General features: G+C 35.3%; 7 protein-coding genes, 2 non-coding genes and 1 pseudogene across 12 annotated transcripts in view; 5 read left to right on the top strand and 5 right to left on the bottom strand.

Moving 5' to 3' along the window:
• Positions 1-26,651: 26,651 nt before the first annotated feature.
• LOC132285558 (probable carboxylesterase 17) lies at positions 26,652-28,020 on the bottom strand. Its single transcript, XM_059787751.1, has one exon. The coding sequence runs from the start codon at positions 27,768-27,770 to the stop codon at positions 26,769-26,771; it is 1,002 nt and encodes a 333-aa protein (XP_059643734.1). The 5' UTR covers positions 27,771-28,020; the 3' UTR covers positions 26,652-26,768.
• Positions 28,021-28,594: 574 nt separating this feature from the next.
• Positions 28,595-28,667, bottom strand: TRNAR-CCU (transfer RNA arginine (anticodon CCU)). The gene has a single exon. It is a non-coding gene; the product is annotated as a tRNA-Arg (tRNA).
• A 22,558-nt stretch (positions 28,668-51,225) lies between these two features.
• LOC132283796 (SPX domain-containing protein 1-like) lies at positions 51,226-55,316 on the bottom strand. The gene is made up of 3 exons (XM_059785824.1): positions 54,829-55,316; positions 53,669-53,795; positions 51,226-52,034 (listed from the first exon to the last, which is right to left on the bottom strand). The coding sequence occupies exons 1-3, from the start codon at positions 55,168-55,170 to the stop codon at positions 51,595-51,597; spliced, it is 909 nt and encodes a 302-aa protein (XP_059641807.1). The 5' UTR covers positions 55,171-55,316; the 3' UTR covers positions 51,226-51,594.
• Positions 55,317-55,966: 650 nt separating this feature from the next.
• LOC132286240 (mediator of RNA polymerase II transcription subunit 22a-like) lies at positions 55,967-61,950 on the bottom strand (annotated as a pseudogene).
• Positions 61,951-70,120: 8,170 nt separating this feature from the next.
• On the top strand, positions 70,121-76,006 carry LOC132283788 (uncharacterized). Of its 3 annotated transcripts, none has more exons than XM_059785808.1 (6): positions 70,121-70,339; positions 70,584-70,717; positions 74,099-74,355; positions 75,242-75,329; positions 75,588-75,654; positions 75,760-76,006. In XM_059785808.1, exons 2-6 carry the CDS (start codon positions 70,662-70,664, stop codon positions 75,811-75,813), a joined length of 522 nt encoding a protein of 173 aa, XP_059641791.1. In that variant the 5' UTR covers positions 70,121-70,339; positions 70,584-70,661; the 3' UTR covers positions 75,814-76,006. The 3 variants fall into 3 exon arrangements, with proteins under 3 accessions (XP_059641791.1, XP_059641793.1, XP_059641792.1); XM_059785810.1 differs by having other exon boundaries at positions 74,094-74,355; XM_059785809.1 differs by lacking the exons at positions 70,121-70,339; positions 70,584-70,717 and adding an exon at positions 71,195-71,327 and having other exon boundaries at positions 74,094-74,355.
• Positions 76,007-79,759: 3,753 nt separating this feature from the next.
• LOC132287586 (U6atac minor spliceosomal RNA) lies at positions 79,760-79,884 on the top strand. Its single transcript, XR_009473085.1, has one exon. It is a non-coding gene; the product is annotated as a U6atac minor spliceosomal RNA (small nuclear RNA).
• Positions 79,885-82,724: 2,840 nt separating this feature from the next.
• On the top strand, positions 82,725-86,851 carry LOC132281183 (EIN3-binding F-box protein 1-like). Its single transcript, XM_059782911.1, has 2 exons — positions 82,725-83,113; positions 84,024-86,851. The coding sequence occupies exons 1-2, from the start codon at positions 83,089-83,091 to the stop codon at positions 86,015-86,017; spliced, it is 2,019 nt and encodes a 672-aa protein (XP_059638894.1). The 5' UTR covers positions 82,725-83,088; the 3' UTR covers positions 86,018-86,851.
• Positions 86,852-90,905: 4,054 nt separating this feature from the next.
• LOC132284874 (uncharacterized) lies at positions 90,906-94,856 on the top strand. The gene is made up of 3 exons (XM_059787003.1): positions 90,906-91,851; positions 91,933-92,147; positions 94,472-94,856. The coding sequence occupies exons 1-3, from the start codon at positions 91,521-91,523 to the stop codon at positions 94,481-94,483; spliced, it is 558 nt and encodes a 185-aa protein (XP_059642986.1). The 5' UTR covers positions 90,906-91,520; the 3' UTR covers positions 94,484-94,856.
• A 1,111-nt stretch (positions 94,857-95,967) lies between these two features.
• LOC132280846 (protein WVD2-like 6) lies at positions 95,968-109,531 on the bottom strand. 2 transcript variants are annotated; one of them, XM_059782605.1, is made up of 9 exons: positions 109,236-109,531; positions 107,923-108,196; positions 107,541-107,837; positions 107,332-107,396; positions 107,071-107,142; positions 105,753-105,849; positions 105,542-105,613; positions 105,332-105,442; positions 95,968-96,979 (listed from the first exon to the last, which is right to left on the bottom strand). In XM_059782605.1, exons 2-9 carry the CDS (start codon positions 108,190-108,192, stop codon positions 96,476-96,478), a joined length of 1,488 nt encoding a protein of 495 aa, XP_059638588.1. In that variant the 5' UTR covers positions 108,193-108,196; positions 109,236-109,531; the 3' UTR covers positions 95,968-96,475. The 2 variants fall into 2 exon arrangements, with proteins under 2 accessions (XP_059638588.1, XP_059638587.1); XM_059782604.1 differs by having other exon boundaries at positions 105,753-105,852; positions 109,236-109,530.
• A 17,152-nt stretch (positions 109,532-126,683) lies between these two features.
• Positions 126,684-127,871, top strand: part of LOC132284800 (uncharacterized) — a 4,072-nt gene continuing 2,884 nt past the window's right edge. Inside the window, exons 1-2 of the mRNA XM_059786926.1 lie at positions 126,684-127,083; positions 127,178-127,330. Coding sequence (XP_059642909.1) covers positions 126,727-127,083; positions 127,178-127,330 — 510 coding nt within the window. The 5' untranslated portion in view covers positions 126,684-126,726. The remainder of the gene's footprint in view (positions 127,084-127,177; positions 127,331-127,871) is intronic.

Genomic DNA, 127,871 nt, shown 5'->3' with positions numbered 1-127,871 from the left:
TAGTTTACTAAATTGTGTGGTTGGGATTTGATATTTATATGTATATATATATAGATAGAAAATGTGGGATTCATTTTAATTTTGGTGGGACCCACCATCATTTCTTTAAAATGGTTAAGAGGCCATTTTATGGCCTCATCTTTTCTCTCTCTAATCTCACGTTCTCTCTCTCCTTCCCTTATTTCATTTTTTTTTTTCTTTCCACACAAAATTCAAGCCTTGATCTTGGGTTTGTTATTTGGAATTTGCTAGTATCGCTTTAGACAAAGTTGGAGAACTCATCGAGGCCGTCGTTTTGATTAGAGCCAACCTCCGTTTGGCCAACCTTGGAATTTCAAAATTAGGGCTTAAATTTGGGGCTTTTCTCATCTTTTGAGATACGGGTCTCAAATCCACAATTTCTTAGACTTTTGTGAGTTATTCTTCATGATTTGTCACCTAGCAAACTAAATTTGTGTTAATTCCTCTTAAAATGACCTAATTATTGTAAATGAAGTATGTAATTATGTGGGTTAGTTGTTATTGTGTGAATTTGCATGCTTAAGTGGTAGTATTCCTTGTCTATTGTGTTTAAATTGCTAGATTTTACAATATGAAAGCATGATATTTCTTTTGAGATTTCTTGCAAAACATGTTAAGTGATTTGAGCTTAAATTAGATGTATGATAATGGACATTGGCATGACATGGAAAAGCATGATGCATTCATGCACGGCATTGGGTAAGGAAAAATGGGAAATGTGATTTGAAAAGGAAAGAAAAATGATTTTGGGAAAAAGGTTTTTGAAAGAAGTTTTGCGAAAACCCGGTTGCCTAGGAGTTGCCTTGGGTTCGTGGCGTTAGTGTGACCTAGAGGGATTTAGGGAGACTTCCCTAGGGTGATTGAGTTACCTAGGCCCAAATGACATCCTGGAGTTGGCTTGTGGTCAGGGACAGTTAGGCAATCCTTCTCTCGTGCTGCCGTGGAGTTACCATGGGACGGGTTGCATTAACGGTTGGAAATGATGACGGATAAAGGTTTTTGAAATGGGGAGCGACATTGCATACCATTGAATTCCATAGCATGGCATGGCTTGATAAGGACTTTGATGCCTTGTTATTGGTATTGTTGCTATGTTTTTCCCTTCCCATTAAGCATGATCCCGTTCTCTTTATTTCTATCCATTGTTTAGATTCACGAGGTCACAAGAGGTGTGTCTTAGGCACCTCCTACTGAGTCATTGTGCTTACCCCTTTATTATTAACATTTTTCAGGGTTCGGGAAAGAAGTGGCGGATGACGTTCCACCACAAACTTAGAGAGGGCTAGAAGTTGATTTTGTTAAATTTTGTATCTTAATTCTGATCTTTTGTAAAGCCTCGTCTTAAAAATGTGTTTCTTTTGTAAAGCATGGTTGTGTAGTGAAATTGTATCCTCTTGACAGTATTTTGATGTAACTTGAAACCATGTTGATACTTGAAATAAATGGTACTATGATGTAGAATTTTTTGAGAAACTCATTTACCTTTATGACCAAGTAGTATTGTTGTGCAATGTTTGCCGTGAATTCGGGATGTGTTGTTTATCAGGTTCTGTGTAGGTTGGCTCATAATGAGCCCATCCTTTCTAGTGTTTTCAGCTGTAGATAGCAGCATTCCAGGCCTGTCGACCGGCTGACATAGAGTACCAGCTAGCTGACAGTGCACTTTCTTGGCATTCCAGAGAGTTCGGTTCCAAAGAACATTGTTTCGGCCGGCCGGACTTCACCATTGGCAGACCAAACCTCTGTTTTCAGCCAGCAGAAATCCCTCATCAGTCGGCCGATAGTCCAGTTTGGCAAAGTTTTAAGAGTATGTAGTTTTGGGAAACGTTTCGGCCGACCAATCATCTCCATCAACCGACCGAATATGCAGTTTCAGCTAGCCGACAAAGGGCATCAGCCGGATGATCTTATCCTTTTGACCAACACCTTTGACTTTTCCTTCCAAACTATATTTTGGAGTATCTTGGACCTTAGAATGATCTATGTTCCACCTGTGAGCTTAGGAAAGGACGATATTGCCTTTAGTTGACCTTGGGTTCGGGTAAGGACCCGGTTAGCGGTGCGGACCCACGGGTTCGGGTCGTTACAAATTTGGTATCAGAGCAATGGTTCGAAAACCATTAAAAAGACGGGTAAAGACCTACCTAGGATTGTATGAGAAGTCAAATTGCATGTTTACGTGCTTATGTGTTAAAGTGCTTAACTGTTTAAGAAGCGCGTTTACTTATTACCTGTTTAAATGTCTAATGTTTTGAAAGCATGCCTATTTACTGAGTGCTTACGTATTTAGATACCATATATGTAAATAAAGTTTATATGTTAAGTGAAAACATGTTTATTTGTTATGTGCTTCCATATAAGGAGATTATGACTTGATTATCCATTATTGGCTTAAGTTATGATGATGGTGTTGTACGTCATGTATACTTAGAACTGGTTAGTATGTGGTTTTATACACGATTTTGTGATGGGTGTACATGCTTGAGAAGGGTACGGTTATATGGGGTGAGTTGTTTGGTGTGCTCTTAAGTGTTGTGTCTCAGTTTTGAGTTATGTGAGTGTCCAAAGCTTTGAGTTAGGGTCTCATGATTGTGTTGTATTTGACTCTTTTCTTGTCATTTTTAGAGTAATGCCTTCAAAGAGACGTAGAGAGGCAAATGATGGTGGGGAACAGGACAAGCTCTTTGACTAGGATCTTTTTGTTAAGAATTTGGTGGAGGTCATGATAAACTTTGTATGTGCAGTAGTCATAGAGACTCAGAGGTCGAAGGTACAGTCGGAGAGAACGTAGGTTAGGAATAGACCGGAAGATAAGGTGTGATACCCCTCAATTCTAGAGCCACGGGTGATCAAGTCCGAACACAGATCCGAGGGATATTAGACAATTAAAATATTTAATCGAACATAGAATACAAAATGAAATAAGAATAAATAAATAATTGGAAAGAAACTAAATAATAAATCATTGAATTAAAAAATTAAATAATCATCCATTTGAAATATCCAAAACCTCCGATATTATTACAACTCAGGAATCCATCTAGTGGACCCCTAATAATAATCCCAACTGAAAAACTGAAAAAAAAACATAATCCAAAACTAAAACATAAAGAGAATCCTATGTAGAATCGGAAGAATGATGTGGACTGTCTCTGCTCAGCACGAACAAGCTTTATGTTTGAAACTGACGAACACTTGAAAAATAATAGTGGGTCAAACCCACGAACAAGTTCTTTCTATGACAACCCAAACAGAGACCAAAAAAACTACATATCTATAGTTAATCCATGCAATAACTACATAGTCCATAAATACATATACACACTAAAGGAACCTCACTAGACTATAGGGTTGCCTCAACTTGAATAATAGGCAACATGCAAAACGAACATATAGTGGACATGAGTACCTAGACCTACCAGGGTACACAACTACGCTATATCTAGCTACACATCCCTGGTAATATACGCACCCTAACCACTGATCCTGAGACTCAAGCTCATATCATGGTATATATCTGCATATATATATATAATATATATCCTATCCACTACAAAACTAATCCACTATGTATCATCCAACTTGTTCAGTTGACCTGACATGAATATAAGTAGAACTTAACATTTTAGTTAATCTATTTCCTTATACAAAATGGGTAGGAATTAACTGATAAGTTAATCTGTCCCTAGAGTGCCACAATCCCATACTGGTGCACTACATCCACACAATCTAATAGTTGATGTAACAATTAAAGAAGTACATCAAATAATCCAGAAATAAACATAGTAACATAATATCATGCTATCATAGAATAAAAATGACTTATAATTTATTTAAGCTTCCTACATCATATATCCTACACAAACTGAATCTTAAACATGCTGATATTTTATTATACAGTTAAGTAAGCATTCTCCACATACAATTCATGCCACACATTTAATCTCAATTGCTTGAGCAATTTAAAAAAAGATTAAACTCATTCATTCCTCAAAGAATTCAAGTAGCATGCATTATTACATTTAAGTCTGTTTAGAATTTATTTAAACTCATACCTAGTCCGTATTTAATGTTTAGGACGCCTCTAAAGCAATTAAAATTAATTTAACGTTGTTTACGAAACTTTCCTAGGTAAGGCTCGAGCATTCACCTTAATGGCTCGAGCTTCCTAACCATAGCTCGAGCTTCCTGTCCATGGCTCAAGCTTTTTTCCTATGGCTCAAGCTTTGTTTCCAAGGCTTTAACTTTTCATCTATGGCTCGAGCTTTGCTTCCAAGGCTCGAGCACTGTAACAACGGATTGAGTATTGTTACTCTATTCAACCAAAAACCCTACTGTTGAATTTATTCTTTATTGTTTAAGGATTCTAAGGCATGTTTCTAGGTTCCATCAATACACAGATATGAAAATATATTGTTTAAATCATATAAAATTCACAAAATAACTAGATCAAATCCACGAATTTATCAATTCACATAACAAGAACAACCATAAAATATAATTTATAAATCCTATGTTTTAGATCAATTAAATTATAAATTTAAGTGTTAATTGTTCTTTAAATAACCCTAAGATTATACTAGAGATATATATTCCACAGATCAAAGGAGAAGTGTAGAACAAGAACTTGCCTTTAGGGATTTGATAAAAAAACCCTAGCCTCATTCTTCCTTTTTCTCTTCCTTCTTCCTATCTCTCTCTCTAAAATATTACGTGATATATTTCTAGCCCCCTTTTCAACCCTATAGTTATATATTTATATGTTAAATAATAACCCTATTCCTTTTCCCAATATACATCAAATTAATAAAGAAAATAATAAAATTAAAATACTAAAAAGGTAACTAAAATATATGTTACGTATAATCTATGTATATTCTTTTTATATAAATAAAATAAATACATTAGATTATCACTAAAGGACTTTCTTTATATATATATGTATATGTATTTATATATATTTATATATATACATATACGTACACTATCCATGGGTAATTATCCGTACCCATTAAACCCCTTATCCAAGTAGTCTATGGAACCCAATTGGTTGGCCCATGACTACTATCCATAACCATTAGAATAAAAATAAAATAAAATAAAATAAAATAACCATTTAAAACATTTAATTCTTAACCATTAATTACAAAAAAACACCTAACATTTAAGTTAACAAAAACACATCATCTATCATACAATTCAACTATACAAGTATTTTAAATAAACACATAATCAATTAATTCATATAAACAATTAAACGAATAGCCAAAAAATCAAACAAAGAATTAAAAACACAATTAAAACAATTAATAAAATATCGAGACTATCCTTTTAAAATTAGGGGTATTACATAGGGGCTCGTGGAGTTAGGTTAAGGAAGTGGAGATGGTTAGTTCGAGAGTCATATACAAAAGATGCTGAAGGGTGATTCATCTCATTCTCCCGTTGTTTTTACGTCACCGCTGGAGACGTTACCTAAGGTCGAGAGGGCTTACTATAGGTGCAAATAGTCAGGCTCTTCTGACCTAAACCCCCCCCCCCCCCCACTCACTCACGGCATGGGGTGGGGAAGGAGCTTATTCCTTTGGCCCGAGGCCTGGGAAGGTTTGATGAAGAAACCGGTAGAGTAAATACTGCCGTGGACCCTGCCATGGGTGTGATCGAAATTGACCAAAGCTCCAGCCACTCGCCCTCTGATAAAGGTAACCACATTGTGTTAGGGCTTTATTAGATATACATTTTTTGCAGTTCTGATCACAGCCTCTTCCAGATACTGAAACGGTCGACGCCCGAGAGACCGGGGGCGAGGTCATGAGTCGCCACGTGGATCATGCTAGCGAAGGCAGTGACGAGGATGGCTCGACCGGAGTGGCTCGAGAGCTTCCTCATGAGCCACTTGAGGAGCTAAGAGACATGGTTGAAAAGGCAATTGAGGCTCTACCTGCTGCTAAGGAAAGCAACTCGGGAGGGACGGAGAGCTCGGGTTCTATGGAATTGTCCGGGGGTGAATCCTCTAGGCGAAGTGGTTCAAAGAATGACAATGACCAAGTCGAGGGTAAAGAGGAAACGCCCCAGGATCATACTACCGCGGCGATTGAGAATGCAGGGGCTGAGTCTACTTGTCCCGCTAGGACAGCTGAAGGGGAAGCTACCGCGACAGGTTTGAGGCAGGAATTGATCATTGCCCTATTGGGGCGAGGGGAGGCTGCCTCTCCAGTTATTCGTTGGGAGGGAGCCAAACTCGCCGCGGGCGAGGTAGAGATCTTGTGCGAGGTGAAAGCCATGCACCCACAAACTTTTGGGAACCTTGATGGGGCCATACCATTATTTTTGGTCTTTGTATATAAGGCATTGGTCGAGTTGGTGACTACCCTTCGCGAAGCAAAGGGAAGGCCTTTACACGCGAAGGAGCTCGAGTCTGCGGATCTTTTACTTGCGAATCTGAAGAGAGCGCAAGTCGAGGTAGGGTGGGCTGACGACGTTGTTGCCTGAATCAAGGGCCTCGAGAAACTAGAGACCATGCTTGAAGAGATTAAAGATTTGCGCGATCTGATGGAGGACGAGAAATAAGTTCTTCATGCTGAAAAAGCTCGTCTGGCCGAGCTACAAGAGCAGGTGTGTGCGAGGGAACAACACATCGCCTCGCTAGATATGGAGATTAAACAGAAGCTCACGTTGTTTGGCCCAACGACCTTGAACTTAGGCGACCTCCCTTAGAAAGAATGTTTGTACTATTATTTTTATTTTATTTTTATTTTATTTTATCATTCTCTTGTAATCATGACTATTTTGGAATCATGAATGAAGTAAAGTATCCTTTATTTATTTATTGTTGCTCGATATGTTGGTTGCAATGTCGTGGCTAGGGTAATTATCTTGTGGTGCCATTTTATCATAGTATGTCATAGTTTAAATTTCAACCAGAAACTAAAGAGAACCAATAATGAGTATCGGGGGAAGTATGGACTCCCTCGAGCCCCTTTTTGTCACTCTGTTTGGCAAAACATATGGGAATTACGGACTCCCTCGGGCCCCTCTTTTTTTTTAATAATTGTTGACGGTAGAAAGCATGTTTATCATTCGGGAAGTATGGACTCCCTTGGGCCACATAAGATCTTACGTTTACAGATACACATTTTTACAAAAGAGCGAGGGTGTGCTTGCAACCCTTATTTGGGGCTGCTCGTCACGCATAGTATTTCTTCAACCACTTAGCATTGAATAAACCCAGGGTCTTGTTGCTACTGATCTCGCCGATCTCGTAGTATCCACTGCCACTCGTGGTCCTGATCTCAAAAGGGCCTTCCCATTTCGGGGTAAACTTTAGCACTGATTGATTTCGCATTATGTGTGTCGCTGTTCTTAGTACCAGATCGCCTTCTTGGAATGCTCTAGGTCAGACAGTGGCATTGTAAGCCCGAGCGACCCTCTGCTGGTAGATCTTCAACTTGCCTTTGGCACGCTGCCTTTGCTTTTGTAGTCCTTCGAGCTCGCCAAGCCTGAGATCAGAATGAGGCTGGCGTCGTTCAGCTAAGCCCCCTGATGGTACCGCTATCTCGATGGGGAAGACCACTTCCGTGCCGTACACCAGGGAGAAAGGTGTGGCGCTTGTGGCCCCTCGTACAGTGGTTCGATAGGCCCAAAGTGCGAGAGGAAGTTGCTCCACCCACTTACCATGCTGCTCTTTTAGAGTTCTGCTTAGAATTCTGAGTAGAGTTTTGTTGGTGGCTTCCGCTTGTCCGTTGCCCTTGGGATAGTAGGGTGTTGACTTATGATGGGTGACATGGTATTGTTGGAGGAGCGCTCAAACACTACTATTAACGAAAGGAGTTCCATTATCTGATAGTATCACTCGAGGTATGCCAAAGCGGCAAATGATGTTCTCCTTGATGAAGTTAGCTACAACCTGTCCTGTTGCCGTTGAGAGGGCCGCCGCTTCTACCCATTTAGTACAGACCTCCATTGCCACTAAGATCCATTTCTTCTTTCTTGAGTTTGGGGAAATTGGGCCTATTAGGTCCATCGCCCAGGTGTGGAAGGCCCAGGGAGGACTCAGGGGTTGTAACTCGACCGCGGGCGCGTGGATTACATGATTATGAAATTGACATTCCCGGCACCTCTGCACATGCTTCCTGCTATCCTCTTGTATGGTAAGCCAATAGTAGCCTATCTGGATAATCCGGTTGTACAACTTTTGCCATCCCTGGTGCTCGTCTTCATGAGTTTGCTTAAGTACCTTATGTATTTCAGAGGTACCAATGCAGCATTTGGCCTTCCCGTCGAAGCCTCGCCTCATCAATTCTCCATTGCTGATGAATAAACGACACACGTCCCTTTTTAACGTGGCAGCCTCCTCGTGATCCTGTAGAAGCAGGTGTCGCTCGAGATAATCTAAAAACTTTTGCCTCCAGTCCTCACTCGCGCAGGTGATGCTCTGTGGTCCCTTAAGAGCCTCTCTACATCTCTAGCAGTCCTTTTGAATGGCATTCGCCTCTCTCGCCATGGATGGCCAGAAATACCCCTACCTCTGTACTCTCCTGTATAAACTCAACGAATCATTGCCGCAGGTTTGCTCACGAATGGTTTGCAGAACACGTGCAGCCTCTTCAGTTCCAACGCACTCTGCCAGAATGCCCCCAAGCGCTCTGTAGTATAATGTCCCAAAGTAAAGTGTATAATCCTTCAACTCGGACAACGGGGTTGTTCCCTCGCCGTCCTTCAAGTGCGATTCAAAAGCATCCCTCCAGTCTTCTTTCTTCTTGTCGCTGGTGAATTCATCATTGTACAAGCAAGATGTTTCCTTCTTCTGGATTCTTACGTCTACTGATTCCCCCACTATTGTAACTTTAGAAGCTAGGGTGGCTAAGGCGTCTGGATGTCAGTTGGTTGTGTGGGGCGCGTGAGTCACGTGTTGTTCATCAAAGTGGCAGCTAAGCTCCTGTATGATGGTTCTATAAGCTACTAATGATGGCTCCTTGATAGCATATGAACTATCCAACTGCTTTATCACTAGGTTGGAATCTCCCTGCATATGTAGACGTTGACCCTTACTTCTCGGGCTGCCAGCAATCCCAGGACTAAGGCTTCGTACTCCACCGTATTGTTAGAGCACCCGAAGGTCAGCTTATACGAGAAGTTTTGAGCCTCTCCTTCTTCTGGGGTTAGCACTATTCCGGCGCCTCCTCCTCGCGCCGTTGACGATCCATCAAATGACAGTGTCCAAATTGCATCCTTAGTGGTGCAACATGCCGCTTTGAGATCCTCATGGGGAAGGTCAGTCTTCATGGGCTCGTATTCTCCTGACGAGAACTGGGCCATCAGATCTGCCAATGCTTGGCTTAGTATGGCACGGGGCGCAGAGCATTGTATGTCGAACTCGGCAAAAGTCAGTAGCCACCGCGCCATTTGCCCCGACATAACGGGCCGCGAGAGCAGGTACTTCAATGGGTCTCACCTCGTGATAAGGTGGATAGTATTAGTAAGAAAGTAGTGACGGAACTTCTTCACTACAAAGGCCAGAGACAAACAGTGACGCTCGATCGGTAAGTAATGCGCCTCTGCTATTTGAATAACTCGGCTAATGTAACAAACAGGGCATTCACGCCCTTCCTTTTCTTGGGCGAGCAATGCCCCTATGGAATGTTCAGTGGAGGTGATGTACAGCCTGAGTGGGGTACCCTGCTAAGGGGCAATTATAGTGATCGGTGAATATAACAGATTTTTGACTCTAGTAAAGGCTTGTTGATGCTCCTCGCTCCATTTGAACTCAGGACTTCCTTTCAGCAACGAGCCGAAGGCGTGTGTTACTTCAGCCAGGGCTAGAATGAAACGCCGAAAATAGGAAATTCGGCCTATCAAACTCTTCAGCTGCTTGAGAGTGCGAGGGGGAGCATTTCCTTGATGGCCCGTACTTTATCGAGATCAATATTGATGCCCTGTCGGTGTACAACAAAACCCAGAAACCGGCCAGCCTTAACTCCGAAAGCGCATTTCAAGGGATTCATCTTCAGCTTGTACTTGCGGCAGCACTCGAAAACTCTCCTCAGGTCCGTCAGATGTTCTTCCCTTCTCCGGGATTCTACCACCAAGTCATCCATATAATCCTCCACATTCTTATGCAACATGTCATGGAAAATGGCCGTCATGGCCCATTGGTAAGTGGCTCCAACATTCTTCAAGCCAAATAACATAACAGTGTAATGAAAATTTCCCAATGGGGTTCGAAAGGCCGTCTTTTCTGCGTCACACGGCGTCATCTTGATTTAATTATACCCGTTATATCCATCCATGAACGAGAACATCTCGTGTCCAGAAGTCGGGTCAACCAGACTGTCGATTATAGGTAAGGGGAAGTCATCCATGGGGTACGCCTTGTTCAGATCCCTAAAGTCGACGCAGACCCGGATCTTCCCATTCTTCTTCTTTACAGGGACAATATTTGCCAACCAGGTAGGGTGCTAAATAGGTTTGATGAAACTGACTTGCAAGAGTCACTGGACCTCTTCCTTGATCTGCAGCTCAAGTTCTGGGCAAAAATTTCTCTGTGCTTGCTTGACCGGCCTCGCTCCTTGTCATATGTTGAGATGGTGAACAACAATCTGAGGGTCCAACCCGGGCATCTCATCGTATGTCCATGCGAATACATCGCTGAATTCCTTTAGTACCTCTATCAATGATGCCTTCTCCTCCCCCGATAACCTTTTATTTATATAAGTTTTACGAGGTCGACTATCAGAGGTTAAATCAACCTCTTCGAGCTCTTCTTGATCGAGCCGACCTAATCCAGCCGGTTCTGGTTCAACTTTTTCTTTATAATCCCCGTCACGTATTTCGCATGTTTGCTCGCGGTGGCGTGGATTCGCCCGAGGTCGTGCCCCCCCCCCCCCCCCCCACACCGTCATAAACGGTAAGCGATTCTTCCACCAAATAAGCGCACTTTTTTGCACACGGCTCGCCGCCGCTGGTCAGTTCCGGCCTTTGGTTCTACTTTTAGTGTTGGGATTCCCTTTAGCAGTTGTTGATCGAGTTCATCCCATTTTGGTAGAGGGACGGCCATCAGTGGTGGAAGCTCGTCTGAATCCTCAAATTCTTCGAAGAAATCGGCCTCCACCATGTGAGACTCTCTCCTGGCAAATGGGCACTCGGAACAGCGGACTGTGACTTGCTTTCCATTCCAAAATCCCTTCATGCACTGGTGATACGAGGAGGGTACTATTCCGAACTTGTGCATCCAATTTCGGCCCATGAGGAAGTGGTAGGAAATGTCAAAATCAATAACGTGGAACTTGGTTGAGCTCTTGAACTTCTCGATGATTAACTTGGCTGTCACATGTCCCTCTGTCTTTCGGATGTCACTTCAGAATCCCGCGATTTCGCTCCAACGGAAGACTTCCAAGGGCATTATATTGAGAGAGGAACCGTTATCCAAAAACGCCCGTTTGAGCTCTACTCCGTTGAGTAAGGCCGTAACGTACAAAGGTAGATTGTGAGGAGTGGGCACGCATTTGTCTTCCTCGGTGAAAATTATGGCCGCTTCAGGTGACCCCTGGATCATTGGGGTTGGTGCAACCAGCGCTGCCTCTTTTAGCCCTTCTCTCGCGGCGAGCCAAAGAGTTTTGGCGATCTCTTTTTGGGCGAGGGGAGAGAAATCCATCTTTTGGAGGATGCTCCTGACAGGTGTTGTCCCTAATAGGCGAAACGCACCGAAATCTTCTTCTTCAACCAGCGTAACTTGAGCAATGTCTCCTGAGGCGAACTCCTCACTATCTACCCCCCCAGTCGTCGTCATCACTGCCCCTCTATCGTGGGCGGGGAAAGGCTCCTCTCTCACATCTCGTGAGGGCAGGATGAGCTCGCCACTGGCGATCCGGCGCTGAAAGGTGTTCCGTAGGGCCCAACAGTTAAAGGTGGGATGGCGAGTGTGTCGGTGATACATACAGAATCGAGGGTTAGCCAGGTCCTCTGGGGTCGACTCGTGTGCTACCTCGGGCAACTTGATGTCTCCATGCTGGATCCATTTTTTGAGAATGGCTTCAACTTCTTCCAACGTGCATGGAAAAGGAGGCGGGATTTCCTCTGGGTTTCTTCCTCGGGGCGAGCGAGCCACTCCTGTGCTTTTTTTGGTGGAGGGTGCATCAGCTGTTGAAACTGTAGGCCAACGCTTGCCTCGGTGATCGCCTTGTGCGAGGAGCTGGGCACTGACAGTAAGATTTCCCGCTAGGTTGCGAAATGCCTCGATTAGGTCTGCAAAGGTAGGGAATTTCAAATTGATAAGGTGAACCCGATAGGCCCCCTGCATCCCTTGTATGCATATCTTGGCCAAGGCTTCCTCTTCATGCGTTTCGTAACACTCCATGGCTCGGTCATGAAACTTGTGAACATATGTCAACAAGTTTTCTCCGTGTTAGTCTAAAACAACAAAGCCAACTGGTTCCATGTGTTGAGGGACCTCGACTCCAAGTTTACGTACCATTTGTAGGCTCTATCAGTAAGAGTTTTGGAGAATTCCCTGAGTCGCAGGAAGTGATCATTCCCAAAAAGCCCCAATGCCTCTATGAACTGCACCACATGCTCTCGTGGGTTGCCTTTCCTACTGTCGAATTTGCTGAATTTTGGTGCAACATACCCCTGGGGGTATGGAAGTAGTACGATAGCCTGAGAATAAGATGGCTCGGGGGTCTCCTCTTAGGAAAGTATGGACCTTCCATTTCGTAATAGCGACTGGAGGTCTGCCAAGGTTACATATGGTGAATGCTGGGTCACCTCCTGTGGGTACTGAGCGCCGTCGGGGATCCTTTCCTCACGAACAGTTTCCCTGTAACCAGATTTGGGTACCCCTACCCTGATTGGTGCTGTGAGCGGGATGTTGAATAGGGCTCAACGGGCCCTAGTGGTCGCATCCCTCAGCCACCTAAGGGAGCTAACTGATCATTTCCCTTCTAAAGATGACAGATGTGCCCGGTGTACCGGATGATTTGGGGTTATCTGACTTTCGTCAGGCTCGCAAACGAAACCACCGCGCTACTCCGTCGTGCGTCGGGTGACTTCATTATTGGCGATGTCTCTGAGCAAGGCTATCACCTCGTTCTGAGTATCCTCCAGCTTTTCCATCCGGTATGATAGCGAGTTATGGGCTTCGATCAAGGCCTCGGGAAAAAGAATCGTCCTTCCCGAGTAACGTGCTCCCAGGACACTGCTCGCAGTCCCCTCATACTCCTCTCCGATGGAGATTCCCTCCTGAGGACTAGGGCTGATTCATGCACACTTGACACCGTGAAATACTCCTCCCCAGCAGAGTTGCCAAAATGTTGATGGTAGTTTGGGATGATATGAGGATTATATTCCACGTGAGCCAGGAGTGCTAAGATTAGTATCCAAGTAGGGACCTAAGCAACATAAAGGATTCCCTGGAACCCAGGGATTGAGAAAGGGAAGGCAATGTATGGTAATACCCAGTAAGCTTGACCTCAATGGTAATTGGTTGTTGAGAACCTCTTAACTCTACCTTTAAGGCTAATTAACTTTTCCTATTTATAATACTTCCGAATGGTCAATATCTGTCAGTTATAGAGGTGAACTCCTTCTTATCCGAGGGGTCGAGGACTTCCCTTCTGACAAATGGGACATTGCTCATCGGGTGGAGGTACCTTCCCCCTCCAGTCCGAAGGGGAAAAACTAATTTCCCCCCCCCCTATCTAAAGGGAAACTGGCACTCCCTCATTAATACGGGTCTTGTCGGCTGTCTTTCATAATTAATATCCTCTCTTAGTCCTATCTAGAGCTCGACCTTGGGTATCGGTGTCCTTTCCCCTTTGTGTTGGCCTGTGAGAGGTGAACCCTTGAATCCCAGCCACCTGTCCACACTTCCTCAGACTCCCAAATTTGAGGTAGAGAACGGATCTCGTCAAAGTATTGCCTTCTCGACCTAGCGAGACCCAGTTCAAATTATGTCCCCTCGAGACCCCCATGAGTTCAAAGTGGGAAGACCTCAAGGTGAACAAACCTTGGTCCTCGAATTTCTTTTAGATCCCAGATCGGGAATTCGAGGTGGTCAGGCTTCGAGGTCCCCTCGAATTCAGGCGAGAGGAGCTCTAAGTAACGGAGCTAATCATGCACCCGAGATCCTGTCTGCATGAAGGGGCCTCGAGCGGTGGTAATATAATGAGGAGGGACCCATCCGACTGGAAAGGGGTACGTCTTTATAGGATTGAAGGGTAACAACCCCTTCCTCGCCAGTATTTCCAGTTATGGGACGAGCAGCTCAGGGCTACTTGTCCCTTTTTATTCTCAATGACACTCCAGATAGATTCTGGCCAGGTGTGCCTATTGAGAGAGGTGGTGCCACATAAGTAGGTGATACAGAGAATCTGTCAAGGAGATGCCACATAGACAGGTGACGTGGCGAGTTCGTCAACAAGGTTTCAATCTAAAACCTAGAGGTAAGTTTTACTCCTACTTTTTCTCTTAGATTTGTGTTCCTTACATGCTTAGGACAATTCCAAGATTAATTAGATATTAATTGGATCTTTCTTGCATGCTTAATTGGAATTAAAATTGAATTTATATGTTTCTATGTGTAATGACTTGATGTCAATCACACTTACAAGAGTACTTGTTTTGATTCGTGTTGTTGATGCAAAATATCTTCAATTAATTGTCTGGGATTGTTTGGGACATAGAACGGAGGTTTAGAACCTTTAACAGTGATAATCAAAATGATCAGAGAACGCTGGGGATGAAGAAGAAGGAGTAGAATAGGTCGAGATCCGGTTCCCAAGGGCATAGAACTAGCTCCCAATTAAACTTTTACGGCTCTCAGATGAGAGAACCGGCTCCATAGAAGAGGGAGCCGCCTTCCTCAGGTCGAGAGCATGTTTTTTTAGTTTGAGAGCTTGCTCCATTAGGTTGAGAGCTTGCTCTATTGAGGACAGAGTTTGTTCTCTCAAAACGAGAGCATGCTCCATCACTGGGAACTTGTAGATTTTATTTTTTTAAAAGGTTCTGTTTGACTGTTAGGGTGGTTCCAATGATGTTTAATTCAGTTTGGATGATTTATATGATTTAAATAAATTGGATTAATAACCGGAATGCATAATCTATGACTATATGCTATGGATTTGAACAATATAAAGTTTTAAGTAAATTTGCATATTGTTAACCAAGGATTTCATTACTTAATATTATTTAGCAATTTAAATGGATGAATATTGGAATTAAACTAATTTAATCAATTAATTGGATTTAAATGGTTTAATTACATCCTGGATGTTAAAATAATCTATTTGAGATGCATGTTTATTCATTATTGTAAAAATTAAATGCATGCTACTTAGAGTTGTTATTTTGCTTAAGTATATGCAAGGATTATATATTTGATTTTTATCCTGTTATTTTGGATTATTTGATGTACTGCTTTATCTGTTGCATCATGTATTGGATTGTATGGATGTAATGCACCAGTATGGGACGGTGGCATTCTAGGGACGGATTAATCAAAGAAGTTATGTCCTACCTATTTTGTATAAGGGAATGGATTAACTAAAAATGTTAAATCCTACTTATATTCGTGTCAGCTCAACTGAATAAGTTGAATGACTATCTGGATTACTTATGGATGGATATGATGGATTTTATGTATATGATTATGGTGCCATGATATGAGCTTGAGTCTCAGGATCATGGTTAGGGTGCATATATCGCCTAGGGTGGATAACTGGACATAATAGACATTGTGTACCCTAGTAGGTCTAGGTATACATGCCCACTTTATGTGTGATTTGCATGTTACCTTCTATTCAGGTTGAGACAGACCTATGGACTAGTGAGCGTCCTATAGTGTGTATTTATATATATATACAGACTACTAGTTATTGTTAGATTGCCTAGGATGTATACGTGTATCGAATCTCTGCTTGGACTACAGTAGAGTAGAACTTATTTGTGAGCCTGACCCACCATTATTTTTCAAGTGTTCGTTAGGAGTAGGGATCGTTCGTGCTGAGTAGGGATCATTTGTTTCACTCTTCCAGATTATTTACTTAGGAGTTCATTTATGTTTCAGTTTTCTGATGTTGACAGCTATTGCTGTCATTTGTTTATTTTTGGTTTTCCAGGGGTCCACAGAGTATGGATTCCCGAGTTGTATAAATTGAAGGATTACTTGTATCAGAGGAATTTGTTAATGAAAATTTATTCTGAGGTTTTATTAAAGGATTATCATTTTAGTTTCTTTAAGTCTTTTATTTATTCTTATTTATCTATTTTGTACTCTGTGTTCGATTATTACCATTTGTTTTTGATATCCTCGAGTATTCGGGCATGGGCCTAGCCAACCCGCATCTGGGAATCCGGGGGAATCACAGAAGTATTGAGAGTGAGGCATATTCTCTTGTTGTGATGATGTCATCCAAAGGATGCTTGAGGGGAGATCGCTTAGATGTAACCTGTTGAGTCAATGAGACGTGAGTCTCAGTTGTTATTCGAGGATGTAATACCCCTAATTTTAAAAGGATAGTCCTGGTATTTTAGATAATCATTTAATTACATTTTTATTGATTTAACTGTGTACTTGCTTGTTTTAATTAAATTAATTGATATTCTTTGATTGATTTGACTTAAATTGAATTAATTGTTATTATTTGATTTATTTGAATTAAATTGAATTAATTATTATTATTTGATTTATGTGAATTAAATTGAATAAATTGATTAATTATTTTTTTTATTTATTATTTGTCTTTAATTGAAGCATTGCAATTAATTAGGGTTTTGTTTTATTTTCCTTCACATTGTAGCCGACTTTTAATTAGCTTGGGATTAGGATTAGGGTTTTCAGTGAGGCCTATAAATAGTTGTATTAGGGTTCAGCCTAGGGTTTTAGAACCCTATTCACAACTGTGGAGGCAGAGAGAGAACAGAGGAGGATTACAGTAGGAATCGCCGGAGAATTTAGGAAGACGACGGTGCAAGGTTTCAAACTGAGACCTAAAGGCAAGTTCTAATCCTAACTCTTTTCCTTTGGCTCATGTTCTTTACATGTCTAATGCAACTCCAGGACTAAATAAAGATTAAAACTAAACTGGATTGCATGTTTAAAGATTAAAAACTGGTTGTGTTTACAAGCTATGTATTGGTTGTTTTAAATTCTTTTGTGCGTAACTCCTGAAGTAAGTCATGTAAACTGATGTAATAAGAGTTGAATTAGTCTGTAACACATTGGGAAGCATTAACATTAATCTGGTTCGCATGGTTGATTTATTTAGAACAGTATGTGTTTACGAATCGGTAATTACTTGTTTTAATTCTTTCTTGCATAATTCTTTTGTTGATCGATGTCGGTTAATGAATAATGATTTTTAAAATCTCTAGAACACACTGGGATTCAGTATTAACCAGTAAGTACCTTAACAATGGAGGACAGAAGGAATGGAGGTCACCGGAGCTGAAACGGGTGAAAGAAACAAGCAGTGTGGGTTCATGTGAGAAAATGCGGCTCCCCATAAGGGTGGAGCCGGCTCTAGGGTGTGTGGAGGTGGTTCCACATGGTGTGGAGCCGGCTCCACTCAAGGGGGAGGCGGCTCCTCATGTGGGGGAGGCAGCTCCTCCCAGTTTTGATGGATTTTTCGCGCGTTGTTGCTTCTGGGGTTATTTTCTGACTTTCCTGGGGTAATCAAAGGCTGTAATTAGGTAATTAGATAATACCTAAGGTCTTGTTAAAGCTCCAGAGAGCAAGGTAATGGATAATGAACCACTTGGGGTTTATAGCTTAAAGCAGTATAAAGTTGCTACATAGTTTAGTATACTGTTTTGGAAGTGGAGGATTTAAATTGCGTAACCTTGTTTATAGCAATTTATCTATAAATGGTTTATAGTCTAAATCATGTTTAAGTGGTATCAAGTAAGCATGCTAATGTATTTATTATCATTATTATGCCTATCACGGATTAAAGGATGTTTATATTTATTCTATATGCTATAAATTATGCGAGAATCATGTAACAGTGGGTTATGACAAGCATACTAGTTTACAGAATTCTATTTTGCTTTGTATGGAATTAATTGAAGAAAACATTTATTTATGTTCTATCATTTTTATGGATTCTGTGAATTAGTTGGTAGTTACATTCGTTATCTGTGTTATCAACTACTGGATGTATGGATTGTATGCATCGGTATAGGACGGTGGCATACTAGGGATGGATTAGTTTCAAAATACTAAATCCTACCTATACGGAATAAAGGAATGGGTTATAAAACAAGCCCTACTTATATTTAAGTCAAAGAAGCTACACAAGCTGAATGACTAACTGGACTACTTGTTATCTAAGTCAAAGAAGCTGCACAAGCTGAATAACTAACTGGATTGGTTTGGATGGATAGGATAGGACTTTAAATACATACCTATCGTACCACGATATGGGCTTCAGACTCAGGATCGACGGTTAAGGAGCGTATATGCAGTAGGATGCGTAGCTGGCTATGTTAGTTGTGGTATACCCTGTTAGGCTTAGGTAGTCATGCCCACTCAGGTGCGTTTGCATGTTACCTTCTACTCAAGTTGAGACCCTCATCATAGTCCAGTGAGAGTCCCATAGTGTGGATATATATATATATACGGATTATATAGCTATTGTTGAGTTGGTTAGAATACATATGCGTATCGAGTCTCTACTTGAATTGTAGTATGATAGAACTTGTTCGTGGGCTTGACCCACTTCTATTTTTTAGGTATTCGCCAGTTCCAGTCTTAGACCTGATCGTGCTAAGCAGAAACCATCACTCAGTCTTCCGACGACGTAGGACTTCTCTCCATGGCTTAATTGTGGATGTTCTTTTAGTTATTTATATTTCAGTTGGATTTTCGTTTTAGGGGTCCAATGGATAGATTCCCGAGTTGTTAATTATTGGAAGTTTTATGGAGGATTGGATTTCTAAATTTTAATTTTATTTATTCAAGGATTTTTAAACTTAGTTTTCTTTCAGCTCTTAATTATTTATTTCTTATTTCATTTTTTTGTATTCCGTGTTCATTTTAACTATTAATTGTTTGATATTCCCTCAGGTTTGGGCTCGGGCCTAATCAACCTGTGTCTCGGATCCGAGGGGTATCATAGAGGATGATGGTAGTAGAGGTGTTATGGCGATGTTTAGTACTGATGAGCAGAATGGTTTAAGGTAAGATTCGAGGATGGATTAGATACTTTCAGTTGTTTGTTGTGTGTTATAAGGTAGGCGATGGAGTTATGCGTCGGTTGAGGCAATTGTGTGGACTATAACGATCCGAACCCGAGGGTCCAAATCGTTAACCGGGTCCTTACCCGAACCAGATGTCGTCCAAGGGTACTATGGTCAATTCCAACATTAATACACGATATACATGCCATCCCTAGGCTTATACCAAAAAAAAAAAAAAAAAAAAAAAAAAAAAAAGATCACAATTACAAAAGATGTTAAAAGAGTCCACTAACCCATTCAAACTTATGAAGGAGCATCGTCCACCACTTCCTTCCTGTGACCTGAAAAATGTAATAATATAATGGGGTGAGCCAGCCGCTCAGTAGGAGGTGTCTAAGACACACCTCTTAATGACTCCGTGAATCCACAAAAAGCATAGGGTAAAAGTTAACGGGATCATGTCAATTGGGGAAATAACACAACAACGACAACAATATCATCAACAACTATGAAATAGGTCATCCAACCATATGTATACGATGCATGCCAATGTAATGCAATGACATGCCAATGTTGCTCCCCATTTTTGAAACAATACCATTTCACCTTTCCAAACCATTAGTACAATCCGACCCAAGGCGATTCCAAGGCGTTATGAGAGGATGATTGGCTAACTATCCACGACCACAAAGTAACTTTAAGGTGTCGTATCCGGCCTAGGTAGCTTAACCATGCTAGGGTCTCTCCCTAGTCCCCTCTAGACCACACTAACGTCGCGGACCACTAGGCGACTCATAGGCGTCTGGGTTTTCGCAAACACTTTTCGAAAACTTTTTCCCCCAAAACAATTTCTTTTGCTTTTCAAAAACACTTTTCCCTTTTTCCTTTCCCAATGGAATGCATGATTGTTCCATGCTACATAATTTCAATATTAACAATGAAATCTCATGTAAATCAATAATTCTTAACAATATACACTTACCTCATGCTTAAATAAACAATTTTAAAATATTGAACAAATCAAGGCATAAATTAAATATATTTTCATCACATCAACTCAAGGAACATGTAATTGAACCAACTAATCACATAATTCACATTATCATATAAAACCCTAAACACCATAGGTCAAATAATAAAATTAAGCATGCTTATAAGCAAATTTAAGGGGGGGAATTCACAAGGGTTTATTAGAACACCCCTACCTCAATTTTAGAGAAAAAGCCCCAAATCAAACCAAGAATTCAAAAATTAGAATGTGGTCCAAATGAAGATTGGCTCCGATTAAAACGTAATCCTCGTTGAGCTTGTCAACTTTGCCTTTAATGGCAAAGTTGAAATCCAAGTGGAAATTTTAGTAATTAAGGCTTGAAGATTGAAAAAAAAAAAAAAAAAAAAGAAGAAGAAGAAGAAGTAACCAAGATAAAGAAATAACGTAGGGAGATAGAGGATAGACTGATGAGACAAATGGCCTTATGGCCATTATAATGTAAAATCAATGGTGGGCCCCATTTAATAAATAAATATCTTCTTTTACCATCTTATACATATGTATAAACACACACACACACACACACACACACATACACACACACACACACACACACACACACACACACATTAACCTCATCACAACCACAATTAAACATAGAACCAAGTAATTAAACATAAAATAATAATGCATGAAATGACCATACTGCCCCTCACATAAAATGAGAAAGCCGGGAGGAGTTCCCGAGTCCGGAAATCATCCCGACTTCTGAAAAATTCTAAAAAATGATACCGTCACTTCTAATTGACTAAAATTCTAAAACCCTCAACTTCAAAAATGACCGAAATAGCCCTCAAGACCCACGTGGCACGTAAAACGAGACAAAACAGAAATAAACCTGAAAATAAAAAAAAATCCCAGAAAATGGAAAATAGTAAAAATAAGGATTATTACATGGACAGTTTAGTCACTAGAGCCAGTGAGGGCGATGTTGCCATATAAGCACATTTTTCTTTCGATGAGTAATGGGTTGCGGTGACTGAAGTCATGGTTCTTATGTGCACGGTGTTCGAGGGAGTGACTGATTCTAGATGGAGCAGGACGTGGTGCCCAAAGGGCTGTGATTACCTCTAGTGTTAGTACGTTGTGAGCATTGTTGCTCTTATCTGATTGGTTTTGGTTAGCATTGGTATTGCAGAGTAGCGTGTGCGAGGTTCCGGTGTTGATAGTGTTTGACGGTCCATTAGTGGTAAGATCACATAGATTTGAGTTCATGGTTCTGTACGAATATCCGGTTGGTTCTTCTCCTTGTGTGTAAATAGTTTATTTCATCTCAGATGAGATTAGGTGTCCACGGTTGGACGATTGGTGATCAGCGTGTGACAGAGTGTTAAGTGCATTCAGGTGCGAGTTGTCAGTCTTTGGTGAGTGCGGGGTTTATTACCCTTCCATTTGTTCTGGTCCTAACAAGGACGATGTTTGTCGTAGGTTTTATCCTCCACTTAGGGATTGTGTGCGTCTGTGGATGGGCTGACCCATGTGTGTGGTTTGTTATGTTGTTAAAGTTCACCGGTAAAGGTTTGGTTGAATAGGTTGACTCACTCCCACGGAGGGAGGTGGAATCTTTGGTTTTTGTTGTGTTTGTTCTGATAGTGGTGTTGACCGGTGGTATGTGAGGCACGAGCTACTAAATAGGATTGTATGTTTCCTGGTACTAGCGGTGATAGTTAGGGGATGAGTTGTGAATTGTAAGTTTGAGGATGATTAGGTGAGGTGATGTGATGTGAGTCATGCACTCAGATGTTTTTTTAGGCGGTTGATTTTAGTAATGTCTTGAGGACAAATGTCGATGTCACCTTAGAATTACATGATTAGAAAAGGTGAATGTGGGATTCCATTGAGGAATAATAGGAAATATTGACTTTGGTTTTGAGATCTTAGGTATGAGATAGTCATATTGTGTGTTTTGACCAGGTAAAAATTGAATTGAATGATGTTACAGAGTTGTTTACCTAGTATAGGTGTTATGGGGAGATCGAAGAGCTTTTATGCTGATCTATGATTGTGGTATTTGGCGTTATGTTGCTTTTAACTTGTTACGAGTTGTGTGATTAAGGCATGATTGGGATTTTTAGAGTAGGTATGTGACTGTATAATTGTTAAGGTTACACAAAGTGATAGTTTGATAGTGAGTGGATCTCATAGTTGTTTTGTGGACTATGTGAGATTGTGTTTGATGTTTAGACTCGAGGACAGGAACGGCGTCTGTGTTGAGACCAGATCAATGATGACAATGGCCTGGCCAACCATTTCTCCTGAATCAGTCCCTCTTTAGCACGATGTTAGGTCAAAGGTCAATGATTATTTCGACTCGTCACAGATAGTGAGAATATGGTACTATGCGTTATGTCGGTGTGATAGTGTGGATTCAGATGATTTGTCTCGGGTGAAGAAGTGTATTAGGTAGGACCAAGTATCTGATAAGGGTTTGTGGTACGATCATTGATTATTGAATACCTTGTTTTGAGGATTTGTGTCATGGGTACAGGATATTATGTTTTATTGTTCTGGTGACTCATGATTATGTAGTCATTGGGAGATCTGTTGTTTAGTTAACTTGAAGTTGTTTAGTATGATGATTGTCGTATAGTGCAGTTAGTAGCCGCTGGTGCGGTTATGCAATGGTGCAGCTATGTGGTAATTAGCGAGTGTTTGGTTTGACAGGGATGTGTAGATTTGAGTTTGAGCTTGATTGTGAGATGTGAACGGGGTTCCTTGTTTGGGGTTTTGTGTGTCCTTTAAATGATAAGTTGAGATCGGATGTTGTCATGTTCAGGGGTCTTGTGACCATTCTTCTTTCAGGCTCCGAAGCCTTGCGTAGTAGTGTAAAGTGGACCGACGTCCATTTTAAGTCGGGTATAGCGTAGGGCGTACGAGCCTGTCTTATGCTATTATGTTGTGAATGATGAGTATCACATAGGGTGTTAGGTTAATGTTGCTAGTGGCAGTAGTATGTGATTGCTTATTGATATCCGGTGTCAAAGGCAATAAGGTTAGCGAGCTCACAATTTTGTGGTCTTATTAGGTGTTTCTCGAGAAGGTGTGTGGCTGTGAGCCTCCTTCTTTAAGGAGGGTAGAATTTGAGGACGAAATGTTTTTAAGAAGGGTAGAATGTAATGTTTCAGATTTTTATCATTTTTTATTTTCTGGAATTTTTCTGATTTTTTTGGGGTTGTCTCGAATTACGTGCCAGACATCGTAGGATGTGCCGGGTGTGTTTGGGAGTTAGTTGGAGCATTTCCTTGAGTTCAGGACTCTTGGGAATGCATGGGTTACCATTTTTGTATTTTTCTATTTTTTGGGTTGGGAGGTCCCAGGTGGGACCAGCTACCGGGGTCATTGTGCACGAGGGTTGTGTTTCGAGGTCAGTGCATTTCGTCCATTATTATTTGATGTACATGCATATGGCTATGTATTTATATAGGTGCTGTAATGTATTTGGTGTATGTACATTTATATAAGTATATGTTAAAAGATATTTTTATGGCCGTGGACCCCACCATTTATTTTTGGTCTTATATAATGGCCAAATGGTTATCATCTAACCATTTTCTGCCTCCTTCTTCTCCCGCAACTTCCCTCTCTCTCCATTTTCTATATATTTTTTTTTCTTTTCATTTTTTTAAGCCAAGATCCACACAAACCATTGAGAATTTGATTTTACCACTGAAGGCAAAGTTGACGAGCGCATCAAGATTTTCGTTTTAATCGGAGCAGAATGTTGTTTGGCCACCCTTTGGGATCTCGAAAATTGAGTGAATTTGGAGCTTTTTCTTCTAAATGAGGTAGGGGTATTCTAATCCACATCATCTTTGATTCTAGTGAATTTTCTTCCTTTAAATTGTTTCTAAGAATGCTTAAATTAATTATTTTGCTTATGATATTGAGAGCTTTGTGTATCAATGTGTTTTATGTGATTAGTTGGTTGAAAATATATGTTAATTGGATTAATAAGATAAAGCATGTTAAGCTGAAAGTGCATAAATGCTAAGATTCTATTTTGTCAATATATGAAATGATTCTTTGTGAACTTTTTTGAAAGCATGCTATCTACATTGTTGTGGTTGATTGCAATTTATAGAAAAATTGTATTTATTGTCATGGTTGAGGATGGCATGAAGCATTCATACATTTCATTGGGAATGAGAGGAAAATGTTGTTTTATAAGCAAATGAAATAAATTTTGGAAAAATTGTTTTGAAAAGTGTTTGCGAAAACTTGGACGCCTAGGAGGTGCCTAATGGTCCATGGCATTAATGTGATCTAGAGGGAATTAGGGAGAGACCCTAGCATGGTTGAGCTACCTAGGCCCAAAACGACGCCATGGAGGTGTCATGTTTTTGTAGTTGTTGCTGCTATGATATTCCCTATGGCATGATCCATTTTACTTGTATTTTATCCCTTGTATGGATTCACGGGGTAATTAAGAGGCGTGTCTTAGACACTTCCTATTAAGCAGTTGGTTCACCCTATTATTATTATTATCATTTTTCAGGATTCGGAAAAGAAGTGGCGGCCGACGTAGCTTTATCTATCGCATTTGTAAGTCTTCTGTGATGTTAGTAGTATGGTGCACAATAAACCTTAGGATGACGTACATATAAATTGTATTGACATTGGATAGGACTTTAATGTCCTTAGACGACCTCGGGTTAGGGTAAGAACCCGGTTAGCGATTTGAACCCCCGAGTTCGAGTCGTTATAAATACTACATAATATTTATTAGTTGTAAATATAATATTTGGTGGATATTAACTGTAAATATAATATTAGTCAATGTTGTAAATTAGGAAATTATTAATTAAGCCAGCTAGCTATTGTAATCAGTTTTCTGATTTTGCACTTGTATTTTCTTCTATAAAAAGAACCCATGTAAACTTGTGAATATTGTGAGCTAATACAGAGAAAATGTTTTTTTCTAAATTTCTTTCCCTTTCAAGTTTATAGGTGTCAAAGTGCTCACAATGCAAAGGTAGTGGGGGCGAACTCTGCCAATTTTTCGATGCACAATTTAAAGCTGGTGAATCATGTTGGCGCGAACATTGTCTTCCAAGAGATGAGTAATGTACCTAGGTATACTACAAAGGGAAAAGGTGGACTACTTTAGTTAGGTATCTTGTCTTGCTTTAATCTTCTGCTTTAAATCTTATTAGTAGCTCATATTCAGCTTGAATAGTAGAAAATTTTAAGGTACCCATTAATCGCTTCTTTTTCTTTGCAGAGGAAATAAGGATATGCTGTGTGGAAATTACAGCAGAGCTGGATTTTTGGGTGGTTTCATGATCACTTTTGATAGTTAAAAACATAGAAATTGCAAGAAGTGGTTTCATGACCACTTCTGATTTTTGGGTGGTTTCATGTGATGACCCTGTGGGCGGGTGTGCCGTGGGCGGGCGGGTGCGCCGTAGGCGGGTGCGAGAGACACTGTCAGGCTACCACACTGGCGAGTTACGGGTGCACAGTCCCACATCGCCTGGGTAGAGGAAAGGTGAAGTGCTTATATGTAAATGTGTCACCTCTAATTGGTATGAGGCCTTTTGGGGTGAAGCCTAAGAGCAAAACCGTGAGGGCTCAGGCCCAAAGCGGATAATATCATACCATGTAGTGGAGTGGGTCGTTACAAATGGTATCAGAGCCTGACCCAGCCGGAAGTGTGCCGACGAGGACGTCGGGCCTCCAAGGGGGGTGGATTGTGATGACCCTGTGGGCGGGTGTGCGGTGGGCGGGTGCGAGAGACACTGTCAGGCTACCACACTGGCGAGCTACGGGTGCATAAGTCCCACATCGCCTGGGTAGAGGAAAGGTGAAGTGCTTATATGTTAGTGCATCATCTTCAATTGGTATGAGGCCTTTTGGGGTAAAGCCCAAGAGCAAAACCATGAGGGCTCAGGCCCAAAGCGGACAATATCATACCATGCGGTGGAGTGGGTCGTTACAAATGGTATCAGAGCCTGACCCAGCCGGAAGTGTGCCGACGAGGACGTCGGACCTCCAAGGGGAGTGGATTGTGATGACACTGTGGGCGGGTGTGCCGTAGGCGGGTGCGAGAGACATTGTCAGGCTACCACACTGACGAGTTACGGGTGCACAGTCGTACATCGCCTGAGTAGAGGAAAGGTGAAGTGCTTATATGTAAGTGTGTCACCTCCAATTGGTATGAGGCCTTCTGGGGTGAAGCCCAAGAGTAAAACCGTGAGGGCTCAGACTCAAAGCGGATAATAACATACCATGTGGTGGAGTGGGTCGTTACATTTCATGATCTCTTTTGATAGATCAAACTGCTACAGTGGACATGCCAAATTTAAAGTATCTGGTTACAGGGTAATCTTATAGTGTTATTGTGTACATAGATGCCTGTCTAGTCATGTCTATGGTGTAAATATGGAGTTTTCAGGAATCAAGTATGTAGGTAAATTCAATTGCTATGCAATTTAAATATTTATTAGTGCAATTACTAACTTCTGTATGGTGACAGATTTGCTTACATTGGAGAGTCCAAGAGGATTTGATGGCATCTGAGTTTCTAAAGGCTCTGTATGAACTCACTCATCAACTTTTGAAGCAAACCGGTAGCCTCTGATTCAGGATAAAACACATGATATACATGATTCTCACCCTCCTCTTCCACCAGCTTCACTTCTTTCACCCCTTTCTTCTTTAAAAACTCCGCATACAACACTCCTCTTTCCTTCAAGAAGTCCAACCCCGCCACGAAAACCACCACTGCCGGAAACTGGCTCCACTCGGCTGCAGACAGCTCTGCCGTCTCGAAGTTGCATCCGTAATAATCACGGTCGGATCCCTCCGGCACGCTCAGTCCCCAAAACATGTCATTCATCTTCACATCCCCAGCTGCTCCATCCTCACTCTCTCTTTCAGTCCTCTTTTCACTTCCGAAATAGGGGTGAATCGGCAGCAATCCTTTGATCTTGACATGACAGCCTTGGTCCTGAATCGTTCTTACAGCAACCTGGTGAACGATGTTCCCTCCAGCACTGTCCCCTGAGAGGAAAACACGAGAAAGGTCAGCTCTTTCCAGCCACGGGTCAGAGCTTTCCTTGTGACTTAGCCACTCAAGTGCGCTATAGCAGTCCTCATAAGCTATGGGAAGCCGGTTTTCTGGTGCAAGACGGTAGTCCACGGATAACACAATTGATTTGGATGTAACAGATAATTCTCCGAGGAAAGAGTGGTACCCAATCCAAGTGGTTGAGCCAATGCAAAAACCACCACCGTGGAAGTAAACAAGAACCGGAAGCTGAGCAACGGATGCAGGGGTGTCAGGCAGGAAGATCCTAGCAGTTATCGGCTTTGACGGATTAATGATCACATCCTTGGACTTAATTCCTCTTGGTGATGATTCAGGGCATGCCGGGGCTTGTTCAAAGGCAAATCGTTTGACTGATCCGTCAGAGAAGGCCTGGATGAAACCCGGTGCTTCGCCTACTAAGGACATTTTTTCTTGAAAATGGAAGTGGTGGTGGTGAAGTATTGCACATGAAATTGCAGGGATTGTGATGGGCATAAATAGATGTCTGTTTTGGCTACTGATTAAAATATCTGTTTTGTTTGGTGGTTCGATGAAATGAAAGGTACTGCAATGATGATAGGATTGATTGGTGGGTTGATCATGTGAAGCGAGTTGTATCTGTGTAATATTCCATTCTAATCTTGTCTTTTAAATAACAATAATAATAATACTAAATATGGCTTGTAAAAGTGATAATATTTGTATATTCTTTTAATTGTTGGTGTGGGTAGAGAAAGTGAAGAAAAGTTGTGACATTTCAAAAAATAAATAAATAAATAAAATGAGTATGGCTGGTGGAGGTTGTGATCTTTGAATGTTGGTTTAATTTTTTGGTTGAAGTAGCTTGTTTGATACTTGGTAGAGAAAGTGGAGCATTAAATTCAAGAAAGATATAAAGAGAGTGTTGAGAATTGAATTCAAGAAAGATATAAAGAGAAAGTGGATCATTAAATTGAAGAGGGAGGGTGAAAAGAAGTACCATACAGAGACAGTTGAGAGTTAAATTCAAGAGATTGAACAGAGACAGTTGAGAATTAAATTCAAGAAAGAGAGTCAAAAAAAAGTATTAAATTCTAGAGATTGAACAGATAAGTAGTTGTTATTAAAAAAAAATAATAATAATAAAAGGAGATAAAGTACATCATTAAATTCAAGTAAAAAGGGGCATAAACTTATTAAAGCGCGCCAGGTAGGGGTCGAACCTACGACTTTCTGCTTAGGAAACAGATAAGTAGTTGTTATTAAAAAAAATAATAATAATAAAAGGAGATAAAGTACATCATTAAATTCAAGTAGAAAGGGGCACAAACTTATTAAAGCGCGCCAGGTAGGGGTCGAACCTACGACTTTCTGCTTAGGAAACAGACGCTCTATCCACTGAGCTACAGGCGCTTGAACGTTCAGCCTTCTATTTAAGATTTATTAATATAGTACTAAAGAGAACTCTGCAGACACGAGAATATCATTTGTTTTTATTTTCTTTTTACGTTTGATGACACTTCTTTTTTTCTGTGAGAAAATAAAAAGGTGAAGAATGTCATTAAGCATCTTAATATATTACTTTTAAAAAAAAATCTTGAAAACTTTTTTTTGAAGCACGCTCTCGTTCAAATTTTCATTACTTATGACTTAATTATACCGTTCTCACGCTTGCGTTCTTGAATTCGCTCTCATTCCCGCTTTATGTGACTTAGTTCAAAACCCACGATTAGAGGCCTGAGGGCCTAGCTCTTCTAATTCCAATTTTTTTTTTGTTGATGTAAGTTACTAATGATAAGCCCTTAAAGACTAATTGTTCTTGCTATAGTGAGAGAGATGGGAAAACTAAGGCTAAGTTTGGTATAGTGAAAAAGAAAAGAAATGATAATATTAATTAGGAGGGAAAAGAAAAGAAAGAAAATAAGAATATAGTGTTAATTGTTTATCGAGTTTGGTTGATTAATAAAAGAAAAAAAAATGAAATAATAGTAAATATATTTGGGAAAAGAATGGAAATGAAACTATTATAATGAATTTACAAACATACCATTTTTCATAAAGCTTTTCCTTTATAAAAATAAGAGTAAATTTGATATTAACAAAGTTTCATTAAAAATATGGGCAAATTTCTCAAAACCCCCAAAACTATTAAAAAGTGATCATAAAACCCCAACTCTGACAATTTGCCGTTAAGAATATGGGAAATGACTAAATTACCCTTATTATATTTTCTTTTATTAAAAAAATCAAAAAATTATATTTTTGAAATTACAATATTATCCTCTACAGTGTACCTAACAGTGGGTACAATATTAAATTCAACCGACATCATCACTCCTCTATCTCTCTCTAGCACGGCAACAAGAATTGGGTTACAAGAATTGAACCAGGGAAGTATTCACCACACCCAAGCTTACAAGATAGTCGTATATTATATAGAGAAAAACAAATACACCACCACCAACAATAGTCATTAGTCAATCACAATAGTTTTCTATTCTATTTAAAATTCAATTCGCATGATCAGATTTGCGATTGGGAGTTTTGTGAATCATCGACCTGATTTGCTAAATTTTCTATAACAATTTTTTAGAAAAGGATTGAATTTGAATTCGAGGGTTTGATACAATGACAATTTCTTAATCGCCGTTTATCGGCGAGCATAATCGTAATTGAGGGGTTAGGGTTTTGTATGGAAAATCAGCGCCAGAAGCGGGAGGAGGCCAATTCATCAACCCCATCATCTTCATCCTCTGGTCCTGCCACCCGTTCGAGGAAAAGAACTCGTCTCTCTGCAACTTCGTCTTCAGTCCCCGCCACCACCACCGCCAGCACAGTCGTTGTTTCGTCGACCTCCACTCGTTCCAGAGCTTCTCGCACCAAAAATTCATTGCCTTCTCCATCTTCTACACTGATGGAATCAACGAACAAGCCATCAGGGTTTGTCCCTCCTCGCGAGTTCGGTGGCCGATGTGGAAAGAATAACGGTTCGAATGAGGACAATTTAGATAAAGGAAAAGAAAAAGAGCATGAAGTTAGGGCTAGGGTTAAAGATAGGGATACCAAAAGGAGCTCAGGATTGAATATAGACGGTGGCGCAGACGATGATGATAATGACAGTGATGGTGATTAAAGGATTTTGCATCAGAATTTGACTTCTGCAAGTAGTGCACTTCAAGGGCTTCTTCGGAAATTGGGTGGAGGATTGGATGAATTGCTTCCATCATCGGCAATGGGAAGAAAAGACAGGCAGATGAAGATTCTATCGGGGTTACAGGCAGATGGGGAGGAAGGGCGGCAAGTTGAGCCATTGACGCAACTTTTGTGAGATGCTATGTATTGCGACAGAGGAGTCACTTAGCACATTTCCAGTGGAGTCCTTTGTACCCGTGCTCGTGGGGCTGCTTAACCACGAGAGCAATCCTGATATCATGCTTCTTGCAGCCAGGGCACTGACCCACGAGAGCAATCGTGTGTTGTAGTTGTGCATTATGGTGTAGTGCAATGCTTCATTATTTGACTGTATACAATTGAGTACATGGACTTGGCTGAACAGGTGAGCTCTGACCATATGTTTATAGAAGGAAATTTAAATGAATAATGCTGAATTATTAGTAAATCACGTTGTTAGACTGAAGTGGGTTTCGCAAAAAAGAAATGCATCGGACTGAAATGGGTTTCATGGACATCCTAAACCCATGACCAAACCCATAACTAGCTACCTCATCCTAGACTTATGGAGGAAAGAAGATGAACTAAAACGATGACACTATGAGTGTGTTTTTACTATTACAAGCTTGAGGGTATTTTTGGTATAACACATTTAAATAAACATTACTTGTTTGGCACATGTGACAGCAGGGGTATTTTCGTCACAAAAATTAATTTGTCAAAGCATTTGTTAACCACGTGCTGGGTTAACGGGGCCAATTGTCAAAGTTGGGGTAAAATGATGACGTTGCTATATTGTTGGGGGTTTTAAAAACTGGTTCGGATTTTATGATCACTTTTTAATAGTTTTGGGGGTTTTGATAAATTTGCCCTAAAAGTATTAGTCTTTTCTTCTCCTTCCTTCCACTTTTGAGAGAGAATAACAAAAATTACCATTCATTCCTCATTCTATCCCTCTTCCAAATCCTTTCTTGTCTTTTTCATTCCATCCAACATTTCATACCAAACTAACCATAAGTGATATATTTAACTTTTTGTGAGAAAAACGACTGATACTTTTTGGTTTTAATTAGATAAGAAATGGAACACTATAAAAGAAAGTGACATGTTGACGCTTTCAAAATTTTGCAAGCTGAACTACCCAAACGCGTTTGTTGCAATTGTTTTTTTATTTTTTTTCTTTTATTTTTCAGCAAGAAATCAAAAAAAAAAAAAAAAGTAATAATAAAATGCACTTTAAGAAAGTGGATTTCATTATTATATGAATTGAAATGCTAAAACATTCTTTGTATTTCCAAAAGCAACAATTATTTTCTAAAAACAAAAAAAAAAAAAAAGGTTTTATTTTATTATTATTCATGGGGAAAAAAAACAAATGAAGACATGACCAAATTGGCCCTCCAAACTTCTTCAAGCATGAAATAGCTTAATTCAGTGGACAGTTTTTAAACTTTTTGCTATTTCTAGCACTATGAAATTAAACAAAACCAACCAAATCTGTTTCCAATTTAACAGGAATTGAAAACAATAAAATATAATAAATCCAACTAGGTAGTTAAGTTGACTTAGTCTCTTGGTTACAATCAAGAGAAATAAATAACTTTGAGCTATTTTCAAAGTAAATAGTCTCGTTCACTTGGACGCATTCAAGAAAATGGTCATTAGTCACTTTAAATTAAATTGGACCGTATACCAATTCCCGAATCCCAACTGACAAGAACTCACCCACTTGCTTTGTAACATGACATATGGTCCACTTTGTTTTTTAAATTTGTATGACAAGAGGGAAGGAAAATTCTATAATATTTCGGCTATCATATTCTGTAGGCTCTCAATCGTTGAATGTGATAATTGGGCATACCTAATGAATGATTCAACGATTAAGAAATTTTAGAGTACAATATCCCAAAATATTGTAGCCTTTCTTGATAGAGACAAAAGACAAAAAATTATAATGGTGCACTTGTCTCTTATTATTTCTAGATCCCAAGCCAAACCTTATCTGACATCACCATTTTGTTATGTGAATTGTGGTCCATAAACAAGTGTACTTTTTAGGTAGGTTTTACCAAAGTTAAGGGAACGATAATAAAGAAAAAGGAAAAGAAAAAGGTCTATCAACTAAATTAGCTTATAATTTAGTTTAGGGCACCCAACCATGCATGCCTAAAAATGAAAAGTTCCAATTCAAATACATAAATAATAATAATAATAATAATAAAAAGACTCAGAAACCTGTCCTTTTTCTATGTTCAAGTTAGGGCCCAAGTAGGGGGTTAAAAAAAAGCCCAAGTATAATAAATTACGGACATCAATTCAAAATGCTTGGCAATTCCTCTCTATGTCAGATGTCTCTACTCTTCACCAATCCTGCCCCATTCACACTACTTGCCCACTTTAGGGCCCAAGTCTAATAAATTAAGGACATCAATTTTGATTAACTGGGTTTTAATTTAATCCTTTGATATCTTTTGTTATTCTCCTTTTTGAAATATGAGAAAGTATCACAAAATTTTAAAGTCAAGTGTATTAAAGAGATATTAAGAGAGTACTATTAAGGATTAATTAATAATCAAACCATCCTAATAATGAACACATGATTTTAACTCCTTTTTGACCAAATTTTTAATTTTCAGAATTGTATGTATGTATGTATATATATATATATATATATAGATATATATATATATAAATGATTATATTTTGTTATAAAATTATTTTGCAAATAGAGATGAAAAAGAAAATATCTGTTTTGTCGTTGTAGCCTAAAAAAAGAAAAAGAAAACGAATTATCAAAAGAAAAATTTTACTAAATAAAGATGCCACAACTTTCCTCCTTCAGCCCTCTTTCCTAACTCCTTTATTTTTTTCCTGGTTGCAACTCTGACTCATCTTATTTCACATGAATTGAAAAACAGAACAAAATAACAGAAACAACAACAGCAGCAACAAATGGAAAATAATAAATAAATAATCACAAAATAACATAAGTGGCTTCATATTAAGTGGCTAATTTTGGTTAACTTTAAGAGAATTTTCATTACAATAGCGTTAGTCTTTTCTGTGATCTAATTTTTTTTTTTTTTTCTCTCCTTACTCCTTCTAAATTATAGTCCTATAAGAATTGATTCACTTGAAACGTGTTTCTCACCTTGAAAGTTACCAAGGATGTTTCCCGAAAACAAATTTATAATAACTTCTTGTAGGGGTTCTTTATTGTAGCACAATACTCCGTAATAAATAGAGATATCAAATCACAAATACAAGGGATTCAGAGGAGAACTCTGGTTGACGGGAAGAAGATAGACTAGTTCAGAAGAATGCTTAGTGAAGCTAAGAATCCTGGATGTTTTTTTTTTCTTTTAGGTAAAATAAGAATCCTGGATGTGTCCCTTTAATGCTCAAATTAATGTTGCTTTTATAGCGCGCCTAACACCGATGGATAATAATACCCAAAGTTTTTTTTTTTTTTTTTGGGTAAATATAATACCCGAAGGTTGCTCGAGGTAGAATGCTAGGCCATGAGGGGTCTACGTACCAAAGGGGTCTAATTGAGCCCAGACTAGGATCACCTCCATTTGCATCGTGCATTCATTTTTTCCAATTAGAATAAGCGACTGAGAAAGTGCCACATCAATTTTTAAAAATGGATAACTAATTTTTCACTACCATTATATTCTAACTTTAAATATATATAAAAAAACTTTAAACGTTCTATTCTGACTTTAAATATTATTTCCAAAATACGCATTGGTGGTAGAGAAGAGACTTTTGTCTTCCATTCTCTCTCTAAAAGCTTTTATTAGTGGACTCTCCAAGGACTCACAACAACTTTTAAACTTCAAAACTTCACTTCAAAACCCAAACACACTCCAAAATTGGCTTCCCAACAACAACCCATGTAATTTCACTAGAGTATTATGCAGAAATTGTTCATCTAAATCCCAATTTTGGCTCTGTTTCTTCTTATCTGATTACTCTTTCCAATTTAGTGTTTCTCTGATTAAAGTGAATGACTATCATCTAGTAGGATTATGTTAGGATGTTAAGTACAACTTATACTGACTTAAATTACAAACTGTTGGGATGTTATGTATTAGAGTCAATGACTATCATCCAATAGGATTATGTTGGGATGCTACATACAACTTATACTGACTTCAATTACAAACTGTTGGCATGTTATGTACAAATAATCCTCTAGGATTATGTTGGGATGCTACATACAACTTATAGTGCTTTAAATTACAAACTGCTTGGGATGTTATGCAGTGTACAAATAATTAAACAAAAAAAAAAAAAAAAAAAAACCATGCCAGTCAAGATGTTGCTCTGTTACAATGCTGCTCTGTTAATTTGGAATAAAATGACCTAGTATACGAAGAAATGGAAGGAGAAATTTATGGAAACAACTGAATGGAGAAATAGATCTATTATTCGTTTTGGAAACAAATCAAAATATGTATAGAAACAAATGAATTGAGAAATAGATTTGTGTTCATTTTGGGAACAAATCAAAGATAATTCCTTTAAATTCTTTAGCAATGGCAGAGGGAGGAAAGTGAGGAGAAAGTGAACTCTTAGTGCAACAGCAGCAAAAAGGCAATGAAAATAAAGAGAGAAGAGGGGAGAGAGAGGGACGATGGTCAAAGATAGAGAAAGAAAGAAATGAAAGAGAGAGAGAGACCCAGTTGTATACACTGTATCTATATACAGAAACTATATTTAAATAAAATACAAATTTTTAACCTTCCATAATGTTTACTATTCATTTACTTAATTGGAGGAAATTGTTGCACTATGCAACTGGAGGTGATTCTTAACCTGTTGAGCCCATGCTTATGTTTAGCATTGTATGTTAGATTTACTTTGGCATTAAATGCATTCGGTGCTGGAGTAGAGGCAGTTAGGCATATTAATAACCCTTTTAGAGTCATTGAATGCGATGGTAAGGGTCTCTTGCTCGAACCATGTGATTCACTATTCCTTCTGACTAGGCCCATACTTTTTGGTTTTGAGGCTTACTGAAAATTTTTACTATCCAATCAAAAATCCTTCTAAGGGTCCCAGAAGTTATCAGGTAGTCCTACACTCCTCTATTATCAACACTTCCATTGTTAATAATCCCACCTTCAGATTTTATTAGAGATGTAAAAAAATAGAATATCTCATTTGTGTTTTACTGATGACCTTATGATGTTTTATCATGGAGATTACCACTCATTCCCCACCCTTCTAAAGGCCCTACAATCTTTATCTTCTTTATCTGGCCTTAATTGTAATACCCCTAGTTTTCAAAAGGATAAGATTGGAATTTAAATTTGATTCTATGAGTCAAATTGTTTATTGAATAGTGGTTTATTTTGTTTTACTTAAATGAATTATTTTTTTTATTGTGTTTATTTGAATTAATTAATTTGTTTAAATTTGATTTTGCTTTTCTGTAGTTACATTAATTGTGTTTATGGACTTAGTGTTAAGGACTTAATTGTCATTATTTGAATTAGTTGCATTTATTACATAAGTGGATTTAACTTGTGTGATGGTGTGTCCTTAAGTGTTTTTATAATTTTTATTTTTATTTTTTTATAATTGAGTAATTAAGTTAAATAAGTGTTTTTATTACGTTAATTATTTACAGTCTTTTGGAAGTCACGTATGTAGGTGCCGTAGATGATAACTGAGGTTTTGCTTCTATGGGCTGACTGGGATTGGAATTAAGGCTTAGTCTCTAATTGGATATGGACTAGGGTTACGGTAATAAGCTTATAAATACAAGCATTTAAGTGTTTTAGGGTTTTAGAGACGTAAGCATAATGGTTATAAAACAGAGAGAGTTACAGAGGGAATTACAGAGAGAGATAAAGGGAGAAAGTCTAGGGTTTTGCCTTAGGTTAGGGCTGAACCAAGGAAGAGGAGGAGCAGAGGTTGGCTTGTGGGTAAAACCAAGAGCAACAAAGGTGAAACGATCGTCGGAGATTTCATCGGAAAATTCAGAGACGGTTAAGGCAAGTTCTTTCCTTTCTCTCTCCTATTGCCTGTGTTCTGTGCATCTTTAGACTGTCTCTAGGGTTTTAATGGATTACTAACTAAAGTTTACATGCTTGTTATATGCCAATTCAGATATCTATATGCATAGAATTGTTCTGTTATAGTTCTAGTATTTATGTGTTTTAGTCTGCGTTAAAAGCATAGTTAATCGGTTAAGGTTTTAAACACTATAATTGAATTGAACTATTATGTACAAGGCATTGGGATGTTATTAGATGTTTCTAGGACTCTTAAGATCAGATTTAAGAAGCAACAGAGGGGTAGAAAAGGGTCGGAGATGGAGCAGATTGTCGGAAACGAAGAAGGAACAAAGTCGAGGCTCTCAAAGGGGAGAGAGCCGGCTCTCCCATGGAGAGCGCCAGCTCTAGGCAAGGAGAGCCGGCTCTCCCTTGTGGGAGAGCCGGCTCTAGGCAGATTGAGCCTTCTCCACTTATTTTGGAGAAGACTCTGTGATCCTATTTGTTTACAGAAGCAGTTTTGTGTGTTGTTTGGTTCGAATGTGGTTTTTCTGCACTGTTTGGGCTATTGTGATGGTTTTAAACACTAAACCATGGAATACTAAAGTCTTAGGATGTATAAACTTATTTGCATGCTAAGGTTTTAAACGGTAGGAAAAATCTAAGGCAAATCGCGGCAGTTTACGGACTTAGCGGACCAGAAGGACTTAATGGTGCAATCGGTGTCTAGAAATTAAAAAGAGTTGGAACAGGGATTCCAAACATTATATCATGCTATATTAGAGCTACTTTTAATAAATTAGTGTCTTAGTACTCATGGATTTAATCATAGGAAGTTACACAGCAGTGCAGGTTGTTAACGGATGAAAGAGGTTTAATTACCTAATTTAATTTTAGCAATTTAACGAATTATATATATATTCATAAATCTTATTTTGGTTGCATGCTAGAGTCATTTATATATCATGTTTGATCTATGCATACTTTGGATGTTATTTGTTGAAGATATTAATTATGTACTGCAATGCACGGACTTAAGCTAGGAGTTTTAATTGTTGTAATATTAAGCATAACACTGCAATTATTTGGATTAGTGGATTTAAATTACGGAACTAGTACTTGGGTTCTGTCAATCTAATTGGATGTCGGACTGGAATTAATTGAAGAATTATACATATATATTTTCTGTCAATTAACTGGATGAATGCTGGATTTTAACTTGATGATTTATTAAACTTTGTCTCGTTAGTATATGGATGGATGCTGGATTGTTAGTTGATGAACTGTTTAAATTTTGTATTATCAACTATATGGATTATGTGGATTTTATTTGATGAACTGCTCAAAATGTTGCATCATTACGGATCATTTGCATGATATACACCGGTATGGGACGGTGGGATACGGAGGGACGGATTAGATCAACATGATAATCCCTACCCATTCATACATACGGAATGGATTAATTAAAATAGTTAAATCCTACATGGTTTTATGTCCTGTCAACTAAAACAGTTAAACGACATACTGGATGGTTGTTTATATTACTGTACTAGGATGAATAGGGAATTAATTAAAACACTTAAACCCTAATTATATGTTGTGTCTGAACGACGAACAGTTAACTATTATAACATTTTATTTGGATTGAACTTATATACATAATGATGTAGGTTAGTCAAAGAAGCTGCACAAGCTGAATGACTAACTGGACCACTGGATATCTACGTTATATCAAAGAAACTGCATAAGCTGAATAACTAACTGGATTTCTTATGAATGGATAGGACAGGACTTTATATATATATTTATGGTACCACAATCTAAGCTTGAGTCTCATAGTCGACGGTTAGGGTGCGTATATGCAGTAGGATGCGTAGCTAGCTATGTTGGTTGAGGTATACCCTGTTAGGCTTAGGTAGTCATGCCACTCAAGTGCATATTGCATGTTGCCTTCTATTCAGGTTGAGACCCTCAGCATAGTTTAGTGAGAGTTCTGTAGTGTGGATATATATTTATCTATTACGGACTATATGGATATGATTGAGACATCTAGGATGTATCTGCGTATCGGGTCTCTGTTTAGATTGTAGTTAGGATAGAACTTGTTCGTGGTCCTGACCCACTATTATTTTTCAGGTAACGGACGGTTCCAGGTCTTAGATCTTGTTCGTGCTGAGCAGAGACAGCTTCTCATTCTTCTGACGACGTAAGAGCTTTTTCATGATTTAGCAGTGGAGTTCTTCAGTTGATGATTTCAGTGCTAGAGTTTTTAGGGGTCCACCAGATGGATTCTCGAGTTGTATTATAAATGGAGAATTTGGATGTATCAGAATAATTCTTTATTAATTTAATTTTATTCTGAGGTTTTAGTATTTGGATTATCATTCTAGTTTCTTTTTAGCAAATTTTTATTTATTCCTGTTTCCCTAACTATATTCTGTGTTCGTTTATTATTAATTGGTTTGATATCCTCGGGTAATCGGGCGTGAGCCTGGCCAACCCACATCTGAAAATCTGGGGGTATCACATTAATCCCAACCCTAACAAAAGCTTACTATTTACCTCTAATATCCCTGAGGATACGCTTGGGAGGATGACTAGAGCATGTGGCTTTTAGACTGGTATGTTTCCCATTAAATACCTAGGGCTGCCTCTTTCCTCCTCTAGATTGTTGACTAATGATTGCAGGGCCTTGGTGGAGAATATCATAGCCAGGATCACCTCATGGACATCAAAGTTTCTCTCATTTACTGGCAGACTATAATTCATTAAGTTCATCATCTTCAGCATAACAACCTATTGAAGTAGTCACATTATCATTCCCTTGCAGGTTACAAAGAAAGTGAATGGTGTTCTAAGGAAGTTTTTATGGACAGGCTCTGAACTTAAGACTACAGGTGCAAAAGTCAATTGGCTTGCAATTTGCAAACCCAAAAATCTTGGAGGATTGGGTATTCCAAACCTCTATTTCTTAAACAGAATTTCCATTCTTAGACACATATGGAATTTATTCCATGATGAAAGCCAGACTTTTTTGTATGACTGGGTTCATTCTATTATCATCAAGAATGACAACTTCTGGACTTTGAAGCCTAGTCATCTATCCTCAAAGAACTTTTAAAGTTGAGAGACTTTGCTAGGCCTTTTATTAAACACCTCATAGAATATGGGAAGAGTATATCCCTATGACATGACTTCTAGTAACCTATAGGACTTCTTACCTAACACATTAACCCTTCTCTCATCACTAACTCCCTTTAGACAAATAATACCAAGGTGAGTGTTCTAATCAGACACAACCAATAGAGAATCCATCCATCTTTTGTGAACCTGATCAACCCCATTGATATCCTTAATATCCTTCCCCCACTGAGTTTTAGCAATGATAAAGCCCTCTGGACCCTTTCGCCCTCTGGTCTTTTTAACCTAAAACAAACATACATTGCCCTCATTCCTCCTTCCCCAGCTAGTCCTTGGTGCCATACCTTATGGTTCACAAACCATGTTCCCATGTTTTCCTTTATAGCTTGGCTAGCCCTCAGCATATTAGAGTTGCTATGCACAATCAACTGGATTTGATACCAATTGTTGTAGCGAAAATGCAAAATAAACAACGCTGTTCAAGGAATAAACAAGCAATCACGAAGAATAAAAAAAATCACACACAAGAACACAAGATATACATGGTTCACCCAAATCTTAGGGCTACGTCCATGGAGTACACCAAACAAATTCACTATGAAGAAGATGAAAAATTACAATGAAGAATTCTCTCTCAATCTCTCTCAATTGCCCTCTCTTGTATTGACACAAATTTATCTCTAATTTTCACACACTCTAAAATCTTATTAGAGTTGATATTTATAGAGTCCCTAAACTTGTCCCATAAGAATTTGCCTTTTATAGAATCCAAAACCAATAAGGTAGTTAAATCAGATCAGGAAACTGAATTTTCCTTAAACCAATAAGGAAGTTAAACCAGATCAGGAAACTAAATTTTTCATAAAATTCAGTACTCTTGAAGTTTCGATATAATTAAATCTTCTTAAAAAACAATTACCTAATCAGCCTCCACAAAACCACAACAATCTCCCACTTGGAGGCTAGAGTACTTGTAAACTGATTCCATCTTCTTCTCATGTATGTCTCATGCATGTCGGTGTGCTTCTCTCTGTCTTCAAGCTAGAAAACCGACTAAAGCTGCGCACAGCTTCAGTTTCTCCACGGTTACTATCTTGGTCAACATGTCAGTCGGATTCTTAGTGCCAAGTATTTTCTCGAGTTTCAACACCCTATCTTCTAACAAAGATCTGATAAAGTGATACCGAAGTCCTATATGTTTGGTCCTTGAATGAAATGCTGAATTCTTTGTCAGATGTATCGCACTTTGACTATCACTGTGCAAAATATTTTTCACCTGTTCGAATCCCAACTTTGTCAACAAACCTTGTAACCAAATCATCTCTTTGCTAGCCTCTGTCATCACCACTCTGACTATCACTGTGCAAAATATTTTTCACCTGTTCGAATCCCAACTTTGTCAACAAACCTTGTAACCAAATCATCTCTTTGCTAGCCTCTGTCATCGCCACATACTTTGCCTCTGTAGTAGATAATGCTACAATCATCTGTTTTTACGAAACCCAACTAACTGCAGTTGTACCCACCATGAACACATACCCGGTAGTACTTCTTTTTTGGTCCACCTCACCAGCAAAGTCTGAATCTACATAACCATGTAACTTCACTTCGCCCCTTCTGAAACATAAGCATCTGTCTGTGGTACCCCGTAAATATCTCAATATCCACTTTACCGCTTCCTAGTGTAATTTGCCCAGATCCTTCATGAACCTACTTACTATTCCCACTGCATATGCAATGTCTGGTCTTGTGCACACCATGGCATACATCAAACTTGCAATGGCTGAGGCATATAAAATTTTAGCCATAAAGTTTTTCTCATCCTTTGTCTTCGGATACTGATCTTGAGATATTCGGAAGTGATTAGCTAAGGGAGTACTCACCGCCTTAGCATTATTCATGTTGAACCTCTTCAGAACCCGTTCAACATACTAAGCCTGAGACAACTGTAAAGTACCTTTCTGTTTGTCCCTGCTAATCCTCATCCCAAGAATCTGCTTCGCTGCACCAAGATCCTTCATCTCGAATTCACTAAACAGCTGCTTCTTCAATTTGCCGATTTCTTCAAAATCAGAACCTGCCACTAACATGTCATCAACATAAAGTAGAAGGATAATGAAACTTGACTTAAACCTCTTGAAGTAGTAGCGATGGTCAGCGTTGCATTTGTTGTAGCCATGTCGCTTCATAAAACCATCAAACTTCTTGTACCACTGCATCGGGGCTTGCTTTAAACCATATAAGCTTTTCTTCAACTTGCACACTAGTTTCTCTTTCCCTTTAACTGAGAAACCCTCCGGCTGTTGCATGTAAATCTCCTCCTCTAGGTCACCATGGAGGAAAGCAGTTTTGACATCTAACTGCTCATGGTGCAACCCCTCTGCTGCGACTATGCTAAGAACTGAACGAATGGTACTCAGTTTCACAACCGGGAAAAAAATGTCTATGTAGTCAATGCCTTGCTTTCGCTGAAAGACTTTGACCACCAATCTCGCCTTGTATCTCTTGGAACTATCATGTTCCTCTTTCACCCTGTACACCCATTTGTTGTGAAGAGCTTTCTTCCCCGTGGGCAACTTGACTAGTTCCCATGTTTTGTTAAAGAAAATGGACTTCATCTCATCTTCTATTACAAGCTCCCACTTGCTAGTATCTTTAACCTAACATGCTTCATCATAGCATTCAGGCTCACCATCATCTGTAAGCAACATATAATCCAAATATTTCGATTCGATACATGAGGTCGCGTGGACCTTTTAGGTGCAGGCTTAGGAGTTGGAATCCGCGGTGAACTATGCTCTGTGATTTTTAGCCAAGGACTCTCATCTGTTTGCTCCACGTCAATGCTCTCTGGATCATCATCCAACTCAACAAACTCAGGCTTACTCTATACAGGAGTAGTTGAATGTGCTGCATCTCTATCCTTGTACATCACCTTCTCGTTGAAAATCACATCTCTACTTCTGATAATTTTCTTGTTCTGATTATCCCAGAGTCAATAACCGAACTCATATTCGCTATACCCAACGAAGATGCATTTTAGTGACTTAGATTTTAGTGACTTAGGGTCGAGCTTTCCCCTAGCATGGTCACTAATATGCGCATATGCAATACAACAAAAAACTTTCAACCATGAAAGAATTACCTCTTTGCCACTCCATACCTCTTCTGGTATTCGATGCTCCAAAGGCACCGATGGTCCACGATTAATTAGGTAGGATGTTATATTAATTGCTTCTGCCCAAAACTATTTGGGTAGTCCCGAATGTGTGCGCATGCTTCTGGCTCTCTCTGTCAATGTTCGATTCATCCGTTCTGCCACCCCATTCTGTTGTGGGGTTCCTTACACAATCCTCTCTAATCTGATCCAATTATCAAAATAGAACTTCTTGAATCCGGTGTCTTCATATTACCATTGTCTGACCTCAACCTCTTGATCTTCAAACCTGTCTCATTCTCTACCATGGCCTTCCACTTCTTGAACACATCAAATACCTCAGATTTATGCTTCAAAAAATAAACCCATACCTTCGTCGTGTGGTCATCAATGAAAGTTGTGAAATAGGATTTTCCCCCCAGACATCTGTGTGAACTAGCTCAAGTTTCTCCTTTATGAGATCTCTGTGATACCCCTCGTTTCTAGAGCCACGGGTGATCAAGTCCGAGCACAGATCCGAGGGATATCAGACAATTAATATGTAACCAAGCAAGAATAAAACTGAATTAAGAATAAAATAATAATGCACTGAAAGAAACTAAAATGAAAATCCTCGAACCTTAAATAATAAATTAATATAATTTAAATCCGTACAACTCGGGAATCCACCTAGTGGACCCCTAATTCCAAAACTTTAAATAAATTTATAGAATTAAAATCCAAAACCAAAATAGAAAGGAAATCCTATGTAACCGGAAGAGTGAGTGTCTGTATCTACATCAACACGATCAAACTCTAAGCCTGGTACTGGCGAATACCTGAAAAATAGGAGTGAGTCAGGCCCACATGCAAGTTCCAATCTACTACAATCCGTACATAAACCCGATACGCAGATACATCCTAGATAGCTCGGCAATATCTACAATAATCCATATATATATAAATACACACTATAGGATACTCACTAGCCTATAACATAGTTCAGCCTGGGTAGAAGGTGACCTATAAAACACGCTTTTCAGCGGCCAAGTACCTAGACCTACCAGGGAACATTAGTTATATCCAGCTACTCAACCTTTGCAATATACGCACCCTAATCATGATCAGGAGACTCAACCTCGTATCACGGTACCACAAATATATATATAAATTCCTTCCTAGTGCAGAGATAAAACAAATATCCATTATGTCGTTCAACTGTTTTAGTTGACAGGACATGCATCCATGTAGGATTTAACTGTTTTAGTTAATCTATTCCATATGTATGAAGGGGTAGGACTTAGCTTTTTGATCTAATCCATCCCTGATATGTCACCGTCCCATACCGGTACATATAATGCAAATGATCCACCAGTGATGCACATTCATTAGAACATCAAGTATATCCATGAACCAGCATAATAGAAAACAGGTATTATTAAGATCCTATTATGCATCCAGTATATGATTAACCCATAAATCCTTCCTTTAAATTGTTAAAGTAATGATAAACAACTTAAATTATCCAATTCCATACAATTGATCGAACATAAATTTTAACAGTTCATCAACTAACATCCATAGCACAATATAATGACAAATAGAGTTATTACTGTGCACATTATACTAGACTGCCAAAAATACCTCCATACTAGTCCAGTTCGTTTGCTAAAACAAAACTAGTAATCACAACCTACATCATCCTTGACAGCATGCCAAGTAATGCTTAAATTACATGACGTCCCTTTAATCCTCACTATAGATCATGTGTCTGATATAACGACACTCAGAAATTTACCCGAAGTACATCTTATGAAACCCCAAAAGTATTCCCATACAAGTCCATTTAATTCGCTAAAATAAAGCTAGCAACTAAAACTCCTACAACTCCTGTCGGCATGCAACCTATCAATTAAAATTACATGACGACCCTAACCATAGCATAAACAACCCTCTTGGAACTGAAACATGTCATTTATATCATTGGTATAAATTCCTAACACTTACCTTTATAGCAGTTCATTTAATTTGTTAGCCAACCAACGATTCCAGTTCTCCTTCCTTCTTGACAGTATTGAACATTCTTATTTTAAAATTTATGTTGTCCATTCCCATGACCTGAATCAATACATCTTAGGTCTTAAACATCCTCTGTACACCATTTAAGAACCCCCATGAAACTCCAAAATTACCCTTTTGCCCCTGAAGTATCAAAAATCACCAGAAATACCCCCGGAGGGGTTTCTGTTCAAAGGAGCCGGCTCCCCCCCATGGGAGCCGGCTCTTCATCTTCCAGAGCCGGCTCTCCCTCATGGAGAGCCGGCTCTACCTTCTTGGGAGCCGGCTCCCTCATTTAGGGAGCCGGCTCTCTTCCCCTGAGAGCCGTCTCTGCTCCATTGCTTCGTCTCTACTTCGTCCGGTTGCCGTCTATGCTTCCGGCGAAGTCCAGTGTTCTATTCCAGAACTTTTTAAGATTTTTAAGGTTCCATTAATGCTCTTAAATCCCTAGAGACTCCTCCTATCCCAATGTGAACCAATTGACAAATAAAACTTAAACTACACACACAGTTTATGCAAGAATAAGTTTAAACTTAAAACGCAGAACAGATTTCAGAAAACACCAAGCATGAATAAAGTCTATTTTTAAAAGTTTATTTAAGTTCCTGGAGTCTATATAAGATGCACAGAACACAAGTTTACAGGAGAGAGATAGACTGAAACTTGCCTTAAAATTCCGGTTTAAAATCTTTTAACGCCGTTGCTAAATTCCAGAATTCATCAAGACCATTTCTCCTCTGATCACTGTTTCATTCCACTGTTGCTTCTTAATTCCATCCTGAAGCAACCCCTTAATTAATCTCTCAAGACACTCTGTGATTCTCCTTCTGTGTTTTCCTCTCCAGACCACTCTCTGATTTTTTTTCCTCTGTGTCTCTCAATACCTCACTGTATCTCTGTTCTACAGAAAACCTACGTTTTGTTTTGTGAAGACTTAAACCCTAGTCCACCATAATATACATATATATAGGTTTAGATATTAAACCCTAATTCATATATAACTTGGCCCATAGGTAAACCTAAGTGATAATTAATGACGGCTACCTATGAAAAGTTATATATATAACAGTCACGTTGAAAACCAAATCCATGTAACTAAAGCCAGTCATTTAAACAATTAAAGTATTAAATCCCACAAAATTAATTCAATTAAAATCATTAAATTAAAACAATTAAGACAACTACTTAAAATAGACCAATTAAATAATTAACTTAAACAATGAATGCAAATAAAATAAATTACACAAATATTAACTAAATCAATTAAACAGACACAAATAATCACTTAAATACATAATAACAAATAACCAATTAATTTAAAATAAATTCACACTAAATCAACTAAGCAAATAAACCACATAAGTCACATAATTAAATTTAAATTCCCTTTTTTATCCTTTTGAAAACTAGGGGTATTACAATTGCTGTCACTCTTCTTGAAACTGACCCTGTTCTGTTTTCCCATCACGCAACTCTCACAGAAGTCAATATCAATTGCCCGTATGCCTGATAGTTTCCCCTTTGAATGCAAAATCTTGAGCCCCCTTTCACTCATGTGACTGAGTCTCTGGTGCCAAAGGTTGTGATCTTCTCTGTTTTCTGCAACTGCTATAAACTCACAAGCACTGGTAGTTGTGTAGAGAGTGCCAGATTTCTTACCACGTGCAATAGTCATAGCGCCTCTGGAAACTTTCCACGAGTCTCCATTAAAGGTTATAACAAAACCTTCCTCTGACAATTGTCCCACCAAAATCAAATTCTTCCTCAAGTCAGGGATGTGTCTCACATCCTTCAACTTCCAAGCTGACCCATTCAACTTGATTTGCACTTCACCCTTGCCAATGACGCTGCAAGGATTATCATCACCAAGATACACCTTGCCAAGGTTACCTGATTCATAGCTATTAAATAGTTCTTTGCTTGAGGTGCCATGAAACGATACGCCGGAATTTAAAACCCATGACTCCGCCTTGCTCTCCAAAGAGCATATTAATGCATCATCTGATTCTTCTGAGACAACATTTGCTTCAGTTTTTCTTTTGGTTCCCTTCTTTAGAAGTCTGCAATCAACACAGTAATGTCCCTCCTTTCCAAAATTCCAACACTCAACTTCACTGAGATCTATGGAATTGTTGAAATTTTGAGACTATGTTTTTCCATTCCTTGACTTGGATTTGCCTCTATTTCTATTATCGTTGTCCTTCTTCTTGTTTAAACCCTTGCCTCTACTTTTAACATTCAATGCCGAACCACTGGTGGAAACCCATGATGTTTGCTTTCTGATTTCTTCAGTCAGAATTATGCTCACAACTTCATCAAACTTCAACTTGGTCTTCCCTGCAGAGCTATTGATCGCTGTAACTGTGCCACTCCAACTTTCGGGTAACTGCCCTAGAATTAGCAGTGCTCGGACCTCATCTTTGAAGTCGATATCAACAGACTCTAATTAACCAACTATCTCGTTGAACGCATTTAGATGTTCGTTAAACTTACCACCTTCGACCATCTTCATGTTGAACAACTTCTTGATCAAGTGCACCTTGTTCGTTGTAGAAGGTTGTTCATACATACTAGAAAGGGCTGCCATGAAAGACTTCGTCAACTTCTCATTCGTTATATTGAAGGCGACTAACTTTGACAACATTAATCTGACGGTGCCAAGAGCCTTCCTATCAAGTAATTCCCAATCTGCATCCTTTGGCTTCTCTCCCAAAGGTTGATACAGATTTTTTTGAAACAAGAGGTCTTCTATTTGCATCTTCCAGAAACCGAAGTTTGAGCCATCGAACTTCTCGATCATGGATGTGGATGTTTTATCTTCTGATGCCATTACTCCCACTCGAACGGACAGATTTGATTGAAAAACTTTCGGAATTCCGTCAAACACCTTCTGTGCCCTAGGTTCTCAACCAAAGGCTCTATTACCAATTGTTAGAGTTGCTCTGCACAATCAGTAGGATTTGATACCAAATGTTGTGGCGAAAACATAAAATAAACAATATTGTTCAAGGAATAAACAAGCAATCACGAAGAATAAAAAAAATCACCCACAAGAACACAAGATATACATGTTCACTTAAATCTTAGGGTTACGTCCATGGAGCACACTGAACAAATTCACTATGAAGAAGATAAAGAATTACAATGAAGAATTCTCTCCAATCTCTCTCAATTGCTCTAATGAAGAATTCTCTCCAATCTCTCTCAATTGCTCTTTCTTGTATTGGCACAAATTTATATCTAACTTTCACACTCTAAAATCTTATTAGAGTTATTTATAGAGTCCCCAAACTTGTTCTACAAGAACTTGCCTTTTGTAGAATCCAAAACCAATAAAGAAGTTAAATCTGATCAGGAAACTGAATTTTCCTTAAACCAATAAAGAAGTTAAACCAGATCAGGAAACTGAATTTTCCCTAAAATTCAGTACTCTTGAAGTTTTCATATAATTAAATCTTCCTAAAAAATAATTACCTCAGCCTCTACAAAATCACAACACAGCAGTCGTCTCAACACTAAGGATAAGATAAATGTTTCTTATAGAGGTAATTCTCTTATTTGCTCTCTATGCTCCAATGATCCATAAAACCACCAACATGTATTCTTCAAGTGTCCATTCTCAACTTGCATTTGGAATTTCTTTCAAAACATAAATGTGGCATTTACAGGGGATCGAGACTACAACCTCCATGGATTAGTCAATTGGATAGGTTCCTTGTAGAGACCGAATTCGAAATCTATCAAGGCATACACCTTCAATCTTTGTATTACTTCTTGTATTTACACTTGTGGAAGGAAAGCAACAACCACATTTTCTCATGGAAGACTGGGTCTCTGACCATTTCCTCAAGTTGATCAATGATAACGTTTGCTTCCGTCTGATGTCCGTGGCCTTCCCTAACAGCATAAGCTCGTGACACTAGTGTTTGGCACCTCCCTAGCTTTGTATTTAGGGAGCGATCAACATCCCTTGTAATTGTTTGTTTTCAAAGGTTGTTGCTCCAACCTCCATGTTTGTTTGAAGGTTGGATTAACGGTCTCTTTTTTTCTTTTCTTTTTTTATTCTCGTCTTGGGTCTTCCTTTAGGTTGAGCCTTCTAGGTTTGCTCCTTTGGGCTTGTTTGGCTTTGGCATTTCTTGGGGGGTCCCTGTTTCCTATACAGTTCCTTTTTCCTTTCAATATACGTTCATTTATCGGGGAAAAAAAAAATTTGATGATAGAAGAGTCCACTTCAATATATTTTCATGTTTTCTTGAAACAGAAACTAAAAAGAATTTTGAAGCAATAATAAGAAAATCAACTTACAAGCAAATAGTAATCACAACTCAGGCCCCTTCCCTTCCGGGCAAGGTAGTAAACTAAAAGTCATAATTCTACCTAATACTGGACGCTATCAAAAGAATTTAATGCGAATATATATATATATATATATATATATATATATATATATATATATAACAAAATCATATTAATATGTTCAGTGTAGTATGCCAATATAATAGCAAAGGCAATTGAATTTTTTCAACTTTTATAATTCGCTTAAAAATGACAAAAATAGAAAAATCTGGATCTCATATTTCAACATTTTTTAATCTTCAAGAACAAAGAATAAACAAATTTTTATGGCCATCCAAATGTGATGATCATATCATATTTTATATCTTCATTATCGAAAAACAATACAAATATAATTTTAATTAGACATCCTCCAAATTGAGGATATATACAAACACTGCAACCCCAGCCCATGTTTTAAAAGTATAGCAAGCAAAATACGAGGCTATATTTAAACATTAAAGCCCTTAATTAATAGTACTTAGAAATAGTAGTAGAGCCTGAGAGTGACAGCAAAGTCCAAAAACATCAAAGTAGTATTCATAATAATACAAAATTGTTCGCACGCTTTAAATACGTGAAATAATAATAATAATAATAATAAATAAAAATTATTATACTATTATTTGACAGTGAGATGTTTATACGAATAGGTTTAGAATAAACTTACAATTATTTTTTACAATATAAAAAACAAAAAGAGTTGATTACTTAAAGAATTTAATGTATAAATATAAAAGAATGTTGCACAAGTTTGCGAAACTTGTCACTTTTTTTGAGGGAACCGATACAACCGATTTGATTCATGTATCATTTTAAATATTAAAATATATATATATATATATATATATGAATATAATAAGAAATCAAAGAGATTTTTCTACGTAGAGAGCAAACGGCAAAACATTTGGCTTTATCTTATGAGAGATCTTACAAGCCTGGTTGGCCGGTTATATATATAAATATAAAAATATGTCAATGTCATTTATATTTAGTGTCTTTATAATTAAAAAATTAATAAAATAAAATATGCAAAGCTTTCAGTTTCAGCTTAATTGAATTAAGATAGGGAGAAAGAAAAAATATAATAATAAAAAATGATAAAGTTTCTATTTCCCGTATGATGCCGGCTTAACCGAGTCACTATAGGGAGAGAAATTAAAACAATATTAAAAAAAATGATAAGAAGAAAGAAGAAAAAGAAATAATATAATAACAATAAGGATTTAAAAGATGATACAATGATGTTACTTAAAAATAATTGCGTCTATTACAAAAATACCAGTGTTTTTTTTGCTAGGAAATTTTCTGAACTGATTTATATTTTGATTCAAATTAAAGCCAAAACTCTTAGGCATTGTAAAGGGGCTAGCCCATTCTATTGGCAAATGGGCTCTACATTGTAATCACGAACCTTGACTTAAAACTCCGAAGTAACAAAATTTAATCTCACAAATTGAAAGTAGAATGAATAATAGCATGAAACGTGAGAGTGACATATTTTTTTAAATAATTCTGTAACTTAGCCTGTGACCATAGAATGAGCTTGTCGGCTCACTTGGATCTCTATAAAAAGGAAAGTTAAGAGGATAAACAAAATATATACTCGATCTTTTGTGCAGCAACATTAGATTTAAGGAATTTCACCATAACAAAACCCATACCGTAATTTTTGCTCTTTGAATCCTGCCTGAATAATTGTTCTATTAATTATTCAGATAATAAATTTTAATTTTTTTGTTATATTTATAGATGGAGTGTGGTTTTATATTGTAAATTGACATATCTGTGATTTTGTGACTAGTTGAGTTGCAAACAAGTCTATGACAAATAGAAATAGTGAGTCAATTGCACAAAATTCCATTGAATTGTATATAAAAATAAAAATCGTACATTGTCCTGGAATTAAATTACCAAATTGTCCTTAAAACTAATTGTATAAATTCCTCCGTACACACACTACACCTTCAAAGAGGGAGTAATATGCATATTTTTACAGTTCAAAATGGTTTCTGAGGAGAGATCTGAGTATCGATTCAATAGATGTGAAAAACCCTAATTTTAAAAAACCTCTTCTTTTCAGGTGAATTAAAAACAAGTAGATTAATGCTCAAATCCATGAAATCAAGACGTATTGTTATAACTAAAATTGTAAGAGTCAAAAGACATTGTTTCACATAAAAGATCAAAGCACTTCTTAACTAACAGAAATTTTCTACAAAGAGGAAAAGATCAACCAAAGTTCCTTTGCGCCATGGTTTTTATACAAGGGCTTCCGGAAAGTAAAAGAATAAAAGGAAGAGCGCCGAGTTCGCGCCCTCATCACCATTGGATCGTGGCTAATGAAGTCAACCACGTGATCCAACAGTGATGAGTCGCGCCCACTGAGTGACCCTCGCCACACCATTTTCTTGGAAGGAAAGAAAACAATTTCTGTGGAAAGTTGAATATTTCCAGGGAAAATGAGGAGAGAGGGACTTCCCCTAAACTACTTGGCTGTTTGCTCTAAAACAGGAATGTTCTTCCAAATCTCCAAATCATTACTTTGCAAAGGGGGCAATGAAAACATGCTTACTGTAGAACTTCCGCTTCGAATATCTTTCAAGACTTGCAGTGCTGATATAGTAAGCTTCGTGTACATGCTCTCCATGTTTTTTATTTCGCCAAGCTCTTGGGGAACTCTGAGAAGTCCATCTCTATTTTCAACAGCAGTCTCAATGCCACACTTTTCTTTTCTTTCAGTTGTTTCAGAAGCGGCCGGTTGCTCGTTCATGGAGAAAAGTTGATCAAGCATCGTCTCACTATCCTTCACAAGCTCATTAAGCACATCAGTTGTGAAAAATGGCTGTTTCAAAACCTTTTGTATGAAAGGCAAGCGGATTAGAGCACCGCTTCTTTTGTCATATTTCTTCAGTATCTTCACCAATCCTGAAAAAATAAATAATAATTATTAATCAAGACCAGAAATTAATCAATTTAAGGTTTGACACAAGAAGACTACTAATACAGAACTATTCATATTCATCTTGCCAAAGGAAACTGACTCTTGAAGTCTACTCTCGCTATCTCCTGAACTCTATAACATATCCTTACTACAGCAAATTCACCAAAAAAATTCCAAGAAACATCTGGCGCATGCGCGTGCGTGCATGTAAATTATTATTATATTAGCAGGTAACTATGTGCTTAGCATGAAAGTCAAGCTGACAAAGTGAGAACTCTAAGCCTCTTAGGTAAATTTAAAGCTTCTCATCAAATATGTGAAAATTCAGTTGAGCTAGATCCAGGTAAGTAAACAATAACACAAATTCTCACACAAGTGGTTCTACTGTCACTCTATACATTAGATCACAAGAAAGTTCCTTGCATTCTCATCCAAATGGAACAAATGGGCCAAATCAAACCCGACCGTTGAAGAATTACAGAGAGATAGAAAGCTCAAACAGACTGCATAGCTTAAAGACTACAAACTACAAGGTGATTCAAAATGACAAACCGAATTTAGGACCTGTTTGGTTCAAAAATAGGCCTTTTTTCAACTCATTTTTCAGAAAACTGTCAATCATACGAATATTTTAGTAGTTTTTAGTCTTTAAATAAAAGAAAATTGTTTTCAGAAAAGTGAACTAAGGAGGCCCTTAAATTTTCAATTGGTTTCCACTTTCCACATACATCTTTTATACATGAACTGGCAAATGCTTCTTTAATACAGATTCACTGTTTCTAGGAAAGGGCAAAAAATAAAAATAAAAATAAAAATAAATTCCAAATAGTTTTATCCACAACAAAGGTTATTTATTGCAGCATTGAGAGTAAGTATGCCAGTGGCGTCTAATGAGAGCTTTCGATGAATTATCAGAGGCAATATCCACCTCGTCAAAGATGAGTTTCTTAGTTGCGAGGACAACACAAAATGGACGTGTTGACACCTGAATATTAAAAATGTATGTATACATATAAGTGTATACATGCATGCGTGAATGATATATGTATCTGCATCCATGTGAGATTGACCTACTTACATGTGTTCGTAACTTCATATATGTCATTACACATATGTAGGTGTTCAGACATAATTACGATGACTACTCTCTTCCATCCACTCCCACTTCTTTGACAAAATCTCTCTAATTTACTTCCGTTCCCACAAATGGTCAAGCCCTTCTCTTTCAATCTAATATATATCCTATTATTTTTATTACAATTTTGTCCATACTACATGAAGTCGTAGTCCAATCATCAATGTTTGTTGACTACGCACTTAAAGAGTGTCCAAGAAGTGTTGGCAAGGACCAATTCATTATTTTATTTCAATAAGTGGATGGACACTGTTCAGAAAGGGTCGCATCTCATATCAAATATCAAATTGTAGTTCACTAGTAATAGAGGTAATGGTATTAGCACAACACCTAGATGGGCAATTTCGAGATAATTGATATATGAACCATTAACACACATCAAATTACTACAATAGGTACACTGTCCTAAGCATCGTCTTTTAGATCGAAGATATAGCTCATCCACTACTTTAGACAAGCATTTACAATTATTAAGGTAAATACCTGTGTAGTTCAAGGCACTGTAGTTCTCCAAAAGAACCATCTCTCCATGAAAATCAACTATCTGCCTCCCTACCTTCATCAGCTCTTCACTTGAATTCATGGACTCTGCTATCCTTTCTTGCAGTACCTGCACTCCAACCGAAAAAAGAAAAAAGAAGAGGTTTATTTCAATATATATCTCCTTGCTTACTTCCTCGCCCAATAAAAGATAAGCTAAACGCCATCTATCATCTTCTATATACAAACTTGCAGAAACAATTAAGATAAAGATATAAACAAAAAAAGGCATGCAACCCCAGGCGCATAAAACCGAGAAATAATCTATTAATTCGAATGAAATAGTAAATGATAATATATACGCTTTGAATGTAACAACCAAGAAAAGAGATTAATTTGGAGTAAACTAATCAAATTATAACACTTACATTTTGATGTTGATGTTATATGTTCCTGTACCATCTAAATAAGTAATCACAGTAAAAATAAACAATTGGCAGGCTGGAGAGGCGGGACAAACTCGACGGGTGGGGGCAGCACAAAAAGACTATGATAGCAAAAGAATTAGACACAAACAAAAAATAATCAAGCAACTTTCCCCGCCAAAAGGGAAGCAAAGCCGAACTAAATTTGTCTGTTAGTTTTTGGTTTTGTCTAATTACTATGTCTTTTTTTTTTTTTCTTTTTTTTCTTTTTTTGACACCCCCACCCATCAAGTCCTCGAAGCCTCGGCAGCCTGTCAATTTTACATTTTTGCTTGATCAAATGTTGAATCAGATGGTAGAGCCCATTTTGACTTAGGTGGTTCTAAGTTTCGTGTGTGGAATTTTATTTTTTATGAATGATTCTAACTTTGTGCATGAATTTATCTTTTTAAATAAATTTCTTAAATTCACATCTCAATTTTAAATATGAATTATCTTTTGAAAAATTAATTTCAAACCTGTTATAATTTGATTAGTTTACTCCCAATCAACCTATTATCATTTACTACTTCACTTCATTTAATAGATTATTAATAATATTTTCTTTCATGATTTACTATCTCTGACATTTTTTCTATAATCTTATAAATTATTGAATGAAAATTACCAAGATTTCTACATTTAATCAAGATTAAATTAAATAAATGAAATCAAAGAACGAAGAATGAACAATAATACCTTTAATTTGATAACATAATTTTCTTGTTTATCCAAAAAGAAGGCGTTGAACTTCTCGATCTCTTCCTCCAACAGCTTCACGAAATCAATCACCTCCTTCGTCACCACCACCTCCTCACCCTCTCCTTCTCCTCCGGCCACCACCTTCCGCTCCTCCTCGGCCTCATCACGACCGTCCGTCTCGTCGCCCAATCTAGGCCGCTTGTTCGGCCGAGCAACCTCTCCTTCCTTAGGGTAAATCAGCTTCAATTGCTTCTTCAGATCCTTGTAGGACAAGAACTTGTCTCGCCAATCAGGTAACATCTGCTCGATCAAAGCGTTGAGAATCTTCCAGAAATGCATGGTCGTTCACGTACGTTACAATTTCTCAATCTCTGTTCGCCGCAGATAATGCGAAACGGCCGGCAATAAAACAGAGAATTGTTATTTCCGGTACCGGATTGTATCTGACAAGTTTCAATAATGGAGAGCGAAGAGAGCCGCAAGGTGTGTGTATATATATATTATATATAGATAGAGGAGAGAGAGTTGAGAACAAAAGAATATTCGTAAAATAAAATAGGAATATCCTGTTGTATGTTCTTTTTTTTCGGACGTTATAATATCCACTGTGTGAGCACTAGGTGTTCGTGAAAGCATATCCGTGAGATCTATTCTTGTTTTCGCCGTTGGATTATAATATGACTAGAAAACTGATTGGCCTCCTGCGACTCTGCCGACTTTCCACAACAGAGGGGAGAGAGAGATTTTGTCGGCGACTCCGAGTTCGACGGCCAGCAGAGAGCCTCTCGCTCTCCGTCGCGCAACTAAGCAGTCGGCAGAAATAGAATCATTCATAGTACATTATTATTACCAAAAGATAAAAAAATAAATAATCAGTATACTATTAAGATACTAGTTCTAATCAATAAAGATGCTCAGGACATAGTACTATTGTTTGGATATATCCGGCATATTCATTTGTACAATCAAGATTTATTTGTACTTGTTTGTATTCATTTGTACAATCAAGATTTATTTGTGCTTGTTTGTTTGGATGTAAGATATTATTTAAAAAATATTTATGAAAAAAATATATATTAAAATTTAATAAAAATAATTTATTTATTTATTTTTGATAAATTACATGAGACTGAAAAATTAAAAATTAAAAAATATTTTACCTGAAAAAGAAAATATTTTACATCACCTTCATATCAAATTTTTTGGTCAATAATTTTACTTTTCAATTAGGCGCAACAAGATCTTAACTAAGTTATTCTATATATAAAAATGCTAATGAAAAATTAATAAAGTCTCCTTTTTCCATTTAAGTCACTATATCAATACCCACCATTACATTTTTGTATCTCAAAAACAGATATATCAAACACCATTTTCAAGAAAACAATGGTCTGTGCTAGCTTTTTTGTTTAAACACTCGCGAAAGAAGTTTTTAGTGCCTCAATAAAGATCTAAAATGACTACTGGCAACCTTTTGTCAATTTCAACACTAACCAAAGAAGTACAATTCAATAAATCATGAATTTCTAGCTTTTCACCTAATATTCAACCATCCTGTATTAATTCAACCATGAAAATTATGCAAAAGTCTTTTCCTCCTACCATCATGTATACTTGGAAGGATAGGTGTATAAAACAGTAATAAAAAAACTGAATGATACTCTTTAGAGAGTTCCATCATGATAAGAGTCATGAACCCTTCAAATTTAATAACTTCTTCGTAACAGTTCTTTTGACACTTGTGAAAAGGCAAATGAATAATTTGAGTGATTTAATACATATTTCAATTCATGTATACTTGGAAAAATACGTGTATAAAATAGTAATAAAAAATACTCATAAGAGAGTTCCATCGTGATAAGAGTCATGAACCCTTCAAATTTGACACTTGTGGAAAGGCAAATGAATAATTTGAGTGATTTAATACGTATTTCAATTCATTAGTTAAATGTAAGGATATCATGTATCTTGTCCGGCCTCTTATAAGAGCATTACTCCAAAAAAATTAGCTGTCATTTAGTCAAAGCTGTCTTGTTATGTTGTAAAGCTTACTTGTAAGCCAGGCATTGAATCCATCTCATGTTTCAAAACTTCAGGCATTTTGGTATTCTTCTTTTCTTTCCTTTCCTCCCTTCTTCATCCCTTTTTCTGGGCACTAACTTGGGGGGATGCAGTAGCAGAGTTGAGCTAAGAGACTTCGTATTAGACCCTTGTTTTCAAGCACTGTCGTAAGGCTTTATCCTCAAGAATTTCTAGCCTTCCTCCGATCTCACCTTGTTCTCATAAACCTGTTGAGAGAATGTTCAACTCATTAAAAAGGTAATCTGAAATCAAGAGAAAAAAAGGAAAAAATAAAATATAAAAACAAAACATTAATCATGGTTTAAACAGCTTGGCCCATAAAAATGAGTAAATAAATGCAGACTGTATTATATTTCAAGATGCAAACTTACCAAGAAAATCCAATTCCATAGTTGGAAAATCATATACAAGGGTAGAGAGATGTTCATGGGCGTAGTATATATTCAAATGAAACCCTAGAGAAGCCTCCCAAGGGAACCCTGGTAAAGCAGGTGAGGAGGCCTAATCAGAGACTTGAAGATCACCTTCATAATTGGCTTTTCTGAAATCTTGATTTAGTGACAAGCGTGGAAGCTGAGCTTCGGCCCTGACTGAGCGATATTTTGATGTTCTGCCCTGTGCTTTTGGCCCATTATAGCAGATTTAGGTAATGCGTATCTTAAGAATGTTTGGACCTCTCTACTTATGCACTACTTTACTTTCATACCTATATAGACGGGGTAGTCACTCCTTTTTTTTCATTTTAGCGTGCCTCAAGCTTGTTTGGATTTCATTCTTTTGATTTTCACTGTTTCTTAAATGGTTAGGTATTTTTTCCCCTCAATTTGTCAATTGTTATGCGTTCTAGTCTCTCAAGCACGAGAGCTTTGTTGGTTGTTGAGTGTGACTGTGTTTTGAGCTTCATTATATATATATTGGTGGTAAATGTTCATTACTTATCTCAAAAAAAGAAAAAATGACTTAATCAAAGTATGAATGAGTATCCACAAATGATAATTACAAGTACCTTACTAGAAAGACATGGAATACCCATATGAGCCAATAACTACAGGGAAGCTAATGGGTACAGTAACAATCTGCCAATGTACCTATGACTAAGGATGAAAATATTCTTTGTCCAACCTCTCATTCATATTTAGACTGTACTACAACCAGATGTACTTCGGTGTATTTCAGATAGGACCTTGATATACTAACCGAGACAAGACAACTCACTGGCTGCCTTGACCGAAGGCTTTGCAGCCTTAGATTACATGAATGTGGGACGATGACAACTCCGCGAAGTTGGGGTAAGGTGTACAGTATTATCAATAGAATGTCAGACCTAATAAATACAGAATTATGGAAACAAAAAAAATCCATTACTGATCAAATGAAATACAGAATAATGGGGGGAAAACTAATACTACAATAGATTATGCAAATTTAAACCTCAATCAACACAAAAGGAATTTTGTATTCAACTATAGGAACCAGATATATGGTTCCAAGCTCGCTCCCCAATTAAGAGAGGATAATGATGATAGCAGAGACTATGATGGGCTATGGTGCTTGATCCCCCTTGTTGAGAGAGATGATATATATATATATATATATATATGTATATATATATATATATATGTATGTATATTCAGATAATGTGAGTCATTGTTCTCTCCAACTCCTTACAATAAACCAATCAGAAAAGCTCAATCAGATTATCTTTCGAGGAACAAAAAACTTCTACTAATCCTTCCAAGCATTTCAATAGACATTATTACTCTAAAAATATTTCCTTGACAGAAGAAGTCAGTGATGAAGTGCTCACCTTTTGGGACCTCATTTCATAGCTGAGGGGATTGACTTGTCCTCAGTGCAGAAGAATAGTAACGAGATTCAACCTCCCTGAGGCTAGCAGCTGCCTCCTCTCCAATTCTAGCTAGCATGCGATCAGTTTTTCCCGATTGTTGGTTGAACTCTTCTATTCTTTGCTCTACATGATCATTTAGGGATGCAAACCCTGAAAAGGTAGCAGTCTGCTTCAATTCTGACACCAACTTAAGCAATGAGTCAGCTGCCTGAACCTGTTGTATATGCGTTAACAATGGTAAAAGGGAAAAAACAAGTTGGGAAAATTGTAAAGCATTCAAAAACTATATGTAGCATAGAGAAAAATAGTTTAACGGAAGGAAGTTGCCCTTAATTCTATCAATGAGCAGAGACAGTTATCAACTCAAATAATGACTGAAGCATATATAGTAGTCCTACCACTCTGTCAAGAACATTACTCCGTGGACAGAACACATGAACTACGAAATTTTTAAAAAAAATAGATAGTGATGCTCCTCTGAATTGATCGAAATTTACAGCCAGAAAACTTGAAATTAAGATTTCTGAATTAGAAAAAGTTTGTGCCATGTTTAACCCTTCTTAATTTCCTATGGCCTTTCTTCAGTGAAACGTGTCATACATAACATAGAAGAGAAGAATTTCTTATATACAACTACTAAAAAGAAACTCAAAAGGGGGAAAAAATCTAGCATATGTATGAATAAGTTCATGTGTTTATGTGTGTGTAGCATGTGTTCATACCTATGTAATACTAGGACGAGTAGTGGGAAGAAAACCCCTTACCATTCTGGCTGTCCGCATCTCCATCATGAAAGTTTCCTGTGAATTTCTAACTGGTGGATCATTAACCTAAAATGTGCATGATACTGTCAGATAGCTATGACAATAAGTTTATTTACAAAAAAAAAAATTGGTTATATTTCAAACCTAATGCGAATACTGGAAAATTAAGAACTTCACTGCCCTCCTCCTCATAAATTCATAGTACCTCATCAAATAAAAATCTAGGAGAACATTTACTCAGGTAAAACTCAAGCAGCAGCTAATCTACTGGCCAATATTGCTGATAATGTTTCTATGGTTCATGTCATGTTTCTTTATTATGCACCTTATAATCATTTATAGAATGAACTACTAAATTTTGTAAAATAAGGCACTAGAGTTTTAAGTCCATTTCAGGTGTAAATGGAAAATTTTCTCTCCATCCAGTTATGAAGCTTACTAGTCATTTTGGAAAATTGTCAAAGAAGCAACAGAACAACAGGAAGGAAGCAATAATGAGCCAGGTGGCTCAATGATCAATGAGCCTTAAGCACTAGAAAGGATGTCATATGGAACAAAGACACTCCATTAACTCAAAACAGACCATCTATAGGAGTACAATTTTTATTTTTTTTATTTTTTTTTTATAAGTAAGATTGAATATAGGAACAACAAAAAATAGAAGCCATGAACAAAAACTTTGTTCTTTCAAATGCAGTCCCATTATCAGCAGTTGATGTCTTCAGGAAACTCTTCAATCCTGGACACTGGAATAAGAATAGACTGAAAAACTTATAGAGATGTGAATTCCTAAATATTTTATTTAAAAGAATAACGAAAATTAAGGGGTTAATTTGTCAGCTCCTGAAATCAATGTGTTGCTTTAGGCCAGAGGTTACAGGAGGATAAGTATATTAAAACAGCATTTCCAGAGTAATCAGTTGAAGTTGTGTGATATACTTAACTCAACTACAAAAAAATGAATTAGCTAATGAAGGGTTCGGATTCTGTCAAGAGGAAGAAACTTATAACATCATAGCTGCTCATGGTAATTTTGGCCTACTGATCTTCCCAATATGCTAATTTCAAAAAGTCTCGTTCTTTACATTTTTTGCCAACCTGCTTGGCCTCTAGTAGGTATCTGGTTCACTGCTTTAGGTATCAGCATTATATATATATATATATATATATATATATATATATATATATATATATATATATCTGAAACCAAACACAATATTGCATCCCTAGCACTTGCAATTAATGAGCCCAATCAATAGCATAGAAATTTCTAGTAAAAAACTGTGCGTTTGTGAGCACCGACACTTCTTGCACATTCATTTGGATGTCTCTGATTGCCTGATTTCAATAATGAATAATTTAACTGTAGCAACTCAGAAATCCCCAAACTCACCTGAACCACATAATTTTTTTTATATCACATAGAATTAGAGCCACTAAAAAAATAAAAAATAAAAAAATAAGAAACTACACAATATGAGCATTTGACCTAAAATCATACCCCTATATCCAAAGAATCACACTGCCATAAAATTATACAGTTATTTTTAAAAGGTATAAGGGGTCAAGTGAAGTGTCATCCAACTTTTACCTCCTAAACTCTCTTCACGTAATAATATCCAATTATTTGACTGTCCACATGTCTATTACGCTAAAGTATACAAACAACAACATAAATGATTACTTCACTTTTCATCAATTTTCTATTTTAATTTTCAGCCCCCTCATGTAACCTGATTCCTAGATTTGGCCCTTCCTCAATGGCCAGAGGCTGATTTCGGTATTCATGACCAGACATTTGGAAATGGCGCAATTGGCACAATGAACAAGAGCTTGATGATGCGGAATTTTATACAAGTGACACTTGATGGTACCAAAAGTGATCATGGCCAGAACTGTCCACCCAAAAACAAGTATTATGACATTTATTTCGCATTTTAATCAGCATCTCTTCAATTGAGATCGCTTAATTTGATAAATTACAAAATTATATCACCAATGTAATAGTTGAAAATATCAATATCAAAAAAACTATTATAAATCACGTTGCAAAGTATAACAAAGATTTGAAAGAACAAATTACTTGAGGCACAATAAATTCTACTCACTCCCAAACCATTGCAAATCCTCATAAAAAGCATTTACATTTTCTTCTCCATTGAAGATTATCCTACAAACTTATGTAAGTACCGCGTGTTTGCGTGTGTGTGTGTGTGTGTGTGAGAGAGAGAGAGAGAGTACCCTGGCAACATTAACAAGGAGATTGAAATTGTCAACAAGGTGTCCAATGTCAGTGTCAACTCTCTGCCAATAATGCCTTTTGTTTTTGAGATGCGGCAGAAGCTGTGGCAAATGTTGGTCCACTTCCTCCCCCACTTCCAGTACCAACTCCACCTTTATTCATTATGATTTTCAACTACCAATTTGCTGCAAAAAAAACAAGGGAGTGCCATCTAAGAAATTAATGCCGAAAAATTTGAAGTTTCGAAATTATATCCATTATCCATATGTGGGTCTGTTTTGAGGAGGACCCTTAAACATGACAATTAATTGCCCCCCAAAAGACTTGCTCATTTCTTTTAATTTCAAAGGGTAAGGGATGATATTATAAGCACACAGAGAGATATGGGCAGAATAAAGAATCAAAACCATACAAAAAATTAAAGCAATTTACATAAAATTTAAAGCATATATACATATATAAAGAAAGACCAAAAAGAAAATTCATTATTTCCTAGAATATCTATATCTTGTTGAGAAAATAAAAAAATAAAAATCACTTGCAGATCAATTATCTATATATTTTTTATTTATTTATTTGCTTTGTCTATGTTATATACAATCCAGAAAGCCTCCAAATTATACGGAGGAAATCATGGGTCTGGTGCTTGATTTATTTTCTGCAAACCAAATAAAAGAGAAGCAATTTATCATTGCAATTACACTTTGGCTTTGTTTGCAACACCATGAATGTTTTACATGGGAATTATATATTTGTTTGAATGAAAAAAAAAAAAATGGTTCTATTTTCCGATATTTGTTTGAAGTTTCGAAAAAAAAAAATATATATATATATATATATATATATATACATATATTAGCAATACATAAAAAAATATATATAAGCATTTATTATATCTGCATACATATACATATATATATATATACACACACACACACATACATGATACATAGATTATAGATAGATAGATGAAAGAGTGAGAGCACGGAGATTTACCGTCGCCAATTTAAGAGAAAAATCTGCGGAGTTATGAGTACTGGTTTGAGCTTCAACCGCCGTTTCAGAGTTACTGGAAAGAGAACAAGAAATGCGAAAGAGACGGCTTGCTTTAGTTGCTGGTTGACTAACAAAATAAATAATTTTTTTATTTTATTCCGTAAAACAATTTTCAGAAATTATTTATTAGACAAATTAACAAAAAATATATATATTTTTTTTTAAAAAACTGAATCAAACAATTCCCAAATCTTTGTTGGGCTTGTTTGATTTGATTTATGAAAAAGAAAAAGTAGTACTGCGTAGTAACTCAAAAATATAGTAGAGAGAAAAAATATATATTGTGTTTATTTATGAGTGATATGGGTAAATTTGTAACTCGCTATAAAATGAGGGCAGATAAGGTAATTAATCTTCCTCTTATTTAAGAGTAATATTTTATTTTATTTACTTGACTCTACATAGGTTATTAATAGTTTGGAGAGGAAAAAATAAATAAATGAAAGGATTAAATATCTAAAACACTCTGTTTACTTTTTGAGCAAATAATACCCTCTTCTTCTTTATTTTGGATATATAATTCTTTCAATAATTTAAAAATATTATAAAGAATGATTTTTAGACTGTTACCGTCAAAAATGCATAGTTAAAAGAACATGTGTCTAGCACACGATTAATTAAATTTAATAGATATCAAAACTATCATTTATTGATTTCGAAAATGCCCTTCTCTTTTGTATATAAATCTCAAAAATAAAGGAAACTGAATATTTATTTATTTATTTATTTATTGTAGGAAGGGCATTTTAGTATTTTTATCATCCCATTGACTGCCAATTGACCGGAAATACATATTTGTCCTCACAATAAATTTTAGGGGATTTTCAAAACTTATAGAGGTTGTATGAAATATATGCATACTACATGGGCGTTAAATGCTCACAAGCCTAAATAAAATAATGACAGTGTCAATTGGAAGGAGGCATTGGTTTGGATGTAAAATATTTTTCAAAAACCATATCTTTATTTTCTGAAGTTTGGTTGTCGTAAAATATTTACGAAGAAAAAAAATAGAACTTTAGAAAAATAAATTACTCATCAATTCTTAGCAAATTATTTTACACGCCTAACCCATTAGACTAGTGCTTAACCTCAAACTAAATATTTACCAAATATCAAAAAAAATAAAAATAAAAAATATTTTATCTAACAAAAAAAACCTCCAAACAAACCGAGCTAAGTCACTCTAACAAAGATATAATCGAAGGATTCAGTTGTATTAATGTTTACATGGATACTAAAATATATTGGTACGATTATTTTAGTTCCTAGCATATATTTGATTGTTGCATCATATAATTTCGCATGTGACAAGCCATTATTAATGGGTTTGCCAACTGAGGCTTGTTAACTATGTATCAAATATATATATATATATATATATATATATATATATATGCATATGTTAATGGCGATCTCATGGGACTGCCATGTGACGAGCCCCACACCATCCCATCTGGCTTAGTGTCTCTCTCACCACACTCAAATCAGACGTGATGCCCTTAGTGAGCTCAATTCTTTCTATTTTCCTTCACTTTAATTTTATATTTTTTTTACACCAAACACTAGATAAACTTTCCTTCAATTTTTACTTTTTTTCTTTTTTTCTTTTTTTCTTCTACTTCTGTAACTCTCTTATCAAACTTAGGACTTGTTTGATTTTTCAATTCAGCGCTGAATACAGAATATCGTAAGTGATTTTTAAAAATAAGCGTGTTTGATAAAAATTTAGGGCACCGCTTAATATGGTAATTACCGCTTAAAAGAGCCTAAAATTTTAAGCATTGGAAAGGTTGTTTATAGCTTATTAAACAGAACATGGCAAGTGGTTTGGTTTAATTTGCGTAACCAAATTGCAAATGGCTTGCTTAGTTCTCGAGTTTAAAATTTTATATGTTTAGTTTAATGTAACATTTTTGAGACATTCACATTTTTAATGAGTACTGCTTGAATAATGTTAATTATTTAAGTTTGAATTTATATTTTTTTATGATTATATTTGACATTAATATTCATTGTTAAATTGATATATTTCATTGAGTGAATGTGGTTGTTTTATTAATAATTTTGTATTATAAATATAAAAGTGTAATACCCCGTATTTTATTAAAGAGGTTAGTTTATTTAAAAAATTCAATTATGTGAGGATTTCTTTACTTATTATTGTGCATGCTACATTATTATATTAAGTTCATTTAAATGTGCATGTAAATTAATTGTGTATGTTAAAATAGTAAATTTATTCATTTAATTATGCATGTATTATTATTAATAATTTTATTTGTTGGTTATGCTTATATTAATCATTATTAGTTAATTAAAAGTATTATATTTGTGTTATAAAGTATTATGATGATATAATGTATTATTTTGTAATAATAATAATAATAATTATATTAGTTTAATAATAATAATAATAATAATTATTATAAAAGTTTATTAATAATAATATTAGTAATAATAATAATAATAGTTAAAATAATAATAATAGTATTAAAATCAATGTCATGATGAAATTAGAGATTAGGATAGAATTTCATTAATGTGTATGGGTAGACTTAAAGCCATATGGTTGGGAATGTGGTTAATTAAATACAAAAATAGATATTTGTAATATTTATATTATATAATTTGTATATAAATTAGCTAGCCTACCTTAGAAGGAAAGAAAGGGAGTTAAACACAAATTATAAATTCTAGTGAGCCATTGTAAAAGTGTGGAAAGGAAGAGAGAGAAAGAAAGGAGCTTGGACCGGTGTAGGGAATTTACCCGACTACGCGCAACCGGCGGATTTATTTTAAATTCAAAAAAGGCAAGTTATTATCTACTTTTCCCCTTTGAATTAATAAATTAATTGTTTAGTTTATTTTTATGCATAGAGCCAAGGTTAGGAGGTTAATAAATTATTAATGTTATTTTATTAAATTAATGAAATTTTAATTATATAGGATGGTATATATTTATTTAATATCATATGAAATTAATAATGGCCGAAAATAATTAAATAAGGCGTTAGGGATTTTTCTAGAATTTTCTAGATTTTTTCGGGGCTTTTCTGCAATTTCCGGCGACCTTCCGGCGAGTTTTCCGGTTGCCGGCAGTGGGGGAGATGACCGGAGTAATCCGGTGTGATACGGCGCACTATAGTTACTGTGCGCATGGATATCCGGCCGTTAGATGAGTAACTAATCAGCAGATTGATTCGGTGTAGTCCAATACACCATAAGATGGTGCACGCGCGAACCAGGACCCTTGGATTAGAAGAACTAAGATAGAATTATCCAGTGTAGCGCACCCACAACAAGTCCATGCAACCACCGAATCAGGAGCCGCCGCGTCAGCAAGATACCATTAGTGCGTGCGTGGCAGCGCGTGCGCGCGCGTGGAACGCTCCAGACGCGCGTGGGAGCGCGTGCGCGCGCGTGGCTGATGCCAGACGCGCGTGGAGGCGCGTGGGAGAGTGGGAAAACTTGGCGGCGCGTGTGGGGAGCTCTGAGAGGCGCGTGGGGGCGCGTGAAGGGCCTCTGCAGCTGCTGGAAAAGTCCAGAATACCCCTAGGGACTGTTTTGTCATTACCAGGACCTTCACTATACATTTTGGGGCCTCGGGTTGGCATTTTTAGAATTAACGGGACATTATATTATTATTTTATTTCTCGTCAACTATTATAATTGTCCGATTAATATTTCTAAATATTAATTGTATCAGTTAAAGTGCGAATCGCTAGTAAACATATGTAATTAATTTAACGACTATTAATGGTATTATTTTATTAAACTGTAATAACCATTAATGTTAAATTAATTAGTGCTTGGTTTTATTCATATAAATAACCCATTATATATTATGGAATATTTATACTGTTAATCGTATATAAACCATGATTATTATGCTGTGTGCATTTCAGGAAATAAATGGACTGTTTAATTATGTCACATTTATATTATATGGATGAGTTGCCATATAGAACCATGTGAGCTGGCTAATAAGTTTAGACTCATTTATACCTTATGCATTCGTTGCGATAGACAAATGTGTGGCTGTCGGGGTATGTGGTTTAATATTATTGGCATGTGTTGCCTAATTGACATACTCGGTATATTTATTAATATTGTTGGCATGTGTTGCCTAATTGATATGCTCAGTATATTCATCAGTACTTTGAGAGGTGTTACCACTGTGTAGTTCGTTATAGTCTGTGTTGTCAGTACCATGCACCATGTATAATAGCTGATTTCCCGGGTAGGGAAAGGCGACACTTGACCACCTAGTGTGAGTCTAAGTGATCACCGTCTATTCTGGTTGAGGTCATGTTATACATCGGATAGTTCCCGTAGGATGTATACAAATATAGTACTCATCCGATTCATAATGATTAATTTATTTGATTCTCTGATTTGGGTCATAGTAGAGAGGACTTGCTCGTGGGGTTGACCCACCATTGTTGTTATTTCAGGATACGGTCAGTACCCGTTCCAAGGTTGAGGTTAGCAGTGTGGGACCACCATCCGAACTCATCTACTCTTACGATCCAGTTCAGGGTAGAAGTTTTACGTATTACTTCAGCTTCAGTTTTTATTTACTTTTGACGTTGAACTCTCAGGTTTATATTTAGGGATCCTTGACATAGGATTTCCAAGTTGTAATGGAGTACTGTATTTAAATAAAGGATGGATGGATGTTGTATTATTTAGTGTTCCTTTCCTGTCTAAATTCTTTTATTATCATCATTTTGTATTCCATGCTTGTATATTGCCAATTGTTTTTGATATCCCTCGTTTTTCGTGTATAAGCCTGATCAACTTATGCGTGGAAAATGTGGGGGTGTTACAAAAACTGTTATGATTATCATATATTAAGGGCAAAAATGTAATATGTACAAGTTTCAGACTTCAGCTTTTGTATATAACAAACAATCTTAATGAATTCAACGCTTAAAATTAAAACGTTATCAAACAAGTTTTCAAATTAATACATTCAGTGCTTAAAGTTTCATCGCTTAAAATTTAGTACTTGAAATTTGCAGTGCTTAATTTTCAGTTTTATCAAACAGTACCTTATTGATTTACACCTTGCCGAGAAGCATGGATATCGTATGGGCGTACACCACGAACAAGACATGAAAAGTATTAAAAAATAAGGGCAATTCTATAAAATAAAATAAAAAAAGACACGATAAGTCAAAAATTAATAATACCATATATTATTGTATTTTAAAAAGTTTTTTCTCCTCATTTTATCCATGTAATTAATTGTTGCTTTTGTTTTTTAAAATTTTATATTATTTTTCAATTAACTCATAATAACTTTAGGTGTATTGAATCTCAATTTTTTAAGAATAAAAAATACAATATCACTTCATCATCTAACCATGTTCATGTCTCGGAAATGTCCAACTAAAAAATAAAATATTTAAATTTCAGCACACTTTTAATAGTGTCCTATGCATATTTGTGTCCAATGAGTATCTGAATCATGCCACGTATATTCGATAACACAACACCTTTTTAAAAAAAATGTCCACCCTTCCACGCCAATACGGCCATTATATCTTGCTAATGCGCACGCTTTTAGTCATGTCGGTCGTGCCCTGAAAGTCTCACCGTGTTCCTTGCAAGACTGGACTTCTGACCTTTTAGCTTTGAATTTAAGAGGTAGAGAAAAGACGCTAAATTATGACCTTTTATTCAAAAATAGGACCTCTAGAGTTGATCCTTGCGTTTAGGATGAATGCAATGACACAAACATAAGTTTTATAGATTATGGATGTAGATCTATATATAGATGTACACACATATTATATATATAGTATAATTTTTCAACTCGGAATGTTCACTCTGTGTGTGTCTTAACCTTGAATAAAACACTCTGCATCAATGTGAACACCAAAACCCAGATTCATTTTAATAACATAGCTCCTCTATACTAATACTCCCTCCGTCCCTTTTTAATAGTTTACGAAGCGGACAATTAAATAGGGACGAAGGAAATATCATTTTACTCTACCATTAATTTCAATGTAAGTTGAGAAAGTGTATTAAAAACATAACAAGAAGTCTGACCCAGGGTTTTTAAACGACATTTCGGAGGGGATAACTTCAAAAGGAATGTCACCCAAAACAAAATCAGATAAATTACAGACCTTTTTAAAAGTTTGACTAAATTATACACAGATTATTCAGCATTTATTATTTTTATATGTCGTAAATTCATTCGTCGGCTATCAAAAAAAATTTTGAATGTAAAAAATAAGTGACGCAGTTATATTATAATAGTATATTATATTATATTATATTTTATGGAGGAAAGGGAAAAATTATTCTTTATAAATTTGATCAATAGTTTGATAAGAAATAAAATGTTGAAGGTGCGCGTAAATCTCAAGTCAAATTAATAAATACTGAATGACCACCGTAATTTGTTCAATCCTTATAAAAGGTAAGTATAATTTATCTTCACCTTTACTCTCTCAATTTGAGATATGGAATTCAAGTCGTGTAATGAAAATAAATTTTATGTTATGTTTGATTGAAGGGAATGATTAATAAATTTTATGTTATGTTTGATTGGAGGGAATGATTGAGCGGCGATGGATGACAGGGGAAATGAAAGAAGTCTTTTTGTATTTAGTTGAAAGGAAGTGAAAGGAGGGATAAAGCAAGGAGGATGCTTCATCCCTCATTTATTTGTAATTTTTTATTCTACAAAAATTAGGGAAAAGACGAGAGAGAGAGAGAGAACATAACAATAACCAACAAGTTTTAAATTTTCATTTTTAACCTCCTTGTTGCACAATTTTGAATGGATATATAATTTTACAATTTTATACAATTAGGGTATATTAATAAAAACAATATAGAATTATCTTTTTCTTCCTTTTAACAAAAAAAAAAAAAAAAAAAAAAAATGTGTTACCACATCCATCTTATTTACTATCCATTCTATTCAATAATAAAAAAAATAAATAAAAAAATGACTCTACAGATGCCTCATCCATCTCATTTTCATTTCCTTCTATCCAATTTTTTCATCATTCTAACCAAACAAGCATTATAAAAAAAAAAAACAAAAAAAAACTACTAATCTTGGTGACAAATACGAGAATCATTGAGATAAATAACTTCTTATAGCATTATTTTTAACCGCGGCTGTCGGACAAACTGTGGGAGTGTCATATGAGTTAGTAACTAACATTGTTTAAGATGTCAGTTTAGTGTTTTTTTTTGGTTCGACGTTACATCGAACATAAACCAGTTTCCAAACGGGGCCTAAATAAGTGGCTGTGGCTGTGGCTGTGGCTGTGGCTGTGGTGCTTTGCAAGTTGCAACCTACCTTTTCTCTCACTACAAAGCACACTCTCTCTCTCTCTCGTCATTCCTTTCCCGATTGTTTCAGAGAAACGGCTGAAAACAGAAAACTTTCATTTTGTTACTGCTAACAGCAAACAGACGGCGATCAGTTTCACGAAACTCAATATCGGTAACCAAAATCAACAACAATATGATCTTTACCAGGTATAAACATCCTTTATCTCTCTGGATTGTTTGGTTGCCGAGAAAATTGAGGAAAGCACAAAAGAAGGAAAAAGAAAACCGAATACTATGCTTTATGTTTTTTGTTTTGTTTCCAGAGTGTGAACAAGTCTGTCAAAGGGAGGAAAATTTGAGATCGGAGTTATTTTTATTTGATTTCTCTCACAAAACGGAGTTTTTGATTGTTGTTAAGAAGATTGCTTTGGTTTTATGCACTGATTCGCAGGTTATTGAGCTCACTCCTTCATCGATTGGACGTTTTGCGATTGAGATCTGTGCTTTGACGATTTGTTTCCGTGGTTAAATGCGACTCCATACATCAGTTCCCTGTTGGATCTGTCATATCATTGCATGCATGGGGTGAGTCCTTTGCTTCTCTCTCTCTTTCTTGCTGTAATCTCTGTTTGGCTGCTGAGAAAATATTAGGATAAACGAGAAATTGAATTTATATATATATATATATATATATATATATATATATATATATTCTTTTAATGGGGAATGACAATATACAGAGCATAACTTTTATATTTTAATATTCTTTACTTTTCTCGGTTTCACCAGCACAATTAGACTTTTTTGTTTCTTTTTCTTTTTCCTTTCTTTTTTTCTTTTAAATTTTCGCTTAGTTTAATCTTGCCTTTTATTAGTTTGGAATCTTATGTTTGCTTATAGTGTAAGCGAGCTAATGCGTGATAGTAGGTGAAAAAGAGATGCTTTTTGATTTTTTTTTAAAGGTTTGCTATGCTTTGCTTTGCTTGACGTCTCAAAGAGTCTGATATCATATTCTACTACTTTTTTAGCATCAAAGGTTATACTACAAGGTATGCATTATAAGTGTTGTTGTTTCTGTTCCATCAACCGGAGAAATGCTGTATATAGATCGTGTCGTTCTTTTATCGGGTTTACTGGAGGTTATTTTCGTGCACTTATGGAACAGTTGAAAGCTAAATGCAGGACTCTTTTCAGTGTAAGAGAATCATAGTTGTAAATTTTCCTTTAAAGGGGTGGGGTGGGGTGGTTTGAGACATTAAGGCACTGTTTGCTTTAATATGGTTTTAATAATAAAAGTGTAGATTTAGGGGGTAAAGGAAAAAAAATTTCCCCTTCCCACTGCTAACTGGAGAGATTTGATAATAGTTCATTTGGTTGTGTTTGGATATCAATAATGAAAGAATACTTTTGCTTGGATTTTATTAAAAAATAATAGTAATTGCTTTTGAAGTTCTTAACATGATGTGTAATTATTGGAATTTTATTCCCTTGAAACATTGGAATTGTATTGAGTTGTGAATTAAGCTCTAATATGATGATGAAGTATTTGTCTACTATAACGAGGACGTTGATCTAGTTGAATAATGTTTGATAGCGCTGTTGCCTTGTTTAATTTTATGGTGTTGTGAATTCAAAAGACTTATTTGGCAAACATGATAGCATGATGCTAAGGAATTTATTTTTTTATTTAAATTTGGAGAGATTGTTTCTTTTAGAAGATTTTTTCAAAATAGACGAGATCATCAAAGATTGTTAACCCCCCAAATATATGTACATATATATATATATATATATATATATATATATATATATATATATTCGGTAAATTCCAAAATAGACATTCTTCTTTTGGCAATCAAGTGTTTACTATTGTACCATTGGCCTTTTCCTTGGATTAACAGAACCTTTATCTGTGCATTTGTTATAAGAAGTCATAGAATTATAGATATTTATGGCATACCAGCTTCTTGGGTAAATTCATGGATAAATCCATGTGATTACCTATGAGATCGTGCACATAAGTTTTCTATATTCTAGGTTGACTGTCAGTATATACTACCTAATAATTTTCATATATTTATATTTTTTGAATATCTTGGTAACTAGTTTTCGTTGAGAAAATTGCCTTGCACTGTTTGCGGACATGTGATTGAGAAGATTTTTTTTTTTGGATACCATGTGTTGTAGGATGTTACTCGCAGGCTTTTCCTTATTACTTGATTAATAAAACTTCTATCTTTTGCCACTGATAAGTAAAAAGGAAAACGGATTGCTATCTTTTGACTTTACTCAATTTGTGATTGTATTGTAAGAAGAAAGGAGTAATAAAAATAAATACCAAGGCATGTACTGTGTGTTTCCTTTGAGGCTTACTTATGCACTCTTACCAGCAGTAAATTTATATTTTTATTTCTGTTGTCTTATTCTTTTAAGAGTCTACGTTTATTTATTTATTTATTTTAAGAATTTCTGGGCATGGGCTTAGTTCATTGGTCTTCTGCGTCAGTTTATGTTATTGGCTTTTAATGTCCTATTTATATTGGATCGAGAATGGTCTTAATACTAAGTTTCGGAGCGTCCTATTTCGGAATCATAGTTTGCAAATGTAGTCCCATAAATATCTTTGTACTCAGTTAATTTAACGGAAGTTTACTTTTGAGAATTTGAGATCGCATGATGTGGTCCAACTGATCCTTAGGTTGAATTATGGGTGAGAATCTTCTTCCTTTTCCTCTTTTCCCTTAATATTTTATAGCTCTTAGCTTTATATTTTGATAGGAAAATTATTTATCAAAAATATATATATATATATATATTTTAATAGGAAAATCTTTAGTTCCTTTAAATTTTCATCCCAAACTCTAATTCCTCCTCCTTCCTATTCATTGGCTGTTCGTTAATATAACTCCATATAGTTAAGGAAAAGGCTATCACCCAGTGTTAGTCTTACCAATGCCTTGTGCTGGGAGAACTACACTTGATGGAGACCGAATTTTAGCTACTCATTTACTCAAAGTGACTCTATCAGACTTGAATCTGTGATCTCACACTTGACAGCCAAGCATTTTATCATTCAATCATAGCAATGACTTTCACCAAAACTATGATCAGTTACTATTTAAAATTCCAGTAACCAAATTTCTCAAGCTGTTAAGTGTGTCCAATTTGTTTATTTTTTTCTGTTGATTTTTATATAGTTTCCTTTTCACCTAGGCTAACCAACGTTTATACTGTATACCAAAATCTAGTGCAATCCTTTAACTTGCATATGTTATCATCTAATTGTTAATTCACACAAGCCTGTTTCAAGAGAAATGATAACTGGGCTAGTCAATCCTTGGAATTTATTTTACCGATTGGATTGCAATCAGCTAGTTTTTTTTTGGATCAGCAAGATAAAAATAAAAATTGTATCTAATGCTGCTTGCTTCTACTGGAATTTTAAATTCATCTTTATGCTTTCTAGGGTTTAACCTTGTGGCATTCAATAACCCTGCTGGGGTCCATTAGTTTCATATTCTGATTGTTATAGATTGTTAATGTAAATCTGAGTTCCATTTGGCACAAACAAGTTTTAGAAATAGATGCCGGGAACTTTATTTTGGATTTTATGTCATCGATCTTTAAATATTGTCCAGTTTTTCACTGTATATGTCTTTCTATTTTGTATAAAAATTGTTAAAATTTCTGTTAAAAAATCTCGTCGATGATATTATAAATGTACTGTGCAAATGCTAGATACAATTATGATTATTATTATTATTTTTTGATGCCGAGCAGTTGGGGGCTTAGCTTAGTTTGGTAAAAAAGCAAACCTCTAGAGGCAGAATGTTTAAATTCTTTCATTAAATTGTGCATATAATATTGTTTCGTCTGTCGACATATGTATTTTTGGTTCATAGATAGAGGATTATTGGATGGTACTAATCATTATTATGGTTGCAAACCTGATTTGCAACAGAGCAGAGGTTGTCTTGGATGTTGTACTAAGCCTCCACTGATTATTGCTGTGGATGAGCCATCAAAGGGATTGAAAATCCAAGGACGAAAAGTTAACAGAACTGGCATATCAGAGGATTTTTGGAGCAGTAGCACATGTGAGATGGATAATAGTGCAGTCCAGTCCCAGAGAAGCATCTCATCAATCAGCACATCAAACCAGGTTCCTGATCCCCATAGTGCTGCTGGCAGCACAAGCAACCCTGCTGAATTTGTAAATCAAGGCAAGTTCAAATTTAGTCAATCGATCCCATTGTGGTTGTATGATATATACCTGCACCATTAACGAGAGGGTTAATAATCTTGTCTATATGGTTTTATTGGGGTGTTCTGGAAACCATCGTTTTTGGAGCTTATCAAGACTGCTGAGTTGCAGTTGATTCAAAAGTGAAATACCATGATGTCCACACTTAGTTTAACAGCATGAACAGTTATGAAAATGATTTCCATAAAATATGATGAGGTTGCTCGTTAGCAGACCTATGAAGAGGGCTCCCTCAAAATATTCAAGACCCTAAGCCTTCCTATGAAACGAGTTTGTAAACACGAGAATTTAACATATGGCCCCTCCAATGATATCAATACCTCAACCCTGGGCTCTTTTAGACCTCACTTTGAGGGAAAGGTCAAAACCCAAGTTTAACCTGTCTCTCGTTTCTTCTTATGTGCTTATTGGGGTTATGAAATATTTTAGTTCATTAGATAATCTTGTCTTAATTCTTCTTCTATATAAATAATATATACTAAGATACCTATTGTAATATATATATATATATATATATGTCATTTATAGTTTTTTTTAGTTTCTATACTGATGCTAGTCTTGCCCCTCCAAGCAAAAGTTCCTCAATTTGACCTTGGGGTTACTCCTGAAATATGGATATATATTGATCTTCAGTATTATATTTTGTGAATAACAGTGATATATATTTAAAGCGTGGATTGAAACCACTAGGACACATGAAATACCTTTCTAGGTTGCTCCTATATGAGATGTTGTGATCCATTCATCTAGCATTACTTTTTGGACTTTTGAGTCCTTATTTTTTTACTTCATTTACTCATTATTTATGCTGACATATGTAGCTAATTGAAACTACTTGGGTGCAGGTCTCCTCCTTTGGAATCAAGCAAGGCAGCAGTGGATTGGAGAGAAGAAATCTCAAAATCGTACTCCAGTTAAAGATCCCAGATTAAGGTGGCTAATTTTCTTTGTCATCTGGTTAATTCAGTGTGCAAATTACGAATATATTATTGTGAGAATCAATGCTCCTTCAAAGCCTTCCGTATGGTATCTCATGGAAGTTCTTGGAGTAGTATTTAGAGAAGCCAAATCCCGCAAAGCCCCTATATTAGTTGATTTGTTTCCAATGTAGAAAGCCTTAAAGTTTTCTTGCATCTTTCTTCAACACTTCCTATATATATATGCATAGGATTTAACCGTTATGTTTTGCAGTTGGGACTCAACCTATGAGAGTTTACTTGGGACCAGTAAGCCTTTTCCCCAGCCCATCCTTCTCCCAGTAAGTCTGATCTAGTACTGGATTCTTCTTCTTGTAAACTATTGTTTTATGCTGGTTAACGGTTCCTGAAGATTTTATTTAGTTATTTTTTTTTCTAACCGACAGGAAATGGTAGATTTTCTTGTTGAAGTCTGGGAACATGAGGGATTGTATGATTGAGCTGGCAAAACCAAAATGACACTTTATTTCCATTTTCAGTGTTGAGGTTAACATTTTAACTTTCCACCTCCTTAATTGTAAAGTTATAAGGCGACAGTACTTGAAAAAAATCTAGCCAAGTATTTATATAATCAACTGTATAAACCTTGTTACTGTCCATATTATCTTTGTCCGGCTTCACGTGTTTTCTGTATCTGGCACATAAATTGTGATTATCGAACTGTTTAGCTTGTTTCCTGTTCTATATAGGAGTTAGACCATGTGGAAGAGTACAAGGGGTCGTGTCATTGGGCAATAGCCATTGCTTGGTGCAATGTTAAAAATTAGGCGTAAAAAGTATGAGGAAGCACTGCTTCTCTGTAGGTAAAGTATTTTTGCTTCCATTCCCTAGAGGTCTACCATCTCCACGTGGCCGAAGAATTGACTTAACAGCTTTATTAGTTATCTCCTTTGCTTCCGACATTTTTCCGATTAAAACCATTTCATTGTGGGCCTTCCACAAGTCCCCTCATGTAAATGATTCTATACCCAACACATGCTCTCCATTCACATCCTCATCCTTGTCCCATTTGCCAGTAACCTTCTCCACCAGTCCATCTAGGAGACTAGGACACATCGTTCTCTGCATTGATCTCTATTCTCAATGCTGATAATATGCAGGAGTCTCATTAGCATATGCTTCACCTTTTCCTCCTCCATCCCGCGTACCCTACATATGCTATGTTTTACTGTATCTTCTTAGCATTTATTGGTAGAAAGGTTTTATTATTCTTCACAAGGTCTACTCTCCAAGCCTGTGTCTGAATCCGTAAGGGTTAGGTCTGCCACTCTCGAGAATATTTGTTCCATTAGGAAGTTTTGTTTTCAATCCAAACTATAGTTGTTTGGGATATAGTTGTCTTTTCAGCAATTGACACTGTCTTTTCGGCAATTGACACCCTTCTACCTTAGTTGTTGTTCTCTCTGCCTCAACCCGGCCCTTAGAGTGCATTCTTTGTTATCTCAGGATAGCACACATTTTACTTCAACCTCTAGTGTGGTCATCTATGATATTGAGAGATGGGAACAACTCGTACGGGCCGGATTCATTCTCTATGCTTTGGTTGATAAGAAGGTGTGACAGTTTATGCATGGGTGATGTTAAACTATTGAATATAAGAAGTGCTTGTGGAGTACATACTAAATTATTGAATTAAATTATAAAGGGGCAATTGAGAATTTTGAATTTCTGTAAGATATAAATATAAATAAATATGATATATGGGAAAAAAATCTCTTAAAGGTGCAAAAACATCTTAACAATAAAATATCCTCAACTTCATCACAAAAATAGAAAAATATCATTTGATATAAATGTACGACTGATTGTCCAAAAAAAATATTCTCATAAGGGTTACTCATATTTATACATATAGAGTGTATAACCCAATGTACGTTTTAAAAAGTTCTTACCATTTAATTTTGGAACAAACAAAGACATAAATGCTGGAAAGATTAAAATATCTCTTTATAACTAAATAAAAAATTAATTATAATGTGAAATAACTTTTTATATACATAATATAGGGTTACGGGCAAAAAATACTCTTATGGTATATGCATATAGAGTATATAGCTCCCTATATGTTCTAAACCTTCTTAGCATTCAATTTTGGTACAATAAGGACTTGAATGTTGAAAAAACTAAAGTATTCATCTACAACTGAATAAAAAATAGCTAAAAAAACTAATTAAATGTGACAAAAGTGTGTGTGTGTGTGTATATAAGAACATTATCGGAAGAGATGAGTATTTTTAAATTTTTTATAACTTAAAAATGCCATGCGCAATGCATATGATTAATTTTTTAACGAAATAATGACATCAAACCCTTCTTTGTCACATTTTTTCAAACTTAACGGACTTATATACTCAAAATAAAGGATAAGGGTATTATTTGTTCAAAATGTAAACATTAGGAGTGTTTTTCTCACTTTATCCTTATACGGGCATCATAAGAAGAGATAAGGGTGTTTTCAGAATGTTATATCGTAACAAATGATTTTAAGCCTTTATTTGCTCACTTTTCAAACTTAACGGACTTATATACACAACATAAACCCTTCTTTTCTCATTTTTTCAAACTTAACGGAGTTATATATCCAAAATAAATTATAGAATTGTAATTTGATCAAAATTAAAACATTAAAAGTATTTTTCTCACTTTGCCCTTCTCATAACCACGCATTTTCCACCAATGGCTTCTTCATAACATTATTATATCCAATATTATTGGCATTCCCTCCTTCCTTATCCCATAATAATATTTCCTTAATAATATAAAACTAATGTCAAAATAACAATTTACATGAATTGGCTTGATCTGATTTCTTGGATATTTAAAACAATTCTTTTTTATTACCAAAAAAAAAAAAAAAATTCAATTACCGACCGCATCTTCAATATTTGTATTTAACATAATCACAACATTTGATTAGATATTGAACATGTGGCTTTAATGTTACTCAAAGGGGCTTTCGAAACTACAAACACAAGGGCATTACCATTTACCTAGTGATTCAGTAGTAGAGTGTTCAACCTGCACCTAATTAGTAGAGTGTTCAATAGGTATGTTCGTGGTCAAATCCTTCGTGCTTCCTTTATTTGTCAAAAAAAAAAAAAAAAAAAAAAAAAAAAAAAAAAAAAAAAAATCTACAGACACAAACCGTGTCTATGTGTTTTATTTATTTATATTTTCCTATGTGCAATAATGGTAGTAACATCACACGAGAATTTATAGTGGCTATCTTTTCTTGTCTCCCAAACACGCCACGGATTCATAATAATCTAATCCAAAATGACTAAAGCAACGAGTTTAATGAGTTTCACACTTTAATGGTAGATTCATGGTCATGTTGACTTCTTGTTTATAATTACAAATTTGAAACCGTGTTTCAAACTTATTTGGCCCCATATCCAAGTGGATTGTATACATTTTTATACGCATGCTTCCCCACAAATGACAAAACACACACACACACACACACTCCACCATTGATTTGTTGGAGAATCATCTCCTCTCTTTCCCCCAAAATTTAAAGTGGTTGTGGGTCAAAGTGATTAAATCTATTATTATTAGGACAATAATTGAGCAGACAACTCCATGATTTTCACATGTTCAACATGCGTAAGGGCATGAGTCTATGTTTCTCCAATAAGAAAAATGTCAAAATAAAATTCTAACTTTTTTTTTTTATTTGTGTAACTTGGAATGTTTTTGGACTCCAAATATTCAATATCGTTTTGCAAAAATTGACCATTCTCATATCAAACTTAGTTGTCACGCTCTGTTTTACATTTCAGCAAGCAATGATTCTTTATCGCTCAACACAAGTATATAAAATAATAAATAGTACTAGGTATTTTTGCATTCATTTGTAACAATACTTGCATCCTCGCTGCATCCTCACTGATGAGGAAAAACCCCTTGCACAACACTATTGTGGTGCAATTAAAAAATGACACGGATCTATTTTGAATTTTAAAATATAAGAGTGAAAGTTGAGATTCTTTTTCATTTTTTTCTTTACATTTTTTAAATTTAAAATAGACACTTGTTATTCTACCGGCACTAACAAATTCAAAACCTACATAACAAAATATTTATGAAAAAAAAAACCTAATGTACACCTCCACTTAAAATAGCTTATTCTTCAAAATTTTCAAGGGAAAATTGAAAAATATAAGCCTTTTAACATTCATATATTATTCATTGCTTTCTTTAGGTTAATGATTATGTAAAACCATAAAAGGATGGATTCTTCAATACTCAAGCCCATGTTGAATAGGCCCAACTTATAGTCCCACTCACATAGGCCCAATGCATAGCTTCACTCCCATAGTCCCACACCGAATAAAAAAAGAAGCTAGTTATACTTTATATATGACGAAAACGCAACCTCATACTGTGTTCGTAGAAAGGAGAGATGGTTGGCATCTCCCCTGACAGGGACGGGAACAGCCTTCGGGCTTACCTGTTAACACATCCGGTTGAGGCTTCCCACTTCGGTGGATCTATAACCCAATTTTTTTCTTTTTTGTTTTCTCTCTCTAGAAATTAATCACGATGATGTGTGTGTGTGTGTACATATTTTTTGATAAGTATATGTGTATATGGTATCTTGAATTAAGAATAATTTGCATTCTGGCAGTGTTTTAAGATTTTTTCCGTCTTTAAAAATCATCATAATTCTTGTGAATTAACCACCAATAATCTTCATAAAGACAACCAACTAATTTAAAAGTCCTAAAACATGAAAGTGTGGCAATGGCGGTCAAATTCGTGACCTTCACGTCTAACCTTTAAGAGAGATCGTAACTTAATCCATTTATACGGATATTAGTTCTAGCGATTATTATAGACTTTCTTCCAATTGTTGAATATAAGCACTATTTACGAAGAAAGCATAATATTCAATAATTTAGACCGACCTTGCTTTAACCCTCGACATTCACCGGAGTTAATTCAACATACAGTGCTATTCATTACTATAAACACTCAATATCCGGCTTAATCCATTTATACGAATATTAGTTCTAGCGATTAGTATAGGCTTTCTTCCAATTTCATTTTCAACGTTGAATATAAACACTATTTACAAAGAAAGCATAATGTTGGATAATTCATTACTATAAACAATCAACATCCTAGTAATTCAGTTTAAGACATGTAAAAATGTTCACTTAGATTTAGGAACAAATTTTCATTCTTTTGAAGGACAAATTGCGAAAAAAATAAATCCTCACAATATTTAGAGTTGATTTCTTCAATTTACAAATATTGTTGGCTGCTTCAACATGTAATGCTTTCGCATTTCAATATGACATTTTTTATTTGCATTCGTCGTAGATACAACGATAATATGCAACTATACAATAGCTAATAAAACCACGCTATGTATAATCAAATTAAAATATCACTTGGTAGTAGGGACGGACCCAGCAGGGGACTAGGGGGGCAGATGCCCCCCCTAAATTTTTAATATTTTCATTTTATACCCTAATGTTTCTAAAATTTATGAAAATGCCCCCCCTAAAATTACAATTCGCCCCCACTGGATTCTTTTTTTTTTAGCATTTTATACTTCAAATTTTGATAATTTATGAAGATGCCCCCACTATAATTATAATTTGCCCCACTAATTTTTTTTTTTTCATTTTATACTTAATTTTTTTTAAAACCACGCTATGTATAATCAAATTAAAATATCACTTGGTAGTAGGGACGGACCCAGCAGGGGACTAGGGGGGCAGATGCCCCCCCTAAATTTTTAATATTTTCATTTTATACCCTAATGTTTCTAAAATTTATGAAAATGCCCCCCCTAAAATTACAATTCGCCCCCACTGGATTCTTTTTTTTTAGCATTTTATACTTCAAATTTTGATAATTTATGAAGATGCCCCCACTATAATTATAATTTGCCCCACTAATTTTTTTTTTTTCATTTTATACTTAATTTTTTTTAAAATTTATGAAAAAAACCCTATTAAAATTACAAAAATGAACTCATCATGTAATTTTGTACCCACAAATTAAAAATTCGCCCCCCCTCACCAAATTTTTTAGGTCCGTCACTGCTTGGTAGAGCACATTCTTGCTTAAGAGTTAAGAGCATTACATTTATATATATGATAAGCTAATCTTGAATAAAGTATTCTAATCAAACCATGCCCACTTGCTTAGGCTTTGCGTAATTATCGTTGCAATTTAATAATTTATCATATTATTTGCATAATAGATATACGGATGTGAATTTGTATCTATATATTAAAGTTCACATTAGATATATGTCAAGTTGAGGTCTAATTTTTAGCGTATCTATTAGTTAGTGGTGGTGGTGGTGTATTAAAAAAATGGGTTGATACACGAGCAACATCCAACATGTATCAACTGGAAATATTAGGATATTATCAAGTTGATGGAGTGAGAATTGTCCGAGGTATCTAGGATGAAAATACCTAGTAAAGGATAATTATGTCCTAGGTTGAAATTCCCCAAAGGAGAGAGAGAGAGAGAAAAAGAGTGTTTTTAATTTGTCACTTTAATTTAATAGTACGTTCATGCTTTTTGCAAGTTGTGGATTTATAAAATTAAAAAAAAAAGGAAAAAAAAAAAAAAAAGAAAGAAAAAAAGTTTTCACAGTCAAATAATTTGGTTGCTTATATAATAATAATCAAACCATATAAGGGTCAAACAAAAATTTTGCACCAATATTATATTAGACTCCACTTTTTCCCATCATGTGTAAATAATTAATGTTTGATGTCTATTTGTAAATCATTTTATTACCTTGAAATGTAACAACCCTCACCTTAGTTAGATATTATATTGTCCGCTGAGATCACTCATTGGTTAAATACGTTTAACTAAATTCTGGTAGGTTTAGAGTCATCGTGGTTTTAAAATGCATTGTATTATAGAATGATGTCGAATCTACATATACCACTAGTCCCATCCACACTTGGGCAATGTAAGATTATGCATTTGTAACTCGCCCAATATAATAACCTACTGGTACCACCTGCACACCATCACACACCAACCCAGAATGTCGAAAACCTTTTTACAACAAATTAATTTTCTTAACTCAATCTCCAAACACAAAATTCTTTATGGATTCATTTAAAAATCCATAAAGAAAGCATTATCTTAGTTTTTTTTTTTTTTTTTTTTTTTTAATTCATTTTATATTATTTCAATTTTTTTGGGGTAACCAAAAGCATTTTCTTACCTCAGTATCCAAACACTCCCTTCCAAGAAAAGAAAAGAAAACCACTTTGTGTGGTCTAAGGTGCCCTGTTTCTGGTATTTTCAGAAACAACGGTGAGAGAATTGGACCACTGAACAATGGACGTTCTCATTTTTAGTTTGGATTCATTGCATCTCTCTGTGTATATATATAAAATATAATAATATATGCATATATTTGATATCAGAAAATAAGGACCCCACTTTGACAATAAAAAGATGGCTCTCATACACACATACAATGTATAACGTTTCTTCACACAATTCATCTCTTTACCCCGCTCTTCTCTTCTCTTTTTGCCCTGTCATAGGGTTTCTGATGACCTCTTGCCTTTCAATTCTCTGATGCATTCATTGTTTGAATCTCTATACGTTGCTTTCACCACCTTGTTCTCTGTAAATTTGTTCTTTTTCGCTCTCGATCGAGGGTTTTTTGGGCTTAAACGGTTCGGATTCGACCACCCTAGGGTTTTCCAACAGTATTCATGTCGAAGCTCTTCAGTTACAGTGGTAAGCTTTCCGATCTATTAGGGTTTTGCTTCTGTTTTGTCATTTGAGATTAAGCCGCTGGTGTTTGTGTTGAATTTTGTAATTTGAATTTATTACATATTTGGAAGTACTTTTGTTAGTTTAGTTGGTTTGATTTGTATACATATTGGACTTACTAAATGGGTTTTAGTGAAATTCTGTTTATATTTATTTTTTTATTTTATTTTTGTGAAATGTACAGTTTCTGGTTTGGTTATTTGAGATAAAGTGTCAAGATTTATCTGATTGGTGATCCCGTAAGAAGTATAAAATTTAGATTTTTTCTAAGCTTTTTTGTTTACTTTGTGTTGTGTTTTTTTTTTTTTTTTGGGTCTCAGAACCCCTGCCTCCTTTGGGAGGTAAGAGGTTGATACCGCTAGGGCACTGGCAGCTGGTTTTGTGGTGTTTTTGGTAATAATGTATTACATCACTATATGGGTTGATTTAAACACTCGAGATTCATGCACATTAGTGATGAAGCCTTTTGAAATTATCAATAACTTAATTTGAGGCAGTGCCTCTATGGTTACTTCTTATGTTACGAATTATGATTTAAAGAAACATGTTATACTTAAAGGTTAACATGGAGATCCATGTGATTGGGAGCTCTTGACCAAATTCATGGAGATGCATATTCTAATATACAGTATTTGATTTATATTGAAAAGATCCTTCGAAAAATTTAGTTTAATGATCCATCGAAATACATACCTGTGTTTCATTTGGTGTATTCATGGTTGCTGAGCTATGTTAGAAACTTGTATTATTCAGATATGCCTTAACTCTGGAATTAGGCAGGCTTGTGTGTATTGCTGAAATTTTAATTTCATTAATTTGTCAAATTTTCAAGTAAATTTGTGGTTGAATTAGTTTCTTACCTATTGATTTTCAGGATATGGTGATTTTTACTCTGGTGGTCCAATCTACCCAAATCCCAAGGAATCAAGTACATTTTTGTCCCTTGGAAATCATGTGGACATGTATTTTCCTTCTCGCAAAAGGTCTCGCATCAGTGCCCCTTTTGTATTCAATGGAGAAAGGTTTGAGCAGAAGAAGCAAGCTTCCATTGATGTTCTTCCTGACGAATGCCTCTTTGAGGTTCTCAGACGTCTCCCTGGAGGGCAAGAAAGAAGTGCCTCTGCTTGTGTTTCCAAGCGCTGGCTTATGCTTTTAAGTAGCATCCGTAGGGATGAACTCTCTGCCAACAGAACCCGGTCTTTGGAGCGTGAGGAAAGATTGACTTCTAATAAGGCTGATGAGTCCTCTGAGTGTAACAAGAGAGCTGGAGTTGTTGGTTCTAATGGTAACAAAGTTGAATCTGAGGCTGAGGATCAAGAGATAGAGGTTGATGGATACCTTTCCAGGTGCCTGGAAGGGAAGAAAGCTACTGATGTCAGACTTGCATCCATCGCTGTTGGAACTGGAAGCCGTGGAGGATTGGGAAAGCTTTCTATCCGAGGAAGCAATTCTAGTCAGAGGCTGACAAACCTTGGCCTCAAGGCAATTGCTCGGTGCTGCCCTTATTTAAGGGTTCTTTCCCTGTGGAATGTATCTTCTATAGGAGATGACGGCCTAATTGAGATTGCTAATGGTTGTCGCCTGTTGGAGAAGCTTGACCTCTGCAGGTGCCCGGCAATTTCCGACAAAGCTTTGCTGGCTATTGCAAAAAATTGTCCTAATCTGACATGTCTAACAATAGAATCTTGTTCCAACATTGGGAATGAGAGCCTGCAAGCTATTGGCCGTTCCTGCCCCAACTTGAAGTCCATTTCAATCAAAAACTGCCCGCTTGTTGGGGACCAAGGAATTGCAACTCTGTTGTCATCAGCCAGTAATGCGCTGACAAAGGTGAAGCTAGAAGCTTTGAACATCAGTGATGTGTCTCTTGCTGTTATTGGACACTATGGTAAGGCAGTTACTGACTTGGTTCTCATTGGCCTCAAAAATTTAAGTGAGAGGGGCTTTTGGGTCATGGGTAACGGTCATGGTTTACAGAAGTTGATGACTTTTACAATTACCTCTTGCCAAGGAGTTACTGATTTAGGGCTTGAAGCTGTGGGTAAAGGTTGCCCTAAACTGAAGCAGTTTTGCCTTCGTAAATGTGCATTCTTATCAGACAATGGATTGATTTCTTTTGTTAAAGCTGCGGGGTCACTTGAGAGCCTGAAATTGGAGGAATGCCACAGGATTACCCAGTTAGGGTTTTTTGGCATCATTGTTAACTGTGGTGGAAATTTGAAGGCTCTTGCTCTGGCAAACTGCTTGGGAATTAAGGACTTGGTTATTGGGTGCCCTCTAAATTCTCTTTGCAATTCCCTGGAATCTTTGTCCGTCCGTAACTGCCCTGGTTTTGGCAATTCTAGTTTGGCTTTGATGGGTAAATTGTGCCCTAAATTGCAGCATGTGGACCTCAATGGCCTAAATGGAGTAACAGATGATGGGTTTCTCCAACTTATTGAGAGTTGTGAGCCCTTTCTGGCAAAGGTTGAACTTGGTGCTTGTGTGAACTTGACAGACAAAGTGGTTTCAGCCATTGCTAAGCGTCATGGTCGGACTCTTGAGCTGCTGAATCTTGATGGTTGCCGTTATATAACTGATGCAAGCTTGAGAACGATTGCCGAGAATTGTTCTTTTCTAAGTGAACTTGATGTATCTAATTGTGCCATCACCGATGCTGGCATTGCAGCATTGGCTTGTGCAGTCCAGGTTAATCTGCAGATCCTATCTGTGTCTGGTTGCTCCCTAATATCTGACAAGAGCTCGTCTTCTCTGGGAAAGCTGGGTGAGACGCTTGTGGGATTGAACATCCAACACTGCAGCGCAATTAGCAGAAGCACAGTCAATCTGCTTGTGGAACGGCTATGGCGATGTGATGTTCTTTCCTGAGCAAGGAGCGAAATGCAAACCCTCTTTCTGACTCGGGGTGGATGAATTCCAGTAAACTCTTGATTGTAGGAGCATATGTGTTGTTTTTTGGTCCATCATCTGTGGGCCTTCTTGTAGTCCAGTGACCTGGTTACTTTTTCCAGGGGATTATGCGGGTTACTCTTTTTTTGCAGCTTTCCTTTCATTAGGAAGCTGTTGGAAGAATTTTGGTCCCCCAAATGATGGGGTGCACATTCTCCGTGCCTGCACTTCCCTGAGAATACAGCTACTGGGTTCTGGTTCTGGACTTTTTACATATGTTCCTGCTTTTGTGTTACTGGGGGTTGGCACCTGATATTTTACCTTACCTTAGCCTAGTCTCGCATCGATATGCTACAAGCAGTGGATAAGCTTTCTATATGCTTCCAGTTTCTAAACTCTGTTTTTGCTCTGTCCACTTGCAGTTCTACCGGGTCTTCCATGTTATTTGAACCTGTGTTCTGCACTCGTCGGTTGGGTCTCTGTTTTCCTCTTAGAGTGGCTCGAGATTGCCCTTCTCTGTTTTTTAAACGGTTGCATTTGACAGTTCAAAGTGTGTTGCCTTGGGTGTGCTTGGGCTTTGGTCTTGGCAGAAGTTTCCTTCAGTCTGCCATTGACAACTCTTTTCCTATTGGGAGGAGGAGTTTGTTCTTTTTTCTTACCAAGCCCTTGTTTTGCAGGCTTCACTTGTTCATGAACTGTATTCTGCTACCTCTATGTAATGTGATAGAATAGATAATTGCCTAGTGTTGTATTGCCTTGAGTTTTATGTAATGATGCTGAATAAAAAACGTTCAAAGAGTTTTCTTTGTGATAGTATTGCTTTCTGGCCTCCCTATTGGTTTTGTTATGTTCTGAAAGATGGTAATGGTTCTTGTGATGTCACCACATCACCAATTAAATCACCTACTATAGGCACACAGAGAGGTGGTGTTGTGATGAGAGAGCTGTTGGGTTAAGGAGGTAATGTTGTGATGAGAGCTGTTGTGTCAAAGAGGTAATTATTCTTCTTGTATTACATTAATTACAAAATAAATATAAATGAATTATATATATATATTAATGAATTATTTATGCTTCTTATTAGTTACCAAATAAATACTTCGACTTCAAGTTTTTTTTTTTCTTTTTGTTTTATCATTTAATTACTTTTTTCTTTTTTTCCTTTGTTTTTTTTCCCTCTCGTCAATCTCATCATCAATTTCACAAGACTTTTTTTTTTCTTACTTTTAAATTCTCTTAAGTACTAATATTATTTATTCAAAATTTTGTACTTTGTAGTTTATTGACTTTCTCTTACGGAAATTTTCAGCACAATTAAATTATTATTAATTAAGAGCCTTGTGGTCTAGTGGTCTATTTACCTTTTGTAGTTTATTTATAAAAGGTAGATAGTGTTTTAATATTTTCCTTGTTGCAAATTAAGTATAGGAAATCATCTTCAGATAAAATTGTCTCTTTTTTTTTTTTTTTTGGTGACCATTAAGAGTAGGTAACCTCTTCCCTGGATGAGTGAAAATGTAATAAAATAAAGACCGAAAACAAGAAACTCGTACACAAGGCTTTGTTTGGTTAGGTAGAAACAACTAAAAAAGAAAGGATGAAGAAAAATTTTAATTTTTTTTAAAGTTTGGATAAATAGAAAGAGAGTCGTAATGGAAAATTTAGTTTCCGTTTTGAGTTTTTTCATTCCAAATTTTTCCCTCAAAAAAACACGCTAAAATTTTATTTTCGTGTGAAATATCCCCTACTTATTTGCCGTTTCAATTTTACTCATAACTTAATGGTTGCAAAGTTCTCTCTAAAGGTAAGTTCTCTCTCAACATTTCTCTAGCAACGCAAATAATACATTTAATACAGAAAATCAATGATAATTTGTGTAAAATTGTTCCTTCTAAATAGATTTATTTTTTATTTATTTATTTATTTTTGTCTGTTCTATGTTGCAATTCTAGCCCCCTCATAATCCCAAATCATACTTAAAATAATGAGTTTAATAGTCTTAATCACTATTACATCTATAGTTTCAAAATTTTTGATAATTAGGGATGCTGTTTTAACGATTTTTTCGTTCCAAATATATATACAGTATTCAATATATATAAGAGACAACACATATATATATATATATATATATATATATATATATATATACCTCTCTCTCTATATAAACGAATATACAATAGAATCTGATAACGTAGTTATGCTACTATTTAAATGTTGATGGAAAAACTTTGTTCCATGAATGTTTTATTGAAAGACCATATTGAACTTTTAATTTGGTATATTAATGCAAGTCATTTTTGTATGTATGTGTGTATATATATATATATATATATGGTAAAATATTTGATTTTTCTTTCAAAGGGTAGTTTTGGTATGTATAATTACTTTCTTTTCATTTTCATGCCATCCAAACTAATAAAATAATATTTTTCTACAATTCTCTTGATAAATTTTTCATGCTAACCAATAAATGCTAGAAAATTACTTTTCTTTTCATTCACTTTCTATATCTTTTATTTTCTTACTTATTTCATCTAATCAAACGGAGCCTTACAAACACTTTTTGCTCATTTAGAAGCCCGAACCTTTACCATCCATTCATATAAAATTGTTAGTAGTACTATATGAGTAGGTTTAATTTAGCGAATTCATTTACGTCTCAAAATGCCTGATTTGTGATAATGCTATCTCACCAAAAGAATTAAAAACCCATAAGCTTGCAACAAGTATAGAAATATTACTGATATAGAATAAATTTTGGCTCGGAAGAATATTCATTGAACTCTTTCACTTAGAAGAAAGTGTCACCCATGAACATATAATATAGTCCCGGATATGAAAATCCTACTGGTTGCGTTCAAAATCTAGCACCACTGGTCCGTGGAAGAAAAGAAAATAAATTTTTTAGAATTCATTTGGCTAGTAGTATGAAATTTTTCAACAAATTTGTGAAAAAAATTTATTTCATAATTTGGATAGTATGAAAGTTAATAGAAAATAGGATAAAGTACAGTCACACCCCCTGAGATTCGACAAAAGGATACTAAGAGAAAATTTACCTCTTTTTTGGACAAAGACACCCCCACCCCCTGAAGGTTTAAAAATGGACAAAGACAACCCTACTTTTTTAACTTTACAATTTAATAAATTGGACCAATCTACCCTCATGAATAATTTATGAATAAAAAAAAGTAAAAAACAACTCTATATTGTTCACTTTTTTTTTTTTTTTTTTTGTTATTTACTTTATAAATGTCCCAACTTCTAAAAAATGTAGACATCTAAAATGATTTTTTGATTTAATACATATATTTCAAATAAATTATATTTTGTTATTACTTCTTTTCTTTTTCTTTTTTTCTTTTTTAAATTAAGATGCTTAATCTTTTATCTAAAAAAATTAAACCAATCTCTCTTTCTTAAAAATAAAAAATATGGTACCATTATAACTTTATGCATCTTAAATTATATATCAAATATTATGCATTTCCCAATATAAAAGAAAATAGGTACCAGTATAACTTTATGCATGCCTTTGTTTTTTTTTTTTTTTTTTTCCTTTGGTTTTATTATTTTTTTTTCCCTTTGTTTTACTATTTTTTTCCCTTTGTTTTATTATTATTTTTTTCCCCTTTTATGTTAAAAAATGCATAATATTTGATATATAATTTAAGATGCATAAAGTTATACTGGTACCATATTTTTTTATTTTTAAGGAAAAGAGATTGGTTTAATTTTTTTAGATGAAAGAATTAAGCATCTTAATTTAAAAATAAAAAAGAAAAAGAAAATAAGTAATAACAAAATATAATTTATTTCAAATATATTGGATTAAAAAATCATTTTAGACTTTTATATTTTTAAGAAGTTGGGACATTTAAAAAAAAAAAAAAGTGAACAATATGAAGTTTTTTTTTTTTTTTTTTTGTTACCTTCTTTTATGCATAAATTGTTGATGAGGGTAGATTGGTCCAATTTATTAAATTGTAAAATTAAAAAAGTCTCCTAAACAGTTAAAGGGTAATTTGGTCAATTTCTCATGTAAAGGAGGTGTCTTTGTCCATTTTTAAACTTTCAGGGTGTCTTTGTCCAAAAAAACAAATAAGTTTCATCTGAGTGTCCTTTTGTCAAACCTCAGGGGTGTGACTGTACCTTACCCTAAAAATTATTATAATTTTTCTAAATTATACATTTTTGACAATACGTCTAAATAAATTTATAATATTTTTCTTTCCTATTATACACTGTTGTCTCTCTTCTTCTTCACTTAATTACATAGATTTTCTTGAAAATGAGAGTTTCTTTCTTTCTGTAAATTGTTTTTTTATATACAATCATGTACTCCGTATTACTAATTTAATTGTTTATATTTTTGTACGTGTGCATCCAAAATTAATTAAAATTTTCCTTTTATTATTGAATTATTTTTTTCATAACTAACATCAAACATTATCCTCAAATATATAATTGATGATTCTTAAATAGTCTGCATAATCAGTAATTAAATATATAAGACCCAGTTACATCATTTACAAATAAATAATAATAAAAAAAATTAACATAAAAAAAAAAAACAAATATTTGAACAGTCCATTTTACCTAAAGTTTATTTTTCTTACCTTAAAAAAATAAAAGATAGGGAATTCAAGTTTGCACAGGAAGGAGTGAAGAGAGATAGATGGATGAGAAAGTAAAAAAAAAAAATTGTATTATGATATCACATACTATTTTATTTTTTTACTAAAAACAAAATAATATTTTCTCATAATTTTTTTAAAAAAATCTCCTACTAATCAGGGATGGAAACTTGATTTTTCTTATTTTCTGTTCACTTTTCATAAAATTTTCTGTCTAACCAAATAAACCCTTCAAAATTTTCCTTTTATTTTCCTCTCTGGCTATTTCTATCTAACCAAACTGTGCGTAAAATTTTGAAAGCCTGCTTCTCTTTTTCCTTAGCAGCCATTAACGGGTGAGAACTCTCCGATCTATCTATAGGTCCCTCTCACTGACACTCGGCCGGTCACCCTCTCATATCGCCGACCAACCATTGTGACGACGGACGGTACTATCTCGTTCTCTGATATGTCTCTCTCTATATATTGTTCTCACCATTCATGGCTTCTTTATTATTATTATTATTATTATTATTAATTTTTTTTTTATACACAAAATTAGTGGTAATTTTTATGCATTGGATACTTGTTTAGATATGGACAATAAATATTCAGTGTCGGGGTGGTTGGTGAACACACCGTACCAGTTCGGTTACTCGTTCACAGACGGCATTATTAGCCGGGAAATATCACTGATAAATTATGATGAGAAAGGGAAGGATAATCAGAATGCAGCACTTAGGGATTTTGACAAGACGAGGCTGTTAAAATCAGAGTTTGTGTTGGATTTTCATTTTATAAACTCCAAAGGAACTTCCTCTGTGGTAGTGGCCGACAAATTTGATTAAACCCTCTGCACTTGGATGGAAAGGAAGAAGAAGCTGTATAAACAATTACCCAAACAAGAACAGAACTGGCCCAACTGGTGGAGCAGTATAGAATCAGAATTTAGGGCAATCTTCGCCGATGTGTGCAATGGATTGAAACTTTTGTTCAATAGGGATTTTGTTCACGGAAACCTCATTAATGATGGCGTTGTGATTACAAGAAACACCACAAGTGAGATCATAAACACCATAGAAAACACAATGTGCGGCATTATACAAGAGTTTGACTTTGGAGAAGGACGTGCCCTTATTACAAGATTAGAGATTCGAGAGGAAATACGCGCCAAGCTGCTTCTTTCAAGAGCAGGTAAATGAAAAGAAGACCCAATGCTTCTTTTTACTTATTTTTTATTTATTTATTTATTGTGTTGTGCTGTGTCTCGTCTAGGTGATGGTTTTCGTTTGAGAGGAGCAACTAAAGATATCCAAGATTTGCATTTGCTAATGATGGATGTTTTAACTGTGTCTGGTGACATTGCTAAGCACACGGTTAGGGCTGGATTGCCCAAGGCTTTGGAGTTAATTCTCGGTTCTCCTGATAATATTACACCAATTTCATTCCAACATTTTCTACGGATTTTGGTAGGATTGTGTTCTGCATTGGTAAGCTTTTTACCAACCCTTTTATATAGTTAGTAATAAAATAGTTTTGCAATGATTGGTTAAAGTTTGATTGTGAATTGTCAATTATCTCTTCTTGTTGTGCGTTGTTGGTTGCTTATTGACTAGTTCAAATGGAAATTGAATGCTAAGGCATGGATATCTTATCGAGTTGTGTGGGTGTGTTAGGAGATTCTCACTTCTTGACAACGTCTTGACACAATTTTAACATGGTTTTTAATTTAAAACTATAATTTTTACTTTTAAACTTGCCCCCCTTGGACCTCTGATAACATTGGGCTGATAACACACACACACACTCTTTCTTGTCCTACCTTGAGCAGCATATGACCTCTCCTTCCCATCCCTCTATCATTCTATGCTCTTTCTCATCCTCTCTAGAAAGTTTAGAAAACGAGGGTTGCTATTGCTCCTCTTTCTCATCATCGGACCTCAACTTGGCACATATCCATGAAGGCGTCAGTTCTCCATCGTTGTCCTGGCGGTGCAAAATTGATGTGGCACCATTAATCGTGTGTTATATATATGTATGCGTCGAGTGTTTAAGGCTTCTTTGTGTTGCCAAACAAGTTCTCATGTGGGTTTCTGGTATCAAATTATGACTATATTCTAACTTAAAGTACTTCCTTGGTATTATAATTCCCTTATCCATCACTTACTCTTTATCAATTTTAATGGTATTCTTGAATCTAGAGCAAAGTATATACTTTAAAACCTTAGAAAATGGGGCACACACTAGTGGTTTACGTTTAATTCAAAGCATTTACACCAAGTATGATGACAATTGGATATGATTTTTATTTTTTTTATACTTGAATCATATCCAACAGTCTTCATGCTTGGTGTGACCAACGGGCTAATGGCCTAACAATATCAGACCCCTACTTTCCAAAGGGAGGTCAGGAGTTCAAGTCTCAGTGGAAGCGTGTGTGTGTGTGAGAGTACCAACTAAGGGAAAAAAAAAAAAAAAAAAATTCATGCTTAATACCGCAGATTTTTTTATTTATTTAGGCTTTAATCTTGAATAATGATTTGATTTTGGTTATACTAGGGACCATGTTTTGTTAATTTAGGAGTTGGAAGTTATCTGTTGGAGAGTTGAGGTCTTGGTGTGATTTATTAGTTAGTAGGGTGATTAAAGTATTTATGGAGGGGCTTTTGTGCATTCTATTTGGTGGAGTTAATGTGATTTTTGAGACCTCATTAGGTAGGTTTCCTAAACATTTTCAACTATTTGAAATTGCTCTATTTCTTTAAAAAAAATTAGAGGGTTTACAACAATGTTTCTCTTTATGTGTAATATGGGATTATGTTGTCAAAATATTTTGTTGAACATGGAAATAGTTGAAGGAGTTGTTAATCTTAAAATGAACCCTTGTGGGAAAATTTAACTTTGGTTTTAGGGCTGAATTTTCTATATTTTGACTTGCTATTTGTCAATGAGATTTTGGTATATTAAAGTATGTTTATAGTTTATAGTTTTTTTTAGCTCAAAAGTGCTGAGTTTTGAATTTATCGTAGATTTTTGAAATTGAAGATAATTTGCTGACAGAAGAACTGTTTAAAGAGTAGAATTTTCTTACTGTTTTCCTTCAAAACGGACTCAATTGATAAAGGTACTTATTAAGGTAAATTGTTGAAGTCAAAATATAGTGTTTAAGCTTTCAAATGATTCTTGTTTCTTGCAAATTGAGTTAGAATTCTATTTTTGGTGAACGTTTAAAGAAAGCAAGTTTTTTGCTGAAAATCTGTGAAAGCTTTGGACAGTAGTAGTACCTTTAAAGAAATCCCTACGGTGTGTTTTTGAAACTGAGATTTGGGATAATGAAAATGGACTTAAATGAGATTTATCAAGAATTTTGTTTTACCAAGAAACATGGAGTATTTAATATTTAATGATTTTTCTTATGAATTACTGATGTTGGAAGAACAGAATGTACCGCAATAATTGAATATTGTTTCTTTCCTTTGGAGTTGGATTTGGAAAGCTGGGCTTTGATGCTCTGAGAAATTGTTGTCGGGTATATTGTTAGTAAAATGCATTCTTTCCTATTGAAAAGGAAATATGGAAATTATGGGCTGACTTCTTTGAATTATTGCGGTTTTAAGAAAATGATGTTAATATCTTACTACGGACTGAACTCAGAAATGAAGTTTGGAAGTGATGCTAATTGAAGTGCCATTATTTATTTAAATATATTCTGGTGTCTGATTCCGATTGTTCAGTTCATTTTCTGAAATTGTTCTGCATTTGCCAACAAACATAGGAAACCTACTGAGCCTTTCTTTTACAAAAACATTTTCAGGTCCTAACCTGAGCAAGGCCCGGAGAAGAAATGAAGTTGCCATGGAGTTTTCTGGAGACTTGGCTTGCAGTATGGGTTATCTTCCATTTTGAGGCTGTTATATATTGACCGGAGAGTTTTTGGATCATCACTTTGTGACCGTGTGTTTATTATCTTAAAATGTAATGTGAGACTTTGAATCATGTACACAGTATGGGGCTCTGTTCAATTTGGTGCCTACTGATTTAAAATGGGCTTCGCTTGGAATGGTTGGAGATGTTTTCTATCATTTTATTAGAATATTGTTTTTTTTTTTATGATTCGAACGAGTGCGGTGGCATTTAACACCCATATAGCTCATATAATTCCCAATAGGTTTTGAAAATCCTCCTAACATTTATTATAGGGACAAATAAGGATCTCCCGTCAATTAGCCGTTAATGGGTGATAAAATACTAAAATGTTCTTTGTACAATTAAAAATAAATAAATAAATAAAAATTCAGTTAATGTAAAATTACTATTATATCTTTTATTTTTGAGATTTATATACAGAAGGGAAGGGCGTTTTGAGAATCAATAAAGGGTAATTTTGATATTTATTAAATTTAATCAATCATGTGACAGACACATGTTTTTTTAACAATGCATTTCAAACGCTAAAAGTCCTTTATAACATTTTTAAATTTTTGAGGGAATTATAAATCCAAAGTAAAAAGGGTGTTATTTGCTGAAAAAGTAAACTTTAGGGGTTTTTTAGATACTTAGTCCCAAATTTTATTAAGGTTATTTTAGATTTTATATATATAAAAATTTGATCAAAATTGACTATCAATGAACAATTTACAATTTTTAAATGTTAGGGAGTTATATTCAAGTACTACTAAACTGGAGGTATTTTTTTGCACAATTTTTTTTTACTTTACCAAATTAAAATTAATTAAGTTTGCAACCTCGCAAGTCTCTTGTCTAAATAGAATAACATAGTAAAAAATAAATAAATAACAATAATAATAATGTACCCTACTAGATGGTGTTAGAGAAGAACAAAATGAAACAGAGTGCTCTTGCTTGATTCTAATTGGATTTAAAACACATGGGGACCATCTAGTTCTTTTTTTTCTTTTTTCTTTTTTTTGACAGAACATGGACCATCCACTTGGAAAAGTTCCGAACTGCTTAAATTTTAGTATTATTTGCAACCCAAAAAAAACAAAAAAACCACCCATTTTGCTTTTAGCTTTAGCCCTGAACCAAATTTCATGTCCTCCTGTCAAATTATTGTTAAAAAAATAGTGATTTAATAATCATTTGAGATCACTTTGATAAAAATAAAAAACTAAAAACTAAAAATAAAATAAAATAAAAACATGTGAGATACATCTGTGATGCCATAAAGCTTTCTATCATGGTGCTATCTGCCATTCTTTACATTTCTTTTTAGCTCTCTGCTTGACCTGATCATAGTTGATTTTCTCTTCCTCTATATTCTGAGAAGCCAAATATTATAGAAAGAAATGAAAGAAACTAAACAACTCAGAATGGATTTTAACAAACATATATCAAGTCTCAATTACAGTAATAAACAATACCCATTTTTCATGTCTTCACAGACAATACAAATCCCAATACTTCCATCATCAACTAACCTTACATTTTTCCCAAAAATGATTATACAATTTTTTTTTCTCTTTTTTAACATGTTTTAAAAAAAACAACTGAATCATCATATTTTAACATATATTAGGACATTAGGATAAACAACGCGAAGATTTATCATACAAACAATGCAGATAGAGGACTGCAGATTCCCAAATGACCAAACCAGCAATCTTGAAGCAAGCACACATTGAATGGCCAACCACCTTGCTGCTGACCATGGACAAGACACCAAAACAAGCCTTCTTACAAAATCCTTCATGCCTTTTGGCAACATTCAAGTCTTATTCACAACTCATCTATTATTTTAGGTGAGTATGGAATCGAGGGCATGATAAATACATGTTTAGTTCCAATGCCGTCGTGTTTAATTCTCCAAAGCAATGGGTTCCTGCACAGATGTTGTCTGGACATGGTCTTCCACTATAGGCACACTCTCTAAATTGTTCTGAATTTGGTTTGGCTCAGCAGTTGGAACTGACTCCTGCTCCAGAGCATGACAAGCATCTCCTTCCGTTTCATTGGATATGGTGGTTTCAAGAGATGCAACTCCTTTTGTGTCATCGGACGAGGTGGATTTATGAGATTTGGCTGCATTCGTTTTTTGGGATAAGGTGGTGTTGCGAGATCCAGCTTCATTAGTATCATTGGATAAATTCGTTTTCTCAGAAGGAAGCTTGGGAAGGGAATTGCGTTGAGGCTTTTTAACACGGACAGGGGAAGGTCCTTTGTTGGGGTTACTTTGAGTTGCTGCCTCATCCAAACTTAACCGACCAGATTGACAGTTGCAGCCACTGTTTCCTTCAGAGTCTCTGGTGTGTGAGCACTTTTTTCGGCCAAGCTTTGGAGATATAGCTCTGGTTGGAGGTATCTGCATCACACCACGCACCAAGGTCAAAGCAATTCTGATTTTAAATCCTTTATATATATATATACACATATATATAAAGTACCTCATGACATGCTCACCAAAGAATTAGAAACAAATAGGCAGGAATGATTAAAAAGAATAATCTACATAACATGGTGGAATACCCAGTCAAAGAACAGAATAGAAGAACCCTGAAGGACCTTAACACAGAAAGGAATGACTTTGTACCACGTTCATTTAGCTCACAACACTATCTTAGATTCTTACAAATTTACTCAAAAAAAGAAAACCTCAACAATTAGTCAATGTCAAACCTTCAAGCTAAAGGTACTTTGAGAAATACTGAAATTCAACAGATGCCCGAGTTTGTAACTTTACCTGTCAGATAATTAGAAATTTTTTTGCACAAATGTACAATAAAATACTCGAAGTTCATTGCCAAGAAGATGATAATTTTTTTTAATAAGTCATTGCCAAGAAGATGATAATCAAGACAAAAATAGATCATTATACAATCAAGACCCATTTAAGGGTTGAAATCACAGTTGTGAGATTTTCCTCTTCTTCACTAGGCATCCAAATGAAGCATAATAGTAGCGTCAGACAAAAAATCACAAGCTGGCATGGAAATGGTACTACTGTGGGAGAATAGAATAGTACAGAAGTCTCTGAAAACTCAATTGTGTATTAGAACATAAAGAAATGGTTAAACTGCCAGTAAATAACTGACTTGGAATAAGAAGCTTCTAAGCTAGAGAGAGAGTTTTCAGGTACAAAAGAAACTTGTAAATTGGAGAGCGGAAACTAAAGGATAACCTAACAACAAAGTCTAAACCATTATACTGCAAAAAATGAAAAAAAAAAAATCTGAGATTCATCCAGCTGAGTGTTCTCACTTGTCAACAAGAAAATGTGTCTCATGATAAAGTGCTTCCCAACTCAAACACAGCTGAGATTCCTGCCATTTTGGAATTATCATTTTTTTTGATTTACAAATACAAAATACAAATGATTGTCATTTGACTGATCATCGAGAAGACTTAAAAGTTTCAATACGGATACATTTGATGTAATAATGGCTAGTGACTGAATATGAGAAACCATGTGTGGGGATCTGCTAGAGCCAAAAAAAAAAAAAAAAAATGGAAAGGAGGGGAGGGAAGGGGCTTGTGGGGTTGAAGAAGTGGAAATTTTCAATTCATATCAATTGTTTCAATGCAAAAACAATTCATAACCAACCTATCCAAAATAACAAGCCAGTCTTCACATTCCTATCTGAAAAAAAGGGGGAAACCCTCAATGAACCATAATCAACGTGAAAGGACAGACAACCACAAAATACACTCAGACGTACAGTAAACTTCCTACAATAAAAAGAAAAAATTACAGAAACAGATATCTACTATTCCAGAAGCCCTGTAAGTTTGTTATTTATTGTCACCTTTTCATACCAAGTATTAAATATTTAATATTTTAGCTTCTTCGAAAAAATTTAATATTTAATAATTTAGCTTCTTCGAAAAACTTTAAAACAAAGGCAGATTGACCCTGAAGTATTACTCTGCATACTGAACCCCCTCTAGAAAACCAACCGGAAGAGAAAAGAGCCCATCGTAAACCAAAAGTTGTAACAATGACTCACCTGGAACAGTCCTAAATCCCAAGACAGCCAATCATGCAACCTTCAAAAGTAGTCCAAGCACCATGGGAACACCATAGTCCAAGACTCGACCACACCGTATATATCAATCAAACTGTTTTTATGGTTCCATCTTGCCCAATATTATGACATGTCAGCTGTTTGTGGCTGTATCTACCAATACGTCACTGTGGTGGTGGTTGAATTGCATGTGAAACTATATTAGTTTCAAATTTTTAACATGCAATTTGTTAGAATGTTATATATATATATATGTTGGGCCATTATGTAATTACATTCTGTTAGTAGGGCCCTTGTGTTATTTAGGTAACTTGTATCCCTTATATAAGCCTATATAGGCTTATTAGGTTTGTCTATGTGTGAGTGTGATATAGAACAAGTTCTCTCTCTCTCTCTCTCTGTCTCTCATGATAAACAACATGGAATCAGAGCGCTACGAATTCATGGGTGTGAGGGTCTGTAATTGTGTGGTTTAAGATCGGAATTACGATCGGAATCGCGATTGTGGTGTTGGTGTTTCGTTTGTCGCCGGCAGCTCCTCGTTCACTGTCATCGGATCTACATCATCATTCGTCGTCGTCAGATCTGCATCGTTCGTCATCGTCGTTGCCGGCAGCTTCTTGTTTTGGTTATCAGCGAGCTCGTCATCAAATCTGGTATCAGATCTGCCGTCTTGATTTACAGAGGAGAGATTCGTCGAATTTTTTGTTTTGGCCAGAAGTTGCAAAGGTAGCTGTCTCTTGATTCGGCCGTTGCTTGTGCCTGGGTCGCCATTGTCTCCGCTACTTTGTTCACCGGCGTTTGTGAAGGTGTGAAGAAGAAGACCCTTGTTTGGCTACACTGTTATGCTATTCCAATCCTGGTTTACTAAACCTGGATAGCCCAGATCTGGCCCGATAGCCCAGATCCGGACCGTTTGGCCAGATCCGGCCCGTTTGCCAAGATCCGGCCCGTTTGTTCAGATCCGGCCCATTTGCCAGGTTCGGCCAGAATACCAATTCTGTATTTTTTTTTCCTTCTCTGTTTTGCTGAGTACAACATGGCATCCAGTTCAGATTTGTTTTCTCCCACCTCTGGTCTTCATTCTCCCATGACTTCTGTTAAACTCAATGGGAAGAATTACATACTGTGGGCTAAATCTGTTAAAATTTTTCTCAAAGGTAGAGGTCTCGGTACTCATTTGACTAAAGAGAAACTCACGGAAACTGATGCTTCTTTTTATGCATGGGAAAAGGAAGATGCTCAGATCATCTCTGTGATGATAAATAGTATTGAACCCCAAATCAGTACAACTTTACTTTATTTGGATACTGCCAAGGAGATATGGGACAGATTGCAGCAACTGTATTCTGGAACAGGTAATATCACTCGTGTTTATGAGCTCTGTAAGCAGTATTTCAATCTTGAACAAGGTAATCACAGTATAGAAGAGTATTATTCCAAAGTTATGGGAGTTTGTGAGGAGCTGAATATGTACTGCTGATGTTCGAAGTATGCAACAACAACGTGATGACTTTAATGTTGTCTGTTTTCTTACTGGTTTGTCATCAGCTTATGAGTCTTTTCGTTCACAGATTATGGGCAATCCCACACTTCCATCTCTTGCTGAAGTATTTTCTAGACTTCAGCGCGCTACACTTGTCAGTGGTACTTCAACTTTGAATACTGGGCAGAGTGGTGAGCGTTCAGCATTAATCGTTTCAAAGGGTGAAAATACTGCTTTTTGTGGCGGTCGTGGGGGGCTCTCCACACGTGGCGGTCGTGATTCACGGGGAGGACGTGGCCGTGGCAGGGAATTACAAAAATGTACTCATTGTGGCCTTTCTAATCATACTGTGAATTTTTGTTGAGATCTTCATGACAAACCATCTAGTTATGCAAATCAAATTTCCTCCTCTCCGAATGATGTTGCTTCTGGATCTTATAATGTAGCTGAATCACATACGGTCCCTGTCCCACGTGACGAGTATACTCAGTTTTTGTCTTATAAGCAAGCATCTAATTCATCTTCCACAGCTACTTTTGCCCAGTCAGCTACTGCACACACGTCTATTGTCTTCCACTCGCAGTCCTTGGATCATAGACACTGGAGCATCCGATCATATGACTGGATGTTCTTCTCTTTTGTCTGATTTTACTTCTATACCTCCTTCTCAAAAAGTTACCCTTGCTAACGGTTCCTCCACTAAGGTTTCAGGTTTAGGGACAACTCAACTTAGTGATTCCTTGTCTCTCTCGTCTATTTTATATGTTCCTTAGTTTCCCTTTAATTTAATGTCTGTCAGTAAGCTTACTAAATCTCTTCAGTGCTCTGTTACATTTTATCCTACTTTTTGTGTGTTTCAGGATCTCAAGACGAAGAAGATGATTGGTACGGGGTATGAAGTTGGTGGCTTATATTACTTTGATGTGGCACCTTATCCTGTGCTTCTTCAGTCTTCTCTGTCTCCATTCCAGTGGCACTATCGTCTTGGTCACCCGTCACTTCAAGTTTTGCAGCGTCAAGTTCCTAGTCTTACTAATTTGAAATTCTTGTCATGTGAAGTTTGTCAACTTAGTAAGCACCATTGCGTGACTTTCAAGTCTAGGGTTAATAATCGTGTCTCTAGTCCTTTTCATTTGATTCATTCAGATGTATGGGGTCCAATAAAGCATTCTTCAATCAATAAATTTCATTATTTTGTGACATTTGTGGATGATTATTCTCGCCTGACTTGGTTGTTTTTGATGAAAGATCGTTCTGAGTTATTTTTAATTTTTCAAAAATTTCGAAAAGAAATCAAAACTCAGTTTGGCTGTCCAATTCGTATTTTACGTTCTGATAATGCTAAGGAATATTCTTCAACACCCTTTGATACATATCTTAGTGATAAAGGAATTCTTCATCAAAATTCATGTGTTTATACTCCTCAACAAAATGGAGTTGCAGAACGTAAGAATCGACACCTATTAGAAGTAACCCGTGCTCTTTTGTTTCATATGCGCATGCCTAAACGGTTTTGGGGTGATGCTGTTCTTACTGCCTGTCATCTAATTAACCATATGCCGTCATCTGTATTAGATGGCAAATCTCCACATTTTATATTATTTCCTGATTCTCCTTCGTTTTCTCTTACTCCTAGAGTTTTTGGATGTGTATGTTATGTCCACAATCTTGGTCCTGGTTTTGATAAACTTGATCCATGTGCCACAAAATGTGTATTTCTTGGATACTCTCGTTCCCATAAAGGTTATCGCTGCTATAATCCTGTTTCTCAACGGTACTTTATTAGCGCGGATGTGACCTTTTGTGAGTCCGTCCCATATATTTCAGATAGTGATTCAATTCTTGATATTACTCCTGAGTCGCCTCGTCCTGCAATTCCACTTCCCTCACTTTCTCTTCAACCTAGATCTCCTTTGCCTGCCCCATTACAGGTGTACACACGAAGACCAAAGCCATCTGTTGTCGTGCCTCCTCCATCGTCTTCAGAGTCTTTGGATCCAACACAGTCCACTGTGTCAAATTCATTGCCTATTGCACTTCGTAAAGGTACTCGCTCGTGTGTCACTAATCATCCCATTGCTCATTATGTCTCTTATAATTCCTTATCGCCATCCTTCTCATGTTTCTCCTCTCAATTGTCTACTACATTTGTTCCTAAGACTGTGCAGGATGCTTTGTCTGATTCGAGCTGGAGGAAAGCAATGCAAGATGAAATGGATGCTTTGCATCAAAATGGCACGTGGAATCTTGTTCCATTACCTCCAGGTGTCAAACCAGTTGGTTGTCGCTGGGTATACACTGTGAAGTATCTTCCAGATGGGTCCGTTGAGCATTTAAAAGCTCGTCTTGTTGCCAAAGGTTATACCCAGACTTATGGTATTGACTATGATGAGACATTTGTCCCTGTTGCTAAGATTTCTTCTATTCGTGTTTTGATTTCTCTTGCTGCTAATAGACATTGGCCACTGTTTCAGTTAGACGTTAAAAATGCTTTTTTGCATGATGACTTAGCCGAAGAGGTTTATAGAGCAACCACCTAGGATTGTTGCTCAGGGGGAGTATCTTCACACTATTTGTCGCCTTAAAAAGGCCTTATATGGATTGAAACAATCTCCATGGGCTTGGTTTGGAAAATTCTCTGAGGCGGCATTAAAATTTGGTCTTAACAGATGTCAGACTGACCATTCGGTATTTCACCAGCGCACTAAAGTTGGCTTCATCTTTCTTGTGGTATATGTAGATGATATTGTGATCACAGGTGATGATTCTGAAGGGATTGCTAAATTGAAGTTGTTTCTGTAATATCGATTCCACACTAAAGACTTGGGTAAACTTAGGTATTTCTTGGGTATTGAAGTTGCTAGATCCAAGAAAGGTAAAAGTTTATCCCAACGAAAATATGTGTTGGATTTATTAGAAGAAACAGGTATTTTAGGTGGTCGCCCGGTTGATGCTCCTATGGATTCGAATACAAAACTTGTGTCTGATGAGGGTGATCTATTTAATGATCCGGACAGATTTCGTCGTCTTATTGGGAAATTAATTTATCTCACTATCACTCGACCTGATATTTCATATGCAATTAGTGTTGTAAGTCAGTTCATGGGAGCTCCTAGAATGCCATATTGGATTGTTGTTCTTCGGATTATCCGATATCTCAAGCAAGCTCCAGGTGTTGGGTTACTATATAAATCAAATGGTCATCTCAGAGTGGAAGGTTTTACAGATGCCGACTGGGCTGGTTCTCCTTCAGATAGGAGATCTACTACAGGCTACTACACATTTGTAGGAGGAAATCTTGTTACATGGCGAAGTAAAAAGCAAACGGTGGTAGCTCGATCTAGTGCTGAAGCTGAGTATAGGGCAATGGCCCATACTACTAGTGAGTTGACCTGGATACAACATTTTCTAAAAGAACTTGGGTTGACAGTTGAAGCTCCTACTCCATTGTTCTGTGATAAACAAGCAGCAGTTCACATTGCCTCAAATCCTGTGTTTCATGAGAGGACTAAACATATTGAAGTTGATTGTCACTTCATTCGAGAAAAGATATTGCGTGGGAGCATCTCTACTCCATTCGTAAAGTCTGAAGATCAATTAGCTGATATGTTTACCAAAGTATTGGGTCCTAACCGGTTAAGAACTATCTGTTCCAAGCTGGGATTATTTGATATATATTCTCCAGCTTGAGGAGGAGTGTTAGAATGTTATATATATATGTTGGGCCATTATGTAATTACATTATGTTAGTAGGGCCCTTGTGTTATTTAGGTAACTTGTATCCCTTATATAAGCCTATATAGGCTTATTAGGTTTGTATATGTGTGAGTGTGATATAGAACAAGTTCTCTTTTTCTCTCTGTCTCTCATGATAAACAACACAATTCAACCACCACCACAGTGATGTATCCGTCGATACAGCCACAACAGCTGATATGTCATAATATTGGCCAAGACGGAACCATAAAAACAGTTTGGAACCTGGGTTATAAAACACTATCCCCCCAGCCTCGCCCCTTCTTTCTGTTTTGGGACAGAAACACCAGTTCCCTCCAACACAATCTAAGGGCTAGAACTAACTTCCAAATCTCAAGTTTCACAAAGTTTTGAGTCTAGTCTGGAATCAAAGCCTTTCAATAATTCAAATAATCAGCGAGTATTTCAACATTTTGGATTATTTTTTGTTTTCACTTAGATCTAACATAAAAATAGTATTTGATAACATTGATGTTAGATCTGTAAAAGTTATCTGTGGGTCATGCTCTGGAGCTTCTGATCTCCAAATTTTCTGATAGGACATTCTGGTGAGGATGTCCCAATCAAGTAGGTGTTAGTTCAACTACTAACTTTTATTTTATTTTACTTTTTGACATATATGAGAAACTTTAATTGGTTTATGGACGGACATGTGAATTCTGTTTCTCTTGTGACTTGTTTCTCTGTGTTTCTAAATTGTGTGTTAGTGTGTTTTGCCTGTCACTCATATTAAATCACCTCCAAATATTCAACAAAGTCCATTAGAACTTATTAGAGCCCATATTTATTAGATTCTAGAGTTGAAGGTGGCAAAACGGTGAAACTTAGGCCAAGGTCTGTGCGATCAAAAAATTTCACAACCGCAACAACTGGCACCATTTAGTAACCCATGTTACACCCTATTTATTACACTACAACCACGTTCGTGTTGGCAGCCACAACAACTCCTCTAACCTTGGGGCCACGGACACAAGTATATAGCTTTACACTTGTTTAGGTTTTATACTATCACAAACCATAAGAACAAATTTATGAAAAAAAAAAAAATGAAGCTAGTCTTACTAGTGTTTAAATGATTTCAACAGTACCACAAATTCATTCAAAGGCAGGAACAAAACATGTTTTTATAGAAGGATTGTCAATAAATTACTACTGAAATTGTCACTTACCAAATAAATAAAGAAACTACAATTTTCAACTTACCCAATATCAGTTTTGTGTTGGGCAGGATAAACAATCAACACTACTGTAATTATTATGGAAAAAATGGTAAAAAGAAACCCAACTACACATGCTAGAGAGGCCAGGAGACACAAAATAACTATCTTTCACTTGGCAGAGGGAGATGTGGCAGGCAGGTAACAAGACTGAAATGAAAAATGTGATGAAAAGAACAGAAATACAATTTTTTTTTTCTTGTTAACATGTGTGATAGTAAAAATAAAGCTACCTTCTTTAACTCTACTTTAGGAGGTGGAGGTTCCTGATAGAAGCTTGGCATTGGTGCAGCTTTGAAGGTCAAGCTCTTTCTCAACAATTTAATCTCAGCTTCTTGAGTTTCCTGTTTGACAAATGAAAAGGCCACTGATAAGAAACAAATGTAGGGACAAAACGCTGACCATTTTATTGATCCTGCCAAAAGCTTTTAAACTATTGACACCTTGGTTTTGGTTTGCAAGGTGGTCTTCTCTACTTCTTTCGCATGTATCTTTTCCTCAAGCTTAGAGTAAAACTGCTCAAAACAAAATAAATTGAATTGTCTCAAGTTCATGGTATAAATTCTGTTGGATGGAACCATATAAGAGTTGATGATGACTCAAAAGAAACATTTATCAAAAAAAAAAAGTTGATGACTCAAAAGAAACACTAACCTCTTTTCTTTTCTCAGCTCTTTCATTACACCTAAAACTGAAACCATAGGATGGAAGTGTACCCACTCTGCGGGGTTTAGCATCTCCTGCAGCGAGGCTTCTGTAAGTAGTTAAGGAGAAACCAAGGAACTCATAAAATATCAATGAGCTGAGTTAACCTTTCGTGTCATATAGGCAAGCAAGATTCAAAAACCCACCACTTCCGCTCCCACAAAAGAAGAGGAGTATTAATAGTCAAATAATAATAGTAGAAGTAGTCGATAAAGCACATATACTTTTATTAGGAGCACATACCAGTATTGTGTCCGTGTCAGATACCGACACTAAGGCACGGATCTACCAATAGCCAAGTGGGGGCGTCCTCCCCCACTGGAATTTCTTTTCTTTACACTACAACCTATAGTTTTTGTTAAAATCTAAAAACTGCCACTCGCTTAATTTTTGAAAATACTCCACTATATACTCGTCCCACTGATATTTTTTGGGTCTTAAAGAAATTAAAAGTAGTTGACTCTCTCATTTTCTCACTCTCTATGGCCCTACATCCATGGTAACCAACTCTCTCTCTCTCTGGTATCTGCCACTATAGAGATGGCATTTTTGAGATATTTGGTAAATAGATAATGATGCTATCATACGGCATTTTCAAAATATGAAAACTCATCGAGGATAATTTTATATGTACTCAATAAAAATATCAATTGATGTTATGCTCTTTTATTCAATATCATAGTTTGAAAAAAAATTATATTCTTGTTGCTCAAGGCCACCCCCGACATAATTTTCTAGCTTTGTTCCTGTCGACACTCCTCGGATACTTGCTGATACGTGTATGACACTTTCTAAACATCTCCAAAATTTGAAAATAATTGGTTTTCCTGACGCATATCCAGTACTTTTCAAATACTTTGGCCACTTGTCCAATACTTCTCAAATAGTTTTAGCACATATTTAATGAGTCTAGAACATTGAAATATAACCTTTTCACATATATCTTTCCAAGTATAATATCATAGTATAATAGTTTTAAAAAAAATTAATTTACAATTTTTCCATGCTATATACCTCTCAACTTTTAGTTTTTTTTCTTTTATAAGAAAATGTCAGTAACAATCTATAACATGACAAATACTTATTATTTTAAATTTATAATAGAAACATATATTTTACTTTTTTTATAAATATCTACATTAATATAATATAATTTAGTGTGTCCTTGCCATATCCATATGTTATTACTGTTTTTCAAGAATTTTCGTCTTTCCATATCAGTTTCCAGTGTCCATGTCCATGCTTCACAAAAAGTAGTAAAGGATACAAAGACGATTGTGTGCTTTCTTCAGCTTTATTTAGGGGGGCCTTCTGCAATGGCTTCAATTTTGTCTTATCCCTGTAGCAGGAAACTATAATTCACAAACTGCCGGGAAAAAAATGTTGAAATAGATATGCTTATATAGTATAAAAAACAGAGAAATGTACTCTCTCATACAAATTATAGATATTGGAGCTAACAGTCAAATGTATAGCACCATGGGATGGGAGGCAAGTAATAGTAATCATAAGTGCAAGAAGAACATACATAAGGCCTTCAGACTGTGTCACATTCACGGTAGACAATTCTGCATCAGACTTTCTGAATTGCTCCTAAAAACCAATACAGAATTACAAAGATAAATAAGAAAGAGCGGTGATGGTAATCAAAGAACAAAAGAAAGATAATATGCACCTGCACATCTATATATGACTATGCTAGCCATAAAAGAAAACAAAGGCAATATCAATTTTTACCTTGGAAGGATGAGCATTAATTAGAGATGCTGCTGGTTTTGAACTGCTGTCAACAACCTGCCCATCATTTAATGAACTGTTCTTTGCTCTTGGGGCAAAAGACTGCTTTGGGCATGAATTAGAAGCAGATTTTCCATTCGAAACAGCAGTTATCTCAACTTCTTTTCCATCTTTGCTCTTTTTCACCCGCGTGCTCGCAGCATGTTTGTGGCTCAACGGAATTTCACTCTTGGCCTTGCCTTGACCCTTTTGTGATTTGGGAAACTTTGAAACATCCAATTCTTTTACTCCAAATTCCTAGAAATATGATGGACATATGGGTGGGTCTAAACTCAAAATTGATTAAGTTATGAACCAAAAAAAGATATAAAGCTCCTCCTACCTTGGAAACACTCAAATCATTGCTCTTTATATGTGCAGTTGATCCCTCCGTGACTTCTTCAGTAGATGAGCTAATGATTCCACAATCTTCCAACCTGACAACAGTTTCTGAATTCCCTTTCAGCCCCACATTCTCTGTGCCACTTCTAAGGACCCCATTGACTTTGTCCAAAACAGTATCTTCCTCTCCAGAAACAGGAAGTTGTCCGCTAATACCATTTTCACGGACTGTTCCATTCACAAAAGCTGGTATAATTTTATCAGCATCCATCACACTGCAAATTATTAAAAGGGAGGTGACACATAGGACTACTAACTTAGAAAGTAAGGGAATTCAAAAATAATTCAGCCAACAAACTTCTGAAGAAAATCTAAACCTAAAAGGATTAGTTGGGTTTGAAAGAAACTAAAGGAAAGCCAATCCCTGCAATTTTAGGTTCATTTATGAAGCATACCCAATAAATTTCTTTCTTTTCCCATGTTATTTCTTGAACCAAAGAGGGCATAAACATAACCACCTTCTAAACTCTGACATGTGAAAACCCTTTAATCCATTTACTAACACTATAAAGAAAAGAAAAGAGGAAAAAAAAAAAAAAAAAATCATTGGAACTGTTCCATAATTATAAACATACGGTATTAGGAAAAAATGGATGTTACAAATGCTGGGAAATTATTATTTCATGACACGGTCACAGAAAAGTGAGAGCAACTCATTCGTGATTATTTCATTGATAATAGGAAAATTTTCAACTAGTTAAAAACCAAAATTTTCAATATTTGATTTTACTTTTTCTTTAAATCAAGAAAGCAAAGCATGCCTCAATAAAACCCAACGAATTATTTGGTTTAGAAATGAGGTTTTTACTCTTCAAAATTTATAATAATAATAAAAACATCAAATAAGAGACAAACAAAACAAAACAAACAAAACCTCATATAGAATCATATTCTCTCTCATTTTCCTCACTTTTCTCTGCAGCCAAACAAAACCTTCAGCAAAATCACCAACCCAGAAGCAGTCAAGGCAACAACCAATCACTTCATATAGAATCTGAAGTAAGAATCAAACTAAACAAATTGAAGAAGAACAGGCCAACAAAACCAAAACGAATATACTCACACAGATCGTTGAACCCATCAAAAGATCCACTATTCTGATTCTAAAAATCTACCCAAAATAGGATCTTCACACCAAAGACGGGGACATTTCCAAAGATTTAACAATCGCTTCACATTCATCTACAGTGCAAATAAATTGAATATACACACACATACATAGATATGCAAATTTTGGGGCATTTTTATGCTCACCTAGCAAAGCGTCCGACGATCAAAAAAATGCCATTAAAGAATGATGAGTTGAGTCTGAGAGATTGAACGAAAGAAACAGTAAATGGGTTCGAAGGATCTAATAATCTGGAGAGAAAAAAGGGTATCAATGAATCGAAAAAAACGAAATAGACGAAATGGGTTTGTGTTTTTTTTTCTTTTCTGAGTGTTAAATTTTGGGTTTTGAAATGCAAAGGCTCTTCGAAGCTCTTCTGTGCCAACCTTTCAAACTCGACTCCAGGTCACTCTCTGTTAAGAGAGAGAAACGGATGCGGTTAGAGAGAGAGATGAGATAGTGACGTACGGTTTTAGACAGACACGGTTGGTGAGAGATAGGTGATGATGGACGCTCTCGATCATGCCAGTTCAGCAATTGTGTGGGTCCGGATGACGTGGCAAGTAAGTTCAGGGACCTTTAACCTATGTGAGGTTAACACGCAGTCAATGACAATAATTTTCTTTCTTTTCTAATTTCTTTTAGTAATAAATTTAAATAATATTAGGAAGCTGATGCCTTTCAAACCTAACCCCTTTTTCTGTTAATTACACCCACCTATTCTAAATATAGCATAATTACATTGGCCTTTTCCATAAAAAAATCATTAAAACCGGTAAATCCACTGTACAATTTGATTTAGTTTTGTGATAGAATGATCTTGATTCTAAAATTAAAAAATCATTGATAACAATTAGATTCTAATTTGAAGTTCAAAAAAACTTGACCGTTGGTGATAATTTTTATATTTATATACATAAAAATAAAATAGTCAAATTAAATTGAAGTAAATCAGTTTGGTTTGGTTCGATATTATTAAATTCTTCTAGTACCATTAGTTCAATTTAATTTCAAAATCAGGCCAAACCGAAATGTGTGACGTTATAGAAATTAAGTCTATCAACTTTTTTTTCCTTTCATTTTTTGATAAATTATACTCATATTGGCCAGCATAGTTACATTGGTCTTTTATATGTTGGATGACGTTAAAGAGTAACTGTAATTTTATATATTTGTCATTAATGGTTTCTCCTATATGAGTTTAGTTTAAAAGTCGAATTAAAATGAAAAGACATCAACAAAATATGATGTTCTATGGTTTAACTTTCTTGATTTAAATTGTAAACTGATTTGTTTATTTAATTTTAAGATAAACTACCCTTACTCTGAATTATTTAATTTCCACTCTTATATTAAACTTGTTTAAAATTGTGATTACCCTGCGAAGAGTTGGTAAAAATATAAAGTTAGCAAATAAATAGAATGTCATTTTTGACCAATTGTGTTTAGTGCGCCAGAATGGAATGCAAGTGGGAATGAAATGAGAATGATGTAGAAATGAAATGATTATTCTATTCCACTGTTTTGAATGTAAACAGAGAATGGAATAACTATTCTCATTCCTGTATTTGGTTAGATCAAATAAAAAACCGAAACGGAATGATTTATAAATTAGTTTATCCAAAATACCCTTACTTGTAATATATTAGTTATATTAAAAATGAATGACATATTCTTATTATATAATAAAACTAACTTATACCAATTAATGCATTTTTATAAAATGCAAAAAAATACAATTATCTTATAATTTGTAATGTGTGTGTGTGTGTATATATATTCAAAAAATTACCTTATAAATGCAAGACAAGTGTATCACCTACTTGCCATAGTATCAAAGATGTAATAAATATTTGTTAAAAATGATTTAATATAGGTTTAAAAGAATTACTACTACTTGAAATAAATTTACACATTTGTATTACCTACTTGTCAATAAAATAGAAATAATCAAACCAAAATATCATACTTGGCCTACAATAACAAAAGATAAGAAGTTTTGTATTTCCTCTTTATATTTTAGTTGCTTGAAATTTCCAAAAAAAAAAAAAAAAGTTTTGTATTTAGCATAGAAGTTTGATTACAGGTATATATTTATAGATATTGGCATGTGGAAAATATATGATATACATATTATATATATATATATATATATATATATATAATGTGTATAGAACAAATTGCAAATAACAAACTGCAAAATAGAGAGCGATATATATATATATATATATATATATATATATATATATATTCCATGATATATAGCGTAGTGTGAAGAGAGAGAGAGGGTGTACGGTCACATAGTGAGAGAGGAGAGATGGAGAGAGAGTCTACCAAATCTGTATGAAAATAATGTGTATGGGTATTTTTGTCCTTGCATTTTATTATTTTAATTTAGTGGGAATGGAATGGTCATTCCACAAGTCCAGAAAAGGAATCGTCATTCCATCTAAAAGCTAGAATGGAGCATTCTAAAGAATGAACATTCCACTTTTAATGTGGCACACCAAACAAGAAAAAGGAAATCATAAACCGTTCCATTCCATCACACCAAACTACGCCTAGTTGCATTTGCTTATAAAGGTAAACATGGCTCGTTTGAGAGAAGTATTTGAATATATATTTTGTGCTTAAGGGAGGGTGGATTTGGCGCAATGATAAGATTATTCTATTATAGTTTAGAGATCGAAAGTTTGAAATAAGAAATACCCTATTCGCATGCAGAAGCAAGACTACATACACTTGATTCTCCCCAAATCCTACACCAACAGGAGTCTTATGCACACTATCCACGTAACTTAGGTCATGAGTTCTAAACAAGAAATACCCTCTTCGCACACATGTAAAGGTAAGACTACATACGTTTAAGTCTCCCTAAACCCTACACTAATGAGAGTCTCGTGCACTGCACCATCCATCTTGACTTAGATATCATGAGTTAATTTGAAACATGAAATACTCTCTTCGCATGCGGATGTTAGACTGAATACGCTCGACTCTCCCCAAACTCTACACCAATGAGAGTCTTGTGCTGTGCAATATCCCAAATTGTGCTTCGGTAACTTAATCTATATTTGGGCATTATCCAATGACTTAATTAGTTGAGTGTTTAGTTGTCTATGCAAATGTACTCGTGTTCGAGTCCCTCTTTTCCCTATTTATCTTGAAGAAAAAATGAGAGTCAGTTGAACGCTCATAGCGAGTGTGCTAGTGTTTGGGCCTTCTATATTGTGGATTGTTGACCTCAGGTGGCATTGTTGACCTCAGGTGGCCCAGGAGAGTTTAAGGCTTCTTTGCTGTCCTCAGGTGGCCCAGGAGAGTTTAAGGCTTCTTTGCTGCCCTTGTTTGTTGACTAGAAATTGTTACTATATTCTTTCAGTTGGTCAAACAGCTGCAATGTTGAACACCTAGGATCTGATGACCTCCTATACAAAATTTTATCTGTTTTCTGATGTGGCATTCTGTGGTCAACAAATTGCAACATATAGAACAAAAACTATGCTTTAAAATATGAATATCTTATATCGTAAATGGCAACACTCTCTCTCTCTCTCTCTCTCTCACACACACACACACACACAGGGGCACCCCAGTGGATGCTGCAGTGCCCTTCAGTGTCCAAGGCAATCTCTAAACATCCCACATTGAAGTGGTCATGGGGGATTGGACTAGACGGGTATAATATGCTGTGGGTTAGGGGTGCCCTAAACTTGTAGCTTGAGACCAAAAAGGTTCCATGTAAGACAGAAGTTGTAATAGACTAATAATACTAGTGTTCATTATTAAATACTACTACTAAATGACCGGTCAGTGTTCAAATACAGTGCTTGAAAAGTAAATTTTATTTTAAGACAAGAGTTATTGTTCTCGTACGAACCATCGTTATCTCTATTATCCAATAGGACCAATACCAATATATTGAACGTAACCCTATCCTCTTGTTGGACTTTTGCTTTCTTGGTGGACCACATTGATTAGTAACATGTCTCATCTCATTGTCACGGAGGTTTTAGGGGCAAATTTAGGATCTAGGGCTTGTTTGGTGTTCATCAAATAATTCAAGGTGGGTCACTCGATATACACTCTCGTGATATTATTACATTGTCCCGATTAATTGATGTTGGTTTTATTTTAATTTTTTTTTTTGGCTATGTATCAAAATTGATCAGAATTAATGATTTCGAAACTATATAATAATTTATCATTCACTCTGTATGCACATTAAGGATGCAATTGACTTTACCATTTAAATAATAGTGATGGTAATAATTAGTGATTGTATTAAAAAAGTTTCATTAGTTTCCGTGTAAAGAAAGAGTTGCAAGTGGAAGGGGTTGTGATGACAATGAAAATTCTTTGGGATTCGCTTTCAACATGAATTCATATGGACGAGGGAATCACTTAAAGTGGAAGTTGTTTTCTTGATTATGTTTGGCAAGAGGGAAATTCTTTTCCTTTGAAATGAGATTGAAAAAGACTGGAGTGTGGAATTCATTTTCCACTAGAAAATTGTCTCTTTCAAACAAATATCAAAATCCCTTACCCCACAAGGAGCATTAAACAAAGGTATATTTATCTTAGTGTGCCCCACCTCATCCCTTTTCATTGGCATTTGATAGGTGCCTTCCTCCTTTGATTTTATGAATATTATCCAAAGTAAGGATTATAAATTTATAATGTATGGTAAAAAAAAAAAATGTACTATAGTTTGTATGTATTGGACATTTGTTACTTTAAGTAAATTGGAGAGTTCAAAAATTTGAATATCAAATATGATTAATTGCAAAATTAGTGAACGATTAGCGACTTTTAGTTAGGTCATGTAAACAATAACTTAAACGATGTAAAATTTATAAATAAAAAAACAATGTTACGTTGTTACTCTAATGTAAAATGACCTATCAAAGTTAGTGTATTAATTTTTATATTTATTTTTTGTTTTGCATGGTTTTAGATATTGGTCATATTATGAGGCACAATTTGTATATATATAAAAAAAAAGTAGGAATAAGGTATTCATTTCTATGATTGAAAAATAAAAATAAAAACTAAAATGTGATTCTAATTGCATATACTTTTAGATATTTAGTCTTTATCTTAGTATTAAAGCAAACAAGGTTTTGCTTTCAAATATTATTTTCAATTAATAGCGACAATTTTACACCACTCAGATTGTTCAGTGTTCATTGGTTATGCAAATATACATATACCAGACACATACAATTATGTGATGCATGTATTTTGGAAGTTAGAAGAGGAATATTACAAACCAAAAGTGAATGCAACCATTAGCAAAGCATCTTTAAATATATATATATATATATATATATATATATAAGAAAAAAATAAAAGGGTTAAATTCTTTATTTATATTAAGTTTAGCTTCTTCTTTTTTTCTTTTCTTTTCTTTTTTTAAAAACAAATAATTATATGTTTAGTAACTTTAGTTTGGGTCACAAATTAATACGAGTAGTTTACAGGTCACGTATTAGAGGCATCACTATAAGGACCCTCTAGACTGTCCCTACTACTCCGTTGTGGTCCTGGACCGAATTATTGAAGTGAAATAATACCTTGAGAATGGACTGGCCAGCCTGGGCCCAGGGGGCATTTGCCCCCGGCCCCAGTAATGGCCCACTAGTTTTTATTTTATTTTGTGTATATAATTGGTAAAATTTTATAAGATATTTCCTATAAAAAATTTAATTTTTTTAATTAATTATTTATTTTCCTTCTTACTCTTAATGTTCTTCTTCAAATTTATTTTTATTCTCTTAAAAAAATGTTACATTCTCTATCTTCAACCAAAACCTACTTTTTCTCCTTCAAAGTTCTCTTATATATATATATATATTAAGGGTTAGAAAATTGTTTTTTTTAAAAATAAATGGCTTTTTTTAATTGAATTTTTAGAAAACAATTCTCCAAAATTATTTTTCTTTTTCATGGCAAGTATATTAGGGGTTGGAGGTGAGGGGGAAAATGTAAGGCTTGAATACGGTTCCAAACACAAGGAACAACCCAATCATTTGGGTAACACGACTTAGATTTTTATACAATTTTATTATTTTTAGTTCTTATAAAAGTTGATTAGAGAAAAGTGAATCAAACAAACCCTACTTAGTGATTTGTTACTATGCTAATGTTTTTCAAATATATATTGATTATTGGTTGTTGTCGCAGTGTTATGAATCAAATGTTTGACTTGAAAAAAAGTCGCATATTGATCCATACGCCACAAATGACACAATCAAGGGCTTATCTAGGCTTTAAAAAAAAAATTATAACTAGTATTAACCCACTCATAAATATTTTAGTTCACTCCATTAACAATTCTTGCCCTCGGACACACATAATTATATTATTAATAAAAATAAAATAAATTCCCACGTGCACCGACGACTAGTTGAGGACCATTTAGATAAGAACTGGTCCCATTTTGCAAACTAAAATATGTGGATTAAATGTCTTTTGGTATTATTATATACTATTAGATGGGTTTGCATTAAATCCACACAGAGACAAGGGTTGAGCTTGGGTTGTTTTAAAGGTTTAAGTCTCACTTGACCCGCAACCATACATACCTGGACACACACTGCTGATGTTACACTCTATTCTTACTATTTTTGGAAGGGAATTTTCAATAATACCCTCAATTTTATGTGTATTTATACTTAATTCCCTATATTTTACTATCTTTTCAAACTCCCCCTTGGCAAAATTTGAATATGTACTCTTTCATGTCATCAGGTTCTATATACCAAGAATGCAATTCCTCATGTCCTCTATCCAAGTCAATATGCTAGGCCGGTTCTTCAAGGAGCTTCTAAAGTGGTTGAAGATGAGAAACATTAAAATGAAAAACTAAGGCCATGTTTGGTTCAATATATATATTTTTTAGAAAAATTGTTCTCAAGAATTTATAAAATGAAAACTGTTTTCAGTTAATTATAAATTATAAAAGATAGTTCTTTAAAAATAGGTATTTTTTTTAATTGAGTTTTCATAAATTATCAACCAAACAGGTCCTGTGCAAATTTTTAACTTTCAGTTCTCATAAAACAATAAATTGTTCTAAAAAAAACTGTACCAAACATACCTAGTATTTCTTCTGACTCGGCACAATGGGACAACTCTATTGAGATTAATTCTGACATCTGCATGGTTTCAAATGTTCCATATATCAAAGTTTATCCTTAAGAAAGGCTTGATAGTGTCCCAAGTTCAATTGTGCACCTCATTCACTCCAACTCTATGATATTTGAAGAGAATATAGTAAGGGTGTGTTTGGTTGCATAAAATTATAATTGGTAGAATTTGAAAAAAAAAATTATTCAATTTTGTTTGTTGTTTTTATCAAATTTCACAAATTCCAATTCTATGCAACTGAACACACCCTTAATGCTCTTAGGTTGTATTCGGTTGCATGTAAATTAGAGCTTTGGAATAGGAATTCATGGAATGGGAGAAAAGCAACTCATAAAATTGCAAAACTCTCTCCAATTCCAATTCCAATTCCATACAACCGAACACAACCATAAAAAATTCAAATGAAAATGAAAATTTGAAATCCAGGCTAACGATATAATCTATGCTATGTTGCTATGTTGAGAGAGAAGTGTCAATACAGCCCGATATCCCATGGTCCAGCCCAATTTTTCCAGAACAAGAACCGGCCAGTCAGGCCTGGGCCTAACCCTCTAAGGCCCACTGCTGCATGAACTATACATATAATGCCACCTGGCCCGGTGAAGGCCCAATGTAGAAAATGGAAAAAGGTGCAGGCCTAGTTGGGAAATTCAACTTGTAGAGATAGAAAAGCCAATGATTGTTTGACTGCAATTTTTACTCTCTTTTTTTAAAACTATTTTTTTTTTTAATTTTTATATTCTTCTTATGAATTTGAAATTTCTTTGTTTATATAACTAAAGGTTTTTCTGGTTTTGAAATAGTTTGAAGCAGCATATATGATTATTGAAATGAAGAGTGTTTAAAAAGGCGCTATGATCTAATCACATTGTTGCAATGGACCACCACGTACACTTTATCTCTTTTTTGAGTGGGGTGTATAATGAGAAATTTGATTATATGGGTTGAATTTAGCTAAAATGGACTATTTGGCTATTCATTCCAACAATAATTAATGTTAAATTTTGTAAATCGAACACGTGTTCTAAAATTTTGATCAACTCACTTTAAAGGATAACTAAATATTAAAGAATTTGTTCCACATCATATGTAGATGGAAAGTACAACGCATATAAATAGATTGAGTTTTAATATCACCTAATAAATTAATTATTTTGGGTCGAGCCCATTATAGTTGGTATAGACTCAATTCATTGACGACGTTGGAGTTGTCCACCTGAATAGACACCAACGAGGGTGTCCCAAGACGGCTCTATCTTTATCTTCATTATGCCTACCTAGTCAAATAGGCATGGTTAATACCTGCTTATTTGGTCAAATCCGTGTTTTGAAAACTCAAAACATTATCGGTGGGTTTCATCCATAGCCACGGCATTAAGAAAGGTTGCAGTGCGCGTGTGTGTGTGTGTGTGGATGTCCACAAAAGCAGCAATGTCATAGTCAAAACAATAAGTGGAGTCCTCTTGTAGTTACCAAAAAGTCCTTGTACTACCTTCGTCTACAGGTGAGTTCCTACAGCTCTATATATGATACATAGCTCATGTTCCACTCAGTGTCATTTTCTGCTAAAACTCTAATTCATCCAACTAAATATAACCTTAATTGATTCGATTTTCACCCCCTCTTTCCTATGGTTTTTAAGATACTTTTGTTCATGGATGTGACAATGTCTCTAGACATTGCAGTTACTCATTTTATTGACCGTTTATATAATTTAATTCTCGAATGAGATGGGTCTTTTTATGCATTTACGTGAGGTTTATTGAAACTATTATTGTTGTTTCTTTCATATTTATTATTTTACATAAGTAATTAGGGATGACAACGAGTTGGGTTTAGAGCGGGTTTCCCTAAATCTCACTCCGTCCCGTTTAATTTTTGGCAAGTTCATGCCCGCCCCGTGCTTCACGACGGGTTGGATTTTTATATCCATCCTCGCCCCGTTGGGAAATATTGTGTCCTGTGCCCACTCCGCTAATAATTTTTTTTCACAATTTTCTTGGCTCAGAAATTGATTCGGTGTCCCCCTCTGTCTACCACAATTTTCTTGGTTGGATAATCCGAACAGAAAAAGACGAAGAATAGATTAATCCCTGTGCCTCTACCTAAGAAGAATAGATCAAATAAATTATAAAATAAAAGATATATATATATATATATATATATATATATATATATATATAAGAGTATAAAATAGGGAGAAGAAGAACTAAAGAATAATAGATTTACCTGCGTGAGTGCGTGGATCTACCTAAAAAAGAGAAACAGAGACTAGTAAGAGAGAGAGGAAATGAGGTCGAGGGTTTAGTTTTTGAGTTTTGACTCCCTTTATCTTCCCTTGATGCGTTAGTTCACACATAAGGCTTAAAAAATTAAGGTTATAAAAAATGGGTAAACCGGTAAAATAAGTTATATATATATAATTAGCGGGGCAGGACCGAGTCTCGGCGGATATGTATGAGAACTCTTACTCGTTCCGTAACCTGCAACGGGTATAAAATTTATATCCATATTTTTCTCAACGATATAAAAATTATTTCTATATTTATTATTAGCGGACGAGATGGGACGGTCCAGGCTGGGCAGTAAAAATTGCCACCCCGAGGGTTGTTTATTTTCAGTTGTTATAAGTTGTAACACAACTGTTTTGGCAAGTACAGAACCTATTTGTACTGCGTGAACAGAGTATTGTGGACCCCATAATGATTTAGGCTGAAAAGGAGCTTGATTCAAAAAGAAAAAGAAAAAGAGAAAGAAAAAAACAAAAAAAAAAAAAAAGTTTTGGAAAGGTTGGGTTTGTTTTCAGAGTGGGGATACATTCACCAAACAGAAAAACAAGTGATTTGCTGCATAGATGGTTCACATCATTCACGCGTGCCCCGCAATTGTTGTTTTGCTGGAAAACATTTTGCAATCACGGTCTCTGCTGCTGCCAAAGTGTGGTACCTAGTGTTGGTGCTATTTTTCTTATTCTGAAGCACAAATATTTGTACATTTTTAAAATATAATAATAACAAAGTGACTGAGACTTTTTTTTTTTGGTAATTTTACAAGTAATATAAATTGGACAAATTCAAAAGAAAAACAATAGTATAAAGTAAACTAGAAAGAACTGATTTAGATAAATGAAATGAGTACTTGTGTTAATAGTCATGTTTAACTCTAAGTTATAATGTTTGAGCATTTCTAAAGAAAAGTACGTAGTGATATTCACACCGAACACTTGTGATGAATTGCTTAACAAATAATTTTTAATTGACTATTTATACTAAATACAACCAAGTAAAAGCTCTACTTCCTTATTTATTACATAATTGACCAATTAAAAAAAATAGGTTTAGTAATTCAGTGCAACTATTTAGTGCAAGAATTATTTTTCCTCTAAAAAAAATGTGAGATGGACCAAGCTTGTGTCAAATTGTTTCTAAACTCGTATAAACTAGTAAAAGTATGTTTATAGAAATTAGAGAGGAAAATATTTCAAAAAAATAAAGGCCTTCTCTTTTACATAATATATCAAACACTATGCTAATTATAACGTCAGGAGGCTGGAGCTTGTTATTAGTATGACACATAAATTTGCACAATATATATATATATACAAACACACATATTTCAAAAAAATAAAGGCCTTCTCTTTTACATAATATATCAAACACTATGCTAATTATAACGTCAGGAGGCTGGAGCTTGTTATCTACCAAAAAAATTTAAATTGTTAGGTATTTAGAACATCTCCAACGATTATGTGTGTTTGTATATATATATATATTGTGCAAATTTATGTGTCATACCATATTTACACAAAAAAAAATTGGACTATTCATTTTTAACTCCGGTCATTATTTTATGGATAAGACTTGTTTACTCACCTTGAGCAAGTCATCCTTCACGTCAATGGTGAGAAGGGACCTACTAGTTGATGAGTAGGCAAGTCATTTTGTGTAAAAATGCATCCGCCAATAACAACCGATCACGTATTATGTCTAATACTTCACATACTTTTTATAAACTTACTTAATATATGGTTGATTTGCAAACCTACTTAATATATGATTGATTCGTTAATGGAATAAGAAAGAAGGAGGAGAAAAAAAATATGTTGACGTGGTAATGTAAAAAAGTTGTACAAAATATAAAATAATTTTATACATTAATGATGTGGCAATGTACTTAACATAATATTAAACATAAAAAATAAAAATAAAATACACATTATATATATTTTATTAAAAAATAATTAACACACCACTGAATATGCTATTAGGTGTTATTTCATATCCGCTCATATAAATAATATCCACGACCTTCCCTCTTCGAATATGATGAGCACAAACTCTCTACATGTAAGCATCTTTGAAATATCCCCAACCAACACTCCAAGACACAAAGTCGTTACCAGCCTTCCATATTTGTTCCTCCTTTGTTAGAAAATGTAATTGTTATTTGTACCATTAATGTACGAACTCAAGTTAAATGACAAAGGTAAATGCTTAATAAGTGTTAAATATATATATATATATATATATAGCATAATAAACTCACAACTATATAAATAGATCATAAAATTTTTTGCACCTACAATAATAAATAAATATATATTTTATTAAAAATTAAAATATCATTAACCACTTTGTGTTTATCACTATGAGCTAAAACATGGAGTAAGATTTATAAATAAAATATCTTAACTTATTTTTACCACCAACTCAATATGCCAAATTTTATTTAAAATTGTTCTTTTTACTCTTTTATTTATTTTGAATTACATGACTTTCTATTGGTAATCAAATCCTTCTTATTTTATCTGTAGACTAATAAATGAAATTTAAACGTAGGAATAAGGTGAGGGGTTATTAAAGAACAAGAAAAAGAAAAAAATAAAAATTAAAGTCTTGAAACTGCAATGGAAATTTAATCGCCCAAATATACTACGAGTCCATTTTACTTTTGAGAACAGATTATAATTTTTAACTCTTTAATTTATTTGATCTAATGGCTGAGATCATAGTAAGTAAAATACAGTATAATATGAATACGAAAACGTAAATTCATATTTTTTTTTAAATAAAAAAATAAGGAAACCTAAAAATACAAATATGAATACATACATGTATAATACGTTATATACACTAAAAATTCGGGATAAAAAATGTGGCTATACACATCTTATTATTTTTTTATATATCATATATTTGTAAGGACAATAAAGAATGTGTAACAAATAATAAAATAAATATATTACAATTGACACTCTCACAATAATCATAAAAAAAAAAAAAAAAATCATTAGTATATAATGTGATATCATCCTAAAACATCTAGGGAGTGTGGTGATCTACAAACTTCTAAAATAATAATAATAAAGATACTAACAAAATTTTAAAAATCTCACAACAAAACAAAAAATCTATAAATATCTACAAATATCAATAAAAACTTATGATTATTCAAGATTATAGTATTTTACAAGTGTGTGTGTATATATATATATATATTATTACTTTGATTAAAGATCATACATTAGAGTGACAACAATAAGAGATTAAAAAAAAAAGTGATACCTTGAATGTAGAACAACTAAGTGAGAGAGTGGTCATAACCTTCCCAAGATTGCACAACAAATAACATTATTTTGATGGCATGAAAGATAATAACTATGCCAAGTAAGAGGGTAGAAAAGACGGTAGTTTGTGTTTTAGAAAAATACGTTTTTAAGTGAAGTTCGTGAATGAAAAGAAAAAATAATAATTAAGTTACGAATTAAAGGGAGCAAACAAAACTAATAAACGTGTTAGATACGGAGTAATGAAAAAAAAACACTATCTTTCAATTCTGATCGACAAACTGAAATATTTTTTCAAAATTCTTAAGTACGAATTAACTAACTAAGCGTGAGATAATCAATGAGAGTAACGTCCTTCCTTATTGGTGACTTTTATCCAAATGAAGGTATATGCTAAGATTTATCAACTCCATCAACTATGGATTATTCTTTTGTAACAACCGTGATTTTTAGCACTATATATTTATATATATAGAATTAGTTGTAATAAGGTTTTACCTACGTTGCTATCCTGAGGATTTTTACGTGTTTGTTGTTGTGAAGCGAAGAAAAGTCAGGCAAGTTAATTCTTGCTTTTGGTCTCTTATATGTAATGCAACCTAATATGCTATTTTTGATATTATTTAAGATTGCACTGATATTAGAAAGTGAATTGTGATATTTTAGTGTGTAGTCAAAATATTTTAAAATTGCTTTATGGAATAGTCTCTGAGTACATGGACACACACATGGGATCTAAGTAGTGTCGAACAGTAATTCCTTGTGTTCTTGGGTATACTTCGTCTGGAATTTTAATCCATAGGTACATAATGAGAATGAGCAAGAAATGGGTTGATCATAGCCTGTATTGATTAAATCATTTTTAGAGTTTTAAGTACCTGATTGACATTTACTTGAGATACTAGTACTTGAATGTTGAATCATTGATTTGGAGATAATTATAAAATAAAGAACTATGAACTCATGATGTGGTGTATGTGCTGCACATAGATATGAGGATTTGGAGATATATAATAGTATTTAAATTACATACACATATAGGTGGAGTAGGTGTTCAATTAATCATTCAATATTGGTTGCTGGCATGTACATCTATGCTATTAAATTATTATTATTTACATATAAGTTGTGTATCGATGTTAAGTTCAGAGGACGGCTACAATGATGCATTTAAGGATCTGTAATTGGCTCATTTCTAATTGTAGCCTTATTGTATATTTGATTGACTCGGTGGAAAATTAGCCAGGACTCACTAGTGTAAGGCAAGGGATCACCATGATTAAAAAGAGAGAAAATTATTATGAGTATGAATTATTTAAATATTTTTAGTGTTTAATTGATCTGATTAAACAAGTTGGAGCAGTAGTCAGGAACTTATACAATGATGAGTTTGTTGAGTGCAGTCAGGGACTATCTACGGGAGTGAATTACTCTTTTGTTATGGCCATTGAGTTAAAGGTGTCTTTAGTGTGTGGATGTGGTCAGGGGTCATCTGGGTGAGTAGACGTACAACCTAGCCACATATATGTATTTGGTAGTCAGGGACTATGCAATTCACATCATTTATTTGGAGTGGAGCTAGGGGCTCATGTGAGGTATTGGCATTGGAACTCCAACTGGTTAAGGGGAGCCAGGGGCTCATGTGAGGTAAGTGAAATTTTAGTAATTTAAATTTTAGATGGGTTACAAGTTCACAGTTTGAGTTAAATGATATAGAATGACGATGATTAGTAAATATTTCGTGGTCACTTATGTATGTATATATATACGGATTTTAAGTAAGGATTAACTTGCTGAACGATGATAGTGTTTAGCAATTTCTTACTAGGCTTATGAGCTCATCCCTTTATCACTTTCAGGTGCATATGGATTTAACTTGCAAAGGAGGCTTGATGGGAGATGGAGATTTTCCGAATTTTCCACGTTTTGATTTTATTATTGTTTCTTAGCAAACATTTTGTAATGAGATTCATTTAGTTGGTAAAATTTTAAATTAGTTGGGGATGTAACAGATTTCCTTTGGATTGATGGATTTTTCAAAAAAATGTTTTCTTATTGATTTAATCATGGATTATGGTGGACGTATGATGTGAGTCACGCAACACATTTTAGTATAGGACAATGGTTTCTTGTATTAGAATTTTTGGGGCGTGACATCTTTACTCCACATTCTTTATAGAATCAACTGAAAAAAGAAAAGAGGAGAAATAAAAAATTATTAATTTTTTTTTATAATTTGGTTAAATAGAAAATAAAAAAAATTGTAGAAAATTAAGATTCTTATAATTTTTTATTTTCTCCAAAATGTTTTGGCACAAAACACAATTAACTTCATCTATGTTTGAAGGTGACAACAATAACAGATTAAAGGCGACAACAACACCAGTTCTTTACTAAGTTTCAAAGAATTAGAGTCCACCAACAACTTTATCATTAGTTAATTTGACTTTCATTTCTAGATGTTTTTAGTAGTTCGGAAGGTTTAAATTAATTTGAAAACTTTATTTTTTTAATATATTTTATTACTAACTCTTTATTATTTTATTATTTTTATAAAATAAGAACAATTTAGGTATCAAACTATAATCTGATATTTTTCTACATTTTTTTTGAATAAATATTTATCATAATCAAATACATAATAGAAAATCAATTTTCATTTCTTGCTATTTTTATCTAATCAAACAACCACGATCCCGCAAAACAAAAATGCCCTCTATTCTGTCTTCTCTCTCAATTTTTTTTTAAAACTTTCTTCTCTCAGTTGATCACATATAGTTTTGTTTTTAATTTTTTTCCTCTTCTGATCACTTAATAATATAGTATATACATATACGTAAACAATTACTTTCATTTCCTTTTATATATATATAGCACTTGCAATCATCTATTTTGTTGGTAAGTGAAAATTAGATTTGCATAATCATATATCTGTCAACTGTAAATCTAGCACATATATATATATATATATATATAGAGAGAGAGAGAGAGAGAGAGAGAGAGAGAGAGTTAAAAGACGTACAATTAGAAAAAAGGAAAGAAAATAATCCATTCCCATAATGTAATTTTTTTGGAAATCCGGACAGTTATTAATAATCCATTTTTTTTTTCCCCGCAATCCAAACAGTTATTGATATATAAATATGTAACACTATTGTTTTTAAAGTTTATATTTTTAAATGAACGTACAACTATAATATAATTGTGATCAATTAAGAGAGGTCACCAGAGCCTCTAGCCTCGTCTCAAATTAGTTCGGTTTCATCCCACATTAGTATTCTAGTGAATTTCAATAGAATGTAATACCATTTTTCTAAGAAAATATTCAAATATTAAATTAATTTACCATAAAATTTTAAAAATCTAATTACAAACAAATGGATAAATTAACATAAATTAGCATTCTAAGAGCAGTTCCAACGGCCCATACTTTAGAGATTTTGGGCCCTTTTTCGCTATTAGACTGCTTCAATAGCATCTCCAAAAACTGGGCCCCTTCTAATGGGTCGTGGTATTTAGCGACCCTCTTGGCGAGCCACGGGCCTGCTTCTGTTTTGTTTTATTTTTTTAATTCCTGGCTAGAGCTGTGTTTTAACCCAAAACACTGTTCGGCATGTTTGCCTGGAAAAAAAGCTAAAAAATAGATTTTTTTGCTTCTTTTGGTCTTTTTTTTAAAAAATTTATTTTATGTTATTTTTTCCTCAAAATAATTGAACCAAATCGTCATTAAGGCTTTTTGGGCAAAAAAAAGTTTAAAAAAAATAAAGAAAAGTGTTTTTTTTTTTTTTTTTTTTTTTTTAAAAACTTTACTTTCTAAAATATTCATACTAACATTATAGCCGTTTTAGGCACTGTTTGGCTGACCCAAACAGTGCCTTAACGGCTATATTAGCACAAAAACATATTTTTTGAATTATATATATATATATATATATATATATATATATATAACCTTTCATTTTTTTTTTTCTATAAATACATCATCCCCTAATATTATTTACTTCATATCCAACCCATCTTCTCCAATACATCCGAAATAACCGTTTTAAAAATATAGTCGTTACAAAAAGTTAAAAAATAAAATTTATTAAAATATTAATATTTTTAAAAAGTAAAAATGCACCATTAGAATACATCTAATAGTTAAAATTTAAAAATTCTAATATATTGACGTGAATATTAAAAAATACTAGACCTAATTTTTTAAAAATACTAACATGATAAATTCATAAAGCATAAAGCTCGTCGGAGATGCTCTAATAGTCGGAGATGCTCTAATAGGAAACTTTTGGTTGGGCAAGATAGCACCGGACAGGGGGTAAAAGTTTTAATATGCTGACGTGAATATTAAAAAAGACTAGACATAATTATTAAAAAATACTAACATGATTAATTCATAAAGCATAAAGCTCGTCGGAGATGCTCTAATAGGAAACCTTTGGTTGGGCAGGACAGCACAGGACAGAGGGTAGCCTGCCTTAAAAGTATGCTATTATTATTATCGGATTGCACGCAACCGCACGTGCACTATATAAAGCATATCCTCCTTATACACACCTCATGCGTACTGCACGTGTTCAAATTTATCCTTTCCGTGTTTACTTGTCATCGCCTAATTCGTCCAGTGACAGACCAACTTAATCACATGCCACAAATTATTATCCACCGCAAACACGCCCAAGCATATCCCTTATTACATCCAATATTCTTCTGCCACGTCAATGATTCAATGTCAAGCGGCCAACATGTCATCTTTCTAATGACGTGTCAGTCTATTATTGGCTCACTTGGTTTATTCCGTGTGTCTCACATTGGCCAACTCACCTCCAATGAATAGTCCTTCCCCTCTATAAAAGAACAAGTCCGTCTCCCCCTTCTCTCATTTCATTTTGTCTCTCTCTCTCTACTTTCTCTCTCTAAAAATGGTGGCGATAATGAAGAAATGGGCGCCGTGGCCCCCCGCTGCGGCGGAGACAAGGAAGTTTCAGGTGAAGCTGAAGCCGGTGAGGCTCGAGGGATTCGATGTCGAATTAGAAGAGAATTCGGAGAGAGAGAAAGTAATGGTGATTGAGATGAGATGGAAAGGAGGACCCAAGGGTGTTCTGGTTCCGTTCCATCGAACTTCCAAGATGAGGAAAAGCATTTCCACCGAAAAGACTGTGAGGAAAGGGGAATCCATCGAATGGGACAAAGATGAATTCGAGAATGTGTGTGATTTTTCCATCGGTTCAAAAGACAACACATTTGGTCCGTGGGATGTGTCCTTTAGATTATTATATGTAAGTTGTTATACATTATATATATATATATATTCATTATTTCACATGCATCTCTAGATAGATTTTTGGGATTTATTTTATTTTAATTTTTTAGGGAGAGAAAGCAGAGTCAAAGGCTAAATTGGCGGTGATTGGGAAGGTGTCCCTAAATTTAGCTGAATGGGCTTCAACAATGGAGTCTGGAATTGAAAGAAAAATTCCAATTAGTTTTCGGGTCGCCGGAGTTGTCCGAGAAGCTACCCTTTCGGTAAGTGACTTGTCATGTGAGTGCTATGTTATTTGTCACCCAGGGAGGGTAATAATTTATGAGCTCGATTTTAATTTCAAAATTTTCTTCTTATTGTGTAATTTGTGTTTGGTAGAAAAAAGAAAAAAAATTACTTTTAGGCCATAGAAATATAGAATTTATTAACATAGATATTGAAAAAGAATATTATTAATAAAAAATATTTCCTTGCCAGATAATTGGTTTTTCGAGAGATAATGATGCAACTCTGGATCCAGGAGTTTTTGTAGTTCTTAAACATTAGAAACACCGAAAAAGGAAAGAAGTGAAAGAAAGTTGGAACAACTAGAAATTTCTAACAGATTTATTTCTAAATTTTTAAAAACTTTCTAATTTTCAGTAATTTTTTCTTTATTTTTCAGAAAATAGTTTATTCACAACGGTCATTTTAGAAATTGACGGCCAAGATTAAAATAAACAAGGTTACGATTTTCATGAATTTTAACATAATTAGTGGGACCCATTTTATAATTTGACCGCCTCACCGCCTTATCCTAGATAC

This window comes from Cornus florida, unplaced genomic scaffold (assembly GCF_030987335.1).
Source record: "Cornus florida cultivar Cherokee Brave unplaced genomic scaffold, ASM3098733v1 CherokeeBrave_3.0.0_Hap2_Chr11, whole genome shotgun sequence".
In the NCBI taxonomy this organism is placed as follows: Eukaryota; Viridiplantae; Streptophyta; class Magnoliopsida; order Cornales; family Cornaceae; genus Cornus; species Cornus florida.
Note: the sequence above shows the minus strand (reverse complement) of the source record. Positions and strands in the feature narration are given on the sequence as shown.

What these genes read in the sequence shown, in the direction of transcription:
- LOC132280846 (XM_059782604.1), bottom strand. Translation starts at nt 108,192, where the DNA reads ATGGATGCTGATAAAATTATACCAGCTTTTGTGAATGGAACAGTCCGT. An exon ending in TTAATGCTCATCCTTCCAAG is followed by an intron (nt 107,397 to 107,540) that starts GTAAAAATTGAT and finishes ATTGGTTTTTAG; the next exon opens with GAGCAATTCAGAAAGTCTGA. An exon ending in ACACAGTCTGAAGGCCTTAT is followed by an intron (nt 107,143 to 107,331) that starts GTATGTTCTTCT and finishes TTCCTGCTACAG; the next exon opens with GGATAAGACAAAATTGAAGC.
- LOC132283788 (XM_059785808.1), top strand. Translation starts at nt 70,662, where the DNA reads ATGCGACTCCATACATCAGTTCCCTGTTGGATCTGTCATATCATTGCA. An exon ending in TGCTGAATTTGTAAATCAAG is followed by an intron (nt 74,356 to 75,241) that starts GCAAGTTCAAAT and finishes ACTTGGGTGCAG; the next exon opens with GTCTCCTCCTTTGGAATCAA. An exon ending in GTTAAAGATCCCAGATTAAG is followed by an intron (nt 75,330 to 75,587) that starts GTGGCTAATTTT and finishes TATGTTTTGCAG; the next exon opens with TTGGGACTCAACCTATGAGA.
- LOC132281183 (XM_059782911.1), top strand. Translation starts at nt 83,089, where the DNA reads ATGTCGAAGCTCTTCAGTTACAGTG. An exon ending in GAAGCTCTTCAGTTACAGTG is followed by an intron (nt 83,114 to 84,023) that starts GTAAGCTTTCCG and finishes ATTGATTTTCAG; the next exon opens with GATATGGTGATTTTTACTCT.
- LOC132283796 (XM_059785824.1), bottom strand. Translation starts at nt 55,170, where the DNA reads ATGCATTTCTGGAAGATTCTCAACGCTTTGATCGAGCAGATGTTACCT. An exon ending in ATTATGTTATCAAATTAAAG is followed by an intron (nt 53,796 to 54,828) that starts GTATTATTGTTC and finishes GTTGGAGTGCAG; the next exon opens with GTACTGCAAGAAAGGATAGC. An exon ending in CAGTGCCTTGAACTACACAG is followed by an intron (nt 52,035 to 53,668) that starts GTATTTACCTTA and finishes TTATTTTTTCAG; the next exon opens with GATTGGTGAAGATACTGAAG.
- LOC132284874 (XM_059787003.1), top strand. Translation starts at nt 91,521, where the DNA reads ATGGAAAGGAAGAAGAAGCTGTATAAACAATTACCCAAACAAGAACAG. An exon ending in GCTGCTTCTTTCAAGAGCAG is followed by an intron (nt 91,852 to 91,932) that starts GTAAATGAAAAG and finishes TGTCTCGTCTAG; the next exon opens with GTGATGGTTTTCGTTTGAGA.
- LOC132285558 (XM_059787751.1), bottom strand. Translation starts at nt 27,770, where the DNA reads ATGCCCATCACAATCCCTGCAATTTCATGTGCAATACTTCACCACCAC.